Below are 124,061 nucleotides of genomic sequence, written 5' to 3'. Positions count from 1 at the left end.
AGAAAAATGGCTTATTTCAGTGTGTATCTTAAGAGCATTTATGAGTCACATAGTCTAAATGATGAGAGTTCAAGCACCACAGACAGGTAATAAATAAAGCCCTAGAAATGCCTGGTCTGCATGTGTTGCTCTATCATGAAATGGAAACATTCAGTAGAGAGGAAAATTGACTAGCCACCGACAGGAGATAATGGATTTATCTGCTAAGGGAGTGGAGATAATGTAATATTTAATATGACATTCCTGGCAACTAGTTAGGAAGATCTACCTGTGCCAGATTTACAAGGTTATTTGTAATCAAATGCAAAAGGGAAAGAAGTCTGCTGCAATTTATCGTCGAGTGCAGAGCACCGTCAAGTCTGAAGATAGTCTCCATCCAAAAGAGTTTACAGGCACTAATTTAGGACTGATGTAGATTTAAGCAAGTAGCTAAGCACTTGGCAGAAAGAGGGCAGCTCATTTTGCTGCCACTGAGAAGGGCAACCATCTTCCCAGCCTCCCTGTCTCTGCATCTCTATCTCTGCTCACGGCTATGCAGTCTCACCCATGCCTGTGCATGAGCTCGGGCACCTGTTTGACCCCAAACTGAGCTGATGTAGTGTAATGCAGCTGCACAGAACTAGATCTTTTTCCTCTATATTCCTTGTCTGCTGGTTTAATGAGCTGGCTTGGCCTGTAGTTAATTTCTTAGCTGTTAGAGGGCTGGAAAATACAAGTGCCAGCAGGTACAGTCCTTAGCCCTCAGAGCACAGTAGTAGCTGTCTGAATGTATGGGGCAGAGTGGAACTGGTGGGGCTTCTTATAATGATTCAACAATGTGATTTCTGACATGTTTTTTTCTTTAGGGTTGGGTCTGATTCCCTACATCTGCACCAGTGTGTTATCTGTTGGTTTCAGTGCAGCTGGTTTAGGGCCAACTGAAAAATTAGGCTGGTGATGTTTGAATCATTCATGGAAGACATCTGGGCTATTCGCTTTACATATGTGTAAAAACAGAAACATCCCTTTTTTCTGTTCTTGCCACTTTTTTTTTTTTCCTATAATTCCAGCAAAGATGGAGTTCCTCCAAAAAGCAGCATTCATTTCTTAATGCTTAAGGCATTTAGGAAAGAAGTAGAGAGCAAGCAAATTGTCAGTAAGTGCCGTGTCAATATTTAGGGATGCAGACTAAACTCTGATATTGGTAAATCACCGTAAAAAGGAGCCCTGTGTGGAGAAGGTGACTTCAGCAGAGCTCGTTCTGATGTTGACAGAAGTTTTGCCCACATAAAGGGTTTCAAATTTGGTTAAAATTGTGCATTCACTGTCTGTCAAGAAGTGAAATGCAGAATTAGCCTCCTGACACATTTCTCACATATCACACACTGTAATAACTATATTCTTGAGACAAAAGCCTGATACTGGCACTGCAAGGTACTCCTGCCTGGAAGGATAAAGTACAGTTCAGAAGTAAGAGACAATGGGAAATAAAGCATGGGATGATTTGATGACAGCAATGGGGAGAACACAGATGGGATGGAAAATTCAAAAAACTCGAAAAACACATATCCTTGTTATTTTAAAACATAGGGTCACTAAATTGAAAGAAAGAAAGAAAGAAAGAAACCTCAGTCAAAGGTACCATCAGACTGCAGAGTGCGATGAGAAAGTGTTCAGGGCCACAGAGTGGCTCTGCTTTCTGCAGTAAGTCCCTTGGCAGGGCTTGTTTGTTCCTACCCATAGAGATGGTAGGAACTCAGAGGAGCAAGCCCACCTTGCCGTGTGGCACCTGCGCCGGGGCTGGTGAGCTCCAGCCAGCGTCAAGGCCAGGCACAGTGAGGCTGGAGCTGTCTATACCCTCTTGGGCAGAGAGGAGAAATGTTTAAAAGCTCTGCTCTTCGTGTTTCCCACAGGGCCACTGAAGCCATGACATACTTTTCAGCTCTCGGCCTCTTGGGAACTCGTTTTTTTGGGAACCAGAGCCTGCTTGCTGCAACTGCTGCCTCTGAGTCACTCTGCATCAGCCTGCAACTACTGGCAACTTCCCCCACTGAAAGATCTTTTCCTCTTTTTCATTTCCCTTTTCAGAGGCTGGGCCAAACAGCCATGCCTGGAACTAGATGTCAGGAATCATGACTTCATATCTATCATGCTGACCTGGCGTTTGGGAAGATGCTTTTTACTGAGGCTATTGTTTTTACTTTCCTTGCTTGGCGGCACATGTTTCTGGTTTACACCCATACCACATACAACTTCAAAATACATGCCCCTTCAATTCTAAATGGTATTGCTGTTATTTGTCAGATTTTAGATTCACTATGAAACTATGTGTTGTGTGTTCATTACATGAAGTGTTTCTGTGCTGGTTTGAGACTCCATGGATTTGGCTAATTGTCTTGTTAGTTCATTTTCAATTGCTACTGCAACCCTCTGATTTCAGCTACTAGAAAGAGTCCTGAGGCATGTTCTGGAAATCCACAGATTTTGGGAGACATTTTTCTCTGCTGGCAGCTCTTCTCCCAGGAAATACTCTTTTTCTCTGCTTTCATGCTGGTCATTGTCAGCTGTTGCACTCAGAAGAGCAGAATGGGAAAGGATAGGTAGCATTTGACATAAGACATTTCTGGAAGCACCAGGAGCTCAAATTAGCACAAGGACTTACCTGGCAATTTATGAGGGATGGGATGCCTTAGTTTTGTGTGGTTTTGGCACATGGCAGTGTGTAATTTGAGTCACAGTGCAGGATGCTCTCTAGTGTGGAAAGAAGGGGCAAGGAGGAGTGTGTAACTGAATTCAGGCAAAAGATGGGAGCTGGGTTTCACTATAAGATGGAGAAGAGGTAATCCACTGCTGTCCCTATTTCTATAGGGAGCCAAGAGTGCTCTATATGTGGACACGTCTCTGGTGTTGAGGAACATTATGATTAACTTGATTTCTTTGTTAGTGCCATTACCACCTATGTAACAGCTTCTGTCCTGAAACACTTGAGCTACCATTTGAATCAGCCCAGCATGTAATCTATTTCTTGTTCTTCACTGTGTCTTTTTTTGGCAGCTTCTGAGAAATACTGAAGTGGAGGATATACAGATCAGTACCTTGGAGTACTGGTTTCAGTATAGCCTGAGATATATCAGACCCTTGGCACCAATTTGTAAGTGGGTTGAATGTAATTATGACTTTGTAAAAGATGAAAATAAGGAACTGATTGAAGTACACATTGAAGTTAGCATAGCATAACGATAGTGATCCACCTACAGGTTTCTTGGAAGAATCTGAAGGGGAATATTTAAGATGAAATTTCCACATTTATAACCCAATTGTTCACAATGTTAATCTGTTATCGCAATATGACTTGATTTCAAAGGCTGCCTTGTTGAGGTTAACATACAGGCTAAGGCCCACCCTTACCTTCAATAGACTGGAGAAAATAGGATTAAAAATCCTTCTTTCTCTGTTGCGTCTTTTGAGGAAGTCAGAGAAATAAACAAAGAACTGTAATTCCCAGGCTTGCAATAAAAGCCTAAGTGACATGAATCTCAGGTCTTGGGTCCAATATATCTCACTGTTCCACTTGCAAGTTTTGCACTGAGTTAAACTGGGAGAGTGTATAGCAGGAGTTGATGGCAGCTGTCAGGTATGTAGTCACAGCTCACATGAATACTTTTGCTGAAAAAACACCAGTCTCTGGTTCAAAGCTGTCATAACCAGAGGGAGGTCTCAGGGAATATTTTGTTCTTCTTGTTATTTTACCTTTTCTAATCCAACATAGACTTCCAGCATTCCCAAAATAATGTTGAGGAAAGGAGTTCCCTAACATGCTTCCTCAGTGCTTTAAGGAATATTTATTGTCTTTAGTTTGTTTTGAAAGTGAGCTGTCCTTGCTTCATCCTGACATTGGAAGAGACAGTGAGCAATCAGGCCCAGACACCACTCTTGAATGGCAAGCAGCAGCTCAAATCCTATAGTGTACAAAAAGTCTGACTCTTTTCCTCCTGATTATTACTTTACATTTAACTGTATTGAACACTGTTGGCTGTATTAAATCCTGGTCACTGTAAGTTATTTTGATAGTTCTTCACAGTTGGCTTTGCTCTTAACCACTTTGAATAACTATAAATCAGCAGCAAACTTTGTCCCCTTAGAATTCAGCCCTCTATTGCTTGCTTGCTTTTAATAGTTTCCCTTATCATGTTGCTAGCTTCTTTTTTCATATTGTGAAAAATCTTTCTTGAGAAGAGCTTTGCTCTGAGACCCTATATGCTTTCTCAACAGAAATGCTTTCTTTAGATACTTCCCAGTCTGCTTAAAATATTTCATCCCTTTGAATGTGCTCCTAGTGTACTGTTAACAGGCTTCTACATTTTCATGTAGTTCTTTTTTAATTTTCTTTTTCCAAATGTGTCTTGGTTTCTGGAGCTCCAGTATGGATGCTGAACAGAAGTATATTTTGGGCCCTATACAGCATTGCTTTGCAAAAGAAGCATTTTGTCTGCAGGGAGTAGGGCTGCATTCTCATTTATGGGTGCTTTCTGTAGCTGCTCAGTCTTGGGCTTCCAGTCTTCCCACTGTTTATTATTTCATTAAATAAAAAGAGCAATAGTCCTACAGTTCCAGAACCAGCTTCATCCCTAACCCTAGTCCTTGTCTGGGTCTGATGCTGAGCCTGGGACTGCCAGACACTGAGAAACTCATCGGGGGATGAGTCTTTTGGCAGTGCAGCCTGTCCCTCAGTGGCCTCCATCTAGCAGCACTTCAACCTAATGCCAGGCGCTGTCTGTCTCCCAACCCCGTTCCTAACCCTAACAGGATAAGAGCAATGAAGGCCCAGTGGGATCACAGCCACCTCAGAAAGCAGCAGGCACAGCAGTCAAGATGGGGAAATCTGCACCTTCCCATCCATGTCTTTTGTCTCATAGTCAAATTATGATCCCTCTCTCTAGGAAGAGGATGAGTAGAGCCGTCCATCTGTTCATTTGCCACCAGTCAGGCCTAGCTCCAGCACATCAGTTTTATTCTCTTCACTCCCACTGTCTTGCTCCTCTTGTTCACAAGAGAAGTCCTTTGGACTGGCCCAAATTTTTGGATTTTATTCAGTCAGGCTTTATTTCTGCCCTTTGCATTGTGTTGGATTTTTGCAGGCACAGTGGCAGGCTGACCTGGCCCTCAGTTACTGGCTCTCTGAGGAGCAGAGACCCCACACTGAGAGTTGCTGGCTCCCTGCCACCTGCTCCTGTGATAGAAGATGGGTGTCAGAACAAAGCTGGCGGCATGAATTGGCATGATGAGGTGAGAAAGTAGGGTGCACAGTGCTCCAGCTGATGCTTGCCAATGTAATTGCCCTTCAGGCAATAATTCTTGCCAGTGTGATGGCCTCTAGGGACCTTCTGCAAGGCAGCGTAAGCCAGAGCCACTTCTGCTCGCCCATCACTCAGCTGCCATGAGTGTTAACCTTACATTAATTCAAGACTGAACCCCTAGATTCACATTAGTCGCTTTTTCATAATAACAAATTGAAGGAAATTACCTCTTCTTTCAAAACCCTTAAAGTGGAAGGAAAAGAAAATAGTGGCAAAGTTTGGAAGGATGGCCTTGAGAGAAAAATCTTTTGTACTGTGCACATTATAAACACCACAAGGAAGGTGTACTCATCTGGTGCTTGCAGCCTGCTTGGCACTTGCTACAGTAACTTGGTTGTTCTTAAACCAGCAGAACAGATCCCAAAGCCACTTTCCCAATGTGTCCGTAACAATGGCAAAAAATGGCAGTAGTTATATGGCAACAAAAGCAGGAAAGCGAGAACTACTGTAAACTTAAGGCAGAAAAATAAAATGAGGACAAGACCTGAAAAGAACTAAGTTAACTCCCTCAGTTTTCTGCAATAAACCCAGAAAAATCTTAACTCTTAGATTGCAAGAGACAGCCAGATCCTCACAAAGTCAGCTCTAGCAGGTTGGAGCAGTTAACAACTTTGGAGACTTTTAAACCTTCCCTTCTCCAGAGCTTCATGTTTCCCAGATTCTTGAGTCTCAGGGCACTGCAGAGACCTCACTTTCTCCCTTCTGAAGAGCTGGGGGTTGAATACCAAGGACTGCCTTGTCACTACACTTTCAAATTTCTCTCAGATAGGATTCTCAGTTGATTCTTGTTTTGGGAACATTTTTATTTTACCATGTGATAAAAGTTCCTCAGGTCTGGATGACTGCTGTTATACAAATAAATTGGGTTGGGTCATGAAACATACCTCCTCTCTTTGTAGTTCCCCTTCTAAATGGAAGTTTGAAGGTTTCCAAAGGCCAGCCAGACTGACCAGCAGCTAGAAAGTCCACCATCCTGAGAGAGTGAGCAAGAACGTTCCTCGTGAAGCAGCAACTGCCTACAGGGAGTATCACTGTGATAGATGGGGCAGATGGGTCATACAGTGCCTGGGGTGGGGGCTTAGCACCGCAGGATATCCTCATGATGCTGCCTTGTGCTAAAGTCCCAACCTGAATTCTGGCCTGACTGGAAAAAGCCTGTTTATTTTTAACCAGCTTTCCAAGCACCACTGCTGACCACTGAAATTATGAAATGTTTAAAAAGTCCACAGCCAGGAAGTATTGGTTCCTCCCAATGCAGTCTGTGGGACTTGGCAGTAGTTTTTGTAGGATTTCCAGCACATTTGCAAACCTACAACACATTTAAAGCATAAATCTCAGCAATCTGCATGAGCCATCCCCCTTTGCAGTTTATGGCTCTTTAAATGTCTTTAATAAAAACCCTACCACAGGAAACATCTTAAGACGACTGCTATTTCACAGCTTCACTACAGGTTCCTAATGTAAGTTAATAAGGCAAACACAATACCTTACGTTTGCAATAATAATTGCTCAGGCCTCACTTTGAATGATGGCCAAATACCATTGTGCGTGACTTCCTTTGCGGAGCGTCTGAATTACAGCGCAGGTTGAGGCCTGAAAAATCAATGGCTGCTTTAATCACTTAATTAAAGCCTTTGAAAATCATTAGCAATTTGGTAAATTTGAAATATTTATCCATACATCACTTTTAAGCAGACAGTGCCAGACCAGCACAAGTCCATTTGTTACACTGGGGAACTGCTGCTGGAGGGGTGAAAGGAACAGCGTTAGCGCACTGCAGCTGAGTAGGCAAGTGTGTCACCAAAGCTGGAAGACTGAGAAAGTCAAGAGTAACCTCTGTCAGCTTTACCTGATCTACAGTGTTTAGCTGAGGTCACCCTTCAAGTGGCAAAATGCAAGTCAAGAGCCAGGAAAAGTCTTGCTGGCTTACAGAGCAGCAGCCCCCCACAGCTACCACGGGTCTGGATCAACTCCTGCGAGACCTGAACAGCGGAACAGAGCGCGCAGAGGGGAAAAGGAGGCAGCACCAGCAGAATCCTCCGTTACTGAAGGAAAACCAGCTGACTGCAAGGCCACCCTTCAGAGTGGGACTTGTGAATGAATATGGCTTATAAGAATCGTAAAAATAACTTTCTGATGCCAGCAGCCTAATATATAATCTCATAAAGAAAATCGAATCTGAACATGATATTTTAGTCCATCTGGACTAAAGCTACCCATCTGCAGATATTTAACTTTGTTGATAATCTCTCGTCTTGCATATTTATTTTCTTTAACTGCCTCTTTTTTGGAAGCAGTGGCATCTAAGCGCAGCACCACTGTTCTAAATACATGGTGACTCTTGAGAAAAAAAAAAGAGACCGAGAGGATGAACAAGTAGGCTGAGAGGAACTGACCGGTGCACGGTGCTTCACGTTCCTCCAGGGCTGTTGGCCTTATGCAAGCGATGTTTAATTTTGTGGAGCTTAAGGGAGCTTAATGAACTCGGGAGAGATGGAGCAGGGGGCTGGCAGCAGCTATTTCAGATAACCTGCTGCAGCTTCTTATTTTTACCAGTTCGGGGGTAAAAACATACTCTGAAGCGAATTGTCTGTCCGCAGGGTGCAGCGTAGCGGCGGTCGAGCAGAGCAAGGCGGCAGGTCACCGTGCTAGCACCCCACGAGCAGGGGCCGCTCCGGGATGTCGCCCTCCGGCACTGCCGGCGTGAGGGTGCCCGCTCGCTGCAGCCCCCGGTGCGCTGCCGGGCGAGGGGCCGGCGCAGCCGCCCAGCCCCGCACCCGCCGCGCTGCCGAGCCCCGCGAGTCCGCGCTTCTCACCCCCGCTGCCCCCCCCCCCGGAGGCCCACGGCAGCCGGCCCCGCGGTTCTCGCCCCCGCTGCCCCCCGGGAGGCACGGCAGGCTGCGCGCAGCCCCGTCCTGCCGGCTGTGCCCGAGCTCCGGCGGGGCCGCCGGGCGCCCCAGCTCTCCCGCCGGGCCCCCGGGGCGGGCCGCGGCCGTACCCGGTGCGGCAGCGACACCTAGCGGGGAGCGGCCCGCCCCGCAGCCGCGGGGCCCCGGCACCGCCCGGCGCTCCGGGCGCCCTCGCCGCTCTGCGGGAGCTCCGCGGCTCGTTGTAAGCACCTCCGCGGGGCTGGAGGAGCGCGGCCACCCACCCGCGCTGCTGGGGAGGCTTTCCAGAGGCTGCAGGAGCGGCTAAGCCTGGGATGCTGCCCTCTGCCAAAGGGCAGGCGCCCGCACATAGCTGGGATACGCGTGGCTCAGTAGGGACCACTGCCGCTACAGCTGGGTTTCAAAAAGCCCGCTCAAGTGAAAACTTCTCCAGTGTTTTATTTGTCTATTTCCTTGGCTTGGTATTTGGCTATTTTATTTCCACCAGAAAGGCCAGCATTCGGTTTGGTTTGACCTGACTTTAGGCTTTCTTTAATGCAAAGTTCAGACATTTAATGTTTTTTATATATGTGATGGTTTCTATTTTCCTTCTCCCTCAATCCAACGAAAATTCATGGTACTTCACCTTTTTCATTTATTCCGTCTGCTAGTTTATGAGTGCTTGGATCAAATATCACAGTAGGCAAAGGAAAATTGCCATAAAATTTTCCTTTTTAGTCCATGATTTACCTATATAAAATATATAAGGCACTGAACTAGGTAACATCCTGCTATTAAACAGCATAATCTTCCAGAAGAACTACTGTGTAATTTAATTCTTACTCTCTTTAAGAAATATAATTTGGGCCATTTCACAGTAAAATATCGACTAAATCAATGAGGAAAGCTTAAATGATACCTTAATGTTTTGAGTTCTTCATTAAATCCATACCTATGAAAAAAATCAGCTGGAAACAACAACACTCAGAAGTGAATAGAATGAAAAATGTTGCTTGTACACAATAACTAATCATTCCAGCAGTGAAAAGAGAGCACATTAGCTTCTCAGCTAACGGCAAAACCCAGGCAATGGCAGAAAAGCATAGAGCGTATTAATATTTCCCTTCAGAAACTGACAAGTTTAAAATAATTTGTCACTTTAATTCCACTGCCTATAAATTAGAAACTGGAAGTACTGGTAACCTCTTTATTAGCATGCAGTCAAGGTGGTCCCAGCTCATTCTCACAATGTATGCAGATTTGAAGTGCTGGAATGCATAAACAAAACCATAGACCTCTACACTTGTAAGAAACTGTCTTCCTCGGTGTAAGAAATGCCATCACACCCTGCTGGACTTTAACAGCTTCATTCTGCTTCCATTAGTCACCTCTGCATTTCCAGCCTCACTATGGCTGCCTGGCTCTGTGAACAAATGCTAGACTGTAGATTTTCAAGCCAACCGTACCCTTCAGAGGTACATCCAATTGCTATGTTCAGGGGAATGGTCTCCCACACGATTGTGATTCACCCCTGTCTATCTATATGATATCCCAGAAAATTGATCTCCAGGATGACAGCTCATTCAGCACTCTGGAAAATTTACCCACGCTGAGCTCCTCTTTAAATAATGACCTGACATTTGTTCTGTAGAGGGAGACAAAGCCCAGACTGGTGAAAACAGTTGGCAGCTGCTTTCATTTGTGCCATTCAGAAGCCAGATGATAATTTGTCCTCTGGGACCCATCACTTCTTGGCAGACAGACCTGTCCAGTGCACTTTGCTATTACTTTTGCTGTTAACTCCCGCCCCTGGTGCATGCAGCACACACACAGAGTCAGTATTCAAGGCAGACTAAACTAAAACTGACTGCCAAGAGTCATAAAGGATTTCATGATACTGAGAACTGGGAGATAAGATCACAGATTAATTTGGTGATGATAGAGACAATGCAGCGGATATTGGGAAAGACAAATGTGTTAGACTACGTAAAAGGTTAAATTAGCTATTGCTCAGAAAAGAGACCCCAGCATCTCCAAACACAGCTTAATGAAGACATTAGCTAAGCAATAAGCAACGGTCAAAAGGGCAGAGTATTACGAATTACTAGGCAAGCAGACCAAACCAGAGAACATTATTCCAGATGAATTGTGAGTTCACCTTTTGCATACAGATCACACACGCTCTCATTCCTCTAAATTAGCTGGAGCAGAATTACAAAATGTACAGACAAGGGTGACCGGGATACTCAGAGCATCTACTGGGATGAGTACTGGGAGAGATTAAATAAATGTGGATTACATAAATAAAATTTCCAGCCTGAAAAAAGAGGTTACTAGGGGCTGATAATAATGATGGTACATAAAATTATAAATGGGATCAAGGAGGAGAACAAATGAAACTATTCATTATTTCTCACAGTACAAAACTAGGAGACATAAAACAAAGTCACACAACATAATCACATAACAAAAAAGCCTTTTTTCACACAGTCCATAATTAAACGGTAGCATTCACTATCAAAAGATGTTGTGGACAGTAACAATTTAGGGTGGTTCAAAGAGGTGCTTATCTTGGACAGCAAAGCTACAAAATGCTTCCCAATACTTGGAAACACTATGTAAACAGACAGGGCTGTCCACACATTACCTGCAGAAGAGCAGTACCAATGACAGACAACTGTATGCATTTATTATCCACGCGCGTGGTCCCACCACATCTTACATCCCTACGAGGGGACGAGATATGTATATTTTTCATACTATACTTCTTATTCTATCTATTCCTGGCAGGTTTTATTTTTAAGGATCACCCCAAATTGTTGCTAGCATGTTGGATGCTTTCTGTTCAACCCACCAACAGAGGTACTCACAGCTGCACTCCAGAGACACAATGCGCACAGAGAGGTGAGAGAAGACAAGCTGAAGCAGGTTTCCCTCTTTAAGGAATAAAAAGCAAAAGCTCCTATATGCTGCAAACATTCCATCAATTATCTTCCAAGTGCTTTATCTGCTCTTCTACCTAAGCTACAGTTGAACGTGTCTAATTATCATTGACATCAGCAAGGTCAGGCAGCAGTACAAGCAGCCGTGTTGTTGTCTCACTTCTCCCTTTAAAACACGTGCTCTATTACACGATCTCTCCTGTTGTCTTGGGATCCTCTCCAGCCGCTTTCAGCTGAGGTGGTTAGTGAGTGAAAGGGAGTGGTGGCTCAGCCTTGAAAGTTACCATGCGGTACAAACGCAAGCGGTGACACCATGAAAAGGCTGAAGGGATACCGCACACAAAGCAGCGCTGAATTCTCAAATGCATCTATTTCCCTGACTATAGCGCGGGCTGCAGAAATACAATGGTGGTTTATGGCTGAAACAAATCTCATTTTAGTCACACTACTGTCACCGTCCTTTGAAGATGTTTTAGTTCAGAATGCCTGCACAGGCCTTCCTTCTTTCACACAAATATCTAATGCTGAGTTTTGCTGAAGAAAATGCAGGAAAGACGAAATTCACCCTTCAGACTGGAGTCCGGAGTCCTTCCTTTGCTGGCTGCACCCATGCAGATGAGACTCCAGTGGCAGAAGACTGTAAGATCAATATAGAAGCTGCTGTGGTCTCCAGCTTTCTCCCCTACAGCGCTGTGGTGACCCAGGCAGGGCCATGGGGAAGCTGTGGCAGCAGTGGCAAAGGGGCAGCTGCGGCTGCCCTGGCTGGTGTAAAGCCCCGTGGCCCAAGCCTTGCAGCTTTCCCATGGTGGTGCAGGCAACTGGGGACACTGCTGTGAGGCCACAGATCTGGTTCCCACACATGAAAGTAAAGGAAGGGAGAGGCTTGGTTTCACTTTCTGCAGTACTCATGGCCACAGATAAGCTGGTACAGAACAGGAACCGGCGTGCAGCCAAGTGTAGCAGTTTCCCCACCAAGAGGCAGGGAGGGAGCAGAGCACAAAAGAGCCCTGGTTCAGTTCCTGCTTTCCTTACCGGGCTGTCTTGCTCTGTAGCCCCGTAGGACTCTCTTCCCTTCCTGGCTATAGGCTTAAAATGATCACTAGTCAACACTGATCAGTGAGACTGTCTCCACATAAGGCACCCACACATCGCTAAGACATCACAGAACGTAAGGCAGCTCACCAAGAACATGTTAGTAAAGAAATAACAAGGCTTACATATTTACCTTTCCATTGTAATTAATATATTTTATTTAATACATTTATATTCATCCCTCCCTTCTCATTTGATACGACAAAGCGTTTGCTCTGAATATAGACAACGACCTCAGCTGAAAAGCAGAGATGTGACCGTGTTTGCTCATTTGGTTTGGCCCTCTCTGTTCCTCAGCAGTGTCACAGCTGGTTCCCATGTGAGTGCTCCCTGTGTCCAGAGATCAGGCAGCCTGGTTCAGGCACCTTCCCAGCCAGCTGCATGTGTTCCCCACTCAGATCCCACAGAACAAGAAAAGCCCATCCGAAATAGAGAGGAAGAGGGAATAAGAGGTATCTTTAGATCGTCTTTTCACATAAATGTTATTTCAATTCACTTTTTCTCAAATACAGAGCCCAGTGATTGGTGATAAGAAGATGGAACTGAAAATTAAAACTGTAAAATAGGATCAGTGCTGTGCTTTGATAGTGTCCAGTATTCACCCCAGCACAGCCAGGAAGGAAATAGTTTGAAAACACCAGATGCTCATTGCAATTGGTATTTTGCATGTATTTCCAGCACAGATTTCTCCCCTCCCCATGAAAACAGACACACATTCTCATTTAACAACTAATTGATTTATTTAACAATACAAATTTCTTTCTACTGCATGGTTTAGCAGAGAGAACTTGAGAAACAAAATTAGCTTCTTTTCTTTTTTTTTTTTAAAGTTTAAATGTTTACACAAAAACAACCTTTACTTCAGTAAATATAAAATTTACACACAAAGAAACTACATTAAAAAAGAACAGAATCATGACAAACCGACCAAAAAAAAAAAAAAAAAGAAAAAAAAAAAAAAAAGATGGGAATTCAGTGTAAAGGATCCAATTGCAAGGAAGGCAAGATGGGGCAACACTAACAAGGCATCCCACTTGTACACCTAGGTATCTGAAGTTGTAGGTACAATACAAACCAAAAATACATTAAAATTAGGATTAAAACCTGTATTTTTATACCATAATATTTTATGATAAATATCTGTAAATTCTGTAGGCAACACAGTTAATGTGTGAAATACATAGTTTGCTCTTCACTGGAAAGTCACTGGAGTGGTGTACGAGCACCGTGTCACCACGAGTGCACTAATGGTCATCAGTGAGCAGACTTTAGGTGTCCAGCCCAGACGTGATAGCCCCTTGTTTCTTTGCCAATCTGTGCTATTTCTCACACGTCCAATGACATAATGAGAAACTCTGGTCACCTTCAGCAGTGATTTCCAGCACTTCATCTCCTGGCATTTGTTACCTGACTTAGGCATATTCATCTGCCAGATCCCCTGTTTCTCATTCCCTTTTGCACTTTATAACCTGAACTCTAAAGCTATCTTGTAGCTACCAAGAGAGACTGGCTTCTAGGTTAAGATATTTGGGATACACAGTTCTTCAAGCCACCTTCAGGAATCTGTAGAAATATTTAAAGTAGGGTGGACAATTCATGGTCAAAGGTTATGTGATACAAAAAACAGGGACCTATATAGTGATGGCTAACTTTAGATCTAAATCTTTAACATTTTTTCTATTGCTTTAATATTTAAACAACATTCAGTTTTCATATATTAAATGAGCATCTTACTGATGGAAGTGCTACATTATCTCCAAAAACACCAGGTAGTAAGGGGGACTGTAAAGTTTAAAATTAAGTGTATTTTTAAAAATCATTTAAAGGGTTCAAGTCTCTTTTTTTTTTTTTTTATAATCAATATTGTGACTGGCAACCTATAAAAGCTTAAATTATAAAACTATTAGTGACTCTACTTTTTAAACTGTATGTACTATAAAGCTGTATCTTTGTTACTTACAGATGTTACAAAATTTCCAAGCCAGAAAGTGAAGGGGGGGAAACATAGTCTAAAAGTTTTACAGATTTATTATTCACTAACAAAGGTTCATTTCCCCCACAACCGTTTTTATGTCATAAAAATCTGATTAGATTTATTCTACTCCTCTCTTTTCTGGACAGATGATACAGTGTTCAATCATGCTTTGGAAGACCATTTTCAATGGATAACTGTAGTTCTCTAGATCAGCAAGTCCGACTTGCTTTACTTAGAAACAAAAGCACCAGACTATCTCTAACTTGGCCCTTGTCCTGCAAAAAAAATTTTTGTAGCAAGATTCAGGCAGTCTGTTATGAAAGCAGGACCAGCCCTGAAGCAACCAGCTACATTAACTTCTGGAGCAAGCATGTGCAATGCTCTCATTCCGACTTGAGAAAGAGCCGAACAGTATTAAATTTAAGGAAACTGTAGAAATGACATTTGTTCTGTTAAAAACAAAACAGGGAAAACTTAAACAATCCACAGGTGTGCATTAAACATTTAATAGCAAGCCTTTGCTTATGTATATTAATTTAAAGGTTATCCACAGGGATCTGTGATACATTGGCCCTGCCTTGTTACTATAATTAAATTTATTCAAATATTAATTTAAAATAGGAAAACAAAGAAACTACTCCTTGGGGAACATGTTTATTGTGTTTGAGATGATACACTGGGTGCTCTCTGAGCTACAAAGGGAAAAAGGAAATCCTTTCATTACAAACTGACAAAGGTAAAAGTTAAAACAGTTTTCACAACAGCATGTACCACATATTGGAAATAGATCTGGGTTTAATACAAATGACATAATTCCTAGTAATCTACAGCTACCTTTAATAACTTCATACAGATAATGAATTAGGCTAAAATGCACTATAATATTTGGTTGACTTCAGGAACAGTATCCTTAGTACATCACAAAATACATTTTGATATCCCAAAGAAGCAAGACTTGCAAGTAGGCATTTTAAACATAACTAATCTACAGCTACAAATTTCTACTCTTGATAGCATTTACCTTTTTGGGGGGCAGTATCCCAGTCTTCAAAAGGATAAAAGCAGAGTAGAATCAGTATAACATATACACAGAAGTCCGTATTGTAAAGGCTATAAAGATTTGTTGCACACTGCAAAGTTGCCTTCTGCACCTTCACACTGCACAAGTAGTTTGTCATTTATGTTGCATATCTCTTGGTCCACTGTCTGGCTATCCTGTCATGTTCTGCTCTGTTGGTCAGGTACTGAGTGGCTATGCTTCCAACCAGAGGGTCAGCTGCAAAAGGCAGGAGAAGATGCATTAGATGCCATACCAGAATAAAACCAAACCAAACAAAAACACACACATGATTTAAAACACGGGACCTATTTCAAAATAGTCTTTGTTAGGCCAGAAAATGCTGTGAGGTATAGTAGGGCTCTTATACAAGACTTTCCAAGAGAAAGTACACAAGGCACAATGAACAGAAAAAGAGAAATGGAAAAATCTGTCATGGTCATATGCATATTAACAAATCTTGCACCAGCCAGGTGCCCTGCTTGCACCCCTTTGGAAGGGCCGCTGGGCGCAGGGGATGCTCAGTGAGCGCCGTCTGGCACACCCCTGTCACAGTGCTGGACAAGACTCATGTACATTAGAGTATCAGGACTGTAGGACATACACCGAGGGGATTCAGTCTGCCTCAAGAGTCACCAAACTTTTACATCGTAGCGGCTAATCCATTTCTCCCTGATCATTACCAGTATTTCGTAAATGAACGGTTATCTTATTGCTACTGCTCAGTTCCCGCCCTGACCACCCGCAGGCAACTAGCATTCATTTCCTAACGACACTAGTCACCCAGTTGTTGTGGAAAAACTGCTGCTTCCAGTGGAGTTCCTCCCCTTCCAACAGGAACAAGAAACTCAGAAAAATGGAAAAATCTCTCTGAACACTGTCCCACCCACATCTGCAAGATTAAATGTTTCAATTGCTGCCTTAAGAGAAGGGACTTCCTGCGGCCCCTTCTGATCTGCAGGATTTGTGAGTTTATAACTCAAAAGAACTTTGCTGCTTTCCTAGATTGACTGCTCATTAGCTGGAGCTCCTGCAATACAGACCTTCAATAATATCAGCTTATTTTTTCCACCATATCTTGGGGGAAAAATGGGCTTAATGCTATTTGCTTTCTGTTGTGCCACAGGAGTGAAAAGTGCCATTAACTGGGGGACTGCACCCAAGCAGGCGTGTTTCATACCAAATTTAAAAAAACAGTAACTTTTATTTAATCTGCATAGAATCAAATATACAATTACATTCCATGGCAACTAAGTCACACGACTAACAGTGGATGCTCAGAAAACAATCAGCTCCTTACCTGGGTTGCAGTCTGTCAGAAGAGAACAAATAGACAGCAGAACCTTTGAAATAGTCAAAGCAGGGCTCCAGTTGTCTTTCAGGATATCCAGACAGATGACTCCCTGACTGTTGATGTTGCAGTGATAAATTCTGGTACGGAAAGTAACCTGGAATCACAGCATAAGAGACAGAAAGGTCATTCAGTGTTGCCCAGCAATGCTGCCCCTTGACTCTAAGCAGCAGCAGTGTCTGGGGTGCTCCCGGTTCTGCAGAGCTTCTGTGGAGTCAGCTCCTCTGCTCATTTTCTGAAACACAATTATTTCACAGAAAAGTGTGTATTTACTGTAGCCATGGCTACCTGTAAGAAACCTACCATGGAGATCCTTGGTACACAAACTGCTTTCACAGAGGCCCTATCTGTTACCCACAAAAATTAGGACCTACCTTGTAATGCTATGTGCTATTTAATGAACATATCAAGCATGTCAAGAACGATCTAATGACAAATGTAACTTTACTACCATTTCTGATGGTGAAGAAGTAGACAGAATTTGGCTGCATGTGCAATACTAGTTGATCTCCTCCTTTATTTCGAAATCCTAAATACAGACCGTGAAAATCAATATTTGAAATCAGAGTATTGTATTATTCTTGTTAAAATTAACAATGAAATCTTTGCCTTACCCTTCATTAGGCAGGACATAATATACAGCCAAAACAGTGCTATCACACTAACACCATCCTTGTTTTTAAATTATTTCAGAGTAGTATCAGTAGAGCATGTAAGCATTATTCTGCACAAATAAGAGGTTAGAGACATTTCTAAGTGCTTTAATTATATAAAGACAAGGAGATGAGGAAATTTTTCTTTTTCTTACTGAAGCAGGGGAAAAAATCCAAGATGTTTTCTGAAACTACTGAAAATTCAAAAATGATCACGCTCTAAAAAAATTCTACAAGATTTTCAGGAGGAATTGGTCTAAAACTCTGTAGCACTTCATTTTAACAATCTTAACTCAGAGAGTATTAAATTTTGTGGGTTTCAGAGAAGCGTGAAATACATAGAGTTTATTACACTTTATGCTGTAATCCTTCTGGGAATTGAAAAACGTGTCTGATTTATGGTAACAACATTATAGCCACAAGAGCCGTAAGTTGTAGAAACAGAACGTATCGGTCTTTGCAAATGTCAGCAGCGTCCTTTCTGGTGACTTGGTCAACAGTTGTAATTTGGCATTAAGGGAGGGGAGAAAGGAACAACCTTTAACTTCTTTGATATCGGTTAGAAATTGTAATTTCTTACACGTCCATACTATTTCCAAACAAGGAAATTAAATTTTAGTTTAAGGTTAGTTTCATTTAATAATAAGAACTTCTGCTTACAAATATTATCAAAGAAGGTTGTTTATCTTACCAGTAGTAGACAGATTGACAATTTACAATAACAGAAATCATCACAGTATTACCCAATTTGAAGTCACAATATAATACTCCAGTTGTCTATCTAAATTTACTTTAGCTTTCTGTTATTTTGCTAAAAACCATGTGAAAATAAATAATATAGAATCTGTTTCATAACAGAAAAAGTTTATTATAAATATATTTTAGTAGCTGGAATGAGAAGCATAAGTAGGTCTTGCACTGTCTTCTATTGAAATTAAAAATTCTTGAATCTTAACTATTGATCAGAATTATCATCTCATTTATCACTTGGTAAAGCTTGGAAATCAGTATTTACTGTGGTAATCAGGATATAAATTAGACACAGGATTTTTCTCAAACTGCCAGCCAGAGTTTGGATCTTGTTGTTTTCAAGAGACATAAACAGATCTGATATTCAGAAAGGAATAAGCACTCACTCCTTGCAAGTTACATTTTTCTCACATGTGGAAAAATGACAAACACAATAAAAACCTTACCCTTACCTTTGGTGGCTTGAATGGATAGTCAGATGAAAACGTGATATCCAGGAAAAAAACACCTCCTTCATATACAGAACCTGGAGGTCCAAGTATAGTAGATCTCCATTCGTAAATGTTATCCCCTTTAGGACCAGCACTGTGCAAAAAGAGAGAGAGAGAAAGAGTCAGGTGTTACCTTTGAGAGAGGTGTTTTATGGATTTCCTTCTACATTCATTTTGTTTAACACAAACCACTTGCCTATCTTTAACATCTGCCTAATTTCCGACTGGTTTCAGGGCACTGAGTGTTTTAAACTGGCACGAAAGCTGGGCACTCCGCTCTCCCATTGGAGATACAGCAGTGAAACAGCCTGACAACGAACTGCTGAACTGTCACTGTATGAAACATACCCCCAGATCTGCTTTCCCGAGTATGGGGTTGCTCTGAGCTTCTACATCATGCCCTTCCGATGACATCACAACCATACACAAAAACAGTTGAATATTTCGACTGCATTCATCTTCTCCAGGCATTAGATGAATCATACTGTCATAAAAACCACGACCTACACATATATTGATACATATCCATTGCCACTTGCTTCACAGGGTAAAGCGAAATGTTAGACCTTGGGCAGGAAAACTGGGGATGGAAGACACAGAATCAAGTAACCCGGAACTGAGCTTCTTACAGCACTGTCAATCCAAATAACTGTTTCCTTCAGGATATACTTGCGTTACGCCTCCAGAAAATCACCATTGAGACTACTAGCCAAAATAGTTTATTTTAAGAAGTATGATACTGAATGTATTTCTCACTAGGGGAAGGGGTTATTGCATCATTAATTATTAAAGTAAAGCTTTAAAGAAGGGATAATGAACAAGCATTTTCTTGACCTCTGAGCTATCACAATTAATGCTATTATCAAGCAGTAACCATCTAACCTCCTCACAAAAAAATCAAAGCACCATCTTATTTCTGTAAGCAAGTCTCATGAACCTAACCTTCCACAAAAGGTCCTGAATCTGAGCTGCCGAGATCAAAACCAACTGCTATGGAAAACACCTCCACTGAGCTCACGCAGGTATAGTGGATTCATCACATCAAATCACAGACTCAGAGAATCATTTAGGTTGGAAAAGACCTTTGAGATCATCAAGTCCAATTGATAACCCAGGACTGCCAAGTCCATCACTAAACCATGTCCCCAGGCACCACATCCACACATTTTTTAAAACACCTCCACAGATGGTGACTCTACCACCTCCCTGGGCAGCCTGTTCCAGAGGTTCAACACCCTTTCAGTGAAGAAATTTTCCTAACATCCAACCTAAACCTCCCCTGGCGCAACTTGAGGCCGTTTCCTCTTGTTCTGTCACTTGCTATCTGGGAGGAGAGACCTACCCCACCTGCCTACAGCCTCCTTGCAGGTAGTTGTAGAGAGCAGTAAGATCCCCCTCTGAGCTTTCCCTTTTCTCCAGACTAAACCACTCCAGTTCCCTCAGCTGCTCCTCATAAGACTCGTTCTCTAGACCCTTCACCATTGACATTGCCCTTCTCTGGACACGCTCCAGCACCTCTGCATCCTTCTTGAAGTGAAGGGCCAAAACTGAATACAGTATTCAAGGTGAGACAAGCCAATACTGTGGCACTGTAAAAGATCCTTTCAATTCTCCCCACCTCGGCAGCCTCCCAGGCACCACCTACATCTCGCAGATACATGGGGAAGCGCCCTCATCCTTCTGCCTCTGTGGTCCCTAGGAATAGGCGCTGAGGACTGTCATCATATGTGATTGCACATGAAGCAAGCAACAGGGCATGGCACCATCTGTAGCCTGGGAGTTTGTGGTTTCTGGCATTGCTCGACACTCAGAGGAGCCTCCCTACAAGCCCTCCAAGTGTTAAGGCTCTTCCTATGTCATGTCACCTCATGTCTTTGTCATACATTTGTCCACAGTCTATAACATGGCATGTTGGACATTCATCCTTACCATGCAGCCAAACACGTGGAGACACTCACCACAGAGAAGGAACATGAGCAGTCCGCACTATGCATCTGCAATTCCTACACCAAAAATTCAGCTATTTTTACATTAAGATCATATTTGAGAAACAACCAAAAGCTGATTTTGATTATGAATTCCCTTTCAATTCATTACTTTCCAACATGTTTTTTATCTTGAGGACGTTTCGTGTACCAAATGTTTAAACTGTTGCAGGCCTTTCATTAAACAGGACAAAATAATCATGGATTTTGGCTAACACTGTATTTAATTAAAAACAAGAACATATTTGATGGAGCTGTAGCTATCTTCCTGTTGCCAAAATGAAAGTAGGTAAGAACAGTGTGCTGGTCTCCACAGTACAGCTAGGGAAGAAAACCAAGAAGTGCTGTCAAAATAAAGTTTGGGTCTAAAATCACTGATTTTACCTTTCTCTTTGCAATGCATGCACAAAAGTGGAAGAAAAACAGTGGAAAAATTTCAGGGAAATAAGGGGAAATCCAGAGGCAAGGAGGTCCATTTTCAATGACCTGTTCATACCCTCAGTCACTTGAGAAGATAATTCTATTCATGCTCTCTAAAAAGCAATTAGTGTAAGAACTGAAAATATTGGGGCAATAATGACAATATTTAAAACCCACACAGGCCACTGAAAAGTTTTAATTAATTCTTGACATTCATCAAGCTTACAGCTAATTAGTATTGTGCTTGGAAACCAAATTTCTATGGAGCAATTCCATTTCAGCATTAGATGTCCTAATGACTGTTTTACAGTTTAATGCAGAGGTTAGTGCTCTTGCCTCATGTGTCAGGTACCTTTCTTCCATACACCCCTAACAGCTGGATGCAATTCAATCAGATTAATGAAACAGCTCCATTAAATTAGTGACATATTTCAGACCAATGAATCAGTCACAATTAACCGTGGCACTAGTCCGGTGCCAAACTATCTGGTAATCACTCACCAAGTCAGAGCAAGGGCATCTATCAGCTAGTAGCCAGAAGCTAAGTGCAGTAACTCTATGCCTGTCTGCTATTCTCTTCTATGCTACCACTAGCAATATATAAAAGGACTGGGCTATAATATGAGAAGGGAATTCCTAACCTTGTAAGAGAAAGAAAATGCTGTTTGAACTCCTTCCTACTCCTGAGAAAAGATCGCTGCAATGTCAAAACTAACACAAAGCTGTAATGATAATTACACTCAGATAAAGGAAAAAATTGTTAAATTGAAAAATTTCATTACACCTGATGGAGATCTGTGAAACAGCTGAAGTGGTATCTCACTTCCAGTGGTGTAAAAGATACCCCTGCTTCATTAGCAACATGAAATCCCCCACAATTACTACGTTATTGGTGTGAGGAGACAGGAGATGCGTGAGCAGGTACAAGACACTACACTTGGCTTCTACCACCTGCATATTTCCATTGCGGATCATCCTCAGCCAGCTATACCCCACTTTGGCTTTTGTATACATACCAAGGTAATCCTTTTTGGAAGTAAACAGATCCACACTCTCCAAGGCTTAGCAAAATATACCAGACCTACTCAGGTCAGTCTCGGCCTCTGCAATGATTTCCACAAGGACAGGGCAGTGGGGTCACACCCACTCGGGCAGCTGCAGAGGAGAGCAGAACGTGCAGTCCTGCCTCAGGCAACACTTCAGTTGCGTACCCAGCTGGAAGCGACTGCCCGAGCCCCCCTGGAGTCACTGCAGAGCATCCCTCAGTGCTGCAGAAAGCCCCAAGCAGGGAACTGCCACTCCCTAGTGCAAATCTAACTTCTCTGTTCCTGCAGAGGACAGCAGAAAACCCAGGCTGAAAACTGGGAATAAGGAAGCTTTGCTCTGTCCGCAATGTTCTATTTCACTGATACACCCAGAAGAAATACTCTTCTGCTGTTGGGCACTAAAGAGGCTGGCATGGGAGGTGCTTCTAGGGGCTCTACTAGAACTCTTTATTCCTGTAAGTTCTCCCGCTATTCAAGAGACTCACTTGCTTATTGCAAGCATGGGCTTCAAGCATCTTACCTTAAACCCTGAGAGCTGTGTTGAGTAACAGCCTAGGAATCTTTCTCACGGTCTGCCACACTAGACAGAATACCCCAGGCAGAGTGCTACAATGGGGAATTTCCATGGTCTTCTTCCCTTTCCATTTTGCATCACTGAAAGACCCAGCTCCTTCTGACTTCCTACCATGGAATCCATATGGACACAAAATCCTCCATTATTCTGTCCTTTAAAACACAAAATCTTGATGGAGTAATGGATCTGATGACAACTTCAGTGTTTTAGCCACACAGCATACATGTGCAGTTCATTGCTACCAGCCTGCTGCCCTCCTAAATTAGTTTACAGAACACCACAAATTCAGTAAAGGCACCAACAGTATATTCTCAATAAAAGAACTGCTCGATTATTTTTTTAAAATATGGGCTAAAAAAAAATCTTAGACAAAATAACAAAGCAAATTAATTGAATTGACAAAACATTCTTTGCAAAATTAAGGGGGTTTTACTTCATACATAAAAGCATGATTATTTTTTCTTAATAAATTAGATAAATTGACAGAATAGTTACCTGGCTACATCTGCTTCCTAAGTAAATATTCATTATGCTACTTCACGAAGGGATACACACCTGATCCAGGTAAGTCAAAGGACTTATAACCATGCTCTATCTAAGATAGTCTGCTGAACAGATTTAATTCACAAGTGTGACTTCAGATGGTGAATTTGAGAAGAAACTCTAGAGGCCCATAAGCTCACACCAGGTCCTTTAAACCTAAGTCTGCTAAACCTTGGCTGTCAGGTTTCACAAAGATGAAGTCCAGCACAGCGATATGAGCATTCACATGGATGTAGCAGCATTCATATCAGCAAGAAGTCTGTTAAGACTCCTGATGCAATGGTTACAGAAATCAGAATTCAGCATTCGTTACAATTCACTAAATAAAAATGCATTAAAGCTGCCCATATAGAACTAGCTGCAGGATGAGAAACTAGGACAAGAAATTTCCAGTCTACATGATGCTAGTAGCATGCTGCCTTCTGCACTTGCTAAATGTGCTTCTGTCAACAGCACTCCTCTGAAACACAGGGCTCTAAATTTGGTGACAGAATGCAACTTCATAGTACTGAGACTGTGATAATTAAGAAAAATGTTGAAGGAAAATGTAATTTAGCTAGATTTGATGTTAACTCTGTGTTATGCTTTGTTATGAGAAACAATTGGGGGCTGTAATAGGGTATAGCTGGGGGCGGGGGGATTTAAAAAAATCTGGTTTTTAGGAAGCTTGTTGACAGTGAAGTTTGTCAGACTCTAAAACAGCCTTATGAGAAATGTCATTGGTGCCATAAACCCAAAGGTAAACATTGGCCTATATCCCAAGATGCCCATCGGGGTGCCTACAGAGCGTGACTTAAGTGGTGGAATATTTTCCTGCATTCTCCTCTCAAGGGCCCCACCCTCAAGGTCTGACACCCAGGCAGGCATCACAAAGGCAGCAGCTAACAAGCCAAATGGGGTACCTGGAGTGAGAGTTAGGTAAGGAATGAGCCCCCTCCCAAATGAGATTCAGGAAAAGTAAAACTCCTAAAGCTCTTCTTCGCAGACTGCTCAACCACCGTAACTCTGTCACAATGGTATAATTACAATACTTTTACAGCAATGTAAGTGAAGACAGTGTTTTATGAGAGGAGCAAGGTATCTTTTTTTATTTTTCTTAATTCAAGTGAAGGTACTAAAGAAAGGAAGAATGAATGCCCTCAAGTATGTTCCACAACCTCATGCTTGAAAAGTCCACTTCACAAAGCTACATAGTGAGTTTTGCAAAAGCCACAACACAGCTTCAGAAACTGAGTTTTACAAATCCTGCTGTAAGGCACTCAGCATGTTACCAGCATGAAAGGCGCTGTTTTGGACAGCAATGTCTCAGCTAAAGCTGTTGGATGATGTTCTAGTTCAGTACCGTGCCACTAGAGGGTAATGGGGCTGTAACAGATCCTACTAGCATATACAAGCCAGGCAAATACAGATCCCATCTGTATTGGGTCTGCCTGCCTCACCATCTAAGCTTCCGAGCTTGATGAACTCCTCTGCAGTGGAAGAAGAAAGCCCCAGCCTCACATAACTCCAGGTTATTGCAGAGGTGGAGATCATATCTACCATATAGCGTACCTAGTGCAGATGCCAATATTCCCAGACAATCCGGGTAGAGAGACCAGTGACCCTCTAAAGCACAAGAAGCATCTAAATACTCCCTAATACCAAGGTACTCCATCTCCCTCTGGTGGCACCTACTTTTCACTGACTGCATGGAGAGCTTGGCTCCTAGCTCAAGCCTCTAAGCTCAGTACTTAAGAAAATATTCCTCACCCTACATGCACTAAGAAAGGGTTGTGTAGCTTTGTATCCACATGCTATCTTGTAGCACACTGGCTTTTTATCTAGCTATAGATACCCACTGCCATGCTGCTCGTAATTAAAAAAAAAAAAATCAAAAACCAAAACACAAAAAAAATCCCACAAGGAACCAAAAGATCTCTGTCTGAGGCAAGCTGTCTCCAAGTTAGTTCAGTATTACTCTGTGAAGCCTGGAGAGAGCCCAAATCACTTATCAGTAGTTGTATTTAATGTTAAACACAGGAATGGAAAGATGCTCAGATTATTTTCCTGCTTTGATATTTTCAACATTTTGAAGCAAATTTATCCATTACCTTTTTTTCTTAATCCTCTTTTCCCTATCATGGAGGCGCTCTTTTATTTTTGGTTACAGAGTACAAGGAAAGGAAATTAGCATTAATTAAAAGACATACGTTTGTGGCTTTCAGCCCTGTGACCTTTAAAAACTGCCAAGCATTGACAGCAGCTTCCATTTTCTTTCAATGCCTCGTTTACATGGCTTTCTGCAGTACTCATTCTCAGTGTTGATATTGTCAGCACAAGTGCCCTAAGCACCTCCACTGACAGAATTTGGGTAGTACATCCTCTATACACAGAAAGTGTACTGGTTTCACTAGCAAGAGCCTTAAGTATAGCCCTAATTTTTGTATTACAGCATTTTTCTAGGGTTAGACACGTGTGGGTTTACTACAGCAATATATCAAATCCATATTGAAAATGCTTTTTGATAAGGTACTTAGTATTATTAAGGTTTCCAGGTTATGTGCAATTTCCCACAAAGAAAAGTTTCAGTCTATTGTGTTCTTTATATAGCTAAAACTGTTCTAATTTTACTTGCCACTGAACTATCTGCTATGTCTGTTTGCTGAAAAAGGTTATTTACTGCTTCTAGCAGATCCATAGAGGCTCTGTGTAACTGAGGATACGCAGACTCTAGTGCACTGTACAAACCTTTGCTTCTGTCACTTCCTTAAAGTCTATCATGCCCTTAAGACTGAAATCTAGAAATTACTGCTGAAAAAAAAAAATAAAATAGAGCCTATTTTTAACTCGTGGATCCCCTGCTAATTCAGCTGGTTGTAAAGTAGTGCAGGACTTGTGCCTGAAGCCATGGTTTGATGCAACAGTAAATTCAACCTGAGCGCTCTGCCTACCAGATCAAAAGCAGCGTGGCTACTCAAAGCGAAGTGCTGGTCCAACATAAAGTAACCTGGCCAAACCGTACACATTCTGAAAATGTCAACGGATTAGCTTTGTAACACCAGGATTTATGATTAATCAGGTATCAGTTGCCCTCTTGCAGCCAGCATAAAGGGGACATAAACTTCAGATTGCACGGTCCAGCTTAGAAATATAATCATGTGGCTGTATTTGGCTCATGTCAAATTGTACCATTAGGGGAACCTAACCAAGTGCAGATCTGCTATTAATCACCCTAAAGAGAAAGATGCAATATTACAGTGTTTTAGACAAAACCTCCAGTGCTAAATTTGCTATCGGTAGAAGAATACACACTGTTGTTACTAAAGGAAGCTGAGTAACAAATCATTTGATAATTCCATCAAAGCTGTACTATGTAGATAACCCAAGTAATATATTTCGGGAAGCTGACAGTTTTTCCACTGCCAAAAGCCCCATTAAATTAGTTCATTGCTACAATCACTCAACTTTACTTTCCTCTTTGTATTCCTACTAGTTCCTAGGACCTTTCTTGCTGCTGTTACAAGTCTGCTTAGGTTCTCTCTGTCTTCCAGAACAATCATAGCCAATTATGGAGACAGAATTCCCGTCATTTTTCTTTTGAAAAATAATTATTCCCAGAATGTAGCTTGCTAAACCACAACAGAAATACTGAATTTAAACCAAGTAACAAAATATATCAGATTGTTTCTTTCTACGCTTTTGACAGAGGAGTTGTAAATATATACTACTCAGGCAATACATAAAATGTTTACCAAACATGAGTTGGTTTTAAAAACGGAGAAATCACAGGACTCACAGGCATGAAGAAAGTTTGTGATGAACATTTCGTCTATTTTTAATATCGAAATCTGCATAGAAGTCCCTGTCACATGCCTACACTACAGAAATTATCCATGCTCCCTATTAAAACACAGAGCAGGACAGTCAGTAAAGGGAAACATTTCTTGCTACATCACCATGTGCTTATAATAACAAAGCCATAATTTACCATAAAATAAAAGACTAGCATCCTGTCATCAGTATTGAAACACTAGTAGTACTAGTGGCAAAATGTGTGCTATTTTCTTAGTGTTGGTATGAAGCTCAATTTGTACTAAGGCCAAATCAATTTGCCACAGAAATCTGTCTACCAGGTATACAGTGCATGTCTTCCTTCCACTCAAAATTACTGATGAACCTGTACTTAGCGAACATGGCAAATTTTGCTTTTCTTCCATGAGAGAGGATCTTTCTCAGCTCCCTAACAAAACAAAACTCATTTGGCATACACACATATTTTATTCTTCTGTATGTTATAGCCTCCATACTGATGTCAGCAATCCGTACTGAAAGGATCACACGGTACCTGAGAAATCGCGCCGCCTTAGTTTAAGGCCTACAAAGACACAAAATGGAGGCACTCAAACACAAGATCGTTTGCCTAATGTCATCCAGAAAATGTGTGTGGTGGAGTATGACTGCAATGTAAATCTCTCAAATCCCAGGCCTTACCTTACCCGCTGGGCTGAGATTAAACTATTAGTAGCTCATTCAATAGTTCTGTGGCATCCACGTGTTTTAGACATCAGTCCCCTCCATGATCCACTTGCAAAATCTTCACATCAAAAAGCTAAGTGATTCTGAGAAATCCAGTTTAGGACTTCATACCAATATTTTCAATTATACTTTTACATGAACAAAGAAAATTTATTAATTCAAACATCCTCTACGCACACACTTTGGATGAAGGAAGAAAAAACAGTTAAAACAATTAAATTCACTGAAGGATATAAATAATCTAAAAAGACCACTGGCTTTAAAACTGTAGCAGACTTATAAAGATTCATGCCTAGGAACAGTATCTGGGCAATCTTCAACAGACTGAGCATGCAAGTCAACGAGAGTTGTTCAAATGAAATCCCCAGCTATGAATCTACACAAAATACCCAAATATCAGGCAATTTCGATACTGACTGATGTATTAAAAGATCTGCCACTGCTCTGTGGATTACGTTTTGTTTTTTAAGGATTGCATCTTCACCAAAAACTGAAGGGAACTCCACCTACGAACAGTGCTTTTCGGGACAGAAAGCACATTAGGAATTAGACAATCACCACAGTCTGACAATACAAGCCTAAAGGCAGGCTCCGTGATTAAACTTGTGAACGGTATCAATGTAGTGGAAAACCTTCTTTCCAATATCGTAAAAAGAGAAAGTGCAATTTAGTGCATACGATTTATTCAGATACTTCATGAAGGACCAAGAAAGACAGACTTATTGGGAAGCCACCTCCACTGAAACGTGGGTGCATCGAAGATGAACACCCAACACTCCTGGTGCTACCACAATAGAACCTCCTCCTCTGGGATGTTCAGGATTTGGCTTTTCCAGCACTTCACAGCAATATAGCTCCAAGCTGCCTTCCCCACTCTGTGCCTGCCCCACCCCCCCACCCCCCAAATCAGCTTTCAACTTCAGCAACAAAGTTACAGCTTGGCCACCCAGAGATGGAGAAAAGGCAAAACCCTGGGTCAGACAGCCTGCCTCCATTAAACCACATTAGCGCTCTGAGTAAGAAGCACCTACTTAGGTATTTAATGGTCTTCAATGCATGCATATTAGTTTCATACTTTTAGTTGTTTCATACTAACTTCCTGAATGTTGCCCTGCAGCAAGCACTCTTAAGTGTTTTCCCTTAGGTGACATAAGTCAGTTCTTGGATCAGTCTTCCTAACCTTCTAGCATAGGCTTTCTTTCAAACGTAATTCTATTATTACTTTTAAATACTTCCTTGCTCTTGCCTCCATCCATTTGCACATCGAACTGTACAGCCTAAAACCCCAGCAAATACCATGCCACAGCTCCCTGTGTCGGATGCATAACTTGAAGCCAAAAAATTTTGGTGGAAATCTGTAACTAGGGAAAGGCTCTATTTCTCAAAAATAAAATTGACCTTTCCTAGTTCATACGCAAAGACCTTCCCCACCTCCCGCACAATAAGGATGACTTCTCAAGTCTGGCTCCTTTCCAAACATTGTTGGGGTCACTACGTGGCTTTTGTCACTAACTACTTCATCTGAATTCAAAGAAGTTAGCTGTTTTGAAGGGGTGTGAATCTGGTTAGCCAAAACCCAAGAATCCTGTTCAGTGTAATGGTGCATATCCGGAAGGCCTGTCTTTAGTACGATTCCCACACTGGTTAACAAAATTTCCTACACTGAGAACTGATTAAATGAGATTTTCACTTTTTTCACAAGATTCATGGTCTGAAATGATCTTCATAACTCTGGCTATGGGCTTTAAACTCTGCTTAAAGCAAAATGATGACAAGCTTCACATTCAGCTCAGGGGAGGAGTTGTTTTGTTGGCAATTTTTATAAATTTTATGTATTATTTGATACTAGATTTTAAAATTTTGCACTTTTAACAAAATAATTCTGCAAATAAGGTTTTGCCAATCTGAATATATAAAGCAAACCTCCAGGGTATAACACATTCCAGCAGACCTGACTGCAAGGTGACAAGTACTGTCCCACAACGGATTAACCCCAGCAAAACCAGCCCTGTGCCTCCCCTTACTCCTTCCCCTCCCTTGACACCTGCAGTGGTACTTGTGAAATCATATACTGAATTGCTCTGTGGTGCTGAGCAGGTTGAGAAGTAATGAAGGATTGCTGTCAGGCCGCCTGGGCTCCTGGAAGCAGCACCAGGCTGCAACTAGCATGGATGCCAGCATCAGCACAAGAATGGGAGCAGGAAGCTGCAGCAGGGAGTAAGGCAGAAGTTGGGGGCTGCAGCAGCTCAACCTGAATTGGCTTAAAACGTGCTGGAATTATACTCTGCGAGTGCAATTCTGGATGCACAGTGTCCTATTTATCAAAGCAGAGGCTCGGGATCCTCTCTCTGGCTCTTTATGATTCCACTCTAGTACATAAGCTGGAGAGTGACCCAACATTATGAGCAGTAACTGTCCTGTACCGAGCACGAGGCAGACTCGATTCAAGCGCTAAAACATTAGCCCAACAATGTATGTTTCACTAGTTGGATATGAATATTTGGGGAGTTTCAAAACAAAAGTAGTTGAGGATAGGAATCTGTTTTGTATAATGTAGAATTGGAGACAGCTGAAGCAACACTTGGCGCACAGTATATATAAATATAAAAAAACCCTTGTGTATTAAAAGCATTACAAAACTGTGAACACCAGCTTTAGCTCCAAAAGCACAGTAATTCAAAGGAATGGAGAAAGTATCATGCATACAAATACACAGAAATCAATGTCTGATATGAGTTCATTTTGTTCCACAAAAGTGTACTACACTAAAGAAAAATGTGAAAATAATAATCATTCCAAGGGAAAAAAAGTCAATAAACATCTAAGTGAAACAAGTCTCACTCAGTAAAATCTGTTTATTGGCAAGCCAGCTCCAGCCCAACTATTGCTCCCTCTAACAATGTTAATTTAATGAGTAACTCTTCCAAACGAACGTTCTCTGTGGAGACAGCTGTAGCATATGGAGCAGAAGCTGTTTGTGCTGGCCTTGGGAGCAGGGCTTTGTACCCTCCTCTAAGAGAGCTGCCACTGCTCAGGATGAGCTAAGAAATTTATGACCCGCACAGAGTTTTGCTGTAGGGTTTGGACCACTGGTACCAGTGGACTAAGGTATGCTGCAACTTCATTCCACCTTTTTACACATCTGTCTGTTCAGAATTATTATTAAAAAGAAATGTAACTTCCCACACAGCCCAGATTCGAGGCAGCTGTTAGGAAAGCGGCAGTTTACTGCCTGCAGTAGGATACAGCAATGCAGACCTCAGGCAAAGCAAAAGCACGTGGGCAGCACCGACCCCTTCCTGGGTGCCAAATCCTTCTTTCCAGTAGATCAGGTTGCAACACCAGTTGCACTGCGTTCAGGAATTAGATACCGCTACAATACGGACACAGGGTGGCTGTAATCTCCAGAAGAAAAGGCTCAGACTGTGTACGGTTTTTATTTGAGACTATAAGCATGATTTATCAGTGGAAAGAATACACTTAATAACTACCGTTGCAAAATTCATCAGGTTATATACAAATTAGGTATAATCTCTTCCAACATGTCCTAATATTATATATTGATACATAACTCTACTGCCCTCGTATTCTCAGTCAGTTATAATTTAGTGAATGCCATTAAGCACACATTTGCTTACATTTGCAATCTAGAGAAAATAATGTTCTTTCTGATAACTAATCTCAATAAAGCTCTTTCTTTACTGCAAATGCCTCATTTTAAAGTTCAGCACTGCTAGAAAAATTAACTTAAGACAAGCTGCCTGCTCACTGTACTTAACAAGATTCTGAGCTGAAAGGATAAACATAATTACTAGCAGTTAGCCTGCTGGGATTGATTACCTATGTTTCGATGACTAATATTTAGAATAATAATAATAATTATTATTATTATTAGTAGTAGTAGTTGTAAATATGCAATTTTTATCTTAACTATTTTTACTGCAGATGTCTAAGACAAGATCAATATCCTGTTTTCAAGACAGAATAATGAACACGATGGGCAATGACATGCTAAAAGTGACTGTATAGGTAAGGGGCAGAATGGGGTACAGAAGCAGTCTCCCAAGTCTCTGACCAGCCAAAGCACCAGGTCTCAGCGATTCCCATTCAGTGCTTGAAGGTTCAGATGCCTGAACCTCAGAAACCACACAAGCACACATTATCCTATAACCAGGGCAAAGATAGATGCTCCCAAGAGACACCTTAGAGCACAAATCCAAATGGAAAGTTTTCTTTCTTGTTTAAATCTTCTTTAATGAAATCTTAAAAATTGTGCTGGAAAGTAACAGTAGCAGCAGTAGTAATAGTAATAACAACAACAATAATGGTAATAATAATGAAAGGCTTAAACCCTGTGGCCTGGCTCTGGGTCCCTTGCACCCGAGCACACCGCCGGGAGAAGGTTACTCAGCAGGTGCCCAGCTCTAACAGCAGTCCCAAGCATCGCCGGCATTTTGGGCCGGGCAGGGGGAGGTAACTTCAGCTGGTCGCACTCCAGCAATTCCCAGCTGTCGCGCAGTCCCCAGGGAGCGCAGCAAGCTGGTGTGGGGTAGACTGGCAGATTGGCTCAGGCACGGAAAGTCATTAACAGTTCTTTGATAACTTGTTCCCCCTCCCCCACTGCACCAAGCAAATGCCAGCAGAGGAGACAACCTTGCAAAGGGAGAGATGCTGGGCGTGGGTTTTTTTGTAGGAGGCAGTTTTCCAAAGGGGCACCCTGAGACTCTCCAGTAGCCTACTGATAATTTATGAGCACAAAGATCTAGCTTTTCAGGGTTACGCTTCGTCTCCCTCCTGCTCCCCCCTCCAGTGCAAGCAGCAGCAGCTTACACAGGGCAGGACTCCATAGGAGCTGGAAGCTAATTGCCAGATGTCTTATAAATCTTTCCAGTCTGCGCAACTTCATCCAGTTTGCAATGCTTAACATCAACTCTTTTGGAACCTTTTCATCCTTATTTTTGTGCAACAAATTTTCAACAAGCCAGGAGTTCTTTGTTCTCTCCTAATAAAACAACCTAAAAAGTTAACAGTTCATCATGAAACTAATGAACTAAATGCACTTTTCTGGACATCTGAGCACAAGTACAGGCATTTCCAGATATATGTGGATTATTAATTCTGGAAGAAGTCCTTTGGGCTGTTTCTTTAAAATAATTCTTGAATTACAAAAATGAATAAAAACAATGGTTGTAAATTATTTATGTGTTTTGCCAAACATATGGCCACTCAAATGCTGTGCTTATTGAGGCCAACTTACATGAAAATCTTAAAGCGGGCTGTAAAGAGAAGTGGACCAAGTCAGACATTAGCTCAGATTAAGCTGTTCTGCCCACAAAATTTTACTCTGAATAACTGCTAGTGGCAATGCAGAGATACCCTGCAGAGCGTTGAGCATTCAAGTCTACAATCTACATGAATGGAAGTGATTTTCAATTGCCTCCTCTTGGGGGATACAGTGAAAAAGATGAAGAGTGAAGAGTTATTCGGTTGAGTATTTCTGCTCCTGCAGTACTGCTGACACAGGAGACTGTCAGTTCTCCCTAACCTATTCCAGTGGGATCCATACCAAGTAACCATATGGATTTAGCATGAAGCAGGAACACAGACCCTCACTCACTTGAATCCTCCAGCTGGCAGAGTTGAGAGGGGTTTGAACAACCACAGAAAGCTGGTAACATCTCTGTAGGAGCCGCTGATGGCAAGGTGAATGCCTGACCATGCTCTGATTGTGCTATGGAAGGAAAGATGACTCTGAACTACCTAGCAAATGTGTCCTATGCCCAGGGCCAAGAAGAATGGATGATATATAACTTTTTACTAGCTGTATAGAGGGAATGTCCTATTGTTTTAAAAGGTTTTAAGAGTTGCTTTCTTTAATCCCCTTTGGCCAAAAGAAACAAGGCAAGAACTTTCACCTTGGGCAAAACAACAAGGCTGCTGGATGACACCTACTCTGGAAAGACTCTGTCATGACAAACTGGAAGCAGTACCATCACTTTTATTTTTTACAAACAACCCACCCCTGTGGATGCTGCAGATTACATGGTGTAAAAATAAACTTTTTTCAGCACTCAGTATTAAATGTATTTAGATGTATGCATTTTGGATAACAAGTCTAAAATACACTGCACTTCTTGGTAATTGAAGATCATCTGATAGAAATAGCATCTTTCCCCCCTTCAAAATACAAACTTAAGTACTTAAAATATTGTTCTCTACAGATTATATGCACAAAAGCATTCAGGAAACATCAAGTTTATACAAACTGCCACTATAGAAGGCACAGCTATGCCCCAAACCAAGTGACATTTAAATCTCAATCTTCATTTGAGCTGCTGTTGCAAGTAAACACTAGTATTTGCTACAAAACTTCTGTTCCTAAAAAGAAAAGCGGCAAACAGAATCAGTGGCTGTGTTCATGTGTGGGCAGCTATGCAGGAAGATTATGGTTACATGAGGCTCACATTTGGCAGGTGCAGAATTACATCATCCCTCCATCACCCGCACAGCCACAGCTCCCAAGCAGCAAAATTAAGTGAAAGTGGACTGGACCCTTCTACCACCTCACATGCCACATGACTTCAGAAGAAAGGAAGCAAGAGGCCTCATTCATTCAAAAGAATTCAGGACAATGGGGTAGAAGAGTTGCCTCCAGTTACAGAAGTGCAGCTGCAGCACCTGAAAGACAACGCCTGAACTACACGACTGTGATGAACTTGAGGCCCATGTGGGTGTGCCGTACGAGAGCCAAAAGTGTAATGCTAAGGCAGCAGCAGTGGGGTTTTTTTCAATCAGGCTAAAAGCATAAACTGTTTACAATATATTCTAGGAAAGGAAGTACCGCAAAATCTGGTAGCATTCTCCTGCTGAGAGTCAATGCTGAAGTGATGACACCAGTAATTTCTATCCGACTTTTTCCATGTGCTTTTCTTGCATTCAGCGGGAACAGTCACTCTTGCCCACTCTACAGAGCCCATCCTAAGCTTTTGTATATTAAAGATAAAAAAAAGATTTACACTGTTTTTCTCCAGGGCACTTGGCTCCCCATGCTATCCTGAATGCCTTAAACACTTACGAGTACTTCTTTTCTTTAAATGTTAACAAATTTCAGTCATTATTACAGCAATTTTACAAGCCTGGCTTTGTGACAAGATAAATTTCCTAACATGCTCTGAAACAGTCAATCTACAACACTTGCATGCACCTCTCAAACACTTCAGAGCAGGCATCTCCCTTTAAAGATCTGCCCTGGAGAGACCTCCGGCACCCGGCACAACCTCATTAACCACTGATTCATCTGAGCCATGGAAGAAGCAGCAGTCCACCTTTAATACAAGACACTAAACCACTTAAAGGTATAAAGACAGCGATTAGCAATATAAAGTGGAGCATATCACGTAGAGATTTTCTTGACAATGCTTCTTAGCCTTCTTTCCATTTTTAAAGTTTTAGATATACTCTGCAGATTGGCATTTCTGTGCTGCTCAGATCAACGAAGTGGCTACGCCGAGCCTTCCTACAAGCAAGAATCACATTAGTCACTTAAACATCAACCACCTACACAATCACAAACTAATCCACTCAGCTCAATTATACTGCAGTCACAAATCCTGACCTGAACTGCAGTCCAATGAGGGGAGAACTCTGTGGAGCACAGAAAAGAGAGAACTCGCCAGACTCTGGGAAGCGGGTGCTATTGGGATACGCCTTGGAAACCCAAGAATCCTCCCAGGCAGCAGGTATGGAGCAGAGAGGAGCCATCTCTGAAACACCTGGGCTTTGAAAATCTCTAATGCTCTGAAAGTCAAGCTCCACCATGAATCCATCTAAAAGCCAGGAGGCAATTTTGTTGGCACTCCCAACAAAGTGCAGCCTGACAGACAGGCACAGGCTGCATTTTAGCTTCTGAACAGTCTCTAAGCACAGCCCCAAGCCGTGTATCATGGAGTGAAGGTACAAGGTGAAGTGTGGATAGGGGCTGCATACAAAACAACATGGTACACTCAATATGCCAAGCACAAATAAACCAAACATAGCTGTCTATATGGCATCAGAACGCATCCAACAGAAGAATAAATCCCAACCTGCAAACACTGACTTCCCCCTGCCTTTACTTACTTGTCTGATGAATTTTGACAAGTTAGGTCCACAAAACTAACGTACTACTACTGCAGACTGTACATTTGCAGCCTCCTTATAGTTCAAAATTTCAAGCTCTTCTATATCTTCCCACTCCATCCATAGCCTTCTCAACTTTCCTTTGGAACTGCAAGGAAAATATATGTCTTCCGCTAAAATCTCAGCCAGCAGAGACTGACCAGTTCTCCCAGAATGCGCCTACATTTGCTCTGCCTCCCTCCATCTGGCTAGCTTGAATGCCTCCCATCCAGCTGCAAAGAGATCTTCTCCCTCTTCCGTTAAATATGCCCCTAGTACTCCAAACTATTACTCTTACAGTGAACATGATCTTCATCTTATGAAGACAAAATTCCTTTTCCTTGACAATCTAACAGACTCAAGGAAGAAATATTAATTATAAATCACATAGTTATCTGCTTCATATCTATTGAAAATATTCATCAGACAGGCAGCAATACTTAGGTGTCTCTCACCATTGCTGATTCCAACACAGATTGAATTATTCACCTTGGACTCACTCAAACAGGAGAAGTTTTGTTTATAAAACTTTTCTAAGCATGCCAGAGATAACCATTTAACAACCAGAAACTACTGAAAACCAGAGTATTTTTTTTAGTCAAATAAATTTAATGATCCTCTTTGTGCATGGTAAAATACTTCTTAATTGGTTTAAGGTTTATGCATGTTGCATAATAATACAGAAATAATCTATCATGTTTTTACTATAAACTAAGTCTAAAGAGGACGATACACTACCTCTAGCTGCTTACATGTTTATCTCAAACTACTACATTGACATCTCTTGCAGTTACCTGAAATACTTTGATCTGTTAACAGTGCTTCTATTTCTACTGTCAACATTTATTTATCCTTAAAAATCTTTCTTTTCAATCTAGAAATATTTCAATAATGAAGACTAGACATAGAAAAGGAAAATTATAAAGAAATACTAGAGCAGATTGATTAAATATTCATACACTAGGAAATGCTAAATTTAAACTTATACATGGTGACCTTAATTCTAAACTCACCTACAAGTTCATGAAGTTCCCTTTAACTACTGACTACACACTCTAACTTTTCACAATGTTAAAGACACCACCTTTTAGTAAGACAAATATTTTCTATCTATAATCTATAGTGCAAATTGTCTATACTCAGCTTCCTGCCAGTCAAAAATATCTAAATACCAGAGAACATCTACGGCTCTTACACTGAGCCAAGTTCATTACTAACACATCCCCCTGAAACAACTACGAGGAAGACAGTTCCGCTGTTAAAATGAATTACACGTTATATGATTATTAATCTTGAGAGGAAAGAAAAAGTCATGTAGAATACTGTTGGGGTTTTTTTTTCTAGAAAAGACATCAAACTAATACCAGTGTTATATGTATGATGCAAATATAGAAGAAAAAATATTACAGGATGTATTAAGTGCATATGAAACGTAGGCCAAAATAGCAACATCAATTTGCGAAACAAACAGTAATTTAAAGGGACTACAAGGACAGGACAGTTGTACATGCAATTTTAGAGATACTGCAAGAAGCTGCTTAATGTAAAAAAAATGCATATGTATAAACATTCAGATTTGATAATCTTTTACACTTGGCCATTTGTAATGTTATCCAAGCAGCAGCAGCAGCTGCATTCCTTCTGAGCTTAGTGCTCTGAATCTTCATTTTTTGTAAGAAAGCCGAAAAATGGTAAGGCATAAAAACCCCTCTGACTTTTTCACAGTAAAATCTCAGCCAAACACTCTGAGAGTTTGTTTGCTTGCTTGCTTTCAGTCCATTCAGACCATTACATTTTATACAGTTGTCAAGCTGTTTTCCTGCCTTCTCCTTTCTTCAGCTACATGACACTGCTGTTACATTTCTGCAATTTACAGCTAAATCAGAGCTTGAGACAACACATGTCAATACTCAAATACCCACAAAAATGACACAGGATTGAGTAATTTATTCTGCAGAACCCCAAGAGTGAAAATTACTTTAATCTGTAAAGAAATAATCTCATTTTCCCTCTATTTCAATAAATAAAACTTTTTTCTTTTGTTCATTTCAATTTGGAAGACATAAACAACAGAAACATTTGCTTGCTTTGGATTTAGTTTTCTCAAATGCTTTATTTTTACTTTAGCTGAGGACCCAGATTAAAAATATATCTGTATTACTGAAGACCACAAAAAATTATGCCAGCAGCGGCATCCAATCCTATCCTCTCCCTGATGGACAAAGTTCTTAGTCAGCCTCAGGTTGAATATCCCAGTCTGACAGCATAGAAACACCCACAGAAGACATATTGGCAAAAGTACCCAAAACCCAGTTAAAACCTACAAAACCATTCTCAGGGATTTCTACACAGTTACCAAATCATGACCAAATCCTTAAGAACGATCAGGCTCCAGCAGCAGAAACAAGCAACCAGTAAGAGCAAGAGCAGCAGAAAAACTCCACCAGCACGTGGTGCACATAAATAATATGGATGAAGATTAAAGTTGCTTTTCCCCAAAAACGCCTCAGTGCCACCACGCTGCTCTGCTCTGGGAATGTACACCACACCAGAGGCTGAGGGAGGCACGAGCTGGCCTTGTCTGTGGCGACTCCATGAATGAACCCTGGGAACAAGCCAGCTCCCGTCTGAGTTCAGCATCAATTCATTTCCCCGCCTGGCACATGACAGGCAATGCTAAGGAGAAGTGGAAGCTATCTATAGGGTGGCTATTGATTCAGGCCTCTACCAGCTGGACAGTGCCTGGGCTGTGCCCTATGCCGTAACTGGGAGGAGTTTTCAGAGTCAAACACCACCTCCAGACTTCAATGGATCCCACAGTTGTTTTAACAACAAAACCAAAAACCCACAACAACAAACCAGAAAGACCCAACGCTCAAAAACTAAACCCTCAAACTCTATGTGGTTGGTTTTTTTAATCGCACTTTTCTCAGAAACACCAAAAATAATCTCTGCCAAGGTAGGGCGTAATTTGCTTACTTGACGAAGTAAACAAGACTATGTCAGCAGAGTCACTGCATCCCAAGGGACTTTCCTCAAATGAAGGTGCTTGCACAGGATTTTTAAGACAGAAAAGTCTGGCTGGAAAGGGGTCAGGACAGTTCCCTCAGCCTGGGGGCCTGCCCACATACGTCCTGCACCAAAAGGATGGACAAGGTGCCCTATACTAAGTCAGTCGCTGGTCTTAGATGGGAATACCTGTGGGAGGAGAGGCTACAGCTATCTGTCCCGGCAGAAGTACTGCACACACAGCAGCACGTGACTCCAAGTCTGAAATTTGACTCCAAGACAACATTCAACTTCTTTTCTGATGCTGGCGCAATGTTAACTTTTGAAACCTAATTATGAACATTGAAATGTCAATAAACTCACTCCACTGTCAAACTGAAACGTGTTATCAGGCAGGGATTTGTTCAGAGCCAGCAGGGATACACCTGGCATGTCCCACTCCTCTGTTGGTTTCAGTAGGGCTGTTCCAGAATGAACACGCGTTCAGAAAAACTGCAATACTCTGGAACAGCTGGATGCAATCTTGGCAATCTTGATTCTTACTTAGGAGAGCAGCGTTCAAAACCACGTCCAAAAATGAACCAAAAGCTGAGTGCTCAGGCCCAGACTCAGAGGGGGAATTCACATGACTGCTGAGGAGCTGTCAGCAGCGGGTCCGTGGGAACTGGTGGAGAGGAGCGGAGGGAAGAGGACCATTTTCCCGGTGGTTAGAGCAAGTCAGACAGTGGCTCAGTTCTATTATCTGGGAAATGTTACAAATGTCAGCAGCAAGTGGTCAGTTAAAAGGAGCCTTAAAATGATAAATGAGCTCAGCGTAATACACTGTATTACCTCTGTTCCTAAAGAGATAGAGTTTATGCTGGCTGGAACAATTTTAGAAACATCCCATGCGGAACGTATTACAGGAGGATGTTCTATTCTCCCCTTTCCTGAAGATTTACCAGAGACCTCAACTAGCTCTCAGGAAACCAGGGACGATCTAGTGGAAGAGCTGGTTTCTCACAACTAGCCACTGCCTTTGTCCATCTGAGGAGCAGGTTTAGCTCTTGAGCTATTAATGGCTTTTAGTTGCAAATCTGGGAAATGTGCAACAGGGTGAGAGGAGGGGAAGGCAATGAAGACCAATGAAGACCCAAAACTCAGAACATTTTTCTATTTAAACGCTTTCTGAATAGATGTTCCCCCAAATTTAATGGAGGAGGTAGAAAAGATTTCGGCAAAGCTATTTTAATCTGTAGCTTTTCACAGAACATAGGTAGGGTATATACTGGTTAGTATATTTAGTCGGTATAGGAAATATTTTGCTGGCATTAGCTAGGCAGCGCATTATTAAAATGGACAAGTGTACTCAATCCCTTTGACCAAATTCTGTTCTCAGCCTCATCTGAGGCTTGACCAATGTCACTGAAGTTAATGGAGTTGCTTTATACCAATACACTATATTATATTCTACACTAAGAAACACCAGTAAGATTTACTTCATCCAAAATTCATAAAAAGACAGCAACTTGTGCTTTTACCTACAACTGTGTAGCAAGAGTATAAAGAATACTTTAAAGTATAGCTAATGAATTAACATTATTAATTAACATTTATCAATTAACAATAATTAACATCAATAATGTCTAGCTAATGAATTAGTATAGCTAATTGAATTAATAAACAGCATAAAATAAGGTAATAAAATTGAAAATGAACCAGACCTCCAGTACTTTAGCTAAAAACTGGTTTATAATTTCTTTGGATTTAATATTTGTTTTACAGAAATAAACATATCTTTTCTGTTATCACAAGCTATAAAGCAGTTCAAGAGCCCTGAAATGATCTTTTCATTAGTTTGAGATGCTTAAGCATCTCAGTACTGAAACGTCCCATATAAGCCTTATGAGACGGGAAGAATATAAATCCTGCTCTCCCATTCCCTTAATGAGAACGCCTAGTAAAAATGTAAACTAATTCTCTTGGCTGCCACTATCCTGTCTACTGACTGAAATCTTCCTTTTCACCCTCATATATTTCTATAACTTTAAAGCTACAATATCAGTATGGCTGTTTGAGGTTACTCATCAAATGCCACAAGCTGGCACTAGTTTCTTAACTTCCCTCATTTATTATTATTATTTTTCCTTGTCTGAGACCAGACAGCACCACCTGCCCTGTTAGCAAATCCATCCTCTTCAAGTCAATACTGCAATAGCCACACTGAAGTCCATCCTCCGTCAACAAAGCAATCACAAACCCCTCAGCTTGCAGCATTTCCTTGTTGAAGGTATACTTTACTATATTTGAATTATCTGTTTGATTATAAACATTTATGTGCTTTTAAACTCAAATACATATGAAATATGCTTAAACTGTGCTTTCCTTTCTGTCTCTGTAAATGCCTCCTTGTCCTCCTAATTCAAACAAATACAGACGGTGCTTCTCCTGCATTTGTCACTGTTGCTAGCTGGTGGATACTTCCGTCTCCTGTTCTACTTACACAGAGTTCCTTGCTCAGTCCTTTCCCTGCAGCCCCAGGGTCTTTCCAGGGAAGTGAGGTTTTCATTCAGGCAACAGCCTGACTGTCCAGCAGCAAGAGAGTGGAGATTTCAGCTTATTTTCATGCCTGACCTAGAAGCCAGACATGAATGCCAGCAGTAAGTACCTCTGGACAATTCAAAAAAACTATAAAAGAAAAAATAATCCTGAAGCCTCAAGCTAAAAGTTATAAGAGAGATTATAAGGGTTATAAGAGAGATCCCAGAAACCCTGGGATGATGCAGAGAAGCAAGCTGTCTGGAGAATGGGTCAGGGAATGCGTTGAAGCATGGGCTATTCTCCGACGCGGCCAGCAACCACCACTAACCCCAGAGCCGAGCCATGCCGCCCGCACCAGTCTGCTTATATCACTGCCCAGCCAAAAGCAGGATCACAAGACGTGTTTCAAAGCAAAGAGATACCATGGGGGAAGCTGCCAGAAAGAACATCTAGCTGACAAGACTGTTGGAGAGGTGGGCTGCCTTCCACCATACAAAGCTGGAAGCAAAGGCATGCTCATTTAGTCCTGATCAGCCATCAAAAAAGCTGTGAAGCCTACTGCTATACGGGGGTGTTTCTCCAACCTTACTCCTGAAAGCGCACATCTTGCCAGGGACCAAAGAGGGAGAAGGCTGCAAATCTGTATTAGACTGCTGCTCTTGTAGTGTGGTTAGCAATGTGAAAAGAAGCACTTGGGACTCAGCTAGGCCAAGGTACGCCCAGGGGGCACAGCTGGACAAAACTAGTCTTTTAGGTGCGGTTCTCCACACTTGCTGGGTGCCCTCTCTCCTTCTGCCCCAGGTTTGCCATATCACAGCTTTGGAATGGACTGGCAGGCACCCAAACTTGTTCCTGGCTCTCCCAGGTAAACGCTCACTGCCAAGGATATACACTTTCCCTGGAAACAGCAATCCTCCCCCTCCCTGTCTGACATCCAACAGGGTGAGAGAGTGTCTCCGCGGTCAGAGAGCAGGCTTCCAGGCGGAGAAGGTGCTCAGGAGAAGAGCACCCCTGAACATCACGAGAAAGCAGGAACTGAACACCAGCACTCCTTTGTGCATCTGTACAACAGGAATTAGACCACGCAGGAGACAGCAGCCTTCAGCTCATTTGTTTATTACAAGGTACCTAATGCATAATGAGGCAGGGGGCCTTGCCCTTCAAAGTCCCTCTTCTTTCAGCCTATGCTTTAACCTTTTGATAAAAAACAGACAGAAGAAAGGAACCAAGTGTGTTTAGTACATGTAATATAAGCAGGTCTAGTGGCATGCTGATACTTCCCAGTCTCCAAGGAAAGGATAACAGCTGTCTTGCTGCTTCAACCTCCTGCTCCTGAGTCGATTCACGCAATGTCTGAAAAAATAAAGCTATGCCACAGTGCCTCTGAGCTGGGGGACAGGCAGAGGACAGCCTCTCATGCAAGCCTCATTATGCAGCCCTACACACAAAACATCCCACATCAACCACTCTGTCCCCGCACAGATCATGAGTATTTCCTCACAGCAAGCTCCAGTCAAATCTTCTGTTTCTTCTAATGCTTTGTTTTTATGAAAAAAAAAATAAATATCTTGTCCTTTTACTTCAGTATTGGCATTTTCCTGGAGCACCAGAATACAAGGCAAGGGCATAGCTTCTCCTGAGAAACACTCTGCCAAGCCTTCCCTCCCCAGCTTGTTCCTCTTGTCTTCTCCACACAAGTGCAGGACGTGGAGGGGGCCTCTCTCATGGGCACCGGCTGTCTTGGCTCGGTTGTGTTGGTCTCTGGTATATTCATACAGCTCCTCGCAGGATCCAGTGACGTTTCCATACCAAGCAGGCAGCCGTTGAGATAAAGTCAGGCCAGCTGGTCTTCCCCTACAGTATTGATCCCTCTGTGAAGCTCTGCCTTTTGGCAGTCTCTGTGGTGTGTGTTGTCAGGCCTGGCAGCTCACCTGCACTTCTTGCTCCTCACCATCTTCCCAGTGGCACGGGAAGGGGAGCTCACTGCTGCCTCAGCCCCGCTCTGTGTTTCCTAATGCTGGCAGCCACGCACCCCAGTTCACACAGAGAGAGCAGCTCCCAGAGGAGACAGAAAATCTCTGGCAGCAGCCCACTGCCTGCAAGCTTGGTCTATAGTTTTTAAATACACACACGACTCCATGTAAGAGCTGACTGACCCCACAGTGCCCCTCACCAGAGGCCTGCCCGCACAAGGGCTGAGGCCTTTCTGAGCTCCCAGCTTTCAGGAGCTAACATGACTCTCTTCCATGTTCACAGAACAGACCCAACAAATGTCATCCAAGCTATTTTGCTCTGAAACAACAGAAGTGGGATGAAATCACCTGCAATCTCATAAAGGTGTGTTTCAGACCCTGAGGGCAAGCTGAAGGTTTTTTTAATTGTAACTGATTCAAAGCAAACAGAGAAATTCATATGCCTGGCACTGAGGTAAGACATCAGATCTGCTTTAGATGATCTCCTGCAATGCTGACATTACACTGGGCTGCTCAGCTTTGTGCAGAGGAAGACAGCTTCTGCAGTGATGGTAGCCACATGTAACACATCCTCAAAACCTGCTGCTCCTCACAACTGCTAAAAGCTATATTTTCTTCCATTTGGCATATTTTCCCACCCTTCTGGAAACACCATGATTAAACAGTTGGGTTATTTTGGGTTTGTTTCCCCCACCCCCCAAAAAAAGGTTGTGACTTAAACCACAAAGTTTTTTCTTAAAATGACTACTTAATCTCAATTTTAGCAATCACAAGTGCTAGAGGAATAGCGGTGCTCAGCACCCAGGCCAGGCATCTCAGCCACAGACAGGCAGACAGACACACAAAGCACTGGCAGCTGGGCAGCCACCTCCAGACACTGCCCATTCCTGCCTGGTGTCTGGAAAGGGACCAATCTTCTGGGGTGAAGCACCCTAAGGCTCATTTCCCATCATCACGGATATGCAGACATTGCCTATTCAAACAGGAGCTGCCAAGGAAGGGAGTTAACTGAGGAGGATCTGCAGCAGCAGTTGCTAGGGTTTGTAAGCCATCCTTGTCACAGAAGACGACAGATCAGAAAGACACTGTGACCCCAGATCTGACTTTTTATTCCACCACCCACCCAGACTGCAGCCCAAAGCCTTTGCAGGGTACTGCTCCCCTCTATTTGGGTCATTGCCCATTTATGTGCACTGCAAATGAATTCAACAGCTGCAGATCAGGAAGGCTTACACTGGCATTTCTGGCATATGTGCAAAGTGCATCCAGATCATGCTTTCTTCACCATCGTCAAGGACCACAGGAATTGCCTGCATCATGTGGAAATGTATTTAATTAACTTCTCCCAAGGACCAGGATCCTCTGTAAGCGCAACCTCCCTATGTGGGGTAGCAGCCTGAGCTCTATTTCCTAATTATGTCTGACCTGGAGGTCATCAAGGCAAGCCATCCAACCCTCTTTTTCATTCAGGCAGGAGAACCATTAGCTACAGCGGGTCAACTCTTCAGAGCAAAAACTGTCCTTCCAAACATGTTTGTGTTAAGAACAGCGAAACAGGATCCCCTGGCAAGCATCCCCCCCAAAAAAATCCAAACATGGAGGTATTTGCAGTGTTGAAGAGGCCTGTACAAACAGACAGTACAAAAGAATAAGAGCCATGTTACCTTTCAACCCTCTTACTTACTGGGTAGTGCTAGGGGTTGCCCACCCTTCTCCCACATGTGAGCCCAGAGACACTCCTGCTCTGAGCATTACACCCTTCAGCACTTACTGATGACAAAAGAAGGTGCAGTTTACACTTACTTTTACAGCTCCATTAAAAGGTGACCTGCAAACAAAAAAAAAATCAAGCACATTTAGTATTATGTGCTGAATGCCCCCAAATAAACAGGATTAGATGAGCATTCAGCCCTCATGTAAAAATTAGGTGAAAAACTTGCACTGAATGTGTACTTTGATTTTAAGCTCATGAAACAAGTCCTTCCTAATAGCAATATAGTGAGCAGTTCTTGACGACTACTGGCTCCATATTTCTGCCCCTCACTGCTTGCAGACAGCATACTGGGATGGAGGTGTGGCAGAAATATTACTCCTTTGAATGGCATATTTCTGAAACTGCCACAAGAAAGCTGGCAAAGGCGAGGGGACAGCAGGCAGGCCCCACTTCTCCCGCTATGTCTCTCCTCACCCTGCTTGGGCACCAAAGGCTATGCTTTCCAAATGCATTGACCTGACATGGGGCTAAGCCCCTTTCAGAGCCACTGGTGGATCAGACATCTTTGAAGACGAGGTTTTGAGATCTGTTTAAAAAATCATCAGTGCATTGCACAACTACAGGTAAAGCTTTCTTCTGAGACACTGAATGCAATAGCTATTTCTGACTCATGATCACCACACTACTTTCCCCTCTTTCCTTCTGCATCTGGCCCCACTTAACCAACTCCCTGCCCTTGGACCCAACTCAGGAAAGTGTTTGTGCAAGTGCTTTAAACCCACCGACTTCAACGGCAGATAAGCATATGCTTCAGTACTTTACTGACTGGGCTGTTTAAAAGAATGCAGACCTCTCCCACCAGTGCTCTTCTGTACCAAATTTTGTACCTTTGTTATCAATTACACTGTGATGAAAAATTAGCCCATAGGTGATTTGATTACTTCATCGTTACTTCCATTCATTCTGACTTCCAAACATATAGACGTGTAAAAGAAGGTTAAGGGTTTTTCTGTCACGGTGTCCTTCTACCGCTTCCCTGGCACAGAAGTGGAGGCTGCTGGTTGTGCTGCGATTCTCAAAGAACCTTGCTCTCTCCCCTGCCCCCCCTCCCAGTTCTTATTTGTCATTTCTCTAAACTGAGGCTTCACAAAAAAAATACATTAATCTACAGACATACACTGCAGTGGTGTTCAGAAAGCTGGTCAAAGAAGAGTCTAGCACCTAGTTTCAAATCCCTTAAGTAAACAGTAGTTTTGGTGACCTACTGTCATCAAAATGCATTCCAGTACATGCCTACTGTTTGTTGGTTTCTTTCATTTGGCTTTTTTATTTCTCAATCTTTTGTGAAATCTGATATTACTTTATAGGTGTCCAAGCTCTTAATATAAATAAGCAACGTTATCCTAAAAACTCTACTGTAAAAACTTTAAAAATACTGTTTTGTAAGGACAAGAGTTAGAGCAACCAGAGGTGTACACACTCTACACTTAAATGTAGAATTTTGGGCAAATTGATTGACAGTAACAAGAACCATTATTTGAATTAAGAAACCAAACAAATGAGTTATACCAATTCCTGCCAACAAGAAGTCTTTAGCTTTTAGTAGACCGACAAAAAACATGTGCAATGGGTTAAGAAAGAATTTTAAAATAACTATAATTTTAGGCAGAGAGATCTTTTAATTTAAAAGTGCTGATGAACCAAGAAAACGGAGTAGGTTATGCCAAATTCACACTTATATTTTAGAAGGTGCAGATGATGGAGTTGTACTGAAAGCACTGAACAAAACCTGCTTGGGTTCATCATTTCTCCTTACCATCCTCCCTGAATAAAACCACCTACCTGATTGTCTTTCTCCTTTCAGCTAAATAACTGCTGACATGAAAGGCAGGTTTCCTCTTGCTTTGCCTGGGAAAAAGCATGCCAGAGAACAGGGTGCAGGCACGGTCATGCCCCACGTGCAGGCACAGTGGTGTCATGCCAGTGTTACAGCCAGGAGCATGACTGACCACTAACAAAACAGAGGAAACCAGCCAGAATAAAAATGCATGGTGTCTAAACCACAAAATAAACAAACAGAGTAAAACACCCAAACAACACTTTTGTTGATTTCACTTTGCCTGTAATAACAGTGGACATCATACTTTACAACTATATGCCATCCCAGGAGCTTTCCATAAAGTAATACTGGCATGGCTTTTGGTTGTCCTGTGTCTGATCCAGCATCCTCTGAGCAGCCCTTCCACTAACATTTCAGCATACAATTAAAAGAGGCTAATTGTGTATAGCGAGAACCATGCATGAAACAGCAGTATGGGGTCTGGCTGAGCTTCAGTCCCTCAGCAAGTGACTTCAAGAAGTTTTCAAGCAAGCCAAGGAAGAGAGCGGAACCACAGGAGAAACTACAGCAGATAGCTTGTCTAAGAGCTATATGTGCAGAAATAATACTTAAATGAGATTCCCTCTCTGCAACAATTAGAAGCATGATTCAAAAGGGGAAAAAAAGACATCTATAGTGAAAGACTTAAATATTTTTTAATTAGTCTATCGATTTACATTAATTTCAGCTATTTTCAAACTAACAACTGTTAGACTACTAGGCAACGCCATCTAGTGATGCTAGTTGAAAAAAATCATGTTCCACCCTTTATTAAAAAAGGTTCACTTTGTCAAAATTCTTGTTAGTGGAACTACAGTTTCAAGACGTGCAAAATTTTCAGTACCTATGAGCATTTTCAAACCTATAGCATTAATTTAGCAAAAAGGTCTGAACCATTTTACTTATCCAGAAGTAATTTACAGAACTGACAACACAGAAAGCAAGCCGGGTTAATCACATCAGAATTTAAACATGCACAACATGTAGTCTTGAAATGGTACAGAGATACAGTGCAAAGCCCAGTAAATTACCTTCCAGGTTTGGGAATGGCTACAGATAGTATTTGTATGATAAAATAATATACCTAATTTTCTGAAGATTTCGTGTGTAAAATACCTGCTTGAAAAATTTTACCCCAGCCTTACAATCTCAAGGGAAAACAAATGCTGTGCAGGCTTAAATTCTCTTCTTTAAGAGGTGGAACCACTCAGTCATCTGCTGGTGATAGCTGCTAGCTGTAATTAGCTTCTGGTGGAAATTGCCAGCAGACACAACCAGAAGTTTAAATCAATTGGCTCTGCTTCCTCCTTACAAGAAAATTGGCGTTTCAGGGCTGCATTCCAGCATGATGGATCTAAGAAACCAAAGCCAATTTGACAAGAAAGGAAAGTGTCCCTTTTCATGGCCTGCTTTAACCCTGAACACGCTGCATGTTCCTGGAAAGGATGTCTCATTCTTTCTTTTTTTTGAATCCCCAAAGAAAGTAACTACAAATATACGACAACTGTTCCACCGAAACAAGCCAGTGTACAGCCCCAATTATTTTCACTTCAGAGCTGTGAAGATGGGAGAGGGAGGGATAAGATGCAAAAAGACAGAAACTGAGAAGAAATGCAGTACACATGAAACAGGACTTGCAAGAGGAAGCAGAGCCCAGTGCCTGGAAAGCCAAGCAAAACCCTCAAGCACCAGTACTGCAGCTGGCTCATGCTCACTCCAAAGGCCACGGGCTCACAGCAGTGCTGCATTATCGCTGCACCATATTGCACCTTTCAATAGTACCACAGCAACAGTGGCATAGGTACCTGCTCTCACCCTGCTCTGCCACGCACCCCGTTTCCCCCCAGTTTTTCTGCTTTTGACCCAATATTTGATTATTTCAATGTTCAGGGCTTCATCAGCCTGCAGCAGCGTACAGGCTGCACACTGGCGACCTGTCCTGATCTTATCCTCCTTCATATAAACTTTGTCAAGCAGATACTGAATGTTCAGTCATGATGAGTAAGTGGCATCATTGGTTTGCCAGTGCTGGCCTTTGTATAAAGCTTACTGGGATTTAACTTTCTTGTATCTAACTCCCAGGGCTACCTGAAGACCTCAAATTGTAAAGAAACCCTTCACTTCAAGGCCACCATTAATTTGCAATTAACATGTCTAACACATAAACAATTGTTTTCAACGAGATGGTCTCTATAGCTGGGTTTTGTAACTACTCTTCAGAAATACCAACTTAACAAATCACGTAAACATCTATATCAGGGTCTGCCTGAAGTCTCCATGTCAACAGCACACATGCACACCTGCCTTATCAAACTAAGCAGCACCTACTCAGTAAGGACTTCTGTCAAGCTTTTGAAAAGAAATACTTTTGAAGTATTTCTATACTTCAAAATTTGGTCAATGTTGTCTTCAGAGTCACCAGAAAGTAACGTGATTTGAGATCTAGAAGAAATTCAAATACAAAATGTACTAAATACAGCACTTACAAGAAAGCTTAATGGAACAGGGAAGAGTTTAATCAAGCAGAAACTCAAGTATGGCAACGCGGCCTTTTTTGACACAAGATAGACTGGTCACATTGTAAACTACTGGAACTGAGTAGAACCTGCTACAACAAAGTGATGCTAGCAACTATTTTGATGCTTTTCCTGAAAAGACATGCAGTGACAGCACAGCAGAACTGCCACAACCACTCACCCTCCAGCTGCTCCATATATGTGTGACTGTCTCCTAAATATCTTTTAGTACTTCCTTTGTAACCCTACTTAGACAGTTCAGTTTCTGAAAAAGATGTATGGGGGTTATCCTCTAGCAGATTGACCAGAAAAACCACACATGCACACCCTTGAGTATATTACTCAAACATAATACTACACTTTTCAGAAAGCAAGTTTAAGAGCATGCTAAGAATTTTATTTAATTTCAAAAAAAGCCCATTTTAATATCAAACCTCTTCCAGCACACTAGGTGGCTTTAGCTAGACAGGATCTTTTCCCCTCCAATTAAGAAGAAAAAATCCTGTAGATCAAATCCTGCCTACAGGCTATCTTTTTCTTTCCTTTTTTTAAAAGCCAACACTTACTACTTAATTACAAATCTAGTGTTTTCCAGAAAAAATGTGATCTTTCTTAAGCTCTCTTCTGCTCTGCGTTCCTCTGACCTAAAATTGCAAAGCTGTTTCCCAAGACTTTTATCATGTCTTTCTTGTTAAACAGTTATTAAACAAGCAATAGAACAAATCCTGATTTCTTCTTTAAGCAGTGGAAAAGCAAAGTTTCTGCCAAAAAATCTACATAGCCAAGAATGTTAGCTAACGTACATTCAATGCTTTCAACCTTAGTTTGTACCAGATAGGAATCTCACCCAGGAGCTGAAACTGTCTAAGACACGCTCTTCAGAGAAAGTGAGCAAGAGATTAACAGCTGCACAAAGAGAAGCAGGGAAAACTGGATTCCGGTGGAGAGCTTAGGCCTCCAACATCCCGGTTCCACCCTTTGTGGCTCCATCCCCCAGGCCGTGTGGGGCTGTAGGGCACAAATCAGTAGCTCGGCTCTGCCATGACTAACATGAGCCTTAAGTCTTTTCTGAAGGAAAGCAGGCGGCTGCCAAACCAAAGGTGCTGCGTACAGCACCTGTATGACTCTGCCTCTCTATGACAGCATTTTCTCAAAACACAACGTCATCTTCACCCAAAGTATCTGAGCAGAAATATGGCCCATAGGCTTTGCTACTCCCGTTGAGATCTCAGCTGGGTTTCTGTATGCTTGCTCTTCTCTAAAGGGCAGAACAGAGAATATTTGACTTTAAAAATGCCTTGGAAAACTACACATGAAAAATTACATGAAAAGTATACAGCTTTAATTACATCTCTCAAGGGGACAAAACAGCTTTTTTTGCATCCCCATCTTGTCTTTTCTCTGCCCTGGAAATTCATGATATGATCGGAGGTACAAACGTTCGTATTTGTAGGGGAAAAAATGACCTACATTACATCCTCAGCAGATCATGTAAATAACAGGATGTAAAGTCTCACAGAATTAGTTTACATTTGAAACATTTTCAAAATATTGTTTTAGCTGGGTATAATAGACCACCATAAGATGTGACACACAGCAAACACAGGGCTGCAATTAAACAGCTGGCAAACAGCCAGGAAGAGATAAAGGCCCAGGCTGTCACTTGCTAGACAATATATATGGCTATTTTGGCAGCCAAAATCAAATGTGATAATTGAGCCATGACACATTAAAAAGGCACACAATTTCCAAGGAAAGAGTTCCTGAGCACTAAACAGGAAGCATCTATAGTGTGCTTACAGCGAACCAAGATTTAGGAGTAATAATGAGATCAGACTGATTACAATTCAGTGGTGCAAAGCCAACCTTGTTTAATGCACTGCACCACTCTACACAGTTAAATACAACCAGACGTGTGAAGCCCACAAAGGCTGTCAGTATTAGAAACAATGGGAATCTGCAGAGTGTGAGGCACTGTCTGAAATTTTTTCTCTGCGTATTTTTTATATTAATAAGGATTATATACAGTAGCCGTCTTATCTCCACAAATTACAGTCCACTTGATTTGACTTGCAACACCAGGAGAAGCCCCAGCCTATATAATTCAATTTTAAAATAAGAATGTGTAGTAATACATGAAGGGTAAATAACTCTTCAGAATCACACTTTTTCTGTAAAGAAAAATGACAGTTTTAAGACACGAAGAACCACAACACTGACAGCAATAGCTGTTTGGAAGACAAAGTCCAGGAGCTTTTCTAGTGTTTCACTGCATGTTTTATTAAATAACCTAAGGACACAACAAACGAACAAATGTACCAAATGAAGACACGGTTTTAAGTTAACACCCAACAGCTATATAAAGCCTCCCATAAATGCACTCCATCAAATTAACATGCTGACATCAATTGCATTTCCTCCTCAAGTAAAGGCCTTGAAAGCCTATACATTGTCAGCCCTCAGTCCAGTCATTCACTAACCTCCCACAAAGTGTAGGTACTTCATGATCTAAAATTATGCTTATATAAAAGAGAAGCTAAATTTAGGCTCTGTAATAGGAAAAATCCCTATGAAGAGTTTACTTCCTAATCTTATTCTAAACTTAACCATATTAAAGACGTATTCAAATAAAGAAATTGCATGCGTACCTTCCCTAACCAAAAGTTGCAGTGTATCAAGAAGAATCCACTTTTAGGCCCACTAGCACCACTGATACCAAGAAGAGTTACACAACTCTTCATAATGTCAATACCAATGAACCAGAACTGAGTCCAGCAGTATCAGCAAAACTGTTGGAAATTATACCTGCATTGAGCATCAGAGAAAAAGGGGAAAATACATTAAGAATGGGTCCCTTCCATTTAGCCTAATTTCTTATCTCAAATAAAAATACCAAGGTGCTCTAAAACATGCAGATTTCTCCAAAAGAAACTCCTTACCCGCCTCAAACTCAAATGCCCAACACATACTTCATATCTAACAACCAGAGCAAACTGGGCCAAAACAAAGAATCAGCATCAATACTAGACTTAATACTAAAACCAGTACAACTGTAATAATTACATAATCTACTTTTATAAAATTATCTGTAATAGCTGTGATAGTAACTTCATTAAGTGTCAGTAAAGGAAATGAAAAAGCTTAAAGATGAGGTCAGAACATGCACTTTTGGCTGCTTCCTCAGAAGACGCATCACATTTGTTACTTCTGTCTGAGGAACTCCTGAGGGTAGCTGTTATGCAGCCCCAAAGAGAAAAATGAAATCGTGATATGAATTTTTCTGACCCCCAAATTAAAAGGAGCATAAGGGGGCAATAGCAAGAATAAATTAGTTGATCTTCATCTGAAAATTTTATACTACTGCATGTATAAATGGCATATTGTAGTAGTGAAATATATTAAAAGAAGCATAGTCATCTTTTTTTTTTTTTTGGTCCTCAATACTGCAGGAGACACACAGGCATATTATTCCATAGGCTCTGCCAAGTGATGTTTAGTGGCAGCTGAAACTGGACCAATTCACACTCCTTTCAGAAAAACATTTAAAACCACAAACACATGTTTTCCTGAAAAAGGTGAGAAAGGTATAGTGTGCTTTTTCTGACTCAGGGCCACAAAGCAGAAAGGCAGTAATTAAAAAGGTAGAAACATAAGAGGAATGAAGAGAAGTAAGACCCAGAAAATTATCATAGCTCATACACTTGCCCCTTGCCCCAATATCCTATGAAATCTCAGTAAAAAGAGAATTTTTGCATGGATTTTGTATTCTGGCCTGATTGAACAGCCAGTTATGAAAAGAGCTCTCATGGAATTAGATGTCACCCAAGGAGTAAAATTTCATAGAGATTAAGGGAAAGTATGATGGAAAACTGTTTTAGGACAAGGAACAAACATAAATGAGTAGCTTTGCAGTATGAGAACATTCAAGGACTGTGAGAAAAACTGTGCCACACAGAAAATACTGAATAACACAGATGAGGAGGAATACTACAAGGAGATCGTTTATTTACACCTACCAGGGAATCAGGGAGTGTTTCCTGCTATGACTACGTTAACTCCATTCAACCTTTGGCCACTAGTAATCAGCTGTAATTGCAAAAGAAACTTTGTCTGAAAATACAAGGAATTATAAGTAAAAGTTTTTGATCTTCACCTGAATAGAGTGGTAGCTGTAAAAAGGTTTGTCCCAGTATGATGCAGAGCCCTAATCCTCCCCACCAAGTAGAATAGCCTGGAGTAGATAATCACATTCTCTGCAAAGTAAATCCTCTCTTTATTTATACTCTGGCACAGTTTCCCAATGTTTACATTTATTCAACAAGCCAAAAAATTACTCAGACTTATTTTTTCTTTATATTTCACATTTAGAAGAACAGCAAAGCTCTGAGCACCTGGGCCATAATTAAATCCATAATTCATCCAGCAGCACGAAGACTAATACACAAATAAATTAACTCCACCTGCCAGAAGAATTAATAATACCGGGAACAACTTATTGCAGATACCAAAAATGAGAACAGAAAGGTTTAACAGTAAAGCTTCTGTCTTTCAAACCTCACTTAGGAAGAACTTTTTCCCCAAATTCCTATTCCAGTGGCGATCCAGACTCCAAAACTAAAACTTCAGAGGCCAGAAAAAAATAATTAGAGAAACTACTGACAGACTGAGAGGCACAGTACCCATTAGCACAGCCACAAGCAGATCGTGGCTGCACCATTAGCATGCTGAGCCAACACTCTCCCTCATCAGAAGGAAGAGGTGCCCTTGGCTGGCGCCGAACTGCTGGCTTGGGAGCAGAGCTGGGGAACCCCAGAAACACATTCGCTCCTAACAGAGGCTTCAGCCTCTTGGGACCACAAGCAGCTGGTGCAATTTCAAACAGCATCCAAGATACTGCAGTTCATGCACCCATCCGACCAAGGTGCATTTCTCTGTCCTGTTCTGCACAGAGGTCAGATAAAAGCCAGGGCCTGGCTTGCACCTAGCTTAGAGACTGTACTTATACACTCCAGCAGTGCCAGGATGACTCACGGTGCTTTGCGCTCCGCCAGCTGACTTTGTACCAAACAGAGATGTTGCATATGGAAAGCACAAGCAGTTGCAGCACAGCATCTCACAGACACTTCTCGTCATTAGCAATGAATGCTCGACATCTGCTGCAAAACTAACCAGAACTGACCCCTCCATTCTGCGATCAGCAACACACTTCAGAAAAAGATCAACAGAATTACTTTCAGAAATAACATTCAGTGTACTGCATGGACTGCTCACTACACAATTTAGTATTGCTTTTTTTTTTCCTCCTTCAGGCTTCAAAAGTTGAAGACGCTTCAGAAGTTAACAAACCTGAAATGCTTCTGGGTATAAATAGATTTGGACTAAGACCTGGGGCAATATGGTGTCTTGTAACTACCTGTTCTTCACGTACTTTCAAGCAGCAGAAAAGCAGAGTGATATTTCTATTGGTGCAGCAGTGTTTTTCAAACACCACTCTGAGCTTCCCAAAACTGGCTGCTGTCACATTGGTGGATGTCATCTTGATGGTAAAGCTGCCCAGCCTGGATGGAGGATTTTAGAGGGGAGGTATCCTGCTTATCTCAGGTGTAGCAAGAGGTATGCTCATTGTCACTCCTGTCTCCTTACTCCAATGTTTAAAAACAAAAAGAGAGTGCAAGCACAGCTGAATCTGACAATCCAGATAAGAGGATTTATTTACATTTACTCTTCAAAGGTCAGAATTTTAATACAGGAGTAAAGAAAAATTATGCACACCAAATTTGCATTTGTCAGAAAAAAAAGCAGAGAGTTACCAAAACCTCTTACAGTCCTGCCTGAATGAAAAGTAAGCAGTAGCCATTTATAGCACAAATATCAAGCATGGCCTGCTCCTCAGCTAACAACACAAAGCAGCACACAGGGCAATTCAGAGGTGATGCAAATGGCCTGACTAGCATCCAGCAGGAAGAGGAGTCATATTCACTCACTGAATTGCCAAATCCTGTACTTCAGCAGCCTGCTGAAGGCTCAGGTACCTATTAGAGGGGAACGACCTACTAGCACACAGCCCTACCACCCTGCTAGAACTCAGGCAATTTCAGTCAGCAGTACCATACCAGGGAGCTCAACAATGTGATATGCCCACATCCATGCAAAAAGAAATCTAGAAAGCTGGGTCCCAAGTTCAAAGATTTATTTTTCCAGTGTTACATACACCCTAGGTGTTTGTGAGGACAGATTAATTTTGGCTTATGATTTCTAGGCTTGCAAAGCTTTGTCTGCCTCAGACTACAGGACTCCTCCCTGTGCTTAAATGGGATAAGGACCCCAGGAATTTGAAATTTTCTAATAAAATTTCAGTGTAAGAGTTACAATGTCAGCATGTAACTATTTCAGTAGTGACTACCTAACAGAAGCAGTCAGCAAACATGTGTGACCCACTCCACAACCCGCTGCCTAACTCAATCTTTCACACAGTCCAACTTTTTTCATCAAGCGCCAATCTAGATACGAGCATACAGGATACAAAATTAATGTTGTTTCCTGCAAAGCAACAGGTGCCACCGCGCAGATTTAACAAAAAATTTAAAATTCTGCATCGGCTTCTCCAGCATTTGAGTTAGGCTGGAGCGCAGCGACAGACCTGACCTCAGAGACTGGGACACGGCTGGTGCAGGGCACAGCACCCATGTGCTCCGCAGGGTTTCTCCGCACCTACCACCTGCTTGCACCAAAGCACAGAGCGAGAAAACCTCTGCAACCCAAACAAGAGATAGTTTGTGGCAACTACTAATTCCCCTTAGGAAAGGGATAGAAGAGATAAAAAGAAACTTCAAATAGAATCTGAAAACACCCTATAACTGTATTAACAAGCCAAAGTAATGTGATTTCTCAGTGCCTGAAGGGATAGAAGGCTAAAGGTGCAAAAGGTTAGCTAAAGCAGAAGAAACCTTTTCCATCTCTCCATTCAATAACTGCCTAATGGAAAATGCTTAAACTAGCAACCCTTTTAACTGTTAAAAAAGAAAAACAACCTTCGGGTTTTTCCCCCCCTCAACATTTAAATACCTTTTTAAAGAATCTACTACTGAAAACAGCTTTACCTATTTGGTAACTAAAGCTTCAGTGCTATAAACTCATGGTTCCACAGAAAAAGATGAAATCATCTCCCAGGTGCTTCTATACTTTGGCATCAACTTGCAGAACCAGCTCCTCCTTTTCACCTCCATTAAAACACTAGAGAACAGTAAGGATCACCATCACACAATGCCAGGCCAAATTAAGTTTATCAGAACTTCAGCAAATAATTGTTTCTAGCTTTATTTAGACTTTGTATGTAAAGCACAGAAAAATCACACAAAAGACAAACAAGTGCAATGCACAGGAAGTAACAATTCCCAGTTCCTTCTGCCCAGATCAGAATTGTCGAAGTCTAACTGAAGGCATATTCTTACAGAGCTTGCTTTCTTTACAGAATGAAAATAAAGTGATAACAAAGCATTTATCTGATTAGTACAGCTCGCATCTCTCTATATATCCTCCCTCTCTGACCCACCTCCACTAATTTCTAGTAAGGCGCTTGTCATGGTATGGGAACTTTGCCCAGAATGCCCTTTATATCTAGGAGAACCACACAGCACTCAGCCTACAGTAGTTGTTTTAGTATGGACAACTGCTACTGTTAGCTTGCTTTGTAACTGATAAGAAATTATTTTGTTTCTTCTATTCCTAACACAAAAAAACCCAAACAGGCTTAAGGAAAAACAAAGACTTAAAATAATGCTACTCTGTGGTAACACCATGAAAAATAAATAGACAACCAAAACACTTGAAAGAATACTTTCACTGTATTTGTTCTCAGGGAATCTAGAAAGTAATTGATTTCTCCATGTATTGATCTGTGTAAGATTTGGTACTCTATTTTATCAAACCAATCACTGCTCTCTTACTGCTCTGTTTTGGTGATGTCCCTTTTACTATAGCAAATTGTTTCTTCTTTAAAAAAATACGTTATGGTGTGTTTGCTCTGGTATAAGTATACCAGCTGTAATTCTGGCTTCCAGTTAAAAAAAAAAAAAAAAGAGGTAAACCAAACAAAAAAACAGGTAGCCAGGTTACTACTGCAACTCTTCACACTACCCCAGCAATCCCAGCGCTCTGAAGGAAAAGGAACATGAAGGTAGGCACTACCTGGTGGTATAGAATTTGTATGGGTATCATACAAAATACCTGCTCCAGACAAGCAAACACTTTTGAAGCACAGCCTTATGGCTACAAATAGTTTATCATGTAAAGATCACCCTTTCAGATTTGATTACTGTTTAATTATGCTTGCAGAATTTTAGGTTGTATAGTATTTCCACCTTTTGCATAAGAAGTTTCTTTAATCACTCAGATTATGCTTAATATGCAGTAGGTTGTGCTGTGTAACATAGATCAGTTGAATTTGCTTCCATGGGAGTACAGTGTTTGTTACAGCGTTCATTGCAAGTGATTTTAGTCTCTTAAGACCTCTCTTTGCTTTTGCTTTATAGGCTAGAAATTAAACCAAATCTCTCCCCCCACCCCCCAGATGCTGAAGTCCAAAACAGAACACAAAACTAGGCTTTGGTATAATGGGTTTGGTTCACTGGGCCCTTAAGGTGTCTCTAGAGGGAGGTGTCATTAAATTTGTAATGTCCCATTAAAGCTGTAATGTCCATCTGCAGCTTCTACCACTGATATGAATGAAGTAGATATAGATATGCCCTAGGTATCCATGAACAAGTTAGGATGAGCACCAATGTATGATGATAACACAGAGCTCAATGTCAACTAACCATCCCTGCACCACATCCTCCGGCCTGGCTGAGGTCTCTGATGTTGAGATACCAGGGGGAAGGACAAAAGCGAGTTAAAAGTATGAGCATACTCCAGGCAGTAACTGCACAATAGACAAGTGCTTTGTTTGTTAGAAAAGGTGCCTGTGTGCGGGAGGAATCTGGCTGTCCATTGTCTGCTACAATAGCTGCAGCTTCACAGCAAGAATTGCCATCAGCTGAACATATCTCCTATTGCATAGCTATTAATCTATTGTAATGCTTCCCCGACCCAAACTCACTCTGCTCAACGCATTTAGACTCTGAACGCTTTACTTAAATTGCAAACAAAAATAACTTTCTGCTGCTAACCTTTCCTTACCAAAATGAAAACACCAATGTTTCACTTTGCCATGTGTTTTCCGTTCATCCCACGGAATCTGACCTGCTGATGCTCTGTAATGATTTAATCTGTCTTCAATATTTCGGTGACTTCCACATCTGGGCTTCAGAATGAAGTGATAACCTAAGTTCAAACCTAAACTGCTTCACTGCAGCTTCAAGTTCAAGAAACTGCCCTGGCATGATGAGAACTCCCAGCTTTCTGCAGCACCTGTACTGTTAACACGCTCACGGGGTGGCTTGCGTGCTGGGCATAGCTACCTTCGCTCAGGCTATGCTAATCAAGCCCCACAAGTCAGGCTGGCTTCACACTGAACGAGTACCTTAATTTGCTTACAGATTTCCAGCCCTGCCACTGAAGCTACAAGACGACTTTCTGGCAAGGGAGGAACCCACCTCAAAGACAATGGTGTTGTGAACCCCTGCAGTTGGCCTTTAGCTTTGCCGTCTGTTCTTTGCCTTCGTTGGCCACCTCCCCAGTGCCTGCACCCTTCTGCATGCCTCAGAGAGGAACTACTGAAGTTTATAGCAGCATTAACTCATCAGCTGGAAACCTGCCAGGCTGCTTATATTTTCACTACAATCTTCTGAGCCCTGACTCCAGAGGGTGCTTAGAGATAGGATCCATGGTCAGAAGCAGCATGCTATACAACTCTTTTCTGATGTGCTTGGACCCATTTGGGGTGTTGCGTACACAGATGCATTAGGGCCTGCGTATCTACTGCAAACTGCCTCTATGAAGCAGGGAAAAATTGTCCCTTGCTTTTGTTTATCTCAGTGTTGCCGGTACTTACACTTATTTTGTAACAAAAGCAGAGCACAGAGCACATGAAGATCTACTGCACAATCAGTGCTATTAGTTTCTCACAAAGGTGATATACGTCTGGAGAATTGATGACATGTGCCTAGCTTATTTCTAGTTAGCAGAAAGTGACAACTTTGTGCAAGGAAGGTAGGATTGGACCTTATATGAAAACAAAGCCAAAAAGTGGGGGTGGGGGTTAATAAGAAAAACCACTAGACATTCGCTTTTTTTAATTGACAACAGGACAAAACCTGTGTGTTTCCAGTGGCTCTTTTAATAATTGCTGTTACTGTTGTTGCTTGAAATCATAGAACCTATGTATTTTCCAGGATGATTACACTACAAGATCCTGATAAAACACAGCTTTTAAATGAGGGGGAAATCACTTCCTGATGAGCTTTAACACTGTCATTTAAATCCGGTATCACATACAGCTTGGTCAAACTGGTCCTCAAGGGGTCACTTAATCCATTTCCTGCTTAAAGATAGAATCAACTGTTATCTAAACTATTCCTGTCAGTCATTTGTCTAAACTTTGTTCTTAAAAACTGATGATGCAAATCCACCACCTCCTTAGCATACTGTCTTTATAGCCAGGTACTCCTCAGGTCTAAATTAGGTCTTCATTATAGTAATTTAAGTTGCTTTCCATAACCACCAGACAGGACTAGCAACAATTGCCTTATTTCCTTTGCAGCAACTTTCTTCTATATCCAGGGATGATTCTTTCCTTCTTTCTTTCTTTCTTTCCTTCCTCTAATCTGTATTCTTTCTAGCTAGCCTGTGTCACTTGCAGTGTTGTGCCTAAAACTGGCTAAGGTAGTCCAGTTGGCCTTCACTAGTGCTGAACTGAATGGGATGACTTTATATACCGCATCTCCAATGCTTTTTTTTTTCTTTCTTTTTTTTAAATGCATCCTCCTGTTGTGACTGTTGTTCTATTTATTTCTCTTGCTGTGGCCCTGTACCATTGATTCCTGGAAAGCACATGATCCTTAGAGCGGTTACACCTTTTCTGAAGAACTGCTCCTCATCCAGTCTGTTTTTCCCCATGGATTTGTGCAGCTGATTATCCCTACTGAAGTGCTGTGCCTTGCAGTTCTCATTATTAAATTACGTGCTATTTTTAAGGTCACTTCCTATATTTGCCCACATCACTTTGCATTCCAGTCCTGTCCTCCAATGTGCCTACAACCCCTTCCTGCCTGCTGTTACCTGCAAATGCAGTACTTATATGCTCTAGTCCAGTATCCACATCAACAATAAAAACATCAATTACTAATGACAGCAGGATGGTCCTCTGCAGACCCTCTCTACAAACTCTTCTAACTGGAAAATGACCCATGGGTAACTACAGGCCACTGTGCTGTTTCATCAAGTCAGTCTCTCCCCTCATTTGTTTCTGAACAGTAGTTTCAACTTTGTCAACCGAATCTGTATCTGAGTTCCTAAAAGATCTGGCCAGTCTGTTTTACAGTAAGTGCTATAAAATTAACAACTGTTTCAGCCACAGTTCTGAACTAGGTAACAGTATAGAACACTTTCTGCACAGGGAAAATTAATCCAAATCAATGCAAGCAGGCTAGGACTCATTTATTACTAGCAGTTACTGGCTCAAAGTAAGGCATCAATTTAAAGTTACAGCATAGTTCCTGGCTAGCTTAATAGTATGCATGCTCCCATCCCTGGTGGCAGCTGGATGTCCTTGCTCCTGCCTCCTTAGCCCTGAATTCAGAAAACATGCTCAAGGTACTTTTCATGATGTCTGTATTATCTGTTCCAAAATGTTCCACATCTATGCAAATCCTAGTTACACCAGCTCCAGGAAATCTCCACACATCAGTTTTATATGAAGCAGTCAACTCATTTTAAATGAAGGGTTTAATGTAGTTTACTTGATTCTCTTATATTTGCACTTTGTTAGTTTGAATTAAAATTAAGTGTCCCAAGTCTGTAAAAGTAAAGATCAAATCAGACTAACTAATACACACAGACAAATCAGTCTGATGAGGAAGCATCCAGTGTGCTAGGACCTTGCCATACAAACTGTTTATCACAAACTAAATATGACAGGATGGCAGTGGTGAGCAATGCACAGTTTAAGTGCAGAAAGAAATACATATATATATATATACATACATGGCATACTTTAATCAGTTTTATCACAGAGCCTGAAGGGCCTTTGTGCAGTTATACAAACGGATATTTCAAAAGCAGATTTGTCCTTAAGTCTAAGGACACATTACTTTGCGGTTTTGACAAATTTCTGCACAACAATGCTTAATGAATTGTTTTAAAAACTGGTCCAGCTTGGGCTCTTCCATTTTTTCCAGCTAAAACTAAGACATAATGAGGGTCTGTTCTCTTATACCAGTAACAGTGAAAAGTGTTTGAACTATTTCTACAACTCTAGGGTAGATGGACAGCCATGAATTTTTTTTTTTTTTTTCATTTGGACTGTAACGCTAATGAAAACTGGTGAAAGATTTAAATGACCTTTTGAATAACACACAGACATTTAAGAGCATATACAACAGCATCATGGACACTGCTTACACAAGTGCCTAATCTGCAAATCTGTAGGTATGACAACTTACTCCTGTGAGTAGATTCATTGATTTGTGTTGCATAACCTTGTCTTAATTATGCCACTGAGATTACTTGCATGAGAAATTCACTGTGTGGGGGCTGGTAAAAAACTTTGGTTTACAGCTTGCAAGAGGTCGATACTAACACAGGGTAAAAAACCCCAAAACTTGAGGCATTTTGAGTCAGTGGATCTGTCATCTAGTCTCAACTGAAAGTAATTTAAGTATTCTCACAATTCAAAACATTCAGGAATTACACAATCTTCCACTGTTGCATTTTTTAAATAAAAGCATGTTAAATAACATTGCACTCTAGCTCTACTTAACACTTAAATGTTTTACTGAAATGCCTTTCTAAATTTGCTTCATCCCTACTCCTTAAGCGGTTCCACTGACTACTGGCAAGTAAGGTAAAAGCGATACATACATAGAGATGGCAGAATCAGGCTGTTACTACAAATGGACAGAAATACAAAATCACCCGACTTCCGATTGCTGTGCTAAATTGTACAACTCCTTCCTACTCTGACCTAGACTATACTCTTCTTGTAAAAAAGAGGGAGAGAAGAAAAAGAATGGAAGAAAACACTTAGCAGAAATAATTCTAGATAAATCAAGGTTATCACTAGATAAACATATCTTTAAATCACTGCGAGCCACTGATTTATGTTCAGTAACTAACAATCAAGAAATTGCTTTTGAAAGAACCACAGGACTGTGTTCAGAGTTGGACAATACCAAAACACAGTATTTCAATATTCACTTGAGAGCTACATCAAACATGTTGTTACAGGAGCTGTGAACCCTTTTCATTGTATTTTTGTAACTGAACTTCTGTATAGGGAAGGAAGCATTAGAAATAATCGTGTGAGTTTGTTCTCAGAACAATTCTGCAAACTTCAGCTTTCTTTTCATTTATTGCACTATCAGAAGATACAGCAATAAGAGGTATAATCCCACTATCAGAAGATACAATATCAATTAGAGTTTGGGTGATGTTTTTTAAATTTTGCTCATTCAGCTTCAGCACAGGCATTTTTGCACATACTCCTAATACACGGTCTCTTACATACCTTAATCAACTTCTCCTTCTATAGGGAACCATTTAGTGTTCACAGTTGGGGTTTTCACTGCATAGGTGAAAAAAAGTAAAACATATCTTTTTTTTCCTCAGTGAGACTCAATATTTAGCAATAGCAAGATGTTTGCCCAATAAGAAATTAACAGAATAAACACATAACTGGGGGACTGCCACTGATCTGAAAAGTCAGCAGCTTGACTGGAAAAAAGAAAAAGTACAGGTGAATACTTAGGCACGCGTTTGTGCTCCTGTATAGGGGCCTAGTATTTGACTGCATTCAGAATATTCCTCCTCCTACTGATTTCAAAAAAGCAACAGAACTAACGCCTGGCTTTGACAAAGGAGAGATGGAAACTTATTACATTTGAGAGACAAAGGAATGGATTGACTTATTCATATCCTGGTGTGTCTGACAAAATGCTTTGTGTGAACAATGCCTACTCTGAAGGGAGGGAGGAAAAATCCAGCAGAGTTCGTTTGAATCACCTATTTAAAACGTTTAAGCAAACTTGGATGGTTTTTTTTTTAATTCTTTCCCCCCCCCCCCCTCCTTCCTGGGGAGCCCCATGGAGTAATCCCGTGAATCTGCTTCACTTACTGACTGGAGTAGTCACCTCCATGGCAGAACTGGAGCAAACCACAGCTGTGCAGTAACATCTTCAACAGGCACAACTGTTTGCAGAGTAAACATTTGCCTATAACCTTACTGTAGTCAGAGTATGTTAACAAAAGGAAGGCTTCTACCAGCTTAGCTGCAGGACCTTGCTCACTAACACAAGGCTGTGTAGCTCAAATCAAGTGCTATCCCTGCACGTGGAAGAGCCTGCACCACCAGCACAATTGTTCATTGCTCCTCATTGTTTCAGACAGCTCAACTGAAAGAGCTTAAATCGCTGGTTTGAAGAATACCTTCACGATATTCCTTTAAATACATAGTGCATTTCTTCCCCACTGATGGGGTAATAACCACAGTGAGACAGTTACAAACATCTGGATTCATGGGTCCATAGCTAAACCAGTAACAGCATTCGTCTGCCAGGGTTTTGCAGGCATTTTTTTTGTGTCAAACTCCAGGCCGTAGGGTTGGGTTGGCAATACTCTGCAGCGCAGAATTAGCCCAAGATGTGGCAGTAATGAAAGGGACAAATGTAGTCCTTAGGAAGCAGAAGAATCCTGTATTAAAACAAAACCCCTACATGTCTTGCTCCCATTGTGCTCAGTACACATACTACACATACTTCGGAGTGTTGTTTTAAAATAAGTAATTATCAACCTACTTGCAAGCCTAGGAGAGGCTGCAAACAGCAAAATCATCAGCTGCTACCTTTTGTAGTATTGCTCAGTAAATCACACTAGTATTTATTAGCATACAAGGCCTGAAAATAAATAGTAATCGAGTTAGTAATCCCTATTAAGAAAAATCTTTCAACAGACCCTATCAGGTCAGGCACTCACCAGCTAGAGGATGAGACAGAGCAGGGAGCCTTTGGTAAGAATTCCCATTTCTCAGCAGCTACAACTGAGGAAAGCTGTCTCTCTGACCAGTGCGCTAAGGCACGTGTTTTGTCTGGCCTTTATTCCTTTTTTTTTTTTTTTTTTTTTTTTTTTACCCACTTGCTTTCAGATGTCTGATCTTTAATCTAACAAACAGAAGAGATTAAAGCCAACTGACAGAACAGACTATAAAATGCTTGAATTCTTCCACTTGCATCGGAAAGATGCACGATCTTACCTCTTTTTAAACAACATGAATGCAGCTCTGAGTGGCTACACCGATTTTGGTGTTTGCTTTCATTTCCTACAAAGTGTATACCAAACTGGATTTGCTGTAAAATGGGTTGTAAACTATAAACGAAGCTGGCATGGGTGTTACTAAATTTATTTAGTACTGGGTTGAACGTCAAAAACTTTCTCATGAACAATGATTACTTTTGGAATGGAAATGAGGAGGAGTGGGGAAAGAAGACTGGGAATACACATTTTTTGCTATTGTGGAGCAGCAGGGCAGCAGGAACAGCTAAAGGAAGCTGCTCTAAATCACAGTTCCCCTGGGAATGGCCTCATTTGTGCCAGCCCTGAAATCCAGGAAGAACAATGAGCATCGGAGCCGGCTGTGCCCTGCTGCACCTGAGCTGCAGCCTCCAAGTTGGGCAGCTCAGAACAGCAGCCTCAGATAAAACCTTAACTACAGAGCAATGACCTCTAGTCTGAAGTTTTATGCCATGAACTGAAAACAGTTATTCCAGATACGTCAAACCTATTTAAAAGCATCAATGTGGCCCAGATTTATCAAGCATTACATGCAAGATCTTTGCTGCATTTTCCTGAGAATGTGTAGCGGTGGGGTTTGGCATCCTTCCATACCTTCAAGTATGTATAAGTGCTTGGCCATGGTTTGAAATTGAGCTGCCTAGGAGCAATAGGGCCAAGACCTTTTTAGCTTTGCTTTATGCTATTAAAAGCACAAAAGAAATTAAATACAGCATACTGCACCAAGTAGCACAGCTTTGAGTTAAGGCAGCAAAAGCAAGAAAAACCAGGATCAGATACCTGTGTCCTCAGTTTACCTATTTGTCCTAGAGCTAGAGTTCATGTTGGACAGTAACTGACTCATTTTCTCCTGTCCAGCAGAAGAGGTGTCAGTTACTGTCCAACATGAGGAGAAAGCAGTACTTAGTTTCCCACCAACACCTTCAGTGGCTTAAGACCAAATCTAATTTTATTGTTTTCGATGTTCTATCTTTCTTAGAAATCACACTGAAATCACAGGAATTTAGATTATTACTGTATGTTAAAGCATAAAGTTATCAACACAAAGATACTAAGTTTTATACTTGGTACGGCACAGTTTGTATTCACTGCCCACAAACATAACGTGATGCATGACAACATGATTTTTCTAACAGTCCATTGTCCAATTAAAGAAATCAATCTCTACTGTTGAGACAAGCAAGCAAAAACCTGCTATTCAGACATTTTTACGGTGCCTGTCATTCAGCTATCCCAGTGCCTAAAATAGAAGTTAATGTTCAGCCCAGGCCTGCTCAGCACACCCAGGAATGGGACTTTCTTGGGGCTCTGGCACTTTTTATAAAACAGATGTTACAGCAATAGATGTGACTGTGGGAAATTTAACTGCTGAGGAAACCTACACTTCTTTTGCATGAGAATCACAGTGCAACCAGTTGATGTCATTTTAAAGTGGTTAAATCAGCCTCAGCTCTCTCTGGTGGAGCAACTCCACATGCAGTTACACTGGCATGTGAGATGTGGCAGCAGCCATCAGTGTCTAACACAATATGGGAGAGTTCAATGTACTCTTCGGTATTAGTACTGTGTCCTCTTAAAGTAACATTTAATGTTTTATATGTGCCATTATGATATTTTAAAAAGTGCTAAAGTTTAATCACTTATGTAACTGAGTAACCAGAAGTACCATCAACCTGCAAGAGCATCAGCTGGCAGCTCTATTCTTGAGAAGCCTGCAACATGTGGACTGCAAATGGTAAGGGTGTGCTCTAGAACTGGAGAAGAAACAACTCTGCGTGAAGAATCTCTTTAGGAGAACTTACAACACAAGTTTTTTTGTTTTTAAAGCACATATGAATATGCCAAGTTATACAGGCTTTTAAATGCTGTGGAGTTCTTTTTTTTACAAATTCTTTCTCTTTTACAAGAAATGTAACAAGTAGCGTTCCGCCGCTTGTTGCATGATGAACAATGAAGAGGTAGGTGTCACATGCCTGCTGTGTCAACCTATTGCTTAATCTGCACGATTAAGCAGATTAAGTGTCACAAACTTCAACTGCTCTGCAGTTAACACACAGCTGCATTTACCTCCTGATACCAGAAAGGCTCCTTCGAACAAGTCAGTTCCAATGTACCGATAATCCTTCAGGCACTGAAACTGTGTTCAAACTGCTCATCATGAAAACCCAGAATTTCTGTTACAGAAGGCAATATCTCTTGTAAATATTTTTCATTTTGCAAAAGGTAAAAATGCATTCATTGTACAGTTGCTACTGAGTAAAAGGGTTAAATTCCTCTTAAAAAAATACTTATAGGAACAGAAGCACTGACTTCCTCACTGGCAAAAAAATAATCTTTCCCCCTATCCTCTGTAGGAGAGAAACTTGAATAATTGTAGACACACTGGGGGGTTTTCATCATTCTCAACAGTATTTCTGGGCATTTGGTAGTACCAGCTCCACTGCAGGACAAACTCTCTGCAATACTTTCACGCCAATATGAGAGGAACATGCTTTCCCAGGGCACTAAGTATCAGAGGTATTGCAGGGTGTGAGGAGGGAAGCTTCTCTCTAAAAGCCAAACTGCAACTTGCTGTACCAGAAACTGCTACAATTTAGCAACTGTAAGACAAAGTGTCACTGTTTACTTCATTTAAATACTTTCTGTCCTACCATGCCCTCTCTGAGGGTCCAAGTATAAAGTGCATAACCAACACAGAAATAAATCCCAGTAATTTATTAGAAGTTTTAAAAACAGTTATTTAAAAACAAACAAGCAAACAAAAAAACAACCAGACCCACCCTCCCACCCCTCCTCCCCAAACCCAATAGACATTTGCTCTCTGGACAGAGCTTGCCTCTCGTGAAGAGGGAGAGCCACTGACCTTGCATGCAAATACATCAGACTACCATAGGCAATCTACAGAACAGTCCTCAGGGTAATAAGACACCTTTACCACAAATTCAGTAAAATACAGCTCTGCTTAGCCCCTGCTCTCATGCACTAGCCAGACAGGAGAAAAACGCACATTTTACTGAATTTGCAAAACCTGCACCAAACCTTTCCAACTATTCAAAAAGCCAAACAATTCCAACATAAAATCAGAAAGCACTTCCAGCATTTTTTTAAACATGTACAAGGCTTGCTGTTACACAAGCTATTAATCTGAAGACACCTTGCAGTAAGAAATCTTGCCGAGATGCATCAAATGAAATCAACATTATTTAAATGTAGCTTCACTGCAAATCTGAACACTGGAGGCTCACAGCTAATGAGAATTTTCAAGCATCTTTTAAACAAACGTAAAACATGCACAAGATTTAAAGAAATTAGCTAGCTATGTTACTATTTAACTTTCCTACAGATCAAGTGCTCCAGTTACTATCACTTTATCTAAGACTAAAACACTCGGTCTTCCAATCTTACAATTTAATTTTCTAAAGCCTAACAGAAGCGTCTCCCAAGTTGGGAACTTCCTTAAAAATATTCTCTATCAAGACACTACAACTGTGACCAACAGACACATAAATTTAAAGGCAGTACTTCAGTGTATCTAACTGTTAAGCAACATACTAAGAAAGCATATAAAAATCACATATGGTTCTTTACCTTTACTTCAGAATGAAGTGATAACTCTATAAACCTAGCACTCAAAAAGCCAGTTCAAACTACATGCAGAGCTTCAGAGTATTCTAAAGTTCATATAATTAATGTTTCACGAAGGCGGTGACCAGCTACAAAAACCAAACTGAATACACTTCACTATGTACATCAATAACTAATGACTACACCTCCAACATGCAGCCAAAATAGCAAACTTCAGTATCAAACGTTCCCTATGCTTGTTCAATCTGCTGTACACAATTTCTGTCTAACAGTCACTGGTCGCAAACTCTAAGTTTCCCATTCCTTAGCCTGAGCACATTAATCTGCTACCACTGTCCACAATTTAAGAAGCCGTTACATACCTGCAGTTAGGAGGAGGATCAAGGGTTATTTCAGCTAGCTCCTTCTGGATTCTGTTGGTGAAATGAGAACAGACACAAAGCATTTGAGATAGTCTATAGAATAAATCAGGGAATTACACTGCCCTCTACCACCATGCAGTTAAATGCAAGATTGGCTTTGCCTTCAGTAATGCTAACATGGCTGCTTCCTCTTTGTTCTCAGAGGCATAACCCAAATCCCACAGCTGAGAAACTTTGCAGCTTTTTTCCTGCTCCACGCTGTATGTAAACAGAGCACTTACAACTGAGTTGGGTAGGAATTTCCCACAAGTATTCAGAAAAGTAACTCTTTTTCACATCCGAGCACTTTTTACCAGAGAGATTTTCTTTTCAAGCTAATATGCAAATGAGGCAAGGGGGGGGGGGGGGGGGCTGCACACGCAGATTTGACAATGACTTTAAACCAGCGCTACAGACCTGTGACCGAGGCTGAAGAAGTGAACCGCGCTGGCAGCAGACACGCTCTTTTCACAATACTTTACCTACTACTTTGCAGTATGTTTAAAAAGTGGATTTGCAGATCTCCCAGGCTGCCTCTGTTACTGGAATAATCTCTCTGGATCAACTTTACTTCCCTCCACACCTTCGGCTGCCTTTCCTCCCCCGACCTTATAGAGCAGCTGAATTTACATGATAAAAAGTGATATAATAACTTGAAATACTCTGTGCTTAGCTTTACTCTATTACAAGCAAGGTGTCAAGGTCCAGAAGAAGAATACCGAAAACTTTTTGTCAATTTAATAGTTTATTCAGGTACATAAGAGGTGTGATTTCAAAAGACACATGGTAAATTCCTCTTAAATACCAAATAAGACTCTTTTCAGAAAAGGACCCATATGAGCAAGACTCTGAATTTCGTGTGAATAGCTAGTGTTAAGATACGAGCTAAGAGGAAACTGCTTGCATGCCCTTACACTTGTACCAATAAATTCAGACTACTGAACTATTTGAGATGTATGAAATTGAACTTGCAACAATTAAGTGCAATAAAGGGAATAAGGGAAAACTCAGTTGTGAAAGCCTGCATCTCAGGCTTTTCAAAAAAAGTTAAATAATAACAAATTACAAAGCCTACACAGTAGTTCCAGAACTTTTCTTTCTTTAGCCAGTCCTATTTCAAAGGGTTTCTTTAACAAGCTCAGAAGTCATCAAAGCCATTCAGTCACACTCTGCAGTGATTTTAACACATTTCAAAAAGTATTTGCGGAATTTAAGTCCAATGCAAAATTACTAAAGTGTTCCTAAAAATTAGAACTACACTATTTACACTGAATAAGCAAAACCTGAAGTTACTACGGCTACTCTACAGCTTTTATTGCTACAGGATATTTGTAAATGATTGTAAAGAAAAGGAACTCCAGGGAAAGGACTGCAGCATTATATTTCATCTTTGAAGACCACTGGAATCAAGAGATTTAAAGTTTACTTATTTCATACAGCTGAACTTACAGAAACTTATCAGAGCGCACGTCTTGAGCTGGACTGCCAGTAACCTTACATGCAAATAGAAATGCCACAGGTATAACTCAACAAGGCTTCTGAAGATTTTGATATTTAAAGGTAGAGGCTACCTGTACAACCCCATGGTTTGAATCTGCAGCTCCTAAGGGAGAAAATGCACCTAAGTTTCTTCTGAAAGAACTGCAGAATGAACCCATTACACTTCAAGGCGTTTGAGGCTCTCCCAAGCATTGACATGAAAAACTAGTCAGAAGGCCCACAGAAGCCACTGGGGTTTTGTGACTTCTTTAATTAAAGAACATTGCTGGTCATCAGTCTACAGACCATAATAAAATATACCAGGAGGACTCCACCCTATACCAATCAGGCATGGAAACTCTGGAAAAGATAGCCAAAGCCGACACACTCTCGTGCATTTTTGCAAATACGAAAATGTAGGTGCCCCCTCCCAGCCAGCCTGTAAGTTACTAAGTCCTCAAACAACTCCTCAAAAGACGTATGATGAGACTGTGTAATTATGACCCCAATAAGACTTGGATTAACGAAGATACGGCATGGCAGGCTTCTGTACCGCAAAAGCTGGTACTTCACTCTTTTCCACGTAGCTTTACAAGAAGAAGCCCTCTGTCTTGAAAAGTGCAATGCAAGCACTGTGACTCAAAATACCATGCAAAAATACTACAGAACGTTTTACTGTCCCCTTTACCTTTTTGCACTAGTAGATAGCTTAGCAGTAGTTTTGCTGGATAGTTTGGTGTTCTTCTTCTGCTGAGTGGCAGAGGGTTTTCGTTCTTCTTGCTCTTCTGGTTCAGGTGCAGGTGGATCCCTCTGATCGGCATCTGAACTACCGCTGCTGGTACTTGGACTTTCATCGTCTGACCTCTGCCTATCACTGGACATCGTGGGGAACTTTTTTTGGGGAAGGAGAAGAGAAGAGGCAGAGTTAATACACCAGGCAGGACTCTCTCTTGCCATTCCCTGAGTTCCAGAGAACGCTTGACTTGGTGACAACTCTGTTTCACCGAGGAATTAACCAAAATATACTTCTTTGTCTCGCCCCCAGGGCCGCAGTTTGACAGCTACAAAGCAATATTTACACTTCTGGAAATACAGATATCTCCAATTTTTAAACCCACTCGCATTTTTTTCATACTTTAAACAATATGCCAATTGTCGACTTTGTTCTAAGGCATGAGACAGATTTAGCAGGGTACTTAGGCAATGAACATTAATAACTTATGACACATTGTAAATAACAGACCTCACTGAAAATGTTTTTTAAAAAGTCACTAATACCCTGTAAATATTTACAATGGAGCAGAGCATTTTATTGGGTCCAAACGCCAGACCCCCCCTCTCCCCCTCTCTCTGAGAAAATATATTGCCAATAACACTTGGGTTGATTTCAGATGGAAATGTACACTTGCTCTGTGCATTTAAAGGGTTGGGCTGGGGGGGGGGACGGGGGACGAGGAGGGGGGTGGGCTATGTTGTTGGTGGTGTTTTGTGTTTTGTTGTTGGTTTTTTTTAAAAAGGGAAAAACCCCAAGATGCATTTGAAGCAACTCGGGCAGCAGCAGCCCCGGTTATTTACATGGCCAGCAGCGAGAACTGCATTTGGCCACCACAGAGCCGCCGCCGGAGGGGGAAGAAGCGTAATTCAAACTGCACCTTCTGCACGGCGCTCCCCGCCGCCGCTCCCCACGCAGCTCCACCAGGCAGACCGACATTTTTCCGCCGACCGGGGCGGGGGGGGAGGGGGCTGCCCCGGCGGCCGGGGGGGGCCGAGGAGGAGCGCGGCGGGGAGCTGCGGCAGGGCTGGAGGCGGCCGCCCGCCCGCCCGGCCGCGCTTTGTGGGGAGAGCCCGGCGCGGCGCGGCTCGGCTGGGCTCGGCGCGGCGGGCGGCGGCGGCTCGCCCGGCCCCGCACCGCACCGTGCGTGTGCACCAAGTGAGGCGTGAACTCGGGCCGGCTCCGCGCCCCCGGCCGCCGCCAGGCAGCGAGCGCCGAAAACAAGAACAAAGCTCCTCTACCAGCCCCCCCGCCTCCTCCCCGCCTCCCCCCACCGCGCTCGCCCAGCCGCCGCGGCAGCCGCCTCGCCCGCCTCTCCCTTACCTTCGCCGGCGTCCTGTCCCGCTGCTGGGTCGGAGAGGCGGGATGGCGGGGGGCCGGGCCGGGCCCGCGGCGCCCGAGGAGGGGACGGAGGCGGCCGGGGGGCTATACGGCGGCGGCGGCGGCTCTGTGGCCGGGCAGTGTGGAACATTGAGAGCCGGAGCAGGGGGGGACGGGGGGAGGCGCGGTGCGGCCTCGCGGCCGGCGGGTGGCGCTGGCGGGCCCCGCTCTGCGGCGCGGGCTCCCGCGGCGGGCCGGGGGGCCGGGGCGGGGGGCGGCGGGCGCGCGCCGGCGGGGGCGGGGGAGGGGGCGCCGGCCGCTTCGGGCCTCCGGCCCGCCGCCCCCGCCCGCCCCCGCCCGCCGCCGCCGCCGGCGGGGCTCCCGGCGAGCGGGGGGAGGGGAGAGGGGGCGCTCGCTCCCGCCCGGCGCCCGCCGGAGCGCGCCCCCCTCCGGGCCGGGGTGCGCGCAGGCGCTCTCCCGCCGCGGCCGAGGGCGCGCGTGCTCCGGGCCGGGCAAGGACAAAGCGGCGGCGCGCGCGGGGGGGGCCGGCCCTCGACGGCGGTCCGATCCGGCCGGGCCCCGCGCCCTCGCTCCGCCGCCGCCGGCAGAGCCCGGGTCCCGACGGGCTCCCGCCGCCGGCGCCTGAGGGGAGACGGGGGGGAGGCACCGCCGCGGGCTTCGCCCACCGACGGCTGCGCGCCGCTGGCGGCCGTAGGGCCTCCTTCAGCCGCCGCGGCAGCCTCGCACCTCGCGCCTCGCCTCGCGCCCCGCCGCCGTGGCGGGAACGGGACCGCTGGTGGCGCCTCACCGCCGCTGCCGCCCTCGCCAGTTCCCGCGCTGCAGCGCACCCGCGCCTGGCGCAGCGCCTCTGCGGGAGCGCGGGCGGCCGAGCGGCGCGGGCTGGGCCGCGCGGGGCTGAGGCGAGGCGGCGGGCCGCGTCCTACGGTGTGCGCCTTCGGCGGGAGGGCCGCCCCGCGGCCTCGCCACCCCTCACGGCAGGGCTCAGGGCCGAGAGCAGTTAAGCTTAGTATGGCGTGAGCCGCCAGCATGGCCGTTCTGCGTGTGTTGAAGAGGCAGGGGGATCGTCGGTAGCAGTTGCGGTAGGTGTCACAGGAAGATGGACATAGGACGGAGGTTTAGTTTATTTTCAGGCCCCCCATGAATGTGCTGTTCCTGTGTGTACTTCAACAGCTTTTCACGTCATATGCCTGGAGTACACCATGTGGTAAAAGCAATCCGCCAGTTGAAATAATGTAAATATTCCAAAATTAAAGCCTTTTCATACTGTCAATAAAATCCACTTGTAAAAGAAGATTTATTCTGTCAGTGAAAAGTGGATGAGGTCGTGGGTAACTGGCTTCAGCAGAGAAGGAATTCACAATTACAGTAAAGGTTTGTGCATTTTATATGAAATCTCAACCTAACGTAGCTGTCCAGCACAAGGGCTTTCGCCTCGATGGCTTTTACCTCAAGGGCTTTCATCATCAACAGCCTAATGACTTAAAACTACTGTGTTACCTTAGCTTGTGCAGGATCAAGGGGTCAGAGAGTGTACATTGTGCTCTAGAGGGAATAAACAATCGGTTCGACAGGGAATACCCTTCTCTGGGTGACTGAAGTTAGCTCAATTGAAAAGTATGCTGCAGATTTGGCGAGAGAGTTGCATGATGTGATGTGGAAGAATACTGGAGGTTTGTTTGTTGAAGTAGGCTATAGAGAATTCCCAGATCACCACTACAGGCAATTTGCCCCTGAGGTATGCTGTAGAAAATTCCTAGCATAAACAGTATCTGGCATGATGAGCAATCTGGGCATAATTAGTAAAAGGGAAGCATGGCAATATTAAAAATCTCTCAGTCAGCACTGATAGTCGTGTTGCCACCCCACCCCACCACCACCACCCCCCCCATTTTGTTGATAATACTTGAGATGAGGCTTGCTGGAGCTTTGAAAGTCAGGATTGAGTGTTTAAAATTTTATTTTATTTCAGGTGAAAATTAACACAGGCATAAAAAAAAAAAAGTACTAGAAGAGTGTGCACCTATGGAATGAAAGTAAGTAGATTGGTCAAGAGTTGCACACCACAGCAGCTACTACATGTTGTGTGACTTCTGTGGCTTTCAGGATACTAAGTGAAACTAAAGAAAGCCCATTTAACAGTGACTAATTGAAAAAACAGCCTAGATTTTATTTTTTCCCAGCCTTTTGTACCTTATTAAAACAGATTTACTACAGCAATGGGTGCATATAACAGATGTTTATTTGAATGAATATTCATTCATTTGACATCAGGTCTCAAAGGATGACACTTTGTTCTTACGAGTTTGTATTTTCCTTGGGTGTGTTTGTTAATGTTGTCAACCATAGGAAAAGTACTGCACTGAGAGGTATGGCACAGTTTGAAGGAGGGGGGGAAACACCAATTTTAATAGCCATTGCTACAAAGCTACGTATCATGATACCTCTGGCTTTTTGTATCCCTTGTGATTTGACATCAGTGTAATTTTAACTGATGTACACATCATGAATGCTTTTTCTCTGCCAGTTTCTTGGGTACTTGAACTGTGAAAGTGCAGCTGGTGTTGTAAAGTGCAGAATCTTCCTAAGGACCGTTCAGACTTGTCTGAACAATCCTGGGCACTCAGGAGTGGGTGAGGCCTGCATTTTTTTTCCCAGTCAGTTGCCTTTGTTGTTTGTGTTTTGTTTTGGTTTGGTTTTTTTACAAGCCCTGCTCCGAAAGGCAGTTGATATTTCTTAAGAAACCCAAAGTCTTCTTGGGTATGTCTCCATCCCTGTTCTGTCATAGTCAGCACGCGGAGGTTTAACAGCTGCTTTGGGCTGCACAGACATCTGAAAATATTTTTCTAGGTTTAGGAATTCACAGTTCAGTCTCCTCCATCTGACATGAAATTCTGTGATAGCAAACAACTCAATGCCTGGCACCAGCACTAGGGTGAAAGGCATTTTCTGCTTCTCACAGGAAAACTATGAGGGATGGAGAAATCATTGCTTGATCTCTTTGCCCCTACCATTTTAAGGGTGTACAGATGGTAAAATAAGGGCAGCATACATTTTTCATGATTAAGAGCAGCTCAACTGAAAATACTACTTAATGTTTACGGTCATGCACTCCATCATCTTTATCACAAAATCATTGTTTCCTGACAGTAAATATATCTCCACCTAGCAATGCATCTTTCTGCTCTATGTGTGTTCCCATACCAGGCTGTGTGTTAAAGCACCTGTTGGAGCTCTACTACAGCGCCACAGCTAGATGGGCACAAACTACAGAACCAGGAAATGAACAAAGTATATTTTTTAAAAGTAGATGGGGTGAAATTTAGATTGTGTTTTTATCAGTAGTAAATGTCATAGTAGCAACTAATGCTCCTTGTAAGGTAGGTCCTGTACAAATATCCAGTGTGTCTTTTCCCCAGATAATTAGCAATTTTAACAGAGAGAGCTAGGAAAGTAAATTAGGCAAAAACCTTGGGCCAGGAAGTGATGTAGTGACTTACAGAAGCAAGTGCAGGAAGCCTGCTGCAGAGTCAGTAATTGGAGCTCATCCTGTTTTGCCTTAAACTTAAAATCAGTACCATAAATAGGATTATTTTTACATCGTGATGCTATAGGTTCATTTGGGTTTATGAATGAAAAAAATAAGCCCCTGAAGAACAACGTTACTACTGTGTTTCAATTCCTTTGTATCCTCAGGAATTTACAAGAAAAGCATAGGTAATTTTTTTTGTCCTCAGAGAAGTAAAGTAAGCATGGCAGTGGGCAGGAACCAACCTTTAGGAAACCACCTCCCGGTCCCTTTGTCAGCTGGTGTTTAGCCCATCTGTTGGTTTTGTATTGCCACCTTACAAATCCTGGCATGGGGATATGGTGGATGAAGGATGGGGAGGGTGGTGTGGGGGAGAGATGGAGGGAATAGCCAGAACACTGCTGTGCTTCAGTTGTTCTCGTTTGAAGAATGACTTTTTGGAGGCTGTTATAGCACTGCAATAGCTCCGAGGTTGCTCTAATGCAGGCTGTCACGAGACCTGGAACTTGGGATGCTTAGAGGAGTTTTGAATGTATCTTTACCTTCTCTGGATCTTTATGCGCTTGAATAAAATCAGGAGGAGAATTTTACCAACTGTATTTTAACGCAGGGGTTAGCTTGTTAGCCAGGTTTCTTTATAGTATTGAACACTGCTGTATCTAAATCCATAGAAAAATACTTAATTAAAGCACTACAGATGTTAATTAATCTTCACTGTAATCTTATGAAGTAGATGGTAAGTTCTACTGTATGGTGTACATTGTATTTGATAGTTGGTTCTTACACACTAAAATAGTCAGTTGGGTACTAAGTTTTAACGGGCAGATTAGCATTAAGCACTTACAAAACATAACAGGTAAATGCATATTTTTGAATCACAAAGTCATACGGAAATGTTTTTATTTCAATGTTCCCATGGAGTCCTTGTATTCTATTCTTTCCTTGTGTGTGGATTATTGATGCAAGAAAAAAACATTAATGGCCCCTTTGGAGTTCCTGTAGTCGTTCATATGAATCCAGTGTCTGTGCATGTCAAATGAGTATCAGTGCTTTAAAAAAATCCATACTTTTTTGTTGAAAGCAGCTTGTATTAGCCAGCTTTTAACCTCTGTAATTTTCATTTTACTTGGAGAGCTGTAAGAAAAAGTGAGAAAAATTAAGTAGAGAAAATTCAGGTGGGGCTGGTCTGTCTACAATAGGAATTTGTGCATTTGTTAAGAGTATTCCTTTCTATAAATAAGCATTACTTCAGTAAATATTCATCTGCAAGGAATGTCATGAAGAGGATTTTTTTCCTTGAAATTTTATTTGAAAAAATATCCTTGGTGTATATGTATGGGTAGTTTCAGCTTGCTTTAACACAGACTTAATTTTTAGTACCGTGTTGTGAACGTTCGACTAGTACAGTAAAATGCAAGTACTGGCAGACTTGTACCTGTAGCAAAGTATGAGAACAGTAGTCTATAAGCAACTTCATAAACTCCATAAAACCATGTTGTGGTGCATATTCAACAGTGTGTGTAAATGATAAGTTAGGGAGAACACGGCTCTACAGGTACAACCCTGGCACACCAGCATTCTCAGAAAACATTCAGTGTGAGAATCTGCCCCTTTTCTGCATGTGGAGCGTAGTAAAATAATGCTGTCATTCTCAGTGTGTGATATTCTGCTGTGAAAGTAGTAGCTGTTGTGGTGAATAATGTTGAAGGCCTAGAAAACTTCTCATTTCCATGTTACAAATAGAGATATTCCACCTCTAAACCACATCCGATTAAATTATCTGTAACTATATACACAAGCATATATCTTGGTGCCATCTACAGACAGCTTAGATTGGAAACCTTTGGCTCCATAAAACCTTTGGCTCCAAAAGACCAGAGTTTGAGTGAAAGCAGAAAGTTAATAGGTTCATAGTAATAGAGCTAATATCCTCATTCATGCCAGCCAGAAGGCGGCAAGATAATTATAAAGTCAAACTCACTTGACCGAGTTGAGGTCAGAAAGAAACATACGCATGGGGCAGGCATTATTCATAAGCTGACTGATGTTTTAGAAAAAAAAATACTAAAATTTACATGACTAAATTGGCCCATCCTGAGGGTGTGTTATAAAAAAGGGATCCTGGACAGCTCCTCACTGCTTCAGTCCGGCTAACCTATTTCCCTGGTGTCAGGTGGTAAAAGATTTCCTTCATCACCTTTAGGGCTGGTGACAGTTGGCACAAACAGCTTTATCTGGCTTATCAGCAGTTTGACACATTGGCCCCCAACAGGCTCTGCAAATTCTGGTTTCTGACATCCCATGGAAGAGGAAGGAACCGATCAGCATTTGAAGAAAATCTTACAAATCCCTGGGAGCAGTCACACCCTTTAGTGATGAGTCACGGTGCTTTACATTTGCCTGCCTGGAAAGCCTGTGACACTTCTGAATGCACCCTAATTATAGGGTAAGGCCCATACATATTTCCCATTATCATGTCTGCACTGGATAAAAGGGCAGCTTGGCTGATCGCCTGTTCTACAATAAAGAAACAATACCTTTTTTAGCCTATAAAGATCAGGATTACCAAAGGCTCCTGTGGTGTAGCTTTGTGGCATCTTGTTTTTTGACTAGGAGTATTACTGTCTGCATTTATCCACTCCCTTCCTGCTGTAGGAACCCTAACCTCCCACAAAGGGACAGGAAAGGCAAGTCAGGGCCCGATCTTAATAAATCACTGCTGCTAAAAACTGGGCAGGGCTGGGCTGGTCTTCTTCAGCCTGCTCTGCTGAGCGTACTGGGCAGTCTCTGCAATAGGAGGTGTTACATCTCCCAGTGGTCTCCTTTGTGCCCTGGTCGGTGGGAGTTCTTCCCATAGCAGCCGCAGCGGGTGCAAATGAGTGTCAGGAATGGATCTCCACAGTGGTGGTGAGGTCTGAGAGGCGAAGACAGCCCTGGTTGAAGAGTTTGCTCGTATTTGTTCTGTTACCTCCCCTGCTGGAGCAGTACATGCAAGTGGAGAGCCTGGGTGGTGCTGTCTTAAATAATTGTAGCTAAAGCTATGTGAGATGGAGTCAGGCCCTGGAAATACACTGGAAAAACTCAAGGGCAAGAATGGATTGAATCCTGCAGGGTGGGTGGAGGGTTTATGTTTGTCATTGAGTATGTTGAAAGGTTTCTGTGAAGTATTTGAGTGGTGAAATGGTGCAGACTTAGAAATGAGCTGCTTTTAGTGTTATTTTTTATCACCCCCATCTGTGTGATGTGAAGATGTGACTACCTTCAAGTAGCTCTTTTAGTATCACCAGCCAGAAATCTTTGCACAGGAAAGAAGTTATGATTAGCAGGTGTGAGACCAGTCTGATTTTACTCTTGTCCCATGGTTTCAACAATAAACTCTTCTTTCAGCTTTTGTTTCTTTTTATAATGAGCATTTCAATTTCACACTTTTGAGCAACATCCTCCTTCCAAGTGAGAGCTGAACCAGGCTCCCTCTGGCGTCCCTCATTACTGCTAGACTGGCTGGGTAGCAGCTGATGGATGAGTGTCCTTCCTGGCCAGCCACGTGTGCTGTCTCCACTGCACTTCGAGCAGAGAATGAGAGATCAAGGATGTTCTCCATGCCCGTGCAGAGAACAGCTGCACTGCCAAGTGCAGTTATTTCTGAAGTTGCTTTTGTCTTAAATACCCATTGTGTCGTTTCCCTACCTTTATTCACATGTATGTCAACAGACTGACTGTTGTGTGTTTTCCAGTGCAGTAATCCCAGCTGCTACTGGAGCCCTCCTTCACAATGCAATGTGGCACTGCAGTGCGTGCTTCTACTTACAATGTTTAATAAATATGTAAATTAACCTACTCTATCTCTTCAGGTAGGAGGGTTGTATGACTGTACTTGTATATCACTGAATATGCTATTCATGAGGATGGCACAGTGTGGAGGGGCAGTAGCTTGAGGTGGAAGTTTGAAATATAATTAGCACAATGAAAGTGTCAGTTAAACCCTAAGTTTAAAGTGTTTTACTGTTTCCAAATGGAGTTAAGCTGAGATGATGCTCCTGTGTTCTGCGCAGCACTGGTGAGGAAGACCAGGAAATGCAAGCTTAATTCACACCAGCTCTGTTTGGATCTGTCTAACTATAGCATGGCCAATTCATACTTGAATTTCTAACAGTTATCTTTTACTACTGCTTTACTATGTTCTCACTAATATTTAATGTGAATATTAACACACTGTGTTTTTAAGAGAGCTTTTTGGTTAAATAAAAATAGAGGAGACTGTACTATGCTAGAACAAATATGAACATGGTGCTAACTTCAAAACAGCAGAAAAAATATGCCAATGAAGCTGCTTCCACTCATCTAACATCAAAAGATTACTTTACTTTGTACTGTATCCATGATCTTGAAAGCTATGAAAAAATCTCTCAGGGGTATTCTTATTCCTAAGTTACCTTACGTTGTTTTAATTAATTAGCTAAATGGAGATCATCATTCCTGAGGTCTGCTTATTTTTGTCCCTGTTTCAGCTATGTGTGAGAATGAACTTTTGGCCTTTGCTATCAGGCTGATCATGATTTTAAATCGTAATATTCTTGCTAGGAGACTGTATTAATCCTATTAGTGGAAATTTTAAGATAGGGAGCGTCTTGGTCAATGGAATCAGATCAATCTAGTTTAGTGTTGAACTGGGAACAGGTATTTAAAGTTAAGTGTTTAAATGCCAGCACATAAATAGGTGTCCAGATTGTGTAAAAAAAAAAGCTAGTAAGTCCCACCAATATTTTACATAATATCTTCTAATATCCAGTATAGATATCTGACATATTGGTATGGTACTTTCCTGTCTCAGCATCAAACCAAGGATAAAGGAGATGTAGAACCAAAATGGTTCCATTAGTCGGAATTGGTTAAATCATATCCATATAATAATGGACATTTTGCAATGTGGATTTTAGGTCTACAGAGTACATTTTCCCTATTTAATTGCCTTTCTCAAACTTAACTTTGAAATAATATGGTGCTAATATAATTCTGGCTGAAACACTTGTTTGATATCTCCTTCAGTGAAGAAATACAGTGACATTATGATAAATTTTATCAAATTAATAGGTATTAAACTTCAGTGACATGAGTAAGTGACTCAGAATGGGTAAAATCCTGAAGCAAACAAAAATCTCTTTATTAATACACTGGTTTTCATTTGTTTCTTACACCAAAGAAGCAGCAAAGTCAGTCTTTATGTTCCCAAATTATCTTTCACAGAATCCTACCCAGCAATTGCATATATACATGAAAAGAGGTTTAAAGTGCAAATCAACTTCTTTACATTGTGTCTTAGCGGTTAATATGCTACTGATGGGGCCATTCTGAAATATCAAAAAAAGGTTCATGCAAGTAATGCCCAGCAGAATAGAAAGAGCTTTTGTGCTGAGGCTCAGGACCAACAGGTGATAAGCTGTGGTTCTGCTCTAAAAAAAAAAAAAGAGAAACAAGTGGGAGAAAGCACTTGTCTACCACTCCACAGTATTCAGATATACAGATCTCTGTTAGCATTGTCCTTTACTACACATTGATGTAAAAAAACCCTACAGAGGTGAATAAATGCACCATTCTCTTTAATAATTATAGGTCAATTGATTATATCTGTTTCTTTTTGTCCTTTATCAACAGAAAACTCATGCTGTTGAGTGTAAGGTCCGGAACTGTTGAATTTCTACCTCAGAGGTGATCTACAACTCCACCCTGACCTTCATTAACAAAACGAGATCCGATGGTGCCAGCTAGCCAAAGTCAGTCCACTGGGCTGATCAGAACAGCAAGGAGAGAAGGTAAGCTATACTATTCAGCCAAAAATACTAAAATGGTAGTAGTATCATTTGAATATATCTACCTCCAAGCCAGCTCTCAGATCTGTCATGAAAGGGTTCCCAGGACTGGTGCTTGTAGGTTTTACATGCTGGTGAAGCACATTCCCTAAGGAACTTCGGTATTCCCACAGACTGTACTCAAACAGTCCCAAGTCATCTATTCAGTCAGTCACATGATGATTGTCATTGAGGTAACCACCTTGGCATGTGTTAGTGTCATTGTTTAACCCCAGCTGGCAATGCCCTCCACCCCCAACTCCCGCGGGGTGGGAGGAGAACTAGGAAAAGGTAAAACCAGTGGGTTGAGAGAGAGTTTAATAATTGAAATAAAGTAAAATATAATACTAATAATGATGATGACAGCAATAATTGTAATGAAATTGAAAAAGAGAGAGGAATAAACCCCAAGAAAAACAAGTGTTGTACAATATAGTTCCTCACCATTCAGTGACCAATGCCCAGCCAGTCCCCTAGCAGCAATCAGCACCTCCCAGCCAACTCCCCCAGTATATATATGTATCTACCGAGCCTGATGTTCTGTGTTATGGAATATCCCCCTGGCTAGTTCAGGCCAGCTGCCCTGGCTCTCCTCCCTCCCGGCTTCATGTGTGCCTCCTCATTGACAAAGCGTGGAAACTGAAAAGTCCTTGACTTGGGGTAACCACTACTTAGTAACAACTAAAAACATCAGTGTGTTATCAACATCGTTCTCATACTAAATCCAAAACACAGCACTGTATGAGCTACTAGGAAGAAAATTAACTCTATCCCAGCCAAAACCAGGACAGTTTGTCATGTTACAAACTCAATTACAAAATGAGTATGGCCTGAAAAATAAAGTTGCTCACCTATGCTGGTGTGTCTTCCCTCAAACTGAGTATCTTTCAGCTCAGGTACCTTAAAGCATCCACTAAAGAAAAAAAATCATCCATTTTTGTCTGAGAATGTGGGACCTCCCACAGGTGAACACTGCTTGAAAAAATATTTCACTTTTCTTCTAGTCTTTTCCTCCATTTTCTTAACAGTATTGTCAAATATAACAGGAATAAAACAAATCAGATTTGTGGCATAATTTGCAGGTCATGTAATACTCGCAGACAAACTTGCAGAAAAACTCTGTTACTGAGGTTTCAACAGTCCAGAATTTGGCTCTCTATAGTAATCTTGAGGCTTTGGATTAATTTCTTACACTGGGCTGAACACAGTGAACTGTAGAAAGATGGTAGTGTAAGGAGACGTGGGCATACTTACCAGAACAGGTCAACCTTCTTTGGTGGGCAGTAATCATGCAGCAGGCACAGGACTTAAGATCCTGGAAAGACGTTGGCAGGTTTCTGCAAAAAGGCACTTTCTAGAAATGCACAATGTGCTTACCTGTGATTTTGGGTCATGCCTTTGCACCTGTGCTGCAGGATGCTTCAGTACCTGGCAAAGGAGCTGTAAGATTTTCAAGAGTGTATCTGAAAAAGAAAATTTGTATTTTGTTCAGCACTGTATTCAAGTTAGACCACTTTTCCTGACATTTCCACGTACAACAGAATGTCCAACTAACAAATAAATAGTCTTTTTCCACCAAGGACTAGAAAGGCAAGGTTTCTATTCTATCTTCAGGTGTACCTGTTACTAATAGTTAGCCTGCTGCCTGGAATCTAAGAGGTTTGTTTCCCTCTCTAGGCTGGCCCTCCACAGAACTTGGGCCAGTTTCAGAATATCATTATTAAATTTAAAAGCTTTGTTTTCCAAGTCACTACCTAGAGCAGCTTGTTTTCAGACAATATTCTCTCCTGCCATCTACTTTAGAAACAGCATTTCTCCTAACCTCAAGGGTAAGTCTTATGACAGCAGACAACATAGAAGACTTTTGAACCCCTTGCTGAAACAGATAAGAAGAGTCACAACTTTCACAGCCTTCAGGGTAAAGTATAGCATGTTATTTTAGCCCTGCTGTCCCACCATGTACACAGCTTAAAGCAGCAATGAAGAAAAGAGGAAAGTAGAAAAGGTCAGAATGGAGAGTGAGAAGGGGAAATAAGTTAGATAAACCCTGTCTGGGGAAAGGAAAGAGCAAATTTAGACTTGTGGCCTATTGTAATATTGGTTATTAATTCTTGAGAGGACATCATATACTGTGGGAAAGGGCAGCAGAGATTGACAGATGAGATAGATGGCATTGCTACACTCTGACCCAGCAGTCACAGAACTTGTCTGTGTCTGAGTTTCCTCATTGGTAAAATGAGAATTGTTCTTAATTTCAGGGTCCTTGGAAGCATTAATCAGTGCTTATTGTTAAAGCTTGTTGAGACCACCAGCTGGAAGTGCAGAATAACCTGTAAATCTTGTCTTTTCCCTCTCTATATATTCTAGCCAAATTAAATTTAAAAACAGGTACTGTCAGTTCAGTTTTTCTTGGAAAATAATCAATTTTAAAAATGAGAGGGGAGGGCTGTTGTGAAACACGTCTAATTTTAAAGAAGAGGAGTGCTGCTAATGTGCTCTCCTGTCTGCTGTGGTGCTTGTCACCCCCCTCCCCATTCCTATCAAGAACAGCCAAGCCTCAGAGACTGTTTGGTCCCCTTGTGGGACTGTTCTCTGGAAATAAAATTGACATATTCTTTTTAAAGCAAGAGAGAATTTCTTTACCAGAGCTGAAAATAAGACGCCAACTTTGCCCCTTCCCTCCATACCATATGCTTTTCTTACCACTAAAAAAAGAGGACTGCTTCAACAGCTGCTGTCACAGGGAAGGTGCAATAGAGAAGTGGAGAGGTCTCACCTCTGTAGGGGTAGGTGATGCAAAAAAACCTGTAGCCCTTGTGCTCTTCTTTTGATGTCTGCCTTTCCAGTTATGCAGGATGTGATTTGTGCCAGTGTTGTAGTTCTGAAGAACATGGTGGGCATGGGCAGTTATGGAGGGGATTTCCTTTATGTCATGTTCAGCAGTACCCACTATGGTGCTCAAGTTAGCAAGGAGAGTACCAGAGCTGATGAGATGGTCTGGCCCTCATTAAGCCGATGTCATCAGGGAAGGAGTAAAGTCATCCAGTTGCATTTCTAGGCTTTAAATGAAAATTGAACCCATTTTACTAAGTAAAACCAAAGACCGTTTCATCCTCAGATCAGGTTAATTTTAATCTTTAAAATTATTTCCATTTTTATAAAATTCCCATAACAGTTATAGTGTCAGTGGCTACACGAAGTTGCTCATATTAGTTGCTCATGAGCTGTCACAGAGCTCTGTAACATCTCTCACCATGGCCTCTTTCCCAAGGCAGTCCTGGAGCATGAGCCTCCTTTTACTGAAGTTTATTTTCAAACATCATTCAAATATCTGTGCTGAACAGCTTCTTATTCTTGCAGCTGCAATACGCAATGTTCTTTTTTTTTTTGCTCCCTGTGATCCATCTTGGAGAGTATCGATGCCATCCAGAGCCTCTGATCACTGACATCTCTTCCATCACCTGAAATATATAGATTTTTTTCCTTTTGCAGGTTCCAGTGCTTTCATCATTCCTCTGTGCTCTCACAGCTGATATTCCTCACAGGATAGTTCTTCAAACTGTTACAGCCCCCAACAAGCTTCCATTGGATCACAAGAGCTGTGAATAATTTTTAGACGCTTGAAGGAGCAATGAACTACTCTGACTTCTTGGCAGTCTACATCTGCACCTGTTACATGAAGCTAGTTTTCACTTCCTTGCCTTGGAAGCACTGAGCAGATGCTGTTTCCTCAGAGAAGTGGAAGGACTGAGTGGATAACATTCCTATGAGATGCCCTTCTCTTTTTCCCTGTGTAATTGCATGAAGATGAGGAATTTGTGCTTGCAAATAATTTGAGACTATGTCCTCCAGAGGGACTAGCTGTTAAGCAGTGTCAATCTTTTCTCCCAACAAGCCAGTTTTTACTCTCCATATTCTCATCCATTCTCCTGTTCTCCATTTATTCCTCCATCTCTTCTCTGATTTTCTCTCTCATCTTTTTCTCTCCTTGTGTTTGTCTGTTTCCATCACCTTAAGTTCTCATTGGCCCACCTCAATGACTCACTTGACCTTGCAGATCAGCTTTTCCCCTTTCAATGCCTGCTTGTCCAGCCTTCTCACCTCTCACCATAATAAAAAAACTGCTCCTTCATCTGATTTTAGGCGTAGTTTCTTGAGGAAACAAAATTTCTGTGATTATACCATATGAATCCATATATTTACCCTTTACTGTGAATAAGGTATTATGCCTTTGGCAAAACTTGGAAGAGGAGTAGAGGGATTTAAAGTGTATTTAAGTTTTCTTGAAGTTGGTCACACAGAAGAAAAGGAGTTTATTTTGCGTTCCTCTGGAAAGAAAGAATGCAGTTTGAGCTCATTCCTACTATACAGTAGAAAATCCACGCAGAGGTCTGTAGGACTCCTTTTGTATTATGTATTATATTATTAGAGAATATATCGTTAGAGCTTCAGTCTAGATTTCTCTCCTCTGTGGAGTCTGAGGATGCAAACTCTGATTTCGGCTTTTCCCACAGTTGCAGCCTTCAAATTATTACTCTCCTGTGTGTATCCTTTGCTGTCCAATAACAACTGAGCTTATGGTATGTTGTTGATATTGATCAGTAACAAAACCAATCAGTCACAATGTACAACTCCAATGGAAAGAAGACCTCATGGATTCTGACATTCACAGAACTACTATTTTTTCACGCTTGTTTCCTTATCTATTGTCTGTGCATTGTTTAGATCATAAATATTTGAGATAGGGATTATCTCTGGGGTTTTGACCAGTATATTATATCAGAATATCAGGCTATGTTTATAGTTAGGAAAGTGGTTCCCATTAGTTTTTAAACATTAAAGAAAGATTAAAGAAAACACATGCTTTCAGTTGCACTGCCTTTTGACAGTAGTAAATTGAAGCTTCCTTAACACATGCTTGGAATATTTCAGTCTTTACTTGGTACTATGGAATTCTTAATACAGGCGTTTCTCAGAAATACAGAACCTACAAGTGTGAAACATGTTGTAAGAAATAATGAGCAAAGATAAGTAAGAGCATCCCAGCTGAAATCACAGCAGAAAATAGCTAAATCATTTGAAAAGAGATGAATTAGAGTAAGGTAGCTGTGCAGTGTGTAATGATGAGGAGTGACTGTGGTCTGCAGTAGAATGGACTCATCTTGCAGGGAGCAAGCCCAGGTCCTACAGAAATGGCAGGGAATCACTCCTGGCCAAAAATATGTAATCAGATAACATCAGAAAACATGTAAAAAAAATCTGTTTTTTGTAAAGATAATTTTATGTAATATTCCTGGAGGAATCTTGAAGCACCTGTGTAACTCACCCTATTTTGTCCTGGATTATATAAGACTAATGAGCCCAGAGAGATATTTTCACACACACATAGACACAAGAAACCAAACCCAAGGATATGAAAAGAATTTTGAAATTGTACTTAGGTGGATTTAGTGACAGTTAAAAATGAATCTGAGTAAAAATGGGAAAATTTTTGCATCCTGTGCAGTCTGGTGTACACTCTGTGTCCTGTGTGTAATTAATCATTTACACCTGTGTGGAATGTCACAATTCTTATGTGGTAGCATTTTGCACTGGGATGAGTAATACAGTAGCTGCAGGGGTTTGGTAAGTAAATGGCTTTCCTTATTTACTTATTATCTTTTCCCTCACCTAGAATATGTTAAACATGCTTCAGACCTGACTTGGTTTCAAGTATGAATAGGTTTTCAACAGCAACATCATGTATCTTACTTGAAGGTGTGAAGAAAAGGAAGAAACAAAAATATTTTAACTCCAGTACACTGTTTCCATGCTTCAGCATACTTATGTTCCCTAGGTGTCATGTAAGTGATAAATGAGCACTTCTGACAGCAAACATACTTCTGTATAACCTTCATAATAAGTGGCTGGTTATCTAATGTAATGGCTAACTATTCTCTGACTTTGCAAAACTTCTTGAACACCATAGAATTTCATGGATGGTTTTGCAGGGGAAGAGTCCTGCTTTGAACCTAAGAAAGGCAAAACACAATATATTCTGATTTAGTGTTAACTAATTAGTTAATATAGAGGTTTACAAATATAACCAGTTTATTTGTACACACCCACTTGTCAGCCCCCATCTTTAGTCAATAGATTGCTTTTCCTTTGAGGCTTCCTTTTCTATGGGAAGAGCTGTGTGAATGTTCAGTGTGGAAAATTAACCCACAGTATACTACTGTTTTATGGAGCTCCTGGTAGACTACAGTGAGAGCTGAATCCCTAGCACTTTTCATTTTAGCCGGGAAACAAAAGTAATGTTGATGCTGTCACCAATTCAGCACCTCCATGAGCAACACAGAATTGTTGAGAATCCCAAAGTGCTGTTACCACCTGTCATCTTTCCATGCTGTTGATAGCACTTAAACCAACTGTTATTGTGGGAGAAAATGAGAAGGCTCATTTGAAACCGGTATAAAACCAAAAGATTCTATTCAGACACAGTTTACACAGTTTAAACGGTTGATTTCCATGGAGTTGCAATTACACTGCAGCAGGTCTGGATCTGGATACAAGTTCCCCGCCAGGAGCTGTTGTACTGCTGAGAGTTCTCTGCAGCAGTGTGTGTCAGCTGTCTCTTCTGCTTTTTCAGCTTTTGGTGTCACAAAATTGCCAAATTGCCTTGATGCAGAAATGTAGCTCTTTTTCTGGATGTTTCAGCTTTTTCTTAACTATATTCACAGTGCTGCATGCTGTTACCATCCCTTTGGACTGCTGAGACAATGAATGAATTTAGACTTTCAATAACAGCAACCTTAATGCCCTTATTAAAAATGAGATGGCGATCACTACTCCCTACATTCGCCCTCCACTGATGTCTTTGATCACACCCTCCCTATCCCAGCCAACCTACGTTACTCTTTGGGGACTGGATGTGCAAATTGGACTCACTGTTTCTGATGTCAAAACTTACTTTAGTCTGAGTCCCCTTCTGTCCCCTAAGTTTGAAATCTTTTCTGATCCACAGCTGAGCAGTACTGGCCTGTATATTCTCTACCTTTCTCATCCATTGTTTGTCATATCAGTATTCAAAGATATAAAATGCAGCAAGTAAGAGAGCTGTGCAAAAAGCATTTTACCAATTAAATGTGGTCATCTCTTTGAAGGAAAAAAAAAAAAAAGTCAGATGTTTGATAAACTGCTCAGCAGGGAACAAACATAATCTTTCAGTTGGTATCTTTTCCATATGTATTTCTTCCCTGATTATGCCAGAAACAGCTGTGTTTAGGAACCTTTAACCTTAGGAAATGTAAAATCTCTAACTTACCTAAAATAGGAAATAATCATTTTCTGTCAACAAATGCTATGAAAGCAGTGTCTTTGCTAGGCGTGTTCTGCAGGAATCAAGGAACTTGTGCCATGTGAATTTTTCAGAGAGACATTTGAAAATATTCCGGTCTTTCATGTCTATTAGTATGTACCTGCTGCTTATAAGGGACTTATTCTGCCAGCTGCCCAGCAAAGTTTTTAAATGCAAGAGTAAAAACTGCTGTAATGTATCCTTCAAGATCTAATCTATATTACATGCAAACACAAAGCATTCAATGAAAAATCCCTTCATGAGATTGTATATTTCGGTTGTATTGTATACGATATTATATCCCTGTGTAAAACTGGGGAAAAAATTATTAGTAGAAAATTAGATTTCAGTAGAATTTGGACTTTTTTATTTCCCTCATGTGTCTTTTTGCACTAAATGAACTCTAGTGAAAATATAAACTGCCTGTCCTGTAAGAATAGCGCATTGAGGAGTGATGATGTAGTTTCACAAGTCACCACATCATCATTCACACATCATCTCCTGCTGAACATAGTACTTTATCTTCAAGAGATAAATTCAGCATAATTGCAGGAAGAGAGATTTATGTTAGACGTCAAGAAAAACTTCCTAGCCCTAAGTGTAATACAACAATAGGGCAGGTTGTCTTGTGAGATTGTGGGATCACTGAGGATTTCTGAGAAGGTGCTAGAGGAAAATGTCCATCAGAAATAACTTAATCCTGTTCTGGAGTAGTAAGATTTACTCTTTTGATTCCTGTCATGATTGTCTCAGTGTGACCGGAATAGCATGTTTCAACATTGGCTCAAAAAATGAAAAAAAAATGAAACATTTGGCTTCTGTGAGAAAATTTTATTTTTCTCTTTTAACCAGAAATGAAAACGTCAGCTGTGAGAATGTATGCTTTGTTTCACAAGTCTTCAGGCGACACTTACAGAAAAGAAAAATAGTGGGCTTCCTAGAGCGCTCCACCTTGCCTAGAGGGTCCTTTCATAGTTGGGGGGGCAGAAGAAATCTTGGCACAGGTCTGTCTTCCTCCAAGAGCAGTCTAGGCCTTGAGTGGCAGAGCGCCACAGTAGACCTGCTTCACTTGGTTGCCCAGAAGAGCTGCAGGGCAGATCCAGTGGTCCTGCATATAGATCTGTAGGTGAATAGTGTTGCTAATTTTGAGTGGAAGGAACGTGTTTAAAAAGAAAACCTCCCAATGACAGGCTTAAGGGCTTTCTTCTCGTCTCTGCTGCATTTCTACCAAAAAGTAAATCTGGTCCTATGTTAGCATAAGGTTTTGTACACACAGGTGGAGAAATTGTTTCCCAAAATAACCTTAACTTGTGCTTACATAGTGCTTTGTATTGCTGTGTATGCTGCTTGCTTTAATTGTTTGATGTGCGGACTGCATGGTATGTTCATCTCTCTGCTCAGGGCAGCATTAGAGGTGTTGAGAATATTGTAATTTTTAACTTACTGACTTAGTTTTGTACAAACTTACAGCCTTACTCATCATATCAACATCTTCTACCTTTCATTTCCTTTTAATTGAATACTGTCTCATCTTCTGAACATACCTCTTAATGCAAGAAGTGCAATATTTATACATGCTGATTTGTCAAGCATGACATTTTGCCTCCAAAAAAACTTTTCTAAAGTGTCTGCAATTAAGTTAACAACAGACTTGAAATATTTCAGCTGAACTGGTGAGCATATTAAAGCATTTTCAAAGGCTTTAGAAGTTAGAAGCACCTGGATAGAAAGGCTTAGAAAATGTCTTCTCAACCATAAGTCTAGGGTTGCTATAGCAATGTTACAATAGTACCTAATTAATAGAAAACTGCCTAAATATGCCTTAAAAAATCTGTGCAAATTTGTGCAATAATTTTTTTAATGTCAGTGCTGGTGACAGGCTTAAGAATCTGAAGACAACAGCCCCTTTGTTTTGGGCTGCTTTAAGCCAGGATGGAGCATCTGGCTTTTATCGAACTGTTTTGCTTTATCTAAGCAAAATGGTTATCTAAATTTTGTAGTTCATAGGAAAGCCTGGTTCTATCTTCAGTTCCTATTTACATGCACCAGCTACATGTGCAGTTCTGTACATCCTCTTCTGTGCACAGTATTCCCTAAATAGTTTTGTTGATTTAAATGGTGCCTGTTAGAATGTCAATTGCAAAATGATCTGTTACCTCGATGCTGCGTGCCATTTTTTTGTTCTTCTGACTCTTATCCCTCCCAGTGTGTTAACGGCTATATAAACCCCTGGAATTGAATTGAACCAAACCATCGAACACAACAATATTCCACTAACTTTGGTTGAAGGATCTATTTGGTTTGTTTTGTGTTTTTTTTCCATAGCATTTCCTATTCCTATTACCAAATATAATAATGAATAACAGCAGGTAAGATGTCACACTGCATGAGAAGTTAATACATTTTTCATGCTCTTTACAAAAACCTTTTGAATGTCTACCAGTGCTTTGAGGTCATGTCCTTTAGGAAGGAAAAAGGCCACTGTGACCAGAAAAAACCCAGTTTGTTGTGAGCCCTTAGAAAGAGTTAACTATCATCCACAAGGCTTTTATTCGTAGGAGCTGTTGCAATCTTCATTTTTGCTGTTGTGGACATTAGAATATAACATTTTGTGAGTCAGGCTACTTTTTCAAGGTTTTCATTACTTCCACTGTTTTATACTCAGTGTTTCACCTGTGCAAGAAAGTAAAGCAAATGAGAAAGTAGGAAAGAATGACAAGAGCTGTTGTTGTCATGACTAACTGATTTACCAAAATTCCTAAAGCTCTTCGGTAAAGAGAAATAGTTTTTCTCTCTCTGTACTTAAAACAGGTAGTTGGAATGTAGTGTTGATGATAGGCTTGTTGAGGCTCCATATTACTAAAAAAGTTAACAAGTACTGAATAAGATAAATGTCTTTACTTTTCTCTCACAAGATTTTATGCATTAACCAGAGGTTATTTTAAATGTCTTCTGTAGAATAGGACACCTTTTCAGGAGGGTCCTTCTGGCTGATCAAACTTGTTAAACATTGCCATTCTTTTAATTTTATACTAAAATCACTCCACTACTTTTCTCAGTGTTTTTGTTTAACAATTTGTCATTTAACTTAATTTTTTCCCTTCCAGGCAGAACATTTTCACATGATTGCTGAGGGTGATGATCACACATTACAAAAAGAACAGTGGAGACTAATTGTTTTCATTTTCGTTTGTGTCCCTGCCCATGGCAGGGGTGTTGGAACTAGATGATCTTTAAGGTCCTCTCCAACCCAAACCATTCTATGATTCTATGATTTTCATGGCTTTCAAATTAAAATTCAAAATAATCATCATAGGTTATTAAGGTTGGTTGATGATTAAGATCATTAAAGCAATGTATCTTTGTGACTGAAGACTGATAGGAGGAAGAAAGAAGGATTTCTATCTGGCAAAAACTAAACTTCTTTTATGGTGGTTTTTGACACTTACTCTTTAGATTTGCCTTAATAGCTTTCTCCAAATTAAACATTCACAGGTTATCAGTAGATTCTGGCTCAGATAAAGTTCCATGTGCTCAGAAAATTCTTTTCACGTGGCCTCACATCATTGTTCAATTATTTTTCTGCAACCTTTTTCTCTAATCTCTCTAGTTTCTCTGTAGTAAGCTGCCTTTTTCATAAAAAATGCTGGTTATACCTTCATTTCTATGAAGTATGTCATTTATGCTATGGAGCCTAAATTATTTTAGCTTGCAGTGATATTAATTTTCTCTTGATTTACCTGGTTTTCACAGTGGTATTCTGCTGCCCTGTGTATTTTCATTTTTTCGTGTCTTTTTTATTATGTTGTTTTCTCCATGGAATCAAGTAATACTTCAGTTATTTTTTAACCCAAAGGCCCCTCATTACATTCAATGCTATTTTTTGCTTTGGGGAAATTTTAATACTTCTGCATTATATTTTTCTGTGAAATTCTTAGTGTTAGAGCTAAAAAACAGTCCTTAATTATTGACTTAATCAATGAACACTGTAGTGATTTCACTTTCACTTTTGTGTCCAGTCTTCATATTTGCACAGTTTCTCAATATCTACTAAAATTTCAAAAATTTCAGAAGATACAAGTATTTATCTGGACAACCATATCAAAAGTGTATTTTATATTGTTATTTCATCTCTATTTTATTTGGACATTCTAAGTCACCCTTCAAGAATGGAAATTTTGGCTTGTGAGCTAAATGATCAATTACACGCTATGAATAGTCAATATGAGCGATTCGCAAACAATGCAGAAGATTGTGGCATGCTTACACAGAAGCAATTTGGTGTATGCCTACAAATAAAGAAAATCTGTTCACAAATGATTCATGAACACTAAACGTATAGTAAATCTTATTTGCAACGTGTAATTTGACCTGATATACATGAAATCAAATTTCAGCTGATGTTGCTTAGCCTTTTTGTCAGATTTAACGTTCCAGCTTCCTGTAACAACAGCAAAATGGATTTTATTTTAGAGCTCAGCCTTCATAAACTGTTTCCATTTTAACTGAATGACTGCTCTATCCAGCTGCACTCTACATGTTCATCCCTAACAGTGTATATAATTCCTGTCCTTTAATATAATTAACTCATTCACTATTATTTCAGAATCCTCTGCATTTTCATTTCTAGTCATCACACAACTATGTCCTCCAGCTGATTATATGCAAGGACCTAATGCAGCCAAAACTGTGTGCTTGGACTGTGCCAAGGACAGTGGAATAGTGTAAAGTCTGTGTAGGAGGTCTCTGTATCTGTTTGCTGTTTGTGTGGCAACTGTAGTTGCTCTCCACTGCAGCACAAGAGTGTTCTGATGGCACACGACCACCTGGACCCGTATAGATCTCTCTCAAGGGACGGTTATGTTCTCCATCTGCTTTTCCTTCCCTATTAAAAGCTGGTTAGGTGGACAGCCTGGGACAAGTTGTGGAACTTAGATTTGTGATTGCGATTCCAGGCCAGATTTGCTAAGGAAAACTGAATCAGGTAGCTGGCCACTTCCAAAAGTCAGTTTTCAGCTGGTCTGCAGCTGTCTTTTTATGTAGTTTGGCCTGTGACTTTCTAAAAATGCATTCAAGGGTATTTCTACAATTGGAAGACAAAACTGCAGGGAGCTATCTGGAAGGAAATGGAATTTTGTAATGGCCAATAAAACACTCTTATATGCTGTAAAATGACTGAATTTATTATGCCAAAATTAATAAGAAATGATATATTTATTAGAGTTACTGTACTAATATGAGTATTTCTTTTTAGGTATCATGGAAGCTATTATCTGTCCTAGTAATTCTTTTGCATTAAAGAAAACCTACTGTCAATAGCAGTTTTGCATTAGATAAAATTCTTTTGAAACCAAAACTACTTGGTACCTAGAAAATTGCTGATTAGAACAATACGTCTTTATGTAGGATAATGTTACTACCATGACCTGTATGCTGATAGTAGCGTTTTCAGGACTTCTTTGCAATCGTGCTTTACAAAGTGTTGGCAATGGCATTTCTAACTTCCAATCTTTAAATATTGACAAACACAGTCATTGCAATTGTTTTGTGGTGCCTGTATAGAGCATACCTAGGCATGCTCTCTTTAATGTATATGTTGATCGAACACTATGTTTATTGTATGTGGGTGATTTTTTTTTTTTAATGAAACAGGCAAACCTAGAAACTATATACCCTCTGAAGCAAGTGCTTCTCACGTAAGGGAAATAAGATACTTGCTGCCTCTTAACACTCACTTGTTATGTGGGTGTCATAAGGCAAAGAGAAGGGAAGACAAGATGAAAAATAGTCCTTTTTTAAAATTTTAATTTAAGCATTAGTTGTCTTCAGAAATTTAAAAGAGTTCTCTGGCAATAGCTGCCTAGGGTCTGGTGCTCAAAAGGGACATGGTGCAGCAATGAGACTTGAAAAGCTGTGAGTTTGTACTCCTCCTCCTCCTCTGTACCTCCCACTGGGCATCCTTAACAGAGGAACAAAAACATTTCACTTAGCAGTCTTTCTGCATCTGAAGGGAACTTACTGTTATGTACATATGCATACATATATACCTAAAAAGAATAGCCATAGCGCATCGTTACCTAGCAATAAAGCATAAAGAAAAATGCAACCTTGATACACAATAAATATGCAAGTGTAGGTGTGGTGCTTAGGGATATGGTTTAGTGGTGAACTTGGTAGTCCTGGGTTAATGATTGGACTTGATCTTAAAAGTCTTTTCCAGCCTAAACAATTTTATGATTCTATGTTAGGTATTTGTTTGAAACCACTGCCTGTGTTCACCATATGTCAGTATCAGTTGGCAATATCCATACCAAAATCTAGAGGATGATAACAAGTTTGAAATAATCAATAGTCATTTATTACTACTTTCTCAATTTCTAGAAGAGTGCTTGATATAATCAGCTGAAGATATATCAGGATAATTTAATACATTAATAGTTAGAGGCTCCAATTGAAGCTGCAATTTCTTTCTAGGCTTGATTATAGATCTGTAAAATATTTATTTCCATCTACATTACGTGGTAATTTGGCAGAAAAAAATTACAGCAAATTAACCTCTAATAATAATCTTTTACTAAATGTGCTTGTATCTCCTGATTTGAGTATAGAAAGATTATTTAAGTGCATTAACCCTACTCCACAAAGGGTACTACTGAGACTATGCCATTGGGACCACTGCCTGGACCCCAGCCTTTGGACCAAATGCTGTGTCCTGTGGTGCTAGTTCAGTTTAGGTGGCTTCTAAACTTCATCTAACTAGTTTGTCCCTGCATATAGCCTTACACTTAGTTGTTTGGCTTCTTCTGGTTCATCCCTACCCAGGGAAAAAATTTCTGGTGAGTGAAATGATGAGGCCACAGAATGAAACCCAGCTTTAGGAGTCAGGCACTCGCTACAAGCATCTTTTGGTCAGTAGATGGAGTTTGATAGGTCTGAGTTTGAGACTAGGTCTGTGGATCCGAGCATTGGATAAAGTTCTGCTGGGTACTTACATAGGAACACAGCTCTGACTGACTAACCTGAAGGAAGTGGTTAGCAATTAAAAAGTTAATTACTATTATCCTTGTCTGGTAGGTGACCAGAGCAACACTTAATTCACTATGAGATTTGAATAGACTTTCAAATAGAAGTTTAGGACTATAGTTTTCCATTTAAGATGTGACAAACAAATACTATTTCTTCCTTCCTCTCCTTCCATCTTTTAACACACATATAAAAAACAAAGATCCCTAAAATTTTCTGGCAAGAGGTGAAGGAAAACCTGCAGGCTAGAGTCCCTCTAATAGTTGGAAGTGAGTAAGGAAGAAAAGACATCTTTCACCATTCCATATCTGCCAGATCGTTACTGGGTAAGTTAAAGTAGCAAAGCTCCAGCTTAATAGGTCATATTCTTGTTATTTTCATGTGTTTACATGTCTGGGGCAATGCAGCAGGTGACAATCCAGAAAAACAGCGTGAGAACTAAATCAAGCTACACACCAAATATTAGGCAATGCTATTCTTGGCCTGTTTTAAAAAAATAATAACTAATTTCTAACTAACATACAAAACCATTAATAAGCCTATAGCTATATATGAATGAGATATTTACACAGCACTGGAATATTACTAAGTATCAAAAGTCTGAGGTAAGAACCCATTTATTTTTATCTTGTCAGTTTATTACATTTTAATTTTCCTACTCCCTGTGTAATCTAAGTTAATTCAATGTGCAACACATAATTTGTGTTTTTAGCTTTAACAGCTTTAAAGTATTTGTATCTTTTCGTAATTGAATGTGGACTTTTTCATCTGCCGCAAATTCACAGGTTTCAATTATGGATTCTTACGGTATCACATAGCATATTATTTCCTAGATTTGATGGTATTTACACTGGAGTTTGGAGTACCCAAAGTAACTTTAACATTTAGAGTAAACATGAATAGTTATGTAATGATGTGCAAACCCGAGAATAACAGGGAAGTACACTTCACAGCACACTTCTTATACAGCACACAACATATAACTATGCAACAAGCACTGGACTGACAAACCCAGATCTCTAGGCTGACCTTCTCAGGGGTGTCATACTGAATTTGAGTGTACAATTTTATTGGATGAAAACATTTGCTAGGTCTTTTGTTAATTATGTCAGCTTTTGTTAATTATCTTTATTATGTTCATCATTGGCAGTATATTTTTCACTGAATTCTGCAAATGGTGCAGCCAACTGACCTGTGATTGCCAGTGCTTGATATGAACTTTTGGTTAGTTTTGGTGAGGCTCAAACTTCCTTGCACAATCACTTTCCTTGACTGACCAAGGATACTTCACAGAACAAACATTCTAGTGTAGATGGTATAACCCCCAAAAGTTAAAAAAAGGTAAAAAAAATTCTGATATTTAAATTTAATATTTTTAGATTAAAAAACCCCAATAACTTGCTACCAGTATTTGGCAATATTCTCTGCCTTCTGAAATAGCATGCTAATACTGCTGGTAAGGCCATCCATCAGGCCCACAAACAGAACTAGTAAACATTAAAAATGTGAATGACTATTCCTGGAAAAATGTTTGCACTATTTATATTAGCTCTCATAATGAAAACTTACGGCAGCAAAAACATTACAATTCATACTGAAGTGATTCACACTGAAGAAATATTTCTGTGGAAAAGATGAACGGAATAGCCCGAAAGAAATTTCTAACAGCTAAAAAGACTGTAACAAAAGCAGACAAACAAATTGCCAGCTATTGTAAATCCTATTATTTTCTCAATGTGCCTAAATAGCATACTACCAGGACTCCCACTGGCATTACTAGCGTGGAAATAGGATGCTATTGTGAATGCATTTTCAAAATATTGTAGAAGCCAATAGGGTCCACATAACAGTCTATAGAATATGGAATATAAACTATCAAGCTCTCCCTCTCCTTTGGTGTCAAAAAAACATGTTTCGTACACAGAGTGAGTCTGATTTTTGGTTAGGCCACTGTTTTACCACAATAAATATAAGTATATGTGACTAGTGCATTTGCAGGTTTAGAAGACATTTTTACCACCTGATTTGCACTTGACTTATGCAGTCTGCTACAGTTTTGACATTTCAATTTTGTCACAAGACCTGTCCCTACATGAGGCATGTTGTGAGGAAATGCAACGTGTCATGGCTGAATATCCATCATATCCATCTCTTCATTCTCACTCACTAACTGTTAGAGATGATTCCAGGTCAGTTGTCTTGGATACAAAACAGGTGACACTGAGTGCTGCACTGATGCTGAGCAAAGTTTTTTCCAAAAGATCTGTAAAAAAAAGTGTTTTGCCCAAATCTGTCCTATGTATCAAAGTTTTTTCCTCCCTCCATGCTAAATTATTGGTTTATCTGTAGCTCTCAAAAGAAGTGAGAGGGTTTTTTAAAATCCCATTTCTCTTTTCTACCCTATAGTTACATTGGAAAAAGCTCAGTCATCCTTCATAAAACAAACAGTTCATTTTATTGGTGACCCATTGAGGAAGATATGTTCACACACATGCATGTGTGCATGCACACACGCATTCTACACATCTATGCTCTAGAAAACTGAGCTTGCATCATAATTTTTTTAAAAGTTCCTAAGTGATTTACAAGCTTTAATGATGAAAACAGTTTGAAGATGTTGATTCTAAAGCAATCAGGAAAATGATGATTTTTGCAGTAAAAACTGAAGACTAAAAATACTGGCAAGTGCACAGGAAGACATGGCTTCACCAGTACAATTGTAAATTCAGTTCGTTCAGCTCAATTGTTTTCAGTGTTACATGATACTGGTTTAGATGTTATTGTTCCCTGTGGGAGTTTCACAGTGTATGAACAGATATGAGTAAAAAATAGTTTGCTTTGGATATGTAACTTTTAAACCAACAAATTACTAAAGGTAAAATGTGCATTATTTTTAATTCTTTTTTACGTGATCCTAGAAGTTTAGATTTTCCAGCTTTTTAATTTTACTTATCCTATAAATTCAATGGGAAAAGCAGCCTCTTCAAGTTATCATTCTGAATAGCTGCATAACTTGCTTGAGATATAGGACTTCTAACCCAATGGCTTTACTATTTCAGATTTCTCCATTATTTCCAGTGTAGAAGGTTTACTGTCGTTGTCAAGGGAGTTAAAGAAATAAGTTTTCTGTAGTGGTGGCTGATTTTTATTTGGTCCATGTGCAAAAGCTTTGCATTTTCAATTTTTCCTTTTTAATTTTAACATGAGTAATTTGTTTAAAATAAAGTTTTCCATTTTCCGTTAGTGTTTGCTGTAGGGAGCTGGGGCTATATGAAAATGCCATGTCTATTAATAATTGTGAATATTGGGGACTGGCAGCACTGGGTTTGAGATTATAATTTTTAGCATGCATGCACATAGTACGAATTTGTAGAATAAGCTCAATTTATAAATCTTTCATTATGATTGTCAAGCCCATTAAAAGTTTCCCAGAGAAATCCTTCATGTGGAACAACATTTCCATATGGAATTTCATGCAGAATTATATAATGATTTGAGGAAAAATCTTGTTACTGTTGTAGGTAGCTTTGGTAAAAGTCTGTGATACCTTCAGGATCTTATTGTCTGCGTGTGCATCTGCATCTGTGTGTTTGTGCACTGAGCATATGATTTTGCTACAGTGCTATCTTCCTTTGGTAAAATCTGATCTGTGTATAATGAAAACTTCATAGAATACATGTTGTGTATATCTTGTGATATACAAGAATATCTTGTGGGAAAGATAAGTGGCTGCCTTGGTAAACTCAGTGCAAATTTCTCATTGTATAGCTCAGATTTCCTGGCATGCATGTGTAATTTGGAATATTTAATACAGTGCCTACAGCTCACCTGAGGGAAGTGCAAATCTTCACATGAATAGCAGTACCAACTTCACAATAGACAGAGAACAGATTCTCAATACGCAACGTGTAATAGATTTTAACTTGTCTGATAAAAAATTCTCAGTCCATTCAAGAAAGAACCCAAATTTAGTAGCATAAGTTTCATGTTGCATGCAAAATTAATTACAAACCACACATGATTAAACTTTTACATCAGATCTCTCACTTCTTTATGTTGCTGGAACAATATGAGCCAGGTTATGTACATTCTGCATCACATTACATGCGTTCACAACATACACGTTATACTGCATTTTAAAAGCTTTATGCAGAAGGACTCTTAGATCTTCTAATACAAACTTCAGGAGATCAGTATGAATTTCACTGAGCAAGACAAGCTGCATGTTGTAATATAGATTTGGACAATCTACAGATGAGTGAAAGCTTGAATGTATGGATGGATTCAAAATAAATTGCATTGGAATGTGTCATAATAATATTTCTAAGAAAATTAGATAAGTATCAGCAATTTTTTTATATACCAGCTGCAAAAGTTAATAAATTTTATATTCTTGCAGATCCCATACCTGCACGTGCACACATCTGCCCACCTGCAATGTTTTTATTAAAAAAAAAAAATAATCCCCCAAATACAAAGTCATTATTAGAAATGTAAACAGTTCAAATGATTCAATTTGAATTGAAAAAAGAAATGTAAACAGTTCAAATTCACAAGTAGTGTTTGGATTAGGAAGTGAAAAGCCACAACAGTACACTTAAATACAGTGGTTAGACAGCTAATGTATCAAGCAAATTCTAGCAGCTTGGAAACGCTGGTAAAAAAACAATGCAAATTCAACAACTGTGATGAATAATTCAAAGCATACCCTCAGTGCAAGCTTTCCCACACAATTTTCCAGCTTGACACAAATTCTGATTTTATAGTGTTTGCACAACACAAGTTTCACAGCACAGAAAACTCATATTCAATAAATGAAAATTATCTCTCATGGAGAATTTCTGTGCACTGTGGGTGAATGTGCAAACTGTGTTTTGCAGGGCTTGCATGTGTAATAACCCCAGCAGCAGGCTTTAAACTTTGACTTTAGTTCTCTATTGATATAGTCTAGTAAATAGCATTGAGAAGTACCTGCTGGAGATGGATGTCACCTGTTCACTTCCAGTTGTTTCACATGCATGCTGTGAACCTGTCTGCTCCTCCTGCCTCTTCTACAGTCTTGGTAGAAGACAGATTTTGAAGAGGACATCGTGAAACATGTGTTGTACATCATATTTGCAATTTATGTTGCACAAATTTCTTCATGATTTGATGCCAATTTGCCATCAACACAGACACACCAACTAAAAAAAAACAGAAAAAAAAAATTACATGTATTTATTACTAGTATCTACTTTAACTTTGGAGGTACAAAGATGTCTTATCAGTATATAATCTTGCTGCCTGACTTGCTAGCTGATGGTTCTCTCTGAATCCTAATAATTCTGAGGGAGCAACAAGACATACTGGAGTGCATTTCCTCCTGTCAGGCAGCCAAAGGATTAGAGCTGGAGCTGCTATTCACTACCCAACCTTAGCATCAAACCAAGTTTGTTTCTTTTTTTTTTTAACTACAGTTTGGATTTGCTAATGACAAAGGGAACTCCCAGTGGGTGTGACAATCATGAGATAATCAGCTTTAGAGGATTAGAGGACCCCAGGGGTGTGATTAGCTCAGGTTGGCCAAGCCCTCTGTCATGAATTAATTCAGAAATGAATATTTGCATTCCAACACTGCATCTTAGTGAAACCAATTTCCAGCCTAAAAAACAGGTGTGGTTTTTTTTCTTTTTTTTTTCTTTTTTTTTTAATGAAAAGCAATTCACATTGCACAAGACAATTGGCAGCTGTGGCTAATGAAATGTGAGATGATTAAGCAATAAAGATCTGAATTTTGTGCAGTTTACTTCTGCCAATGATCTTTCAATGCAAAGAACATGTTCATTGTTATTTTTAGTCACTCTTTTTCCTACACTTTTGTTAAATGCTTGATGGAATATTTTCAATTCATTTGATTCCATGGTTGACAATCAGATAACTTTTCCTTCCATAATTAGCAATTATCAACTGTACAAAAATACTGAATGCTCTTGGGTTTGCATAATAAAGAAAAAGCAGAAGTGATGGTAGCAAGTTTGCTAACTGAAAATGTATCTTTTGTGCACTTGACAGTTACTTGGGAATTTGAAATGGTGTTACATACTTGTGAATGCACTGGTGAAATGGCCTATGTGTCTGACAGTTGCATTAAATCCAAGCAGGCAAAATTGTTGCCTGACAGAAATTTAGCCAGTGCATTTGATAAAATAGGCCAGAGAAACATAATCTGACAAAGCAGCGGTAATTTAAATCTGCTTTATCAAAGAAAGGAAAATAATTACATGCAATAAAAGAAACAGATACAGATTTGTATGGCTAACATTTTGTTCTAAGAGTGTTTATTACATGTACGAAGGATAATAGATGAATAGCAACCCCATGGGCTGCTTAGTACAGCTTACATGTGCACTCTCTCTATATATCCATTTGCCTGCTGGTTCCACAATCTGTTCTTCAGTGTTGTCAATTTCTTGGATACATTTTTTTGTAATTTAGTTGTTCTGATCTTGTATCTCAATTTCCATGTCTATAAAATGACAATGATAGTGATGAACTCTTTAAACCGTAGTTTGAAATTTAGTTGCAAGAAACATTAAATACCATCAGTAAAGACAATTAATTTTGCTGTTTCCTTGCCTGAACTTACTTTTGTTTAAGATGCTTATTCTTCTCTTTGGGGAAAATTAAGAATAATTCCATTCCAGTACTGCCTGTGTTCCTATCTGAAATTGTTTTTTAACTGAACAAAAATATCTTCTAGTTCTCACTTCTGACTTCCTGCTTTATCAGTCCATTCTTCTGTCATATCCACCAAATCTGATTTAATCTGTTTATAAAACGTTGGCTTTTGCTGAATTTTGTTAGATTTTTCTATTACATTCCCGGGGAGAAACTGATGATTATTTTTTGGTTTAATTGTCCGCATTGTCTGCCTAAGTACTTCAAAGCACTCAGCAAAATCTGAACTTGTATTTCTTCACCAGTAGTAGCAATAGTCATAGCTGTAGCCCTGACGACAGAAAAGCAGTAAGATTGTGTAAAAGCCAATACTTAAGCCTCTTAGCCTGAGTATTAAATTGTCCTATCCTATGTGGACCTGGAGAAAGGAAAGGAATAGAGATTGGAGTTGATGGGCTTTCATCGGCTTTGTTGAATTGTAACACGTGTTAATCCAAACCCTGAAGTTAGCTGCTCCTTTGTTCTTAATATTTGCATCTGCCTTGTTTCCTTAGAGCACTTCTGTACTTAATATCCTTTATTAACATCTTAAAATGAAATTTTAAAGGATCGTCTATGGTTCTGTATCCCTGTTGAGATTCTCTTCTCGTAAATCCCTTTGCAACCTGTTTTTCTGTCTTCCCCTGTTAATCCCTCCTTGAGTACACTCCCAGCCACTGAAAAATTTATCTATAGGTTGTCCGTTTTGAGGACTGTACCTTAAAAACTGAAAGTCTAAGTGGAGTGGTAAAAATCTTATTGTTACACACTGCCATAAAGCACTAAATATAAAATGAAGTAGACATCTTGTGAGCACTGGAGTCATTAATAGCCTGACTGTGAAGAAATTTTAGATGTAATTCCCATTTGATTTTAGTGGGTGCGTAAGTGCCTCCATAATTCTGGCCCCCAAAGACAGCCTAAGAAACAGCTTTTAACGGCGAATGGTCTTATTTTATGCAATGGAAAGCAGTCGGTAGTGAAGGCAACTTCATTGATAACATTGCAGTTCATCCATATTCAATATAGCGCACTGCCAACAAAACTGTATTCTGTATTCTGCCTAATAAATACTAATAAGCCCGCATCCATTGCATAGGGACAGTACTTTTCTAAGGTGCACGTTACCAGCCTCAGTGAGGGAAAAATGGGCTTCTTCCAGTATGACTGAAGCTAAAACAGTCACTTGTTCCGGGTGATTTTTCCCCTGTAGCCACAGTCAACAAAACCTGCAGAGTTGCTGGCTGTCAGAGGAGAAGTTGCTGCTGTACACAACAGAGCAAATAATGCTGCCAAACTGGGAGTGCTTTGCACAGCTGGCCCTCTGCTCCTTCAGAGCAGCCTGTGGCTGAGCCTGCTCACATCCAGGCAGATCACAGACTTCATGAAGAAAGTCTGCAGAAACTGCAGAGTTAGAGGGTGTAAGAATTTGCCTTGTTTTCTATATTGGCTATTTCTAGGCAGATACATCATGTCAGAAACAAAGGAATAGGGGGACCAAAACTTAAAGATGCAGACAAATACAACCAGCACAAGATTCATACTGATAGAAATGTGCGTTGAATGCATGCATGAGGACTTTTGAAATTCTGCAGGGTCCCTTTCTGTATCTTCAGGTGCTGCAGTGTCTCAAAACTGCGGCCCTTAATGTTTCCATTTCAGGTGTTAAAGGACTTTGCAAGTTCTGTTATTTCACAATACTAAGTACTGATTCCCTTCATGTATAGTGAACAGATTTTTTTTTTCTGCAATTCAGCTTGAATGATTCATACCCATTTTAAGGTGATAAACAACTGTGGTACAAGATACCTTTCATGTTTTCCTTAAAAGGGTAAAGAAATCTTAAAAATGTTTTAAGCTGAGTTTGATCCAAATAAAAAAGCGTTGGCTGCATATAATCAAATAGTGTGGATAACAGGTCGCTGAACTAAATAGATTCTTCTCAGGCCCCTAATGCTATGATGAGCATGAATGTGAAATTTCTGCTGCACATCATACAGATAATGGATTTTCAGCAGTCACTCAGAGAAATATCCTTTCAGATGCTGTACAATAACAAATAAGTTTTAATCTTTTATTACAATATAACTTTGGCATTTTTTTTTTTTTTTAGGTTTTATTAGGTTTATTCTGTAAATGACTTCCTAAGCCTAACTGGAAGGGTAGGTGGGTGGTAGTGATGCCACAAATAGGATGGGAATGGATAACTGGGTTTTGTAATAGTGCTTTAACCATACTGCTGTTTGACAGCAAGGACCATAGAAAGGGTCATATTTAGCACTCACTAAAAATACAAGGAATCTGGCTAAGTTAGGTTCTTAAAATATCTATTCTAGAATTCGTATATGGTGCTCTAAGTTTCTGTTGTTGAGCAGTCACAGCCAGAGGTGTCTGCACCAGCTAGTTGCTTCAAGGTATTGGGGTGTTGTAGTAATGGTAGGGACCAGCAGCTAAAAGGCTGTGAGTCCTTAAAACCCTCAGCCTGTGTTCACTCCATGAGTGTGGTCAGCATGTAGTTACTGCACTGCTTCTGTGTCCACCCTGATCCACATACTGGAAAAATTTGACTGTTAGGGTTTCACAGAGGAAAGGAGTACAGAGAAGGATTGAAAAAATAGGTACCCTGACCAATATTATAAAATATGAATTAAAGCTTCTGGTCCCCTGTAGCATGATCCAAGGTGCACAGCATGCACCCAGAGTATATGAATTTATGTGTCAGATTTGTAACACTGCTGTTCCCACAACACAGTCCTCTAGAGAAAAATGCATACTAGTTTTCACTCCTGTAAAATTTGAGCATATCCAAACTAATGTTTAGCATGGAAACAACTCTGCAGTGTGCAGTGCTGCTGCGTAATTATGAAGCATTTTAGAAAGCAGTTGCAATAGCTGTTTACCAGATATAAGTATACAGTACCTTTCACAGCAGCAAAAGTAATTATTCTACTTTTATGTAATAAGTTCTTGCTAACTAATATCCCCACCCCCCACAACACCCCTCAAAACCCAGAAGTTTTGGTTTAAGAACACAAAAATATTAACTTTGCTTGGTATTCATTAAATAATCTGTTCTAGAAAAAGTTTTACAGAAGTTTTTTATATTTCTGAAAAGGACATTCAAATGTTTGCATCAGTGATGAATCAAAACAGCTTTCATGAGAGGCATATTGCTGGACACACACATTTTGCAAACTCTTACAAATAAATATATGCAATGTACAGTAATTTCAAAAGACCTCCTGTCCTTCCTGTTGTAAGCCTTCTTTTAAAAAACAGAAGTCTTTGGAGATGTATGATCTAAAATAAGATACTGCTATCGGCCAACACCCGCTTCAGAAAAACAGGCAGACTCAGCACCTGACAGCAAGCTTAAAAATGAGATTTGATCAAAAATTTTCCGCAGAATTAATTAACTGAAGTGTAGAAGATTATTTTTCAAGGCTAGACTTTCTCAGATTGTTCTACATTTATTTTCTGTGTTTTGATTCCATGATGACAGCTCTATGTCTCTCTGCTAGCAATGTCCAAATCCCTTTTGATTGTTTTTAGAAGGGGTAAGGTTGCTGCTTAGCTGCAGGGAAGGAGCAGAGGCACAGAACTTTCAGCTCTCTGCTTTGCCTTGTTTGGATGGGGAGACAGCTATGGATCTCCTAGCTGCATTTTGGATCTTCCAGAGTAGAAACTTTCAGGAAATCTCTTCCCAGAAGAATAAAATGTGATTTCAATTGTCTCCTTACTGGGCATTAATTTTTCTCAAAAATCACAGATTATTGATTATTTTCCCAATATCTATAAAGAGAATGAAGGTATAGATGCAAACTTTGCAGCCTAGGCCTGTCTGTAATGTGTGTCAATTGAAGGAAGAACCATTTGGAAATGCATTGAATACTTAGGATTAATGGTTTAAAAGTAAAACACAAAAGATGTATGTAATTCATAGAAATATTTCTGAGAGGGAAGAAGAGGGGGATTTCTTGATAGAGAGCAAAAGGTGAGGTGAAATAAATGATGCAAAGAATCGGCATTATAATTAAAAATCCTAATTACCATGTCTATATCCAAAACCATACTTTTAAGCAAAAGTATTATTTGAAGACAGATGGTCGTCTGGTTAGGGCTTAAAATAGAAACTCTGGTGAGTTTCTGATTTTGAACTATGTCTCTACTAGTACTGGTGATGTTAGAAATTAACACACTAGCATCACAACTTAATGATTATTCTCTTACAGATTTATACTGTTTCCTTGAAAATGACCAGTGCTCTAAATTCTCTGAATGAAATTCAAATCTATTAGTATTAGTGAATTACATAAAAGATAGTTTTATATCTTGCCGTTAGTCATAAGTAAAAGTATGAAGTAAAAGTGTATCTTCGGAACAAAATCTTTTTCACTCTAGATCAGCAAACAAAATCCAGGGAGCTGAATTGAATATCTGCCTTCCTACTGAGGGAGTCTGGGCACAACTTTGTGCTTATCAGCCTTATTTTGCATCAATTTATTGATCTTCTTCTTAGTGACAATCTTACTATTGGAATGAGGCCTGACTTTAAATGGCTAAAGTTCATACTGGCCTTTATCTCACCAATTAAAAGGAGCAACAATGGAAAATACTCTGCTTAAAACAAAGAAACCAGCCCTCTTAACAAATACACAGAAAAAAAGTATGAATGTGAATGTCACTGAGTGATTTTGGATAACTGCCATCTGAAGGTAACTACCGGTTTTTTAAGTTTATTGCATGTACAGCTTTGATTTTAAATGGTAAACAGCACTTGCTTTTCTTTTCCTCTTTGTTCTTAAAAAAATGGGACTTAAAGCTGCTACATCTAAAGGAAATGTGGACTCTGCTATTACAAAAGTCTGGCAACAGACCATGGGTAACGTTGTGCCTGGTGTGGTGTAATCAGAAGTTAGCTGCCAGGGCTAGCTATCAGTCTTCTAGTAAACTGGACCAAGTGGAGCCCATAACATGCCCACCACTATTACATTGGCATCTGTGTTTGCTGGAGAGAGGGAAGCTAAAGTATGACATTGATTTCTGACTGCTGAGATGGTGGGACAGGATCTTCTTGGGAAAGACTAAATATGACACTAATCTTGTAAGTCTGGAGCGCTTTACTGTTGTCATTGCCAGAGAAAGGCTGTAATGTCCAGTACCATACCACCATCTAGACATCTTCACCAGCTATTTATTTTGTCTGTTGTTAGTATTTGCTCTGAAATATGAGATCACCATGGAAACTACTTAGTATGTATAGTATAGAGGTAACATGCGGGTATTACAGCTTTCTGGTCCATGCTGGTATGTGTGAGCAGGTTTCTGGATCTGCAGAATACTCTAGTTTCTCTCATTTCGTACAGTTATGTTTGATCAAGCAGAGGATGTTAGTTATTGGGGTAACATTTCATGTGATACAGTGGTGTTTAGTCAAATGTGAGATGTGTTACATCAGATCTCAGATAAGAAAGTGAGGTATTAATCAAACTTGGAGCAACTTCAGGTTGGGTCCTGATCCTAACATTCTGAAGCAGGACAAAATGATGCAAACATGAATGAATGTAGAACAGAAATTATGCAGAAATGTTCCTAACTCTCATAGTAGTGAGATTCTGGAAGAGCTTTCCACTAACACTCCACTAACACGAAAGGACAATTTTGAATACGGAACTCCGTATCTGTAGGACATTTATTTACAGTAGTGTTTCAGTGCTGGAAGACTGACTTTGATTAAGAGTTTCCTTCCTGTGTTTGTAAGGCTGCTAACACGCAGGTGTACATGAAATTTCACTCAGCTGAACTACAGCAATAAATCAGTAGGAATGTTCACAGTATCATTGTTAATGTGCTTAAAGGGTGGGAGGATCAAGGCTTTGACTTCCCATAATTTAGCAAAAGGATCTTATTTATGAGCCTGAACTGGTAAGTCTTAGAAAAAATACAGTTTGAGAAGTCTGCTGTGGTACATGCAGAGAAGGCTGTGGCCCCACAACACAAATCAGAAATCTTGAGGAATGTCCTTAGAGTGTTTTGGACTTCTCTTATCTGCTTCATCTCCCAACAGCATGAGTGGACTTGTGATCTACAAAGTTAGGCAACCTTTGTTTTTTCTTGAATCCTGCATTTCATTCACACACTTTCCATGTGCCTACTCATATCCAGGAGCGGAGTGCATACTCAGTGTCTTCAGTCAAACTCAGTTTTGAGTGATTTTAATCACAAATATGATTTAAAAGTACATCTCCAGCTATGACTGGGCATTACTTCATATTAATACAGGTTTTAAGTCTGAGTAGACTTTATAGTATAAAAAAGCACCTTCTTTATATGAGTCAAGTGACTAATTCTCCATGAATAATTTATAAGATGAATTGAGGTTCCTCTTTCATGTGCCACCTACGTGAAATAATTTCATTTATTTTACTTTTTTCTTTTTCTTTTTTTTTTTTAAATTATGAGGTAATATGCACATCTGAAAGCTGAGCTTCCTTTCCTATTTGTGCCTGGTCAAGTAAGATCCATGGTTCTGTATCCTGAATGGATGAGCAGAATATAAATATGTTATGGAAGCAAATCTTTTAATTACAGATTTTAAATCTGCTTTTGACAAACACTGCTTAATATGAAACATGCTCTCAGAAGTTATTACCAGGAGTAATGTGAATAGGATAAGATGATTACATAAATCAAATACAACAGAATAATCAGAATCATCTCTCAATTCATGTACAGGTATTTTCATGGTGAATCCTCTTTTGGAATAGATATGCAGGAGGTACGTTCCCTATTTTAAAGGACCTAAAGTACCCCTGAAAAATGGAGCACTAAGCACAAGCAGAGAGCATGCTTTCTGGCTCTGTGGGGCCTTTTAGGAAGGTCTCCAGAGGGAGCAGCATTATACAACAGAGAAAGCGTGGCTGAGGCAATCACACTATTCCCTTGTTACATCAAAGACTGTCTCTGGTGTACAGGTTAGTTTCAGTCCCTTTTTAATACATGCCAACAGCTAGACCAATTTCAAGCTGCCCAGAAAAAAGGAAGTAGAAGCTGCCTCCATCCTGTTTCTGTGCTAAGCTCTTCACCATCTCAGAATGAGTCAGGCCTATGATACCTACTTTACAGAGAGTTTCAGACTCTTAATCCTATTTAAATTTTAATGTGAAGGCTTGTTATAGTTTCTATAATTTGAGGCATTAAAAGCAGATGAAGCATCTTTAATCATAAAAGCTTCAATGCTCTAATTTATGACACCTGCATTTTAAGCCCTAACATAGAGTGGATTGTGTTTGGGGGATGATGGTTCACAGTAAGGAAATGTGATCCATCAGGAAACCTGTTTACATTAAAACATTTTGACAGCGGCAGTAATTAAAGCTGTTTCCCAGGTGCACAGCAATATTTTAAATGCCCCTCTGGCTACAATGCCATTCAGGTTTGTCTGTCTTTCTGCCTTATCGTCTCTTACAAAAACAAGATAATGAGAAGAGGGCAAAATAAGGAGGGCTGGACTAGCAATTAATAATCTAAGTATATAATCAGAATGTTAAGATCTCATTTTAACTGATTTGTGTATTAGTTTGTATGACACTGAAAAATTCTTCTGCGTATTTCTATGTGCCTGAGAAACAGTAAATTGGAAATCATGGCACAAATGCTCACTGCTGTAAGTTACAGACCTCTCCTATGAAGATAGGCTGGGAGAGTTGGGGTTGTTCAGTCTGGAGAAGGCTCCAGGGAGACCTCACAGCAGCCTTCCAGTACCTCAAGGGGGGCTGCAAGAAAGCTGTGACTTTTACAAGGGCATGGGGTGATAGGACAAGGGGTAATGGCTTTAAACTGAAAGAGGGTACATTTATATTAGATATTAGGAATAAATTCTTCCCTAAAAGGGTGGTGAGACACCAGAACAGGCTGCCCAGAGAAGCTGTTGATGCCCCATCCCTGGAAGTGTTCAAGGCCAGACTGGACTGGGCTTTGAGCAACCTGGTCTAGTGGAAGATGTCCCTGCCCATGGCAGCAGGGTTGGAACTAGATCATCTTTTAAGGTCCCTTCCAACTCAAACCATTCTATGATTCTAACACGATCATTTATGACTTGGAAACGTGAGTTGGCTCTAAAGCACAGCTATGTAAACCTTTTTATGCAGACAGCATGTGATTTTTTCTATGAACCTTGCTGTGAATAACAGTGCATGAGGACTGGCAAATCCTAAAAACCTGATGAACTCATGAAAGCATAATTTCCTAGAATGAAAACAATAATTTGGACATGTGCATCCTTGTGCCATGAAGCCAAGGGTAAGATCTCTTTGATTTACACACAGCATAGATCAAATGCTGCTCCCTGTCAGACTGCTAAAATTCTTTTAACACCCCATGCCCAGGCTAACTTGCTTCATTTCAGTCTCCTCCTTGTAAGTCCCAAACTGACAGGTGGATGGGTATTTAACCATACACTTATTGTCATCTTTTTGGAGTAACCAGTCAGTCCTGCTGTCCTCATCAGCTGGAACAGCTAGTCACAGTGCTGTGTTTCTGAACCACGCATCTGAAATCTTTGGAGATTATCTTGGAAAGCAGGGTCCCAGACATGGGTCTGGTCTTGGCACTATGGCCAACATATACTTTTCATATTCTGAACACTTGGCCTGGCACACCTAGCTGTTTAATTCTTTGCTGGTTTTCACATTGTCAGAGTCACTATACCAAAAGTGGACAGCTCAGCCTGGGAAATTTGATTACATTGGAGGGATGTGGTGACTTCTGGCAGTGGGCTGAAGGCAGGAATAGCAATCCACCTGTGGGAAGTTTTGAGAGGGAGCAGGACAGTCACAGGAGGTCTGAAAAGGAAAGGTTTTAATACTACCATATGTCACAGCCAAGTGTGCCTGCTCTTTCCAATGCAACGTTTTCTCCAGCAGACGAATGGAGAATTATCACCAATTGTAAATGCCTGACAGCATATATATCATACGCGTAACTCAAGTATTTGTCATTTAAGAACACCTTTAAAAATATCAGAAAGCCATAATTATTGAAATACTAAATGTCATCATTGCTGTTCCTATACAGCTTACATGCAAATACATGCCTCTCCCCAGAGCGTGAATTCACAGGAAATGAAACGGAACAGCTTTTTTCCTCTTTTACGTATTTTTTTTCCATATTGTGAAATAAGGCTCTGCACAAACTGGCATGTCACTTGTACAATCTATAGTCAATACAATAAAATCTTCATCGCTGAATCAGAAACTCTAGGAGCACCTTCATATTCAGTGCTAATTCAAATAATTTCTATGGCGGCTCACCAGCTCTGCACTGTGGTGAGGAAGCTATGTGGAAACATTAGTAGCATGGGTTGATGCCTGGTGTAAATGAGACCCATTTCAGAATAAATGGTATTTTTGAGTGTTTATTACTTTCCGTAAATATACAAATATATACAAGCATTTGTTAGGAGCAAAAGCCACTGTTCACCATCCATTTTATTGATAATGAAAGTGATCTGATTTAGCACAGCTGTAACAATCATGTTTTTATACACATGGTCCAGAAGCTATTTGTTTACAAACTGCAACAAAGCAGATCATCTGAGACATTGCTCATAAAAGAAAAAATATTATCATTATTTTTATAGTTATTGTCAGAGGGCATAAGTGAGCATAGCGAGTAAACTGTTAATACTCTATGTGTCCTGATGCCTCTACATGCTGCTCAGCTGAAACATAGCACACTCATTTCTATCTGGGTTTCTAGGGTAAGAGGCTGCCTGGATCACCAGAGGAATGGCAAGGACTGTCTCCTAAGCAGCATAAGAAATATCTGTTAGGAGTTGTTGTAGAAACCTGTACTACAGGAGAGATCATAGTTTGCAACAATAACTTGCGTTAGTGTTAGGGTTTAACCCCAGCTGGCACTGGGTTTAAGTACCACACAGCCACTTGCTCCCTTCTCCCCCTGCCCACAGTGGGATGGGGAGGAGAATCATGAAAAAACTAAAACTCATGGGTTGAGGTAAGAACAATTTAATAACTGAAATAAAATAATAACAACAAAAATAATTGTAATGAGAAGGAGAGAGAGTGAGAGAAGAGTAAAATCAAAAAGGAGAAAAACAAGTGATGCACGATACAGTTGTTCATCACGCGCTGACTGATGCCTAGCAAGTCCCTGAGCAATGATCGGTTGGCCCTGGCCAACCCCCCCTCCCTCAGCTTATATACTCAGCATGACATCTCATGGTATGGAATATCCCTTTGGTGTCCCCTCCCAATTTCTTGTGCCCCTCCAGCCTTCTTCCTAGCAGGGCCTGAGAAACTGAAAAGTCCTTGACTTTGTGTGCAGCAACAACTAAATCCATCAGTGTGTTACCAACATTATTCTCATACTAAACCCAAATCACAGCACCATACCAACTACTGAGAAGAAAATTAACTCTATCCCAGCCAAACCCAGGACAGTTAGTTTACAAAACCACAGCTCTGTGCCATAATGTGTGCTGGTGCTGTATCTGTTTAGTGTTTATATACCAACAGCCAAAGTACTTCTGTAACCACAGGACTGGGTGATAGCCTGTCTTGTTCATTGGGGAATTAATTGTGCTTGTTTTAGAGTTAGCTGCTAAGGAGATTAGGAAGGTGAAGCATAGCAGGGTAGCTGTGGTTGCATGGCAACTGGAAAGAACAGTAACATCTGGTATTCTTAATTTTTTTAGAACGTATAGAACTTTGTGCCATCATATAAGTATTATTATTTCCACCACTGTACCTCATTTTTCCTAGTTGTTATCCAATAGGTAATATCTTTGATGTTACCAGTTAACCCAAGGGCAAAATTAGATATAACATTGGATGCTGTGATGTTAAAGTCAGCTTCCTAATTTCCAGGCATGGCTAGCCGTAGAGGATATTGTTAAGAGGCAGCATAGAGGAAAAGGTCTATCCTTGTATGAGACCAGCTTTGAAGTTAGTCAGCCAGTGCTGCTAGCTACTTGAGTGTGTGGTGTCTCTGCTGTCTGCTGAAAAAATAGATCTATTTGAAATTTTGTTTACCTTCCTCCCACAGGGCTATTTCTTTCCTGTTAGGAGGGCAGGAAGACCAGGCCATCTGTCACAAGAACAGCATGTATAAGAAAAAGTGCATTAACTGCACTTTAACTCATCTTCCTTGATAATTTCCCCACTTGTGGCTCCAAAAGCTTCATGTTTTATTTCTGACAAACAAAAGAGCCTTATTAAAGCAGTGGTTTGCTTCATTCATTCTTGAAATAAAAGCTCAGTTAGTGATGGGGTGTCAAGTTTAGACCAGACTGGTTTTGTTCAGCTGCCTTTAAGCATTTGGCGTCCCTCATCCACCCCATGGTTTTCTTCGGTGGTTACTTTAAAATAAAAGGAACAACAGCCTCAAGTTGCACCAGGGGAGGTTTAGATTGGATATTAGGAAAAAATTCTTATCTGAAAGGGTGGTCAAGCATTGGAACAGGCTGCCCAGGGAGATGGTGGAATCACCATCCCTGTAAGTGTTCAAAAACCACATAGATGTGGTGCTTAGGGACACAGTTTAGTGATGGACTTGGCAGTCATGAGTTAACGGTTGGATCTGATGATCTCGAGGGTCTTTTCCAACCTAAACGATTCTATGATTCCATAACAGAGGGGTTTCCACAGAGCTTCCCACCGGGGAGCAGCAGATGTTGGGTGGACTCAGCAATCACTACAGCACTCGGCTGGTACGGGGCCTTGGAAAGCCTCCCCGGCCTTGCTGCCCCAGAGACAAGCTCTATTTAAGCTGTCCTTGCCTCTGTGTAAGCACCTGAACCAGCCCACTTCTATGGCAGAGCTGCTGATCGTGTCAGGCCTGAATGGCAGCGGGGCTTTGGAGAGCAGGAGCTGGGAGGGAGGGTGGTTGTGCTCCCCACACTGCTCAGCACACCTCTTCTCCAGACCTGCTGATCTGGGCAATGCTGGACAGAAAATAAATATAAAGGAATCCCCTATGCCAAAGCCTCTTTTTCAGTCTGAATGCTTTGCTGGGAAGATCAAGCAGGGACCTGTCGTTTATGAACATCAATGAGGATCTGTTTTCCTCAGTGAGTGAACTTCAGTGAACCCTGTGCGTGCATTTGCTTGGCTGGTACAATTCTCGTTTTCTCCCAAGAAGCTGATGGGAGCATTCTGAAATAACTAACAATTGTATAAACATGGAAAAATAATTTATTATATTTTAAAATATTGACTAGACCAGCAGATTGTACAACTGCTGCATAAAAATCTTCTTTTGCATGTTCTGCCTTTAAGACTTCATTTCATAAAACCACCTTTATAAATCCTGTTTTGCCATTCCTATTCATCCTTTTGTTCTGATCTTTTCGAGAGTTAGCCCGGATTAGAATTCATCATATCTAAAAAAAATGAGATGCTAAAGGTATTCTTTCTTCAGTGTGCATCTCCAGCCTTTCTTGACAGGCTGTCAAGAAATATGTCTCTAAAAGCCAGGTTAGATCCTCAGAGACAACCAGTGATGCAGTTCTTACTAATGTGCTAAAACCCAGTCAGAGTGCACCTTATTGTTGCTGTGTGCAGTGATGTGACATCTGAGTTATTTGTTTGCTCTGCCATAAGATAGCATTAGTGGATATAATGTGAACAGATCACTCATTTGTGGAAATATTTATGGTGCTGCTTTTGAGGTATCATTCAATTCAAAAGCAGATGGCAAAGCATGGATATTCATGGACTACTTTAAAAGCTATCTTAGGTAAAATGTTTTCATACAGAGCAGCTAAAGCATGTAACAATCTGATATTTTACAACACTTATTACTTAATGTTTACATGTATTTACAATAAATCTTCATAAATGCTACTCAAGCAAGAATTTGCTAGTTCCAGTTTTTATTATAGCATGTCCCATGAGTTCTTTATTACTCAGGCCCCTGACCCTAAAAACACCTACGCATGCGTTAAACAACACTCAGCTGAGGGGACCTACTGCGTTCAGCAAGACTGAGTGTTTGCAGCACAGCAAACTCCAGGAACACATGGTGTGTGTCAAGATTTTCAATTGTTCAGGGATTTGGGACCTCCAGCTCATGACAGCTAAAAGAAGTCTAGCTTTAGAAGTGATGAGCTTGTCTGCTCAGAACTGCAGGATTCTTCTAAAGCATTACACTGGGCATCCAGAAAACAAGTATTTTCTAAAGATGATGTCCAAAGGCTTTGACATTCTGTAAATATGAATTCAGCTAAATGTGAGCTAGCTGTTTAGATCATTTCATGTCCTTCTTTCCTGATTGCCTGAAGCCCAGCTTTCCACAGTTCAGTGTTTAGAAAAGGTGGTGAGCAAAATTCTGTTAATAGTGTTGAGTTGGAAGACTGGCCTATTTCATGGAATAGGCAATTTAACATGTATTCAGATGCCACAAACTTTTCAGCTTCCTGACTGCACTTGTATCTCTCACCCAGCACTCCCTAGGCTGCCTCTTACCCACTGCCTTCCATTCCTCAGGGAACATCTACACATCCTTTTCACACAGTGGCTTTAAGAACCTGTGTACATTCCAGCAGCAATACCCCATATGCCATGTTATCCAAACCCACACACTTAAGATTGATACCAAAGGAAAAAAAAAAAAATCAGATTGGGTTTTAAGCTATTCACTTAGTAAAACTTACAACACAGAGTTTTGATCTGGCTAGTTTAGCTGGTGTTCATTTATAGTTCTCTTATACTCAGTTGTCCAATATTGAAGATAGTTCCCATTATATTGATGTACTTCAGGTGTGGGCTGTGTGTCTGCCTTTGGAGGGCTTGGCCCTCCATTCACAGCTGGAGCTCTTTGGGTTGTTCCTGCCTCTCGGCTGTTTGCAATGAGTGCTGTGCTGGAGGCTGCTTGATTTGGGAGGGGGCTGGCCTAGGTAAGGCTTTTCCTTTGTACCTGGGGCTGTGGGCTTGGCTGTGGCACAGGTGATAGGAGCATGTGAGCTGTTGTCAGTTTGGTAGAGGTCCATTTCCACAGGACCTGGAGACGAGTTGTTGAGGTTTTATGTTGCTGAGGCTGCCAGGTTCTGCATGATGAGGAGCTTCAAGAGAGAAGGTAGTGCATTAAGATACTACAACTGTGTCCTAAGTAAATACCTTAAGGTGCTTGGTTTTAGATTTGTTGGCTTGGTTTCTTATAGCTGTATGAGTATGGAAGCATTGAGCTGAGCGTGGATCAACCTTTCTGGTTGTGGTCTGCCCTGCCTGGTACTGGGGATTAACTAATTTGAATTTTGCTGAGTTGAATGCACTGGTCCCTGAACTACCAGCATATCTTTAGATGTCAAGGCAGGATTTTATCGTTTCTACTGTTTGTGTGGGGTCTAGTCTTGTTACTAATTTTTGTAGTAATAAAAATTATTATTAGTTATCCTGCTGCTTCTCTCTACCTTACCCATCCCGTTCTGAGTGTAGCTATTTCATGTGTAAAATTGAAATAAGTCCTCTGACTGAATGTTACCTCTGCACCCACTGTGGGCTGTGCTCGTTCTCTGGCAGTACCATTGTGAAAGGGCCATCCTGCAGACCTCCATCTAGCTCACGGTTTTATTTTCCAACTCAATTTCCATACAACTTCATAATGCTTTTTTATTTACTCTTTCTAGTCCTGCAAATCAAACTGTCTCTCAGCTAACAGTAAATGCACTTGGTGGCATAGCAGGAACAGTAAATGTTCTGGGAAACCTCTTACCACGAGCAGTTCAAAGGCCGATGTGAAAGCATGTACTTATATGCATATGTATGCAGTGTTTATTAAAATGTACTTGAATAAGTATTAATAATGGATACAGTGCTAATGTTTGCAATGGGTTTTTAAGCCACTGGGGAAAGTGTAGTATAAACTGCAACTTGAAATAGTTCCCTGTTAAGAAATAGCTAGCTTACAAGTACTGCAGTGTGCTCGCTTTCCAGGAAAGCAATTTGTTAAATCTGATTAATGATATAAACTGTCTGAAGGAGATAATGCACATCTGAAAAATGCTTTTTAGTAGGTAAACAATTGCGTTCAACTGTATTAACGGTATAGCAAGGGCTGAAGCTGTTCTTTCTGACTCAAATACAACGGATTTGTGATCTTGCTTGTGGAGAAAGATCTGCATGGAACAGACCTGGGATTTTCTGTCTTTATTCGCTTTGAATCGGATTTTTGTAGAAATCAAGTTGGAAACTTAGATTCAGATTTCTTTAGTTGAAGCCTGGTGCCAGTGGTTAAGGTGGTGTGCAGAGTTTGTGTGTGGTGTTCGGGTTAAATTACTTAAGCCTGGTTTTCACCACATTAGTGTCATTCATGCTTTGTGGTGTTTCATGCTATGAAAGTCTGTGAAGTATTGCAGCAGGATTCTTTCAAATTCCTCATTTTGCCTGGCAAAAGGAATAATAAGGGGTAAAAAGAAAACAAACAAATGAGACTCAGCAAAACTTACTGACTCTGCACAATGTTCAGGCATGCAGTCTGTGGCTGGCTTTAAATGAAACAAGAACACAGGGGACTATATTTAATTTAAACACCACTCATCCTAAAATAACTTAACCTGCAGAATGATTGCTGTGCAAACACTAATAATACAGCAGAGCTGTCACTTCAGTCAGTATTTAATAGTCTCTGGCCGATTTCATTATTAACACTTCAAGCACTTCATGAAAAGTGATGAAAATACAGATGCATAACCCTTACTGAACTCTCTGAGGTCCCACAGATGTTTGTAGCTACTGCCTGCCACTTCTCGAGGGGGGAAAGCAAATGGCTGTGAACTGAGCTGTTAGTAGTGGATTCCTAAACTCCTCCTTTTTCAAGATGTTGTGCTTTAACCTCAGCTGGCAACTAAATACCCACGCAGCCACTCCCTCACTCCCTGTGCCCAGAAGGATGGGGCGGAGAATCAGGAAAAAAAGTGAAATTTAATGGCTGAAATAAAATAAAACCAATGATAATAATAATTGTAATGATAAGGAGGGAGAAGGGGAGAGGAAAAAGATCCAGATGGAAGGGGAAAAAAAATACCCAAGTGCTACACAATACGGTTGCTTACTACCTGCTGACTGATGCCCAGCCAGTCCCTGAGCAGTGATCGGCCAGCCCTGGCCAACCCCTGCTCCCTCAGCTTATATACTGAGCATGACATCCCATGGTATGGGATATCCCTTTGGCTAGTTCTGGCCAGCTGTCCTGGCTGTGTCCCCTCCCAATTTCTTGTGCCCCTCCAGCCTTCTTGCTGGCAGGGCCTGAGAAACTGAAAAGTCCTTGACTTGGCACAAACATCACTTAGCAACAACATCAGTGTGTTATCAACATAATTCTCATACTAAACCCAAATCACAGCACTGTACCAACTACTGAGAAGAAAATTAACTCTATCCCAGCCAAACCCAGGATGCAAGATTACCAAAGTAGATGAAATGGGCTCCACACAGCTTTTCCTTCCATGTGATCTGTGTGGAAGGCTGGTAAGTGAGGTATAACATCCCCCTCTTCTATCCCAAATGGCAGGGAATTATTTTTTTGCTTTTTTTCTGTGCTTAAATTTATATGGTGACCAGGCTGGTGTATTGCACTCGTTGGAACATGTATTACTGGAACAGCCAGGAGCGAGTACTAAAAAGACTGTAGGCGCAAAAACCCCTATCTGTAGTCACACTGTTAAACTTCTGGGTTTGTTACACTGTTTTCTGAAAGTTCCTTACCATAACACAGGCCCTGATGATTGTGGAAAGAAGCAGACTAGCCAAAATTTTTCTATTTATTTATATTTGTGTGTGTATAGACACTACAATTATGTGCACATATGAGAGGGTATCACTAAATTCAGCTGAGTTCTCTAGCCTTTTTTAAGGGTTTACAAATCCAGTTGCCTAATACAGGGAGAGTGTGCTTGGGCTGCTGCTTGTGTCACCATTGGGCTTTTGTTGCGATGGTTTGTGTGGCTGTGGCTGGGTTAGTGGTTATAGCTGGTAACAGGTGGCATGGGGCTTGATCACTTGTCTGAAGGAGCTGAAAAGAGCTCTAAAGAGCCTGGATAGTTCTTTGGTTCCTGACATAAGCTTAAGCAGCAAGTCTTGAGCTATCCATGTTGATTTACAGCAGGTGGGAGGTCTGTATGCCTGTTGTGTGTTTTCATTGGTGACAGATCAAGTAGCCTTAATTTGAACTTGGAGGTCTATCTTTAGGTGCGTGTGTGGTGGCACCTGGCCTGGAACAAGCATGAGCATGGAGCTTCTGGCCTTCAGGCAAGGGCAGTAGGTGGGAGAGCTGAGGCCAATGATATGGGGTCTCCATGGTGAACCATGCAGAAAACCCCTTGGGAAAAGAATTCCTTTCTCTGCCTCCTTCAACTTCTGTAAGTATCTGGAAATGCCCTAAGGCATTTGACTGGCATTTAGTGGTCACTTGCGTTGCTTTGCTCTGGTCCAAAGCTTATGTCTTGAAACAGAAAACCTTGATTAAAAGGACAGGGAATTACTCATGGCTGAGTTTTAATTCTGAATTTCCAGCTGAGTATTTCCACTGGATGCATTGGTTGTTTCTTCTGGACAAGCATGTTTCAGATCACAGAAAAGCTAACAAGGGTGGTTAGATTCTTTTTTTCCTTAAAAATCAAATTTATAACATGTCCCCACTGTGCTCCTTTTTAATGTTGTTTGTATGTGACACCAACTGTGGAATTTATGGAGTGCTGAATCTGTATAATGCATTGCTGATGAATTTCTGTGGTCTAGAGGTTGGCTTGGTGGGGCTTTCAGTTGATGCTCTGGGAGCACTTCAGTATAAGTTGTACTTGATTTAAAGAAAAATTAATGCTTAGAACTTTTTCAGGCTTCATGTGACATTTATGGATGTAAAAAAAAAAATTCCAAACAAACCCACAGTTTAGATTAAAATGGATAATATTTCCTAAAGTTGCCAGTACCTCCAGAATGTGGAGTGGCAGACATAAAATCAGAGAATGGTTTGGGTTGGAAGGGACCTTTAAAGGTCATCTACTCCCCTGCAGTGAACATGGACATCTTCAACTAGATCAGGTTGCTCAGAGCCCCGTCCAACCTGACCTTGAATGTTTCCAGGAGTGGGGCATCTGCTGTCTGCCTGGGTAACCTGTTCCAGTGATTCACCACCCTCCTGAGGTTCAACAAGGACAAGTGAAAGGTGCTGCATCTGGGTCATGGCAACTCCTGGTTATCAATACAGTCTGGGGGGGTGAAGGGATTGAGAGCAGCCCTGCAGATGAAGACTCAGGGCTACTGGTGGATGAAAAGCTGGACATGAACCAGCAACATGTGCTAACAGCCCAGAAGGCCAACCAAATCCAGGGTTGCAACAAAAGAATTGTGGCCAGGAGGTCGAGGGAGATGATTCTGGCTGATTCCTTTGCTGAGTGTGAGGCTGACAGTGGGGGAGAGGGCAACGGAAGGCCACTACTTAATCTCATGTGGCTCTTAGGGATGCATCAACTAAACTGGGCTTGTTCATTTAGTAAACTATTAAAGAAGTTGTCTCCAGGGTATTTATTTCAGGCAGTTCTAGTGAAGTAATCCCTTAATTCCTCGGAGTAAATGCTGATGAGGATTTACTGCAGGCTAGGTGGTGTGGAGGTCACTGTGTGAGTGTTTACAGAGTGTATTTGGAAGCAGTGCGGCTGCTGTCACCTGGGGCTGGGGGTGGGAGCTGCAGGGTGTCCCCCCAGTTGACCTACAGCAGGGCTGTCCTCCATGTGGGTGTTGGTGACTGCAGGTGTGTGCCATGCTTGGATGCTTATGTTTCGGAGTCCAGAGGAACGGGCTGATTCTGCTTCAACTTTGGCTGAATCAATTCTGCTTTCAAATGTTCTGCTGCTTTGTCCTCTTGTGCATGCTTGTCTACCTTTCCTCCTTTTCCTTGAATCTTCCTTTTTCTGGGTCCTCCCCAAAAATGGGAGACACCTCAGCCCCAGTTGAAGCCGTGCCATGTTCCATATACTTAGAATTCAGTGCTGTCTCCTCTGTATTCATAATCTTGCCCACAAAAACATAATGATTTTTCACTGCTTAAACCCAAATGATTTCTAAACTACGTGCAAAGAATTCTGCTTCTTTGGATGCCAGGGGACAGCTTGTGCTCTTCTGCTTATTCAAGATGGATGTACAGGGCTTCAAGGAGCTAGGTTTCCAAGTTAGGAATTATTTATGCTCGTTTTGGTATGGTGGGAGCAAATCATAAGAAACCCAAGAGGAGTTGCAGCCCATGGTGGGCAAAGGAAGTAGAACTTCAGTATTCTGTCAGACTCCCCTTCCCAAGAGAGCTGGCTTCCTGGGAATACCAGGGCAGGCTGCATGACAGTGAAACTCTGTGAGTAAATCTTATGCCAATATCTCAGATGGTAAGATGAATGTTTACAGAATGGCATATGGTATTGAGAATGATGAGCTGCGTTATGAAAACGAAATGGTAGCCTGCAGTGGTAGAAAATGTACATTGAGTAAGCAGCTTATTTGCTCCCTCTGTGTTCAGGGAAAATTTCTTAGTGGCCAGAATGTGGCTGTAGTCTGAGCAGGTACTCCTGCTCTCTGCCTGGCACCGTGCTATTCTCTGATTCTCTTCTGCAAGCTGTCCCTGCTAATGGTTGCAGCAGCATTATGCAAAAATCTGATATTATAAGTTTGTTTTTTGGTAATAAATCAAAACCTGAAAGTGTTGGAAGAGCTGTTGTCACATAGAAACCCCAGACTTGTAGGAACTTTGCTGCTACAGAGAGAAAAATTAACTACTGTGACCAATTCCAGGCTACTAAATAAATATTTAAGCTACCGCTTTCTAAAGAACTGGGTCCTTTCAGCTTTTTTCACTTCTCAGTATCTCAGCTCAGACATGGAGCTGGTTAACATGGGTAACTTGTTATATTAGAAGCTCCAACATCTTGTATGTTTTCTTTCCATATTCAAACAATTATATTGGAATGTTTCCTGAGATTAAGTATTTTAGAAGGCATTTGAAACTTCAAATTGACTAAAGGAACACTGTAATTTTAAAATGTATTGTGCTTTATGTATGGCTGTTATATATAGTTTTTGCATTATTTCTGGTTAGGTACTGAGTAATTGTAGTCCCTGACAGGCCCCATAGTCAAAAGGGGCTGTTTTAATTTAATACTAGAAGCTCAAAGATATTGAAAGCAGCTGCTCTTCTGTTTAGAAATAGTTTAATACTTTGATCTGGAAAATAATGATGTGTCTCATTACAAGGAAAAAAGGAAACATTTTTATCTAGAAAATAAGGTAAGAAGTTTCAAGGAGTACTAAGTAGCAGCAGCCACCCTTAAAGCTTTTTAAAAATAGAATATTTCATGTGTGCCTTAGTCTGACATGTCATTATAACTACAAAGCTTGTGACATGGCTTGGTATGATATGTTCTATTAAATGCTATCACTGACCTATGTCATGAAATAACATATGAATAATAAATGTAAAATCAGTTTTTATTTTAAAGTATTTTTCAACATGAAATAGAACCTAAAAATACCATCCTGCTTCTGGAAATTGTTCTGAAAGAACAGTGCAAATTCATGCAGTTTAACACAGGACACTGAATATGTGCATGTTCCTGCAGCCTGCAAATACCAACGTGTTGCTGGAAATAAGTCAAGGCTCTTTACACTTCGTAGCCTCAGCAAAGGGTGAAAGGTGGCCTCATGGGGGTATATGGCACATCTCCCATTCACTCCACTGAGGCCAGGATTTTGGCTGTAGCTCTAAGAGCAGCTTTGTGTGAGCAGCCTCTGTTGCCCTTGTGGACTTGGGAGTCCCTGTTCTTGCAGGGACTGTGGGTTGTGCTGTGGGCTGTTACAGGCAGAGCTGGAACACGCTGCAGAGTGAGCAAACCCTGGTGTGACTTCCCTCTCTTGCGGTGGCTCTTGTGTTAAACCATCTTTGTATGTAACGTTCATAGGCATGGGAACTTCAACTCAGTCTATCTAAAATTGCAATAACTGATTATACTTGATAAATGTCATCTGAGTATTTAGGGTCTAAATTCAGACCTTTGAAAGGGAGAACAAGTTAATGTCAAGGCCAGCATGTAGCAGCCTCGTTTCCTATTAACCCTATTCAGATCAAAACACTGGGTTACTAGACTCTCTCCAAGGCTTGATTATTGTGGAGTCATTATTTGAGCACTTTCAAGGTACTAAACTACAGCCTGTTAAATTGATTTTCCTTTTCCTTGTGGTAAAAAGGT

General features: G+C 40.9%; 1 protein-coding gene across 1 annotated transcript; it reads right to left on the bottom strand.

Moving 5' to 3' along the window:
- Positions 1 to 12,958: 12,958 nt before the first annotated feature.
- Positions 12,959 to 72,622, bottom strand: UBE2E3 (ubiquitin conjugating enzyme E2 E3). Its single transcript, XM_037398242.1, has 6 exons — positions 72,367 to 72,622; positions 70,960 to 71,162; positions 68,754 to 68,804; positions 18,476 to 18,608; positions 16,570 to 16,717; positions 12,959 to 15,488 (listed from the first exon to the last, which is right to left on the bottom strand). Exons 2-6 carry the CDS (start codon positions 71,151 to 71,153, stop codon positions 15,391 to 15,393), a joined length of 624 nt encoding a protein of 207 aa, XP_037254139.1. The 5' UTR covers positions 71,154 to 71,162; positions 72,367 to 72,622; the 3' UTR covers positions 12,959 to 15,390.
- Positions 72,623 to 124,061: the final 51,439 nt, after the last annotated feature.

The sequence above is a fragment of the Falco rusticolus genome, chromosome 8, assembly GCF_015220075.1.
Source record: "Falco rusticolus isolate bFalRus1 chromosome 8, bFalRus1.pri, whole genome shotgun sequence".
NCBI lineage: Eukaryota > Metazoa > Chordata > Aves > Falconiformes > Falconidae > Falco > Falco rusticolus.
The sequence above is the reverse complement of the archived record's forward strand: the minus strand, read 5'-3'. Positions and strand labels throughout refer to the sequence as shown.

Coding starts and splice junctions, on each gene's coding strand:
- UBE2E3 (XM_037398242.1), bottom strand. CDS start 71,153: ATGTCCAGTGATAGGCAGAGGTCAGACGATGAAAGTCCAAGTACCAGC. Junction 16,718..18,475: donor ATCCATTCAAGCCACCAAAG/GTAAGGGTAAGG, acceptor CTGTGATTCCAG/GTTACTTTCCGTACCAGAAT. Junction 15,489..16,569: donor TCTGACAGACTGCAACCCAG/GTAAGGAGCTGA, acceptor TGCCTTTTGCAG/CTGACCCTCTGGTTGGAAGC.